Here is a 119,621-nt window from a genome sequence, read left to right as displayed (position 1 = left end):
AAGTTGCATTTTACAATTTATTTGAATTTATATGGTAAAAATGGGACTTACCTGTGATATATGATATAATCATTATCCTCGATTACTTTGAAACACAGGTGGGGTAGCACAAACTTTACAGATATGAAAACATCTTATTGCATTACCCCACCCGTTGACATTTATGGTAGTTTCACAGAAATTACACTATTTTCGTATATGTTTACCGACTAGTAAAATTAAAAATCATAATAAGCATCACCAGTAAGACTTACTGGTTAACTATACTTAATTCACTATTCGTTTTACCCTCGATTAGTCGCTTATTGCAAGTAAATTCCATGTTTTTTTATGTTGAACTTTCACATTGTCAGCCATCTTGTTGTTTACATGTATGCACTTCCTTTTCGCTCAAGGTCACAAAGTACATCTACGCATAATTTCACGGTTAGTGATTTGCAGCTACCACTGTTAAATTCCATAAGCCTGCTCAGTTATACTAACATTCCAGTCTTGTTTACATCACAGTAAAGACATTGATGTTTCTATTTTTAGAATTAAAAGTCGTAGACAGTGTCGGAAACGATCGATTAATTTCGATAGCATTTCGATCGCATTTTTAGATCGATCAAGTTGTTCGACACTTTTCGATTCACTTTTCGAGTCTTTTCGATCAATTATTTGATCGATATATTTTTCTGAGTATAAAAGGGCTGCGATTTTTCAGTTCAGGGTTGAGACATTTTTTGCCATTATTGAGTATAGCCGCAGTATTGAAAATATTGATTTAAAGCTTTACGCAAATAAAAGTACGTTATAGCGGCATTATTTGAATTATTTAAAACGGCTAGACTTTGTTTTATACAAATTTATACTAGTTTGTAGTAACTTTATGAAAATACGATTTATAACTTAAAGCAATAGAATTCTTTAACCTTTATTGTGATATTGTTGAATGTGGAAGTGAAGGCTGACTTAAATGAATATTAATTGTACTGTATACTATAAACTATACGCAGCGACATATAATAACAGTTTAACGCGATAATCGAGGGGTATATTGTGTTGGCGTTATTTGAAAACATTATTTCTCTGTCCATAGAAATAAAACATATAAACGTTTAAAGTGTCTTTCTTTGTGTTGCACATATTATAAACTGAAGGAAAGTCATAAAGCCAATTTGAGGTGTCAAGCGTATAAAGTAATGTCAGGAAAATTACTATGAACGTAAACGGTGTATCACAGTTTTAAAGAGGAACAACGTAATATTCTTAGTGTATTTACTGAATAGTACCGGTGTTACAGTTTAACATGATTTGTCTAGCCATTGTTTGTCCCCGTCCTTAATACAAGCCAGCCCGATTAACAGTACCCTAGGTGCCCCGGACCCCCAACAGTATCTATAGAGTATATGCAACTATATATACTATATGCAACTACATGTATGTATAGAGTATATGCAACTATATATACCATATGCAACTACATGTATATATAGAGTATATGCAACTATATACACCATATGCAACTACATGTATACACCATATGCAACTACATGTATGTATAGAGTATATGCAACTATATACACCATATGCAACTACATGTATATATAGAGTATATGCAACTATATACACCATATGCAACTACATGTATATATAGAGTATATGCAATGTATATACCATATGCAACTACATGTATATATAGAGTATATGCAACTATATACACCATATGCAACTACACGTATATATAGAGTATATGCAACTATATACACCATATGCAACTACATGTATATATAGAGTATATGCAACTATATACACCATATGCAACTACACGTATATATAGAGTATATGCAATGTATATACCATATGCAACTACATGTATATATAGAGTATATGCAACTATATACACCATATGCAACTACACGTATATATAGAGTATATGCAATGTATATACCATATGCAACTACATGTATATATAGAGTATATGCAACTATATACACCATATGCAACTACATGTATACACCATATGCAACTACATGTATGTATAGAGTATATGCAACTATATACACCATATGCAACTACATGTATATATAGAGTATATGCAACTATATACACCATATGCAACTACATGTATATATAGAGTATATGCAACTATATACACCATATGCAACTACATGTATGTATAGACTATATGCAACTATATACACCATATGCAACTACACGTATATATAGAGTATATGCAATGTATATACCATATGCAACTACATGTATATATAGAGTATATGCAACTATATACACCATATGCAACTACATGTATATATAGAGTATATGCAACTATATACACCATATACAACTACATGTATACACCATATGCAACTATATGCTTGTATAGAGTATATGCAACTATATACACCATATGCAACTACATGTATATATAGAGTATATGCAACTATATATACCATATGCAACTACATGCTTGTATAGAGTATATGCAACTATATACACCATATGCAACTACATGTATATATAGAGTATATGCAACTATATACACCATATGCAACTACATGTATATATAGAGTATTGTATATATAGAGTATATGCAACTATATACACCATATGCAACTACATGCTTGTATAGAGTATATGCAACTATATACACCATATGCAAATACATGTATCTATAGAGTATATGCAACTGTATACACCATATGCAACTACATGTATGTATAGAGTATATGCAACTATATACACCATATGCAACTACATGTATATATAGAGTATATGCAACTATATACACCATATGCAACTACATGTATATATAGAGTATATGCAACTATATACACCATATGCAACTACATGTATGTTTAGAGTATATGCAACTATATACACCATATGCAACTACATGTATGTTTAGAGTATATGCAACTATATACACCATATGCAACTACATGTATATATAGAGTATATGCAACTATATACACCATATGCAACTACATGTATGTATAGAGTATATACAACTATATACACCATATGCAACTACATGTATATATAGAGTATATGCAACTATATATACTATATGCAACAATATATATACATGTGTTGTTGCATATATATATGCAACTTTTTTTGGGGCGCATTCGTCAAAATCGCTCGACGTAACATTAACGAACAGGACATTTGAAAAATCCTCGATTGTCACTGGCCGTCACAAAAAATTCAATGCTATTATATTTTATAACATTATTTTTCTTGTTCAGTAGTCATTAATACCATGTTTTTTGGTTTGTTTAATATTCCAACAGTTATCTCCCTTAGATGAATTTAACGTACAATAACATAATTATCTTGTCTTCCGATTAAAGGTCAATAACAAGACCACAATGTCTTATCAACTCACATTTAACAACTCGTGGTCCTGTTTTATCGGCTTAGTTTAACAATGAATAGAGCACACACATTGTTATTCTTACTATACGGATTCTTCTTGCAATGTGGCGCCCGAAAGAATGTATTGTTTATCATCGTGGATGACCTCCGCCCTGACCTCGGCTGCTTCCGGGGCGCCGATTTCCCGACCCATGACGATCCGCCGCCACACACGCCCCACATGGACGCTCTGGCCGGAAGTTCCCTTCTCGTGCGCCGCGCGTATGTGCAGCAGGCCGTATGTAGTCCCAGCAGGACATCCTTCCTAACAGGTTACATACTACTTATTGTTTATAGGTTTTCGTCTTTACTTTATAGAGTTTAAACTCGATCGGGGGAAATAACCAATAAAAACATTAACTTTTGCAAAATCTGTACGCCTAAAATAGGATTCAATCACCAGTCATTGAAATAAGAACTCCGTAACATACAATCAAAACTCGCTATGTCGATTTCTTGGGGACCTCGGGGAAAACTTCGAGATAACGAATATTTAATATAACATACAAATTACCAATCTCTAACTCATCCCAAACTATTCGAAAAAAGTTCGACATAACCACAACATCGAGATAACAGAGTTCGACATAACGGGTTTCGACTGTTACATAAACATATAGCAAAAAAGTGTTTTATCGGCTTCTTAATTTAATTTCTTTTTGTTCTTTTTTGTTCTGATGTTCAAAGTCAACAGATCAAGGTATTGTCAAAGCTTTGATTGTGTTCTAGGCTTCGTCAGCGGCGGTGTTCGAAACAAACTTTAACCTAAGCCATAGCTCAACGTATGTTCAAGATATTCATATCAAATATGGGTGGGATGTTATGAGAGACCCAATGTACATGTAGTATAGTATGTAGTCCCTTTAATCATCGTCAAGTTAGGCCCCTTGTTAGACTGAGAAATAACATCAACAGACGAACGGTGGAGTTCGCTCCGCAGCGTTCTTGTCGTAAATTCAGTGTGTTGTTATAAACATAAAGAAAAATTGTTACTGCTAGTGTATCACAATTAGAGAAACAAAGGATAAAACAAATCATACATACTTTAACACTAATCCAATGTTGTCCGTTTAGCGAAGTGATTAGCTCACTCGCTTTTAACTATGGCGTCCCGGGTTCGTTTTCCGGACTTGGCGTACGTATAGATATGTGTGGTTCGTGGTTACTAAGCCAGACAAGTGGGCTTTCTACAGGCACCCCCCCCCCCCCACAACACAAAAATTCTCACGCAAAATATCGGATAAGAGTCTTTTATATTAGCATAAATTAATATTACTTTCTCTACAATCATTGAACTTTTCGAAACTTTTCTCCAATGACACTTGCATTTATCCAGGCCGGCGACCGGACACCACGCGCGTGTACGACCTGGAGACGCATTTCCGGTCTGCGGGCGGAAACTTCACCACTCTGCCACAGTACTTTCGGAATCATGGCCGCAGGTCTATCGGCATCGGCAAGATCTTTCATCAGGTAGTCATAATATCGATGATCGATTATAATAAAACAATCTACCGATCTATAATCGATATCTGATGTGTCAAAGTCATCTTGATTTGTGATTGTTGAAAGTTATCCGCACAGTTTTTATAAAACTAATTGTGTGTTGCATTTGTGTTATTGGTTCTTTAAACACAAAAAAAAAACATACAGTCGAAATTCGTTTTGTCGAACTCTGTTATTTCGATGTTCCGGTTATGTCGAACTATTTCAAATAATTTGGATTGAATGAGAGATTTGTGGTATTTTGTTTTTTAACGTGTGCGCGTTATCTCGAGGGTTTTTTCTTAGGTCACAACGAATTCGACATTGCAAGTTTTGACTGTATGTTCATATTCCTATGATTTGAAATATTCCATTGTATTTCATTTTTGAAAGGCATTTTTCGGAAATAAGCCCTTCAAGATAATATCTGACGTGAAAAGAGATTTGTATACATTATTTCTTACTTTTCATTGTTTCCACAGGGCATTAAAGACCCCCTGTCCTGGTCTGAGCCCGACATCTACCCCGGCTCTTCCAACTGGGACCGGCAGAATGCCTCCTGGCAGTTCGTGCCCGATAATCTTCTCCATGCCAATCCCCTTATCGACTACAAGATAGCCCAGAGCGCCACCAAGAAACTTGGCGAGTTCGCAACGGGCGGGAAATATGCGCACACCCCATTCTTCCTCGCCGTGGGGTTTATTCGCCCCCACTTGCCGTTTGTCTCGCCGGCATCCTTCGGTGACCTGTATCCCTTAAACACCTTGAAACTTCCCAGCAATAATAAAGCACCCGTGGGTATGCCAGAAGTCGCCTGGTTTAAGAGTAATGAGATTCGAACACAGTATGAAGATATTCATAGGTCAAGTTTTACTGGCGAAATCAACAATACGATACCAAACAATATTGCACTAGACTTAAGACGGGCTTACTACTCGGCGGTGAGTTGGGTAGACTCCCAGGTAGGTGTAGTTCTAGACGAGCTGAACAGACTGGGCCTCGCAGATAGCACAGTGATTTCACTAGTTGGCGACCACGGCTGGCAGCTGGGAGAACACGGCATCTGGGGGAAATCTACCAATTTCGAGCTGGCTACCCATGCTCCGATGATACTGAAGATTCCCGGTTTAACTGACTCCGGCCTTAGCACCAGGCGTATTGTGGAGTTTGTGGACCTATTTCCAACGTTGGTAGAGGCTGTAGGCTTGCCCAAAGTTTCCATTTGCCCCGAAAATTCAGCCCATGTGAGCACATGTACGGAAGGGGAGAGTTTCATGCCCCTCGTTCACAACACGTCAGCAGACTGGAAGCATGTCGCGTTTTCTCAGTACCAGCGGCACCAACACCGAACGAACATTATGGGCTACTCGCTCCGCACGGAGCGCTACCGCTACACTGAGTGGCCCGAGTTTTCCTACCAGACTTTCAAACCCGACTGGACCAAGCTGCATGGTGTAGAACTGTACGATCACACCGTAGACCCTGACGAGAATCACAACAGGGCTGACGACACCGCGTATGCCACGCTGCGGGCAAACCTTAGTTGGCGGTTACATGCCGGCTGGAGGCACGCCAGTCCGTCCCTACATCAGGCCGGCCCGGCGTTAGTTGGGTGAAGTAACAAGACATACTTTTGTGTCCATCTTGACTTAAATGTCATTGTGACTAGGGCTTCATTATCACACAAATTATTAAATCAGTTTACCCCATAAGCTCCTTTTCTACACCACACAGCACGGCATGATTCAAAATTTAACATTTTAGTCTTTCTCAAAGTATATTCCCTTCTATTTCAATTTTTAATGGAAATATTCTATAGCAAAAATTGCACAACAGTTTTCAATATTGATCTTATCATCATCCTTAGACATGCCTCAGTGACTCCATTCAGCCTACTGGTCAGCTAAATATACAGACCAATCAAACCACTTTATTTCTAATCTTAATTTTTAATTGAATCTAAGTTGCTCATTAAATAGGGCGCTGGTTAATTTTCTTACAGAAACCATACAATACGTCTATAAATAATATGTTTTATTATTTGTTAATATGTTTTGTCTGTTTGCATTATATATACGATTAAAAAATGTTCTCATTTTAGACAATGCTTTAGTATTTCTGGAATTTCGAGGTATTGTATTTTAAAAGTCTATACTTTTGAGATGTTAATAAGTTGAAATTGAATTGGTATCTATACAATAAATGTATAAATCATACTGAAATGTTGCTATGGAAGGGATTGTCAACTACGTCACTAAATTCTGCCATGTGTACCACACATTATCTTGAGGGGTCGTACAAACATGTGTCATTGTTAGGAAGCTTAATGTAAAATATTAAATTACAAATTATATATCTCCTTATTACCAGTATCTAAATTCCATATACTAATAAATTATTATAATTGTGACTTTGTTGTTTGGTATCCGAGGGAAATGATAATTAACCAGTGTTTCCCTCATGATTTATTTAAGGGATGTCGGGTGTTTTTAGTATTTCATTCACCGATGGTTCAATTATACGTATTCTTCAGATCTTTTGGGTTCAAATAGTGGCTGTTTGTTTGTTTTGTTTATTTGAGTTTATCAAGGTCTGTCCGCGCCCATGGCTGCATTATGGCTTGAACCCGCCGTGACGCCATCACGACTTAAATTGTGTTTAAATGCCATAAGTGACATGAGATAGAAGTGACAGCAGTCAAATCCAGACATTCGAAGACTTGAAACAAAGTGAGATACAAGAGATCAGGGTGCGATACCTTAGCTCTTTGCGAAGAGACCTCGTGGTTCTTTAACGTGCTCGGTGTAAAGCACCGATACACGGGATACACATTTCCTGGGTTGAACCAGTACTGAGTACACCACTTTTCCAAGCACTACCCTTTAAATGCCGAGCGCCCGGCAAGGGATCTACTTGTACCAACTTTTAACGTCTTTCGGTATGACGCGGCCCGGGTTCGAACCCACGAGCCCCGCTCCGTAGGCGGACGCCTTAACACTGGGTCTTTGAGACGGTATGTTCAAATAGTCAGTGCTCCAGCTAGGCCAAGATAGCAGGAAAGGGCACCTCACTTCTCTTTTCCGGTAGACTGCTATCATTTCACTACTGATCCCTGATGTGCCCTTTTGTTTGACAGAGACAACTTTTCAGAAATAAGTATAAAAAATAACAAATTATACATCATTTGGACACTAAAGTAGAGATAACAACTAAGGTGTTCATAACAAACTATAAGTATTGAGAACGGTTACAACACGTACATAATAAGAATTGAACATTGGCCCTTCCAAGTGCCCCATTAAGGATCATTGAATGTGCATCAGACGTGCCCTTTCTGACCTAGCAGCCTGTTTTGTTTACGTATCGTAAACCTCTCATGTTGGATATCTCTGGTTTATCAGCAAATCATTGATTAAAGTAAATCAAACAAGTTCGTCGCTTAAGTAGACAAAGGAAGATATATGTATGAGTTACAATAAGTAAATTACAATCTAAGAGTGTTGATAATAAATCAGTTTTAAAAACAGTGTAGATATAGATATTAAATTCAAATCTGTTCAGCTGCCTTGATAGTCATTACAATAATGAAACCAATGTCTTGTTATACCGATCAGGCGCGTCTTAGCAGTAGCCGCAGGTGCCGCTGCCGCGTCCCCAATATTTGAAAAGAAGCGGCTCCGCGCTAAAACCTTTGGGGTGTTTAAAAAGTGCTATACCATGATATGCAATTCATATTGAACTTTATTCATTACAATTACACTCTTATTTAAAATCAATACATACATATCTGAAACAAATATAAATTTTGTGTGAAACACCCCCAACTACCTACTAAATATTGCATTTATGAAAAATATCAATTACTATAAACAATATTATAACCGTGTATTTAAAGCTTAAAATGCAAACATATTAAATGATTGGTGAATGCTAAAAGATTAACTGCGATCTACTATGGTCTGATAAGGTAGCAATATTGTGTTTTCTGCTCATTTCTTTTAAATTAAACTCGGTATCCTTCATAAGAATCAATGTTTTCGACATTTGTTCATCCTCTTTGGTATATTAAAACTATTGTATTAAATGTGTTAAATCTTATTTGGGAGTAATTGTGCATCTTTAAATGTTTATTATGTGCTATCCGTATTGAGCTTTTTTAAAACAGTACATATTTAATAATTTAATGCATAAATGATGACGTTTTTTATTAATGTGATTAAATGAGGTGTCCTTTAATGAGATTGAAATCGCTTTAAACCTCTTTTAAAATAATGCTGCAAATTGAGTGTTAGAGAGGCGGCTTTTAAAAACAAATCGCGGCACGATGGAATACCAAATCCACACCCACCAAATCCGCGGCCCCAACGTTCCGTGCCTTCCGACTAACCTGAAATAATCAAGTTGAAATGCTGTAGATTTGTTATTCAATATATTTTCTATTATACTTCACCGAAACAACTTTGTATTCTTGAACATGCCAATCTTCCTTGTAGTTCCTTACTGAACTTTTTTCTCATCATGTTCTTTTCCTCGGCTTAGCAATATTAGCCACATTGTTTTATTGGCAAGATAGTCTGAAAGATGGATCAATATATCGATACATTAGCGCGGCAGTAAAGGCGGGCCCAGGATTTGTCTGTAGAGGTGGCAAAATTTGGGACGAGCGCCAAATACCCGAGAATGGAATCGAAAATAAAGAATAGGCTCCTTTCCTATTATGGAAGAAAGGAAGTGTCTTACAAATGGAAATTTCACGTAATAAATTATGCTAGATTTGTTTCACAATTGCGATTTCGAGAGTTTTCTTAGTGCATTTTTAATTCCATATTTGATATATGCTTACTTGATAAAGCAGATCAGTTCGGTTCTCAACCATTCAGTAAACTTCATCATGACATTGAGATTTCTGAAACCAGGTTGAACCTTTTCCGATATAGATAAATCGTTGATTATGAAACACAAGTGCATGACGTTCACTGATGATAAGCAGTATTATCGCCGGGCCGTCTGAAACATTCCCCTAGTTTGAAATGAATATGGAATGTGTTTCTAATGTCCATATCTTAATTAGTAAAGCTTTAATATAATCTTTATTTTATTTACATGTTTGCATAATCAATATATTTATGTATATGTGTTAAGGACAGGTATTGTGATAGAGTTTTTGCAAAGAAAATAAAAATACTGAATGAGAGCACATAAATTGTACAGCAAAAAAAATGATATATTAAAATAATCATTTAATTGCTGAGCTAATTCGAAAACGTGTTTTGTAGACCTACACGTTCATCCGAATATGAATAACACTCGGATCTGTTTCCGGGATATATGTGGTGTCATCTTATGTCGGAAAATTGTGTAAAAAAACGAAAATTTTCCTGGTTTTTCGACGTTTTTTAGTACTCGTGGAACTGATTCAGCAGGTGCGCGTGACGTACGTTCCTACCATTGAATACTTTTAAGGCGGACGCGGTAAAAAATCTAGATATTTGTTTGAAGCATCAAAGCCACTTGACTGAAGCCTAGCGCAGCGGTTTAAAATGGTGAGCATTTGTTTCAAGAAGCTATAACTTCAAGTTCTTGAAGCGATTAGGGAGTTGTTAAGCACAGTTGTCTGACTGGAATGAATTTTGTGTCATAAAAGTTAGTGGCGTTTAACCGAAAACATTGTTTTCTTCAGATTTAAGAAATGGGTTACCTCTTCTAACGATCTTGCATAAAAAAACTATCAATTACTGCAATAACAATGTCAGAAAATCTCTTAATGCCTTAATATCAGAAAGTAAATAACTTAAATCTCAACACAGCGATCCGGTTTACTGACCAATAGTACTACAGTCACTTTGAGGGAATGAACTTCCGGTCAGAGTGATAGACGAACAAAGCGACAACTATATTATTTGAAATCAAAAAGAATAACAACTGAACGTTCGGTAGGGAATATTGGTCTTATGCACCAGTCAATTGTAACCTAGCCCCCCCCCCCCCGGTCCGGGGAATAGCGGGGACTTTGACTTTCGGTCCAACCAAGCCTAGTAAATTCCCCGCAAATTGCCCCCGCACCCCAGGGACCCTTGGTAAGGCCCATTCCCCGCTATTTTTGTTTTGCGCGAAAAAAAAACCCACCGCATTCACTCGGCAGTGCGGGCACCTGGAAGGTAAAAACACGGCCTATTTCCCCGACTATCCCAGGTATACCCCCGGACCTTGGTGGGGGGGAGCGTGGTTACAATTGACTGGTGCATTATCATTGAACAACTCATCGTGAACATATTGTTTTCCCTTAATGTGGCTCATTTTTAGAAAATAACTTATGATTCATTTGTTTAAAACGCCCTGATAATGTTTTCAGAAAATTGAAATGATTAATTCAATGGAGTTATATAAGAAGCGCCTTCTATCTATTACGATATCGGGTTGTCGTGATGTGTTTAGTCACTCGTGCTGGATATGGCGCTTGAAATAAACAGCATAGATAGGAATATGTTAAAATTGGTACGTATTGTTTTTATTATATATGTATGATTACAAAAACAATATTTTAAATAGCAAATTAAAGTTAATATTAGCTTATTAGTCTTTTCAAACTAAAAACAAAACATTTAAACTTATTAAATTTGTATGGTTAACGACGTGAATGTATAAGATAAATAAACTAGTTTCCAATTAATGGACTCGTTCGTGTTTTATAGACATCGAATAAAATAATATCGTGTGAAATTTAAACCAAACGTTTGTATCTATGAAAACACATTTTCACCAGTTCTAAAAAGAGCTTTATTGTTAACATTTTTTTCACAGTGGGCCGATTGTTCAGAACTTTGTCAAAGTTAATAACGTTTACGTAATCGTTGTGAACGTTAAAAGGTGAAACATTTCATGATGTGATGACGTGGTTAAAGGCCTTGTTTAAGCCTTCTATAAGTGACCCCCCCCCACACACACACACAAAAAAAACCCGCAAAAAACGTGTATTTGTACACAACCGTTGTTAATTTATCTTAATCTAATTTACACAGGAAATTGGCCCCTACAGTGACACCAGTGCAATTAGCAGGATATGCACAGCAGGGGATATCATACCAAATAGTCCTTAAACTAAGCCTTTAAGTAAAACATGCAAAGCTGAATGAGCTGTCTCAATATTTGTAAATAGTATAACAGATTACATTTGTGTCCATGAAACTGTCAGAGTATTAAAGATTTGAAACTAAACAACGATCATGTTAACAACTTTGTTAACTTTAACAAAGTTCTAAACAATCGGCACAATGTGATATCAAATGCACTGTATTGTTGAAAGGCGTTCGTAACGCTATTGAAAATTAAAAAAATTAAGGTTACAATTACCAAAATCCGTTTGAATGAGTTTCTGCCAAATGCTTTCCCGTCTTTATAAATAAAAGTAGGCAAATTCTATACGCTTGAACAAAGGTTTGAAAAAAGTGTTCAATAGTGTTAATCAAATTTTTATGAAACTTGGTCAGAATAATTACGAATTTTGGTCACCTCAGATCATAAACTATGTCACTAGATTTTATCTTAGAACAAAACCTCGTCATAAATTCAGTAGTTTTATGGAATCATTATGAAACCTTTTTAACATCTGTACTGCTGTGGGCGTTTAATGAATAGACTTGTTATCTGCAGTATTTCTAACAAGCTGTACTTTCTTATTTTGAAAATACGAGCACATCATCAAATATTTCACGATTAAAAGTTGACAACGATGCCGATAACAATGTTGTTATTTTAACAAAGGTCTTAACAATCGTCCCAGACTATTTGTTGTTCAACCTGATAAACATCAAGTATCGCAAATTTACCATATGCATTCCGGTTGCTTATATAGATCTATCAGTGAAATAAAATTGATGCTTCACGGTTACTAATAGCACAAATATCAATTTATTAGTTTTTTCTGTTTATAAATTTCTTACTTCTAAATCAAATCAAACTTCGGCGAGCACAGGGTTGTGACACATTTGACACCAAGCCGATTCAAATTTAGGGAAACAAATATGTATTAATTTCCTTTCCAAAAATCAACAAAAAAGGGCGTTTGTTTAGATCCATTGTCAAAACTCAATGGATTTCGCTGTTTTTCTTCCTTTCTCCATTATAAATCACCTGTTTTACACAAGTGTTATGAATTATTATTATTGATATAACTACCTTAATGTTCCTCTCAATGAATAAATATCCGTATTAAATGAAATGCAAAACTGTTCTTACAAGCAACATCGACTTTTGAAATGACCATAATCATTATAAATGCACAGGTATTTACTATGATTTGCGTCATTTACAAATATGATTGCGTTTTATCTATACGTATATACTTTCTGTGACCTTTAGGTACATATGAGATATTTTATCAAATTTAATAAAAAATTAACTCAACTCAGCTGAATTGTCTTTTTCACTTATATGTCCAAACAAACTTAAAAACAAATGTATATGCTTCGGATTTAAAACTTTACGCACAAGAAGGAGACAATTTTCAAAATAAAAATAAATCGGAAGAAGGTGTCAATATTATACATTAATACTTATAATGATATTTCATGTATTGAGATTAACGGAAATTATACGTATATTATGTACGGTTACATTAAGACATTTGAAGGGTTGAAATAGTCTTCTTAAAGCTCTGTTATGAAACAAATGCAAAAAAATGCATAATTTGAGCAGCATTAAGGGAAAATATCAGTGTTTCGGATTTCCTTAACTGTCTTTACTATCTCTCAGTTATGAGAAACATAATTTTTGTTAAAATATAGAAAACAGCGTTATTACTATACTGTTGAGATGTGCAGATTGTCAGAGGTCATGGCGAATAGCAAAGGCAATTGATAAGCCCCTCCTTATCTGGACGCTGATTGGTCAGCCGGGTATCGACCAGCCAGTTTGACTGACAGTCCGCGTCATGTTAATGACAACGACGTCATTTGACATTACGTGCTCATACAATTTGTCGCGTTGTTCTTTTACAATGAAATTAAACGTGTTATTAATAGCACTTACAGACATGGAATAAAAAAAATAAAAAAAATATTTTTGTTTCAGTGTAAGGTCACCATATTCTACCTCGTGAACTCCAAAAGTGAATATTTAACTTGTGGCAACACCACTTAAAAAATTTCTTTGACTCTCATTCGGTGAAATATACTTCGTTCGTACACTGAAACAAACAATAATCTTCTTTATATTCTATTCTTGTTAGTGGTAAACGACACTTTAAAATTAATGGTCTGGTTTAAGTATCAGGTCGATTAACATGTTTTCAAAGGGAATCTAGATAGACATGCATGATAAAGTGATATTGATTTAGCTTTTCAAGCGAATGGATTGCTAATATTTATGACATATAAAGAGCTTAAGAGAATCCTTCGTAATACATGTTATTGAAACTATAAATCTGTCCAATGGAACAAAAGAGTAATCGTTTTTTAAATTATTGTTCTTTAACAGACAAACCGCGCATAATGAAAAGACACACTGCAGAAAATAAAACGCCGACTGAAAGTAAAAGTTCTTCAAATAATGACAAAACAAAAACTAAGCATTATACTTCCGAAGCCGAGACTTTAAAAGACAATGAGAATTGCACAGGAAAAGAAAATGCATCATCCAGTTTTTTCCTGGATAGAAGAAAAGAAAGAAATGTACCTTATACTGCAAACGATTCAGTACCAACATCGAATGAATCAGTGAGCCAAAGTGAAAACGGAAGACATTTTAAAATAATGCCAGAAAAACAATCTTTTCGTGGCGTCAAAAATAAAAGAGATTCTACAACCGCGAAAGAAAATTATCGATCGAGAAATCCACCGGATTCTTCCAATTTTCGAACTGAACAAATATATCAGAATTCGCAAAAACTGGATATAGGGGAGAAAGGGAAGACCCGAACAAAGCCTCCTAAAGAAGCGGATACAATTCGAAACCTGGATACACCAAAAATGCGCCCTGAAACAGCGCCTTCGAACACGTGTAGGGATAGACAACACCAACCACCGTCTGATAAAACTGAACTTCTTGATGTCCATGGATGCAGACCGAAGACCTCTTTCAATAAAAACCGCAACAGTAAATGGAAGGACAAAGCAGCCAAAAGGATAGGCACTGTAAAAGGAGTCACATCGGTGATTCAACAGCTGCCCATACAGTCAAACACAGAAGAGAAAAAAACTAACCACGCATGTGCAACAAAAGCTCACACAATTCAAAACAACACACGCCCGAAAACGGTACAATCAGACACGTATAGAGAAAGACATATTTTACAACCGTCAGATAAAACCGATCCTCGTTATGTCAATGGATGCAGACCAAAGACCTCTTACAATCAAAATCTTAAAGGTCATTGGACGGACAAGGCTGCCAAACAGGTAAGCATTGGAAAAAGAGCTACACCTGGGATTAAACAGGTGCCCAAAACACAACATAACTTAGGTAAGCATAGTAAACAATCAGAAAAAGACGTATTAAACCATAAACAAAAGGACAGAGCCAGCAATCCAAAAACAGCAAGGAGTATGAATTCAAAAGATATAAGTATGCAAACGCTAAAGCGACTTCTTAAAGAACATCCACCACAGGTAAGCTTTGAATTAACCTCTTCCGAAGATAATCTCGTCGATGCAGTTCAAAACTCTGCAGAGCAAACAGAATATCTTGAAGTGTTCTTAGAAGTAATTGCACATGCTTTCACAAGTCAGTCCAGTACACTAACAATGTTGTTTGAGGTACTTATGAAGGAAAATTTCTTTACAACTGTACAGGACTACCTTCTCGACACCTTTTCACACTTTCAAGATGATTCAGGTTCAGTAAAACATGCGGTTAAACTTACAAGAGCAGCAATCAACACTTTCACAATTATCTGGGAGCAAACCGCCAGAAGCCTTCTATCATATCGCCAATTCTCACGTGTTTTCACAGTAGTTAAACAGGTAATAGAGATACCCCAACTATCGATGGAAATCCCCAAAAGAGTACATGATGATTGTGTAGAATATTCAGAACGGAAGAGGCAGTTCGAAAGAGCTAACAGATTTAAGGACACATCACAATCCGATCAACCACCCGACGATTTCAGAATGATACCTGTATTGCCAACGAACGACGAAATTAAGGGTTTCATACAACCTTTTCTGCGTAAAAATGTGACAGATGGGGACTATATGGACTTAGATCATTACCTGGATGTTCAGTTTCGTCTTTTGCGAGAGGATTATGTTGGACCACTCCGGGAAGGTATTATTCAATATGATACACAACTCAAAGATAGATCTACCACAAGGCAAGGTAAACAGAATTCTGATTTGAAAATGTATGAACGCGTAAGAGTCCTCTCGCCTGTGATTTCAGACCAAGGATTGTGTTACAACATGAAGCTAGCCATGACACAACGGTTACAAAGAATTGACTGGAAATCTGGAAAACGCTTGAAATTTGGTTCTCTTGTTTGCTTGTCTGAAGATGAGTTTGACACAATGTATTTAGCAACCGTTATTGACAGCGAGAAGATTGGTCAAGGGCAGTTCGTTGTACGTTTTGAAGATGACATTAAACTTGTCAATTTAATTCATCGACAATTCAAAATGGCTGAAACACCAGCATACTTTGAATCGTACAAACACGTCCTAGCAGGAATACAGACATTTCGAGATGGAGACCTTCCCTTTGAGAAACACATTGTGTATTGCGAGAAATTAATCAAACCACCGCTTTACGTAAGTGAGCAAACTACTTACGACCTTCAACCAATTACAAGTGAAGAAATCAAAACTGATTCTCAATTGCCGAATCGGCGGAACATGATTAAAAAGCCAGAACTGAGGGTGCCAATCTTAAACAAACAAAAGTGGCCCTCTAGAGAACGCCTTGGATTAGACGAGTCACAGATGAGAGCTCTACAAAATGCGCTCACACGAGAATTTGCACTTATACAAGGTCCTCCGGGAACGGGAAAAACGTATATTGGCCTCAAAATAGCAAAGGCGCTTCTGCATAATAATGCAATATGGGCTGGCTCGAGTGCAAATGCATCAATCACCCGCAGCCCAATGGTCATTGTATGTTACACAAATCACGCATTAGATCAATTTCTTGAGGGAATAAAAAGCTTTCACAGAGACAACATTTTGCGAATGGGAGGTCGCTCGTCTAGCGAATTGCTGATTGAAGACACATTGAGAAAACGAAAGAGACAGAGATGGCCACTGAGATCGGCAGTTGGCAAGATGCAAAGTCTTCAAACAGACGCTAGGTTCGCCATTCAAGAACTTCAGTCCACATTGCTTGAATTGACATTGTCAATAGATGTTTACTTGCGAAACATTATTCATGAAAATTCATTAAGCTCTGTAATAGCGGAACATCATTTCAGACAATTAAAGGAGTTTGGTAACGAAAGTGAGTCTGCTATAGTAAGTTGGCTTGGCATAGCTCATATGGAAACTCAATGTCGGCAAAGGGTGACTGGTACCGCACCTACAAATGACGAAGAGATGGTTAACCTTGTTGATATTTCAAATGAAGTTATTCATCGAAATCCGGCATTAATGTTGAATGATATTCTCACAGATGATTTTAAAACAATGCTGAAACGTGAGCAGGTCATGAAGAAATTACAATCGAATAATGCAGCATACCGGGTGAATAACAAAAGGGAGCAAGATTTAAATAAAGAATGTGATACTCTGAATGACACAATCAAAAGACTACAACGTGATCTGGAAAAGGTTGAACAAATGTGGTTTCAAAATGAAGTTGAAGAAACGATGATGAGACTACAACACGAACTAAACCATTTAAAAAAGAGGGAGAAAATGCTCCGACGAAAAATTAGAGACGAAAAAAGATTTCAATCTGAAATGAGAAAAGATGTTCAAAATTATGTTCAGTCTGATGAAAGGATGGCACAAAATGAGGTTGCAGTCATACGCAATATAAGAACATTAAATTTTCTCGACAGATGGAGGATATATCGCTATTGGATACAATGTGCGATCGATCAAAATCTTGAACGCATCGATGAAAAGCGTGATGAATTCAATGCTGCCGCTGAGAGGCTTCGAGAGGCCACACTGTTGGTAGACATGGAGATCATGCGCAGTTCTGCTGTTGTTGGTATGACTACAACGTGTGCAGCAAAGTACCTGCCAGCATTGCGAGACATCAAACCAAAAATCGTCATCGTAGAAGAGGCAGCAGAGGTTCTGGAAGCACACATCATTACAACCTTAAGCAAAGGATGTGAACATTTGATATTGATTGGCGATCACAAACAACTGCGTCCAAACCCTACAGTGTACAAATTGGCTGTAAAATATAACCTTGACGTATCTCTATTTGAACGAATGATAAAAAATGGAGTTCAATATGATTGCCTAGAATTACAGCACAGGATGAGGTCGGACATAGCCGACATAGTTCGTCACATATACCCGCAACTCCGAGATCACGCAGATGTGCATCAATACGGAGATGTAAAAGGTGTGGCGAAGAACATGCAATTCATTAACCACGGTCATCTTGAAGCCTTTGGTAATGAAATTAAATCTTACTCGAACGCCTATGAGGCAGAATTTGCAACAAAATTGTGCAAACATTTACTGCTTCAAGGATACAGTTCGTCACAGATAACAGTTCTGACGACTTATACTGGCCAGCTTTTAGCTTTACAAAAACAAATGCCAAAAGCTGTGTTTGAAGGTGTCAGAGTAAAAGTAGTTGATAACTACCAGGGCGAGGAAAACGATATAGTGATTCTTTCGCTTGTGAGAAGTAGTACTGAAAAACGGATTGGATTTTTGAAAACGGAGAACCGTATATGTGTTGCACTTTCGCGAGCAAAAATTGGATTCTTTGTCATTGGAAATTTTGATTTACTTTCAAAATGTTCAAGGTTGTGGCATGATATTTACACGGAAGTGCATAACAAAGGCGCTCTTACCGACGGCATTCTGTTAAAGAGGGAAAACCACCCAGAAGAGAATGCAATCATGGCGAACGACCCGAAATACTTTCTACAGGCCCCTTTAGGCTGTTGCAATCGCGATTGTCATGCAAGACTAGACTGCGGTCATCGATGTGTGCAAAAGTGCCATGTTATTGATCCCGATCACGAGCAATATAGATGTATGAAGATGTGCAGTTTAACGTGTGAACAAAACCATCCATGTAAGGCGAGATGCTATGAGAAATGTCCAAACTGCATAGTTCGCATTGAAAAGGTCATTCCATTGTGCAATCATACACAAAAGGTACCATGTAGCCTTGACCCAGCGAAATTCTCGTGTGGTTACAAACCTTGTCCGGCAAAACTACGGTGTGGTCATCCCTGTCCAAACACATGTGGGGAAAGGCATGAAGCAAAGTGTAAGGTAATGGTCAGAAAATCATTCGAGTGTGGACATTCCGCAGAAGTGAAATGTTGCGATACTTTAACAGTTAAATGTCCACATCCATGTCAGGCACTGCTAAAATGTGAGCACAGATGCAGTGGTACATGCGGCTCGTGTCTGAGGAGAAGATTCCACAATCAGTGCAGTGTTGACTGCAAAAGGATCCTCGTGTGTGGACACCAGTGCAAATCAGCTTGCGATGATTGTCCCCCATGCTCACGAAGGTGTGAAAACCGTTGTTCGCATAGCTGTTGTAGCAAACCTTGCGGTGTTCCATGTCAGCCATGCAAAGAACAATGTCTTTGGAAATGTAAACATTACAAATGCACGAAACTCTGCAGCGAACCATGCAACAGACCCCCGTGCAATGAACCGTGTCAGAAGTCACTTCAATGCAAGCACCCGTGTATAGGTTTGTGTGGGGAGCCGTGTCCGAAACAGTGTAGAATATGCGACGAGCAGGAAGTAACTGAACTTCTGTTTGGAAGCGAAGATGAGCCCGATTCCAGATTTGTGTCCTTGAATGACTGTGGACATATAGTTGAACACAAGGCACTTGACAAATATATGTTGATGACAGATGATTCTAATATCATCAATTTTAAGGGATGCCCAAAATGCAAAACGCCAATTCGGAAGTGCGTCAGGTACGGAAACTACATAAATGAATGCCTTAGAAACATAGAATCGGTAAAAGAACGTGTTATAGGTGATAAAGAAAAAATGACAACTCTGTCCAAAGAACTATCCCAAAACTTGATGAGGGAGGATGAGAAAAGGAAAACATCGAGGGCCTTGAATGGAAAACCATGCTTTCCTCCAACAACTAGGGGACGTGTCATGGAAACGTTAAACGAACGTTTGCTGGAACTCAAACCCGGTAGAAATACTGTAGCGTGTGTACAACAGCTGCAAACGTTAACAGAGCAATACAAACTCACGGTGTCCATTTTCAATCTCATGCAAAAATTCGATGACCTGAATTTGCCTGCAAACCGCCGCTCACTTGATAATGCAGAGATGAAGAAAAGTGTTCAAGTTATGACTGCCTTTCTCGATGAGATACTAGAAAAGGTCATGCTACGTAGATTGTTTCTCAGTGAACAGGAAACAGAAGATTTTGAAAGAGAGCGTTATCGCTGTAGTTTGTATTGTAAATTACTAACAAAAGAAAATACGCTCACAAGTAAACAAAAGATTGAAGGGGAGAAGTACATTTCAGAGATAAAAGCCATCCTACTCAGCAAAGATATTTTCAGCGAAACCATGAAAGAAAAAGTGGAGGAAACTAGTAAGCTTCTGAACGACGTGCTGAAAGTCGATGGTTTGGATTTAACGGAAGAAGAAAGAGTTTCCATCGTGTCTGCCGTGGGTCTGTCCAAAGGTCATTGGTTCAAATGTCCAAGCGGTAGGGAATACTAAATTACTTTTGATGAATTGTAAATATGTCAACAATTACTGACTACTATATCACTGCTAATCAGTATTTTCGTAATGAATAATCTTCTCTGAAATCCTATTGAGCATAATTATTGTCTTTGGTTAATGGCATAATTTGAATTATATACAATCGTCGCTTACAACAGTATTTAAATGGCCGAATGTTACAAAGAAATGCAATACACATATGAAGTAGGGTGTCATTAATGCACAATGTTGTTTCTAAAACTATAAACACGTAGAACAGTTATGTTATCTTTTATTGAAGGTCACGTGTACTGTATTGGCGAGTGCGGTGGGGCGAATCAGAAGTCAACATGTCCCGAATGCGGAGTTGAAATAGGCGGCGAGAGGCACCAACTGACGACCGGAAACACCATTGCACCGGAAATGGATGGAGCGCGTTTTGCTGCGTATTCTGAGGAAGCTAACAACCTTGCCAATTTCAACCTAATTGACCTTAACTAAATAAGGTACGCGAGAACAGAACATGCGTTTATAAGGTACATAAATACACATATACTGTTAAAGTAAATAGTTCGTTCAATAATCAATGCATTGGATTAAACTAGTATGTTCATGATTTTCTGCCTCAAAGAATAATTAATTCTTATAACATTTAATCTACATTGAAATTACAAATTATGGAAAATCAATCTCAATGGTAATTTCCATTTCAGATTGGTGATAATTTAGGGTTGATATTTCAGTCAATGGAGATATTCACAATTGTTTGCCAGACTGTCTTACAGTTTCAAAGACGGATGTTGAAATTCAATGAACTCCACTAGACTTCATTATTTCGAGTTGCTTGTTTTGTCTCAAACTTTGCCTCTTCTTCGTGTTGTGAATGGAACAATTAAGTGTAGATAAGTGTTCTGCATTTTAAACCATTTGGCAAGATGTATATTCTTAGTCGTTTCATTTTGTATACTTAATCGCTCGCAAATATGATTTATCTTAATGTTCATAGCCATACTATCAAACAGAATTTCTGTGTCTTTCTATGTGACCTTTGCGTCCCAATTGTTCAGTTTGGTTAAACTTGAGTCTCTAAATGTATGTTAATGTTTTGATAATGTGCTTGTCCTTGTAGTTTCCAATGCGTTTTATTTGTAAATTTGTTGATGAAACTTAAATGTTGAACCTCAGCTAGGTATTGAAGGTATTTAGATTGATGTAATTCCTTTTTATCAAATATAATCGAACAATATAGTGATGTTTAATAGTATTGAATGTTTATAATAGTAAATTGACTGTATGTAAAAGATTTTGTTAAACGCGTTGTGTATGTTGTATACATGTTGTACCGATTTTTTGTAAATAAGTAATTATTGTATGAATTTTTAATATTGCCATGTAAATGCGTTAGTGTTGCCATTTTGTTGTTATTTGTCCGTTGTTTATTAAAACAAAATTGTTAATTTTTTCATATAAGTCATGTTTTTGTTTGTTTTGTTTTTTACCTGTATGCTTAATTAAGTGTAATTAACATTTGTTCATTAAGAATATGTTGATTTTCCTCTGGAATATTAGTAATTGTATCGTGTTCGAGGTGAATTTCGTCATTATGTGATTTGAGAACATAATAGATATAAAGGGGATAACTGTTTATTTCTGAGTATGATGACAATATGCCCAAAATGCATATAATAAAGGTATATGGCTACTGGATTTATGTGCAGTTTGTTCCTGATACAAGACAGGTTAAGAGGGATAAGTACATGACTGTATGTTAATTATTTAATTAAACGCGTTGTGTTTGTTTTATGCATGTTGTAGCGAGTTGAACCGATGTTTTGTAAATACGTTATTATGTATGAATTTTTAAAAGTGTCAAGTTAGCGCATTATTGTTGCCATTTTATTGTTATTTGTCCGTTATATATTCTAACAATTGTTAAGTTTTTCATATTAGTCAAATGACGTGTTTTGTATTACCTGTATGCTTTTTTAAGTGTAACTAACATTTGTTTATTAAGATTATGTTTTTATCGCGTTCGTGGAGTATTTCGTCATTGTGTGATTTGAGAACATAAAGTATAAAGAGGATTACTGTTTATTTCAGAGTGAGATGACAATATGCTTCACCGAGTTAGCACGAAAAGTTATATGTCTCGAGTCGCTTAACTAAAATATATTTAATTGCATTTTGCTCGTAAAACACGCCAAAATGCGTCCACACGTAACGTCATTCTTGATAATGTTATATTGTGTATAAGCCCTATTCGTGCTGGCGTTTGATTTGGATAGCAGAACAGGTTTAAAATCAACAGAGTGAAATATATCAAAGTGATATTTTCACGCTTTGAAACTGTGAATATCATTTTGTTTCACTAATACATTTGTATAAACGACCGAAATGCATATAATGAAGATGTATGGCTACTGGATTTGTCTGTGTAGATTCTGTAACGTTATTCCTGATATAAGAGAGGTTTCGAAACAGGACATGTACTCGGAAGTGTAACTACATGTGCAAGTTGCAGTTAAGGTTCAGAAAACGTCTGCCAAATTTCACTTGAAAATTGGTCTTGAAGGCAGCTGTCAAAAGTCATTTTAAACTTTTGTTTTCCTAAATGTCATCGTACGTGTAAACTAAGAATGGATGAACTAGTTTTAAAAAATGCCCACATGCACACGTTCCCGTACAAGTATTGTTCGCAACCTCTCAATTATACCTTTGTAGAAGATGTTACAATAGTTTCTACAACAATGATCTATTGTTCAATCAAAATTTAATATAGGGCAGTACATAGGTTTTACTTGCATATGATATGAACTCATGATGGTATCTGAAAAAACCTTGTCGACTATGCATTTTAATTAGTTAATATATGTTTGTTTTTATTGTACCATTGTATCTGGTTTTGAAAATGATTTTTCGAATCCAAAGATAATATGTTATTGTTTCCTTCATTTGATGATCTAAGTAATGATGCACATTGCTTTCAAGATTTTTACTAAACTTTTGATTTTAAACATATCCCAACAATGTGTATGTACAATGAATAAAATAATGATGAATATGAAACCAATTGTTTGTCAATAATGTATAAAGGAATAGCAACGTGTACTAAAACCTCATTATAACGTGCGCGCGGTATTGTGGTAAAATGTCCGCCTCTCACCAAAGCCGAGACGTCGCGGGATTGAGCGCAATACTGGTTTCCATAACCACAACGGACACTTTAATTTTAACTTTATTTATTTCACAACGATTGTGAATAAAGTCATATAAACTTATACAACGTCACTCGCGTTTTCACTATGTTGCGAGAGTTGGTCGTGTGTTGGTGGGGGAACCGGGGAACCTGGAGAAAACTTACTTTTCCGGTTGGTGACCGCCAACCAAATCCACAGGCCGGTAATCGGGCCCGTGTCGCATTGGTGAGAGTCGTACACTTACCACTGCGCTTACCAGACATTCTATATACTGGAGATACTAAAGTATGGGTGTATCACCTTTAATAACTGTAAATGTTCTTGTAATAATATCACTGTGTTAACTACACGGACAAGCCTAGTAGACAAACATTTAACAAAGACATTATTTAAAGGCACACGGATACACCTATGACATAATTGCCAGACGAAGACAAGCCCGTGCTCCTTGATATCACTTTCACGAAACATAAATGTCCGATGAATACCTGTTATGCAGATATTCATACAAGCAGGCGTTTAAGGGATTTAAACGAATCGGTGCAAGGAAAGTCAAATGAGTTCTACCTAAAATGACACCAGGTAGTGTATCGCATTAGCAGGTTTGTCTCCCTTATCCCAACGCCTCACACCAGTAGCAAGTAAAATAATACAGACGTGTCGAAGGAATTAAGTTACCGCGTTCTTTGTTAAAGGGGGAAATTACGTTCTATCATGTTATATGATTTTCAATTGGTTGTATTGTAAACAACTGCACCTAAACTTTAGTTCGAAATGAATAGCAAATGTTCAATGTCACGTATAAAGATGACCAAATTGTGGAAATGATTATTTACAATAGTAATCGGGTTTCGCCTGGAGACGAAACGTAAAGTAAATGTGATCGTGTTGGTTAAATACATCACCTGATTTAACGAAGGCATAAGTGCAAGTAATATCTGACAGCCTGGCTAATATGGTGTAATATTAAATAAAGTCTTTAAAGGCCGTATAATGAAAGGGGGCAAGTTTGTATAGCATGTTTCAAATATGAAAATAATTCTACTTCCCTTCTATAATTTTTTATAACAAGGCAACCGTTGCATCGCAAAAATGTTATAATGTATCCATCACATATTATAAGTTAAGAAGTTTTTATTCTGAGTTTATTGAATAACTTAAACTTTGAAATTTAGAATTTGTATTGACTTAGGTTTGAAATAAATCCAAACTCAACATTTCAGTATTGGCTCAGCTATAAAACCAATCCAAATTCATCATTTTTATATCGGCTCAACTATTAAACCAATCCAAAATCACCATTTTAGTATTGCCTTAGCTAAAAAACTAATCCAAATTCAACATTTCAGTATTTGTTCGCCTTTAATTATAATCCAAATTCACCCTTTAATATTGGCATAGCAGTAAAACCAATACAAATTATACACATTTACCATTTTACTTTTGGCACAGCTATAAAACTAATCCATATACACAATTGCAGTATTGGCTCAGCTATCATACTAATCCAAATTCATCATTTCAGTATTGGCTCAGCTATAATACTAATCCAAATTCATCATTTCAGTATTGGTTTAGCTATAATACTAATCCAAATTCATCATTTCAGTATTGGTTTAGCTATAATACTAATCCAAATTCATCATTTCAGTATTGGTTTAGCTATAATACTAATCCAAATTCATCATTTCAGTATTGGTTTAGCTATAAAACAAATACAAATGCACCATTGCAGTATTGACTCAGCTATAACATAAATCCAAATACACCATTTCTGTATTGGCACAGCTATACAACCAATCCAAATACACCGATTCAGTATTTGAACAGCTATAAATTCAATCTAAACTTACCATTTCAGTAAAAACCAAGACAATTTCACCATTTCTGTATTGGCTAAATTATAAATCCAATCTAAATTCCTTAATTTAGTATAGACTCTGTTATAATATCAATCCAAATTCATAAATTCAATATTGGCTCGGCTCTCAAAACAATCCAAATTCATCTTTTTTAATATTTGCACAGCTATAAATCCAATCCAAATTAAGTATTGCAAAATTGGCTCAGCTATTACACCAAAAAAAAATCATCATTTCGGCATTGGCTCATCTATCAATCCAATTCACACTTTTAGTATTATCTCTGCTATAAAACCGATACAAATTCACTATTTTAATATTGGTTTAGTATTGATTTAGCTATTTAATTTATCCTTATTCATCATTTTACTGGCTCATATATAAATTTAATAAAAAAAAACCATAATTGTAGTATTTACTCAGCTATTATTTCAATCTAAATTCACCATTTTAGTATTGGCTCAGCTAATAATAATACAATACAAACTCACCCTTTCAGTAGTTGCTCACCTATAAATTAAATACAAATTCACCATAGCAATAGTATCTCAGCTAGAAACCTTATACAAATTTACCATCTCAGTATTGGCTCAGCTATAACCCCAATTCAATTTCACAATTTTAGTATTGGCTAAGCTAAAAAAAACAATACATATTTATTAGGGATGCAAACGAATGGCAAAATTGATATTCGCATATTCGGTAATTCTTTCGAACGAATATTCGATTATTCGATTACCAAAATACATCTTTTAAAAGTTGTAGTAAACTATTATAATATTTGCTCAAGTAATAGCCGGGGCATTTTAGCCCTACTTTGTCGTAACCACTACGCGCGGCGGACCCTGAATTTCACCAAATGAGCCTCTGAAATTCCTCATTTCAGAAAGAGAACACTCAAACATTATGAACAAAGAAAAAAATCATTTCAATTATATTCCTGTCTTCATATTTGTAAACAACGTGAACGTAGACAGATTTCTGGTCAAATGGAGTTAATTCGCCAATGGAGAGTCTTTCCGTAGGACAAGCAGCCTCGTTCTGGGATTGACCTGTACTAAATAAAACTATGGGAAAACCAAACCAACTCGGGAACTAGTTTATTCCTGAATTGACAAAGGCAGAAAATAATTGATTTTTTGTGTCACTTATCTTATAGCCAGTTATTGTTAAATTACCGGGACTTTTATATTACCCGACGATGTGTCCCTAAATGACATATGACGCGTGTTTTGTGTATTGTCATCACATTCACACCTCTGGCAGTACAGACCAACCGTTGTTAAAACAAGACAAACGAACTTTAAAAACGACAACAGAGATGAAGGCAAAAGGTTTATTATTATATTTATTCAACAACAAAACATCGAATATTCGAATACCGATTAAGACATTCGAATACCAAACGTTTGATCGAATATTCGAATATTCGTTTGCATCCCTAATATTTATCATTTCAGTGTAAGCTCAGCTGTAAACCCAATACAAAAACACCATTTTAGTATCGATTCAGATATAAAACTAATTTACCTTGGAATACTACAGCTAATGGGTCTTAGGGTTATATAATGCTACCTTGGAATACTACAGCTAATGGGTCTTCAGATTATATAATGATACCTTGGAATACTACAGCTAACGAGTATTTGGGTTATATAATGATACCTGGGAATACTACAGCTAATGGGTCTTCAGATTATATAATGATACTTTGGAATACTACAGCTAACGAGTATTTGGGTTATATAATGATACCTGGGAATACTACAGCATATGTGTCTTCAGATTATATAATGATACCTTGGAATACTACAGCTAATGAGTATTTAAGTTTTATAATGATACCTGGGAATACTACAGTATATGGGTCTTCAGATTATATAATGATACCTGGGAATACTACAGCTAATGAGTATTTAGGTTTTATAATGATACCTGGGAATACTACAGCTTATGGGTCTTCAGGTTATATAATGATACATGGAATACTAGAGCTAATGGGTCTTCATGTTATATAAATAAATGGTACCTTTGAATACTACAGCTAATGGGTCATAAGGTTATATAATGATACCTGGAAAAACTACAGCTAATGAGTCATTAGGTTATATAATGATACCTTGGAATACTACAGCTAATGGGTCATTAGGTTATATAATGATACCTGGGGATACTACAGCTTATGGGTCATAAGGTTATATAATGATACATGGGAATACTACAGCTTATGGGTCATAAGGTTATATAATGATACCTGGGAATACTACAGCTAATGGGTCATAAGGTTATATAATGATACCTGGGGATACTACAGCTTATGGGTCATAAGGTTATATGATGATACCTTGGAATACTACAGCTAATGGGTCATTAGGTTATATAATGATACCTTGGAATACTACAGCTAATGCGTCATAAGGTTATATAATGATACCTTGGAATACTACAGCTAATGGGTCATAAGGTTATATAATGATACCTGGGGATACTACAGCTAATGGGTCATTAGGTTATCTAATGATACCTTGGAATACTACAGCTAATGGGTCATAAGGTTATATAATGATACCTCGGAATACTACAGCTAATGGGTCATAAGGTTATATAATGATACCTGGGAATACTACAGCTAATGGGTCATAAGGTCATATAATGATACCTGGGAATACTACAGCCAGCTAATGGGTCATTAGATTATATAATGATACCTTGGAATACTACAGCTAATGGGTCATTAGGTTATATAATGATACCTTGGAATACAACAGCTAATGGGTCATTAGGTTATATAATGATACCTTGGAATACTCCAGCTAATGGGTCATTAGGTTATATAATGATACCTGGGGATACTACAGCTTATGGGTCATAAGATTATATAACGATACCTGGGGATACTACAGCTAATGGGTCATAAGGTTATATAATGATACCTTGGAATACTACAGATAATGGGTCATAAGGTTATATAATGATACCTTGGAATACTACAGCTAATGGGTCATAAGGTTATATAATGATATCTTGGAATACTACAGCTTATGGGTCATAAGGTTATATAATGACACCTGGGGATACTACAGCTAATGGGTCATTAGGTTATATAATGATACCTTGGAATACTACAGCTTATAGGTCATAAGGTTATATAATGATACCTTGAAATACTACAGCTAATGGTTCATAAGGTTATATAATGATACCTTGGAATACTACAGCTAATGGGTCATAAGGTTATATAATGATACCTGGGGATACTATAGCTAATGGGTCATTAGGTTATATAATGATACCTTGGAATACTACAGCTTATGGGTCATTAGGTCATATATTGATACCTTGGGGTTCATAAGGTTATATAATGATACCTGGGAATACTACAGCTAATGGGTCATTAGGTTATATAATGATACTTGGGAATACTACAGCTAATGGGTCATTAGGTTATATAATGATACCTTGGAATACTACAGCTAATGGGTCATTAGGTTATATAATGATACCTTGGAATACTACAGCTAATGGGTCATAAGGTTATATAATGATACCTGGGAATACTACAGCTAATGGGTCATTAGGTTATATAATGATACCTTGGAATACTACAGCTAATGGGTCATTAGGTTATATAATGATACCTGGGGATACTACAGCTTATGGGTCATAAGGTTATATAATGATACATGGGAATACTACAGCTAATGGGTCATTAGGCTATATAACGATACCTGGGGATTCTACAGCTAATGGGTCATAAGGTTATATAATGATACCTGGGGATACTACAGCTTATGGGTCATAAGGTTATATAATGATACCTTGGAATACTACAGCTAATGGGTCATTAGGTTATATAATGATACCTTGGAATACTACAGCTAATGGGCCATAAGGTTATATAATGATACCTTGGAATACTACAGCTAATGGGTCATAAGGTTATATAATGATACCTGGGAATACTACAGCTAATGGGTCATTAGGTTATATAATGATACCTTGGAATACTACAGCTAATGGGTCATAAGGTTATATAATGATACCTGGGAATACTACAGCTAATGGGTCATAAGGTTATATAATGATACCTTGGAATACTACAGCTAATGGGTCATAAGGTTATATAATGATACCTGGGAATACTACAGCTAATGGGTCATTAGGTTATATAATGATACCATGGAATACTACAGCTAATGGGTCATTAGGTTATATAATGATACCTTGGAATACTACAGCTAATGGGTCATAAGGTTATATAATGATACCTTGGAATACTACAGCTAATGGGTCATTAGGTTATATAATGATACCTGGGAATACTACAGCTAATGGGTCATAAGGTTATATAATGATACCTTGGAATACTACAGCTAATGGGTCATAAGGTTATATAATGATACCTGGGGATACTACAGCTAATGGGTCATTAGGTTATATAATGATACCTTGGATAACTACAGCTAATGGCTCATAATGTTATATAGTGATACCTTGGAATACTACAGCTAATGGGTCATAAGGTTATATAATGATACCTTGGAATACTACAGCTAATGGGTCATAAGGTTATATAATGATACCTTGGAATACTACAGCTAATGGGTCATTAGGTTATATAATGATACCTTGGAATACTACAGCTAATGGGTCATTAGGTTATATAATGATACCTTGGAATACTACAGCTAATGCGTCATAAGGTTATATAATGATACCTTGGAATACTACAGCTAATGGGTCATTAGGTTATATAATGATACCTTGGAATACTACAGCTAATGGGTCATTAGGTTATATAATGATACCTGGGGATACTACAGCTAATGGGTCATTAGGTTATATAATGATACCTTGGATAACTACAGCTAATGGGTCATTAGGTTATATAATGATACCTTGGAATACTACAGCTAATGGGTCATTAGGTTATATAATGATACCTTGGAATACTACAGCTAATGGGTCATTAGGTTATATAATGAAATCTTGGAATACTACAGCTAATGCGTCATTAGGTTATATAATAATACCTTGGAATACTACAGCTAATGGGTCATTAGGTTATATAATGATACCTGGGGATACTACAGCTAATGGGTCATAAGGTTATATAATGATACCTTGGAATACTACAGCTAATGCGTCATAAGGTTATATAATGATACCTGGGAATACTACAGCTAATGAGTATTTAGGTTTTATAATGATACCTGGGAATACTACAGCTTATGGGTCTTCAGGTTATATAATGATACCTGGGGATTCTACAGCTAATGGGTCATAAGGTTATATAATGATACCTGGGGATACTACAGCTTATGGGTCATAAGGTTATATAATGATACCTTGGAGTACTACAGCTAATGGGTCATTAGGTTATATAATGATACCTTGGAATACTACAGCTAATGGGTCATTAGGTTATTTAATGATACCTGGGAATACTACAGCTAATGGGTCATTAGGTTATATAATGATACCTTGGAATACTACAGCTAATGGGTCATAAGGTTATATAATGATACCTGGGAATACTACAGCTAATGGGTCATTAGGTTATATAATGATACCTTGGAATACTACAGCTAATGGGTCTTCAGATTATATAATGATACCTTGGAATACTACAGCTAACGAGTATTTGGGTTATATAATGATACCTGGGAATACTACAGCATATGTGTCTTCAGATTATATAATGATACCTTGGAATTCTACAGCTAATGGGTCTTCAGGTTATATAATGATACATGGGAATACTACAGCTAATGGGTCTTTATCTATTGAATAAATGATAACTGGCAATATAGCAACCAAAAATCAATAATTGATGAAATTAAATTAAAAAAAATATGCAAATCATCCCCGTAGTTTCTTTGCTCGACATTTTTCACTGGTCTTGTTCCATTTCTATGTTAAACAAATTAGCTATATTTTTAATGGTTAAATGATCTGAAAGATGAATCAATACGTCGATACATAAGCGCGGCATCAAGGGCGGACCCTGGAATTGTCGGCAGAGGTGGCGAAACTTGGTCGAGCGCCCATTCCCCGCCCGCATTCCCCGAGAATCCGCAAAAATAGGCTTCTTATCTATTATAGCCAAAAGGGAGTCCTATCAAAGCACATTTCAGCATATAAATCCAGCTGATTTGATTTTACAATTGTGATTTCTAATGTTTTTAATGCAAACGTTTATACCATATTGATACGAACATATTTCTTAAAAACAAATCAGTTCGGTTCACAATCATCTTTTAACATCATGACATTGCAAATTTTGAAACCAGGCTAAGCATTGTTTTCCGATAAAGATAAACCGTTGATTAAAAAACACTTAACTGACGTATACTGTGATTAACAGTATCATCGCATCGCTGTGCGAAACATTCCACTAGTATAAAGTGAAAATGGAATGTGTTTCTAATGTTTATATCTGAATCAATTAAGCTTTAATATAATCTTTATTTGATATGCATGTTTGCATAATTGATTTGTATATGAATATGTGTTTATAAAAAAGTTATTATTATAGAGTATTTGTATAAAATCATGAAACTCAATTAGGGCACAAAATTGTAGAGCAAATTATTTAATAATGAAATACACATAAAAAATATACTACTACTACTACTACTACTACTACTACTACTACTACTACTACTACTTCTACTACTACTTCTACTACTACTACTACTACTACTATCACTACTACTACCACTACGACTACTACTACTACTACTACTACTACTAAAATTATTCCATTGGCTGAACAGACTTTAATAGCAGAATTTATAAAGGGGACAGAGAAACGTACGGACTAAACGACAGCTTTGTGCTGTAAAATAGAAAAATAGAAGAGCATTATTACAACCGAATATTCGATACGGAATATTGACCTGAACAATATCAACAAGTCATCGTAAAGACAGAGTTTTTGCATAATGCGGCTCATCGTTAGAAATCCATAGATAAAACATTTACTAAAATCTTCCTGATACAGTTTTCAGAAAATTAGAATCATTGAAGAGAGGCCCTATAACTATCACGTTTACCATCATCATAACGAGTTATCGGGATACGAATTGATACCTTGTACTGGATATGGCACATAAAATAAACAGTTTAGATTAGAGATGTAAATATGGTATGTATTGCTTTTATAAAATATGTTTTATTACAACTACAGTGTTTTAAATAATTAATTTATGTACATTTGTAAATAGACGCTTATTAGCCTTTATAATAAAGTTATAAAGAAAATTCGATTTCAATTTTATGTTTGTATGGTTAACAATTTGATTGTTTAAGAAAAACTAGTTACCATTAAAAGGACTCATTCATTCTTTAAAGGAGCAAATATCGAAACCAATAATAATGTTAACAATCTACTAATGATATGATAAAACATATCACATGCTCTATACGTATATATTGTTAACATTCAGTGAACAGTGCGATATAAAATATCATGTTCTGTCGGAACTCTATTAATGATTGAATGATTTTAAGCTTAAATTTATAAGAATCTGTCTAATATATGAGTATCTGAGTGATGCTATTTGTTGTATATAGTATGTAAGATCAATACATTTCAGACTTTGAAAAAAATAACGCTAATACCGAAAAATTAGAATCAGTCACTTTAAAATGGCCATTCTTGTTAATAGGTATTATTAATTGTATATTTGGTAAAGTGTTACGATGGTATTTGGATATTTATACTCTAAATCAAATATATTTGTTGAATAACGTAATTGTAGTTTTCTTCTTTCAACGCTTTCTTTACATCAATTTTATATATCATATACTGTTTGTTGTCAAACCTAATGCACGTGAACTTACACATATAAATTGTATTTTTGATTATGGTTTACGTCACTTGATATGCTTATACTTGTTGGTTGTTTAAAGGTCGATTTATATAAAAGGAAGCCTAGATATGCATGATAAAAAACTCACAATGAAGAATTATTGACTAAATTTAACAAGCCATGGATTATTATTGTTCATGATATACCACGTAAAATTATTTGAACTATGAATCAGTCTTATGAAACACAAAGGTAATCGCTTTTTTAATTGTTCTTTAACAGACTTACCGCGCATAATGAAGCGACACAATGCAAAAAATAAAAGGCAGACTGAGAGTAAATGCTCTACACGAAGTAATAAAACAAAAACATATTATCATTCTTCCAAAGCCGAGATTTTAAGACATAATGAGAATAGCACAGGAAAGGAAAATGAATCATCCGGTTTGGCCCTGGAGAAAAGAGCAGAAAGTAGTACACCGTACACTGCAAACAATTCAGTTCATTCAAAATCAGGAGGCCAAAATGTAAACGAAAGTCGTTTTAAAGGACTGAACGAAAAACTATTCTTTCGTGACGCAAAAAAGTAAGTGATGCCTCGACTAGCAAATGTGCTGCAACTACAAGAAATAAATATCGATCCAGATATCCACCTTTTGATTTTCGTACTGATTATCTTGATCAGAAATCGCAAACAATTGGCATAGGGGAAAATAGAAAGGCCAATGCATTTTCAAAAGAAGCGCCTACAATTCCAAACGCAGATGCACGGAAAAAGTCTGCTAAACACATACGTCCTGAAACAGCGCCATCGGACACCTTCAGAGAAAGACAACTCAAACAACCGTCAGATCAAACTGAACTTCGTTACGTCAATGGATGTAGACCAAAGACCTCTTACAATGAAACTCGAAAAGGTCGATGGACGAATATGGGCACCAAAAAGCTTAGCACTGGAAAAGAAGGTATGTTTGGGATAGAACAGGTGCCCCTAACACATCAACACTTTGGTAAGCAAGGTAAACCTTCAGAAAAAGTCATGTCAAACAATCAACACAAGAACAAAGCCAATTCAAAAATAATAATGGACATGAAATCAACAGATTTAAGTATACAAACGCTGAAGCGACTCCTTAGAGATAATCCATTACAAGTTGCCTTCGAAATAACTTCTTCTGAAGAAAATCTTATCGATGCAGTTAAACAATCTGCAGAGCAAACAGAATATCTTGAAGTATTCTTAGAAGTTATTGCACGTGCTTTTACATGTCAGTCCAGTACACTTACAGTGTTGTTTGAGGTTCTTATGAAGGAACATTTCTTTACAACTTTACAGGACTACCTCCTAGATACCCTTTCACACTTTCAAGATGATTCGGATTCAGTAAAACATGCGGAAAAACTTACAAGAGCAGCAATCAACACTTTCACGATCATCTGGGAGCAAACCTCCAGAAGCCTACTTTCATATCGCCAATTTTCCCGAGTGTTCACAGTAACTAAACAGATAATAGAAACACCTAAACTATCGAAGGAAATTCCCAAAAGGGTGAAAGATGATTGTGCAGAATATTCAGAACTAAAAAGGCTGTTCGAAAGAGCTAACAAATGTAAGAACACAGCGCAATCGAATCGGCCGACGATTTCAGAATGATATCCGTTTTGCCAACGAACGATGAAATCAAGGGTTACGTTCTACCCTTTCTACGTAAGAATGTAACAGAAGAGGACTATATGGACTTAGACCATTACCTCGATGTTCAGTTTCGGCTTTTGCGGGAGGATTATGTTGGACCACTTCGCGAAGGTATTATTCAATATATTACACAACTCCAAGATAAATCGACTGCTGAAAAAGGCAAACAGAATTCTGATTTGAAAATGTACGAACGCATACGAGTTCTCTCGCCTGTGATATTAGAACAAGGATTGTGTTACAACATGAACCTAGCGATGACATATCGTTTACAAAATGTTAACTGGAAGTTAGGAAAGCGATTGAAGTTTGGATCTCTTGTTTGCTTGTCAGAAGATGATTTTGACACAATGTATTTAGCAACCATTATTGACAGCGACAAAATCGATGAAGGGCAGTTCGTTGTTCGTTTTGAAGTGACATCAAAACTGTCGACTTAATTCATAGGAACTTTAAAATGGCTGAAACACCCGCCTACTTTGAATAGTACAAGTACGTCCTAGCAGGAATGCAGACATTTCGAGATGGAGACCTTCCATTTGAGAGACACATTGTGTTTTGCGAGCAACGAGTCAAACCACCGATTTACGTTAGTGATGAAACTACCTATGAACTTGGACCAATTGTAAGTACAGAAATTAAAACTGATTCTCAGTCGAGGAATCGGAAGAAAACGATAGAAAAACCGGAACTGAGGGTACCAATTTTGGACAAACAAAAATGGCCGTCTAGGCAATGCCTTGGTTTAGACGAGTCACAGATGAGAGCGATACAGAATGCGCTCACTCGAGAATTTGCACTTATTCAAGGTCCTCCAGGAACAGGTAAAACGTATATTGGCCTCAAAATAGCGAAGCTACTTCTGCATAATAATGCAATATGGGCTGGCTCCAATGCAAATGCACCAAACACCCGCAGCCCAATGGTCATTGTATGTTACACAAATCACGCACTTGATCAATTTCTTGAGGGAATAAAACTGTTTCACAGACACAATATTCTGCGAGTTGGAGGTCGCTCGTCTAGCGAATTGCTGATAGAAGACACATTGAGAAAACGAAAGAGACGGAGATGGCCAGTGAATTCGCCAGTTGGCAAGATGCAAGAACTTCAAATTGACGCTAAGTTTGCCATTCAAAAACTTCAAACTACATTACTTGAATTGACATTGTCAATAGATGTTTACTTGCGAAACATTATTCATGAAAATTCATTACGCTCTGCAATATCGGAACATCATTTCAGACAATTAAAGGAGTCCGGTAACGAAAGTGAGTCTGCTATAGTAAGTTGGCTTGGCATAGCTCATATGGAAACTCAATGTCGACAAAGGGTGACTGGTACCGCACCTACAAATAACGAACAGATGGTTGACCTTGTGGATATTTCAAATGAGGACATTCATCGAAATCCGGCATTAATGTTGAATGATATTCTCACAGATGATTTAAAAACAATGCTAAAACGAATAGAGGTCATGCAGAAATTACAATTGAAGAATGCAGCATACCGGGTGAATAACAAAAGGGAGCAAGAATTACATGAAGAATGTGATACTTTGAATGGCACAATTAAAAGACTACAACGTGAGCTGGAAGACATTGAAAAAATGTGGTTTCAAAAGGAAAAAACGATGATGAGACTACAGCACGAACTAAAACATTTGAAAAAGAAAGAGAAAATGGCCGACGAAAAATTAAAGACGAAAAAAGATTTCAATCTGAAATGAGAAAAAATGTTCAAAACTTTATTCAGTCTGATGAAAAGATGGAGCAAGATGAGGCTGTAGCCATACGCGATATAAGAACTTTAAATTTCCACGACAGAGGGAGGCTATATCGCTTTTGGATACAATGTGTCATCGATCAAAATCTTGAACACATCGATGAAAAGCGTGATGAATTCAATGCTGCCGCTGAGAGGCTTCGAGAGGTCACATTGTTGGTAGATATGGAGATCATGCGCAGTTCTGCTGTTGTTGGCATGACTACAACGTGTGCGGCAAGGTACCTACCAGCATTGCGAGACATCGAACCAAAAATAGTCATTGTAGAAGAGGCAGCAGAGGTTCTGGAAGCACACATCATCACAACCTTAAGCAAAGGATGTGAACATTTGATGTGGATTGGCGATCACAAACAACTGCGGCCAAACCCTACAGTGTCAAATTGGCTGTAAAATATAACCTGGACGTATCTCTTTTTGAACGAATGATAAAAAATGGAGTTCAATATGATTGCCTAGAATTACAGCACAGAATGAGGTCGAACATAGCTGACATAGTTCGTCACATATACCCACAACTCCGCGATCACGCAAGTGTGCACCAATACGAGGATGTAAAAGGTGTGGCAAAGAATATGCAATTCATCAACCATGGTCACCTTGAAGCGTTTGGAAATGAAAATAAATCTTACTCAAATGCCTAAGAGGCAGAATTCGCAACCAAACTGCAACCAAACTGTGCAAACATTTTCTGCTTCAGGGGTACAATCCATCACAGCTTACAGTTCTTACGACATATAATGGCCAACTTTTAGCTTTGCAAAAACTAATGCCAAAATCTGAGTTTGAAGGTGTCAGAGTGACAGTAGTTGATAACTACCAAGGCGAGGAAAACGATATAGTGATTCTTTCGCTTGTGAGAAGTAGTACGGAAAACTGAATTGGATTTTTGAAAACGGAGAACCGTATATGTGTTGCACTTTCGCGAGCAAAAAATGGATTCTTTATCATTGGAAATTTTGATTTACTTTCAAATTGTTCAAGGTTGTGGCATGATATTTACACGGAAGTGCAAAACAAAGGCGTCCTTTCTGAAGGCATTCTGTTAAAGATGGAAAACCACCCTGAAGAGAATGCAGTCCTGGCCAAAGATTCAAAATACTTTCTACAAGCTCCATTAGGTTGTTGCAATCGCGATTGTAATGCAAGACTGGACTGTGGTCATCAATGTGCACAGAAGTGTCATGTTATTGATCCCGATCACGAACAATATAGATGCATGAAGATGTGCACATTAGCATGTAAACAAAACCACCCGTGTAAGGCAAGATGCTATGAAAACTGTCCCAACTGCATGGTTCGAATTGAAAAAGTCATACCATTGTGCAGTCATACACAAAAGGTACCATGTAACATTGACCCAGCGGAATTCTCATGTGGTTACAAACCTTGTCCGGCAAAACTTCTGTGTGGTCATCCCTGTCCAAACAAATGTGGAGAAAGTCATTGGGCAAAATGTATGGTAATGGTTAGAAAGTCATATGAGTGTGGTCATTCGACAGAAGTGAAATGTTGCGATTATCCAACAGCTAAATGTCCATATACATGTCAGGCACTGCTCAAATGTGAGCACCGATGTAGCGGTACTTGTTGCTCATGTCTGAGAGGAAGATTCCACAATCAGTGCAGTGTTGACTGCAAAAGAATCCTTGTGTGTGGGCACCAGTGCAAATCAGCTTGTGATGATTGTCCCCCATGCTCACGAAAGTGTGAAAACCGTTCCAAAGGTGTTATTACCGACGGCATTCTGTTAAAAAGGGAAAATCACCCAGTAGAGCATGCCGTCTTGGCGAAGAGCCCTAAATACTTTCTACAAGCACCATTAGGTTGTTGCAATCGCGATTGTCATGCTAGACTGGACTGTGGTCATCGATGTTTGCAAAAGTGCCATGTAATTGATCCCGATCACGAGAGTTATAATTGTATGAAGATGTGCAATTTAACGTGTGAACAAAACCATCCTTGTAAGGCAAGCTGCTATGAGAAATGCTCCGACTGCATGGTTCAAATTGAAAAGGTCACACCAGTATGTAAGCATACACAAAAGGTACCATGTAGCCTTGACCCAGCGAAATTCTCCTGTGGTTACAAACCTTGCCCGGCAAAACTACGGTGTGGTCATCCCTGTCCAAACAAGTGTGGGGAAATTCATGAAGCAAAGTGTACGGTAATGGTTAGAAAGTCATTTGAGTGTGGTCATTCGGAAGAAGTGAAATGTTGCGATTATTCAACAGCTAAATGTCCACATCCATGCCAGGCACTGCTCAGATGTTAGCACCGATGTAGTGGTACATGCGGCTCATGCCTGAGAGGTAGATTCCACAATCAGTGTAGTGTAGACTGCAAAAGGATCCTCGTATGTGGACACCAGTGCGCTTCAGCTTGTGATGATTGTTCCCCATGTTCACGAAGGTGTGAAAACCGTTGTCCGCATAGCTATTGTAGCAAACCTTGCGGCTTTCCATGTAAGCCTTGCAAAGAACCATGTCTTTGGAAGTGTAAACATTACAAATGCACGAAACTCTGCAGCGAACCATGCAACAGACCGCCGTGCAATAAACCTTGTCAGAACCACTTAAATGCAAACACCTGTGTATAGGTTTGTGTGGGGAGCCGTGTCCGAAACAGTGTAGAATATGCGACGAGCAAGAAGTAACTGAAATACTGTTCGGAAGCGAAGATGAGCCCGATTCCCGATTCGTGTGCTTGAATGATTGTGGCCATGTTATTGAACACAAAGCACTTGACAAGTATATGATGATGAAATATGATTCTAATAGCATTAATTTTAAGGGCTGCCCAAAATGCAAAACGCCCATTCGGAAGTGTGTCAGGTACGGAAGCGACATAAATGAATGCATCAGAAACATAGAATTGGTGAAACAACAGTATATTGGTGATAAACAAAAAAAGAAAACACTGTCAACAGAACTGTTTCACAATTTAATGAAAGAGTATGAGACAAAGGATACGGCGGTGTACAAGAATGGAAAGCCATGCTTTCCTCCAACAACTAGGGGACGTGTCATGGAAACCTTAAACGAGTGTTTGCTAGAACTGGAAATCGGTAGAAATACTGTGGCGTGTGTACAACAACTACAAACGTTAACAGAGCAATATAAACTCGCGGTATTAGTATTCAAGCAAGCTCAAAAATTAAAAACAATGAAATTGTCTACAACTAAGGATGCTGAGATGAAGAAAAGTGTTAAAGTTTTGACAGACTTTCTGAATGAGACGCTCGAAAAGGTCATGATACCTAGATTGTTCCTCAGTGAACAGGAAAAAGAAGATTTTGAAAGAGAGCTTTATCGCTGTAGTTGGTATTGCAAAATACTTACAGTAGAACAGAAGTTAACGGCTAAACAAAGAGCTAAAGAAGAAAAGTTCATCTTTGCGATGAAAGATATCCTTAACAGCGAACAAATTAGCAGTGGTTCGATGAGAGAGAAAATGGAGGAGACCAGTAAACTTCTGAACGACGTGCTCAAGGTCGATGGTTTGGACATAACGGAAGAAAAAAGAATATCCATAGTGTCTGCCGTGGGTCTGTCCAAAGGTCACTGGTTCAAGTGTCCAAACGGTAGGGAATACTGAGATTTGATTAACTATAAATGTGTCGCCACTTACTGTCTGACATTGGACTGCCGATAAGTATTTTCGTAATAAATTATCAACTTTGAAATACTATATAGCAAAATTATTGTCTTTGTCTTTGGGGTTTTGCATTAATCGAATTTTGCACAATAGCCGCCTACAAAAGTATTTAAATGGCCGAATGTTAAGAAATGCAATACACAGATACACTATTGTGGTAATAATGCACATTATTACCCGATGACCTATATAAATGTTATTTACTATTTTCGACTGTTTTAAAAATAGTAATCAACATTACAACTTTTTGAACTGTTGACCGGTAAACAGTATGAACTGTTACCCGCGCGTGGGGCAACGTCAGAGGTACGTCATGGGTTTTACCCAGATTCTAAAAATAAATTTCATATCGTTTAAACTCGTGAATTTCTTGTTTTGGTTTTGTAACTTTATTTGGTTCACGGAGAATACTAAAGAAATTTAAGCGCTCAATCGTCTATATGATCAAGATCATTACCAGACGTAAACAAATCAATATCATATTTGTTTGTTGTGAAACTTCAGTATATTCGCTTTACAAAAGTATTTGGGGGTTTTCGTGTTTGAACAAATATATAATCAGGTTATAAAACAGTTGTTGCATGGGCATTTGTGTAACAGTCAAAACTGTTGTCCCGAAGTAGAGGGGATTGCATTCTGAACTATCGGCCTCGGGACAACAGTTCAGAAGTCATCCCCTCCACCTCGGGACAACAGTTTTGACTGTTACACAAATGCCCATGCAGCAACTGTATAATGTCGTTTCTAAACCATTATCTTTAATTCAAGGTCACGTGTACTGTATTGGCGAGTGCGGTGGGGCAAATCTGAAGTCAATATGTCCCGAATGCGGAATTAAAATAGGCGGCGAGGGGCACCAACTGACAACCGGAAACACCATTGCACCGGAAATGGATGGAGCCCGTTTTGCCGCATATTCTGAGGAAGCTAACAACCTTGCCAATTTCAACCTAAATGACCTTCACTAAATGAAGTACGCGAGAACAGAACATGCGTTTACAAGGTACATAAATACACATGTACTGTTCAAGTAAATAGTTCGTTCAATAATCAATGCATTGGATTAAACTAATGTGTTTATGAATCCCTGGCTAAAAAAAACCCAATAAGTTATTATATAGTTTAATCTAATTACAAACCATGGTATACCAATCCCAATAGTAATTCCCTTTTCAGATTGTTGAGAATTTAGGGTCTATATTCCAGTCATATGAGATGTTCACAATTGTTGACCAGACTGTCTCACAGTCTCAAAGACGGATGTTGAAATTCAATGAATGACACTAGACTTCATTATTTCGAGTTGATTGTTTTGTCTCAAACTTTGCAACTTCTTCGTGTTGTTGATGGAACACTTAAGTGTGGACAAGTGTTCTGCATTTTAAACCATTTGACTGGATGAATATTCGTAGTCGTTTCATTTTGTATATATAATCGTTTGCTAATATGATTTATATTACTGTATGTTCAAAGCTATAATATTAAACAGAGTTATTGTGGCTTTCTATGTGACCTTTGTGTCCCAAGTATTAAGTTTTGTTATACTTGAGCCTCTAAATGTCTGCTATCGGTTTGACAATGTGCTTGTCCTTGTAGTTTCCAATGAATTATTATTATATCATTGTTTGTAAATTTGCTTATGTAACTTAGAGGATGAACCTTTGCTAGGTATTAAAGGTGTTTTGACTGATGTTGGCTGTACTTCGAAATATAATCGAACAATATGGTGTGGTGTAATAATATCAATTGCTTATGATTAGTAAAATGGTTTTGATTGTATGTTGAATATAATTTAAGTTGACACATAGTGGTTCTTTCTTTCAGTATGTTATGATAACTTGCAATTTTGTTGAACGCGGTATATCTGTTTTGTACATCTTGTTAAGAGTTGCACCAATTTTTTTAACAATTTTGTATGTATGAATTTTAATAGTTAATGCGTCATGTTTGCCATTTCATCTTTTTTGTCCGTATTATATATATATTTAAGCAATTGTTAAGGTTTTGCTATTGTTTTTTTTGCAAATGAATATATTTCATTTATATTAATCTGTTTGCTTAAATAAGTGTTGTTAACTAGTGTTTGTTAAGAATATTAGATTTTCCTCTTGAATATTATGTTTTTATATCGTCTTCCTGCTATATTTTGGCAATAATGGATTATAAGTACCTACCACGGTCGAGAGTTTAAGATAGGTTCATTCCGACCGGAGCGGAGGGTGTTTTGCGAAAACGAGGTTTACCGAGTTTCCTCAAAACACCCTGAGCGACGGTCGTGATGAACCTATCTTACAGGAGCGGCTAAGGAAGATGCTTTTTCTCCCACCTCAGTTAAACAATATAAAGTTAAAATGTATTTTTGCTGGAACTCTTTTGTGCTTAGTGAAAATAATTGCGTATGGATATGCGATAATTCGTGATTGTCAGGGATATGCAGGCAGTGATTCAGATTATGTTAATAGTCTGAATCGGTCTTTAAATAGTTCTAAGGAGAGTGAAGCATTATTTCTTGAAAGGTGTGTGAAAACTGTATTATGGGGACATTTGAAGCGAAAAATAATTAATTAGCGTTCTAAATATTACCACAAGACAAGGTTTTCATGATGCTACAGAAGACAGTATTCAACAAGGGAGGTAATTACAACGCGAAGACCATTAAAAAGGAGTTCCATACGGGCATTTTATCTTCGCCCGTGGGCAAGATAAGAATTTCTAGCATGGTTAAATTATTGGATCTACTTATCTGGGGTGGGAGAAATAATTTTACTTTTGTTGATTGCGTTGTTTTATATGAGGAATAGGGGACTGATCTATCATTTTTAGCGTACATTTTTTCATTGTAGTGCGATGGGAGATCATAATAAATGTATAGATGATAATTGTTTACTTCAGAGTAAGATCATAACGTTTCACCAAGTGAGCATGTACAGTTATATGACACGACTTGCGTTATATTCACTTCATATTGTCACAGTGTTCAATATATATCTTTTTCTGAAACATACAATGTTCATTTTTGTAATATGCCTCAATTGGTATTAAATAAATTTAATTTCATAAGACAAATGCACCAAAATGTATGTCCACGTAACGTCGTTTTGGAAATGACGTCCTTCATATTGTGATCCAGCCCTGTTTGATTAAGATAGCAAAACGAGCTTAAACTTCAAAAAGAATATAAAATATCAATTTGATACTTTCATTGTTTGAAACTGTGATAATTGTTTATATTTCACTGAAACATCTCTGTAAAAGACCTGGATATTATGACGGTTTATGGCTTTATGAACGTCTCTATGTTATTTCCATTACGTTATTCCTAATGAAACAGAGGTGTAACATTGTAATTCAAAAGTCATTTGCCCCCCCCCCCCCCCCCCGCTCCCCTCCCCTCTTACTTGTAGGATCGCTGATGCCAACATGAAACCCGTTCCTTATTGTAATCATACATGTCGTTCTAAACTTAGCTGGATTATGTAGTGTAAAAAATAGCCCTAACGCACCAGTATTGTTCGCCATCTGTCTTTGTTATAGTTAGATGACATGAACTAAAATCTTAATGATTGGGAATGGGCGGATTGAGCGTAGCGAACGAGCCCTTCTTAATCATTAAAATTAAATTTAGGTCATCAAACTGATTAAGAATACAACCGTATTGGCAGATGCATTGTCAACGCAAAATATGACGTAGGGATTTAGGGTCGAATGAGTGGCTGTGGGTGGACCTTTAACACCCGCGAAAGTTAAAATTCCTAATGATTAACCCTTGCAGTACTGAATGATTGCTTCTCTGCATTGCATTGGCTGGAAATGTAGGTGGTATTCTAACATTTGTTTGTAGAACATGTGACAATAATTAATAGATAAATGATCTTTTACTTGCATACTAGATTGACGATTATGATTTATGAACGTGTCTATCTGATTATTATTGTTGTTAATGTATTAACCATTTCTATTTGCATATATGTACCTTTGGTTTTGAGATTGATTTTTTTAAATCCTGCAATCATATGCTTATTTTTCTCTATCTGATGTTGGAATAATCATATTACTTTATTAGAATTCCTTGATTTGACAATTGATTTGACATAGAGTCGAACCTCGTTGGCTCGAACTCCAATGGACCGGCGGAAATACATCGAGCCTCGGAAATTTCGAGCCAAGCGGAAAGGCTTAGCTTAAGTATAAAGAAGGCGGTCCTTTGCATCTAGTTCGAGCCAACGAAGAATTCGAGCCAAGCGAGTTCGAGCCAACGGGGTTCGACTGTATCGCAATCATTGTGTACGTCTGTAGTTAAAATTGTATCAATCGTTTGTCAACAATGTTTCACGCATAGTGACTTATGCCAAAGCCTCATTTATATGTGAGAGTGGTCATGTAGTAACGTGTCAGCTTCTCACCCATGCCAACCGGTCGTCGGTTCGAGCCAAATACTTGTTTCCATTCAAACAAATGACAATTTTACTATGCGTTTGTTAAAAATACTAGGTCGAAGGAGCAACAGAGGAAGGAGGAGAGGAAAGCCTTAAATGCTGAAAGACAAATTTTACATCAATATTAAAGCGACACTCGTATTTAATATTAATACATACACATGTATTACAAGCATATTTTTTGAGTGATAAGCCTTTAACTACTAACTAAATAATGCATTTATGGAAAGTTTGTATTATTGATAACAAGATTGTAAGCTAAAAACGCACAAATATTGCAGACTGGTGGGTTCTAAAAGGTTTACAGTGATCAACTATTGCCTCATATTGTAGAAAAAATTTCTGCAATTTTCTTTCAACGTAAACATGCTATCCTTCATAAGAATCATTGTTTTTGATATGTAATTATCCTTTTCGATAAAATAAAACAATTGTATTAATTGTGGTATATCTTATTTTGGAGTAAGAGCGCAATCAATTCATAATGGAATAGCAACAAAAGAACGACCTTTGCAGATTCAAATTACATACCATAAAGCAGCACAGACTCGCGTTAAGTGCATTGAATACGCGTGTGCGAACAAAAATTTATAAGGAATACTTTTGTTTTGATTACTATAAATTGTTATTAAAATAATATTACAGTGAATATGTATATGAAAAAATACAGAAACAAGCTCAGTAGCCGTAAGTTTAAACATAAAGCCCGGTTGATTGCACAGGATAAACGCCAAAGACAAATAACACAAAAACAATCACAAACCAGAAACATAGAACAACAGCACAAAACTCCACAAACAATACAGTGCATATATACTATATAACAAATGCCCCATCACACTAGGCCACATGTTTCCACTTCGTCCTCACAAATCTGGCAGGAAGCAGTCAGAACTTGATCAACGCAGAAGGAGCACTAAATACGTCGATAAGGACGAGGTAAGGTCTTTTTGGACGTGAAGGACGTGAGCAGCCTTTAAACATGTTAAAAACACGTAGTGATGACGTTGTCGAATCAGAACTTAATAAGAACGTATTAACGACGGCATGGGCGTAGTGAAAGCGTAACTAAAACCTAATAGGAACTTTATTGACGTAGTACGAGCGTGGTACTGATCGGGAAATATTGAATGGCGTTCTCATCGCGTTGTCTCTAGGTGTAATTGCGTTCTTGCTACGTCAATGGAGTTCTCACTACAACCTCTCCACGCTTCACTACGACTATGGTACGTTCGTGCCACGTTGTAGAAGACATTTCGGTTGTTTATACGTTATTTCGGTGCTTAAAACGTCTTAGACACGTTTGTATCAGGTTCTTACCACGTCCTGTCAGGTTCTGAACAGTGATCATGTATAAATACGGGATTCAACTCCCCTATAACTTCATTTGATACCAACACTAGATATGAATGAAAAATAGGCCAGTTATAAATAGAACACGATAATTCAATATCGATCACATTTACAAATAAAATCAAGTCATAAGAACGTAATTAGGACGTAATAAGCACCTGGTAAGCGCGTGGTGCAATCTTCCTGGTCGTAGTAAAAACGTACAAAGAACGCATTGGGCGTGGTGCGCGCGTATTAAGAACGCATTGGACGTAGTGCGCGCGTGAAGATGCGCGCAGTAAGAATGTATTTGGAACGTGTGGGACGCAATGAATGTCTGGCAGGGACGCAGTAAGGACGTAGTATGAACCTGAGGAAAGCATTTTTTAAGAATTTGCCCGCTTTCTCGCTGCGTCCGTCGAAATTGACAGGACGTAGTGCGGTCTTCATGGTCTTCGTCTAGTGTGATGGGGGTATTACCTTTAAAACTACAGTTACAAGCCTTGCAGCAAACATTTAACGAAGATACTGTTTAAATGCACAAGCATAAGTCTTAGAACAACAGTCCAAATGAGTGACACACAACAAATTAGCAAAGATCATGAAATAGTTTTGGCCATTTTCTTTATAAATCACTTATTAACAATGTGTTCACACCTTTTGGTGCAAATATAACATATTAACGATGCAATATGCTCTGTAAAGTGTAAAAAGTAAAGCAGCAAGAACGATAATGTGTTTTATTGCACGAATATTCATTACAAAAATAAGATTTATATAGGCTTATGTATATTGAAAGTTGTCTTCATTTACCATTTTTTAACAAAACCATTTAATCAAACACCTGTCTTTTTACATCTCGTTACACAAGCAATTCATCAAACAAAGGGCGGGGGGCGTAATTTCGGCTCATTGCAAACATTAAGTGAAAGAAATGTCTCCGTGCAAACAAATGGCGAATTTGGAAGGAAAAGTATCGATTCTGGTACCAACTTTTGCCTGGCTTTAGATGTTGAATAATATATGCCGATCGGCATCTTAGTTTGGTATCATAACTTTAATGATAAAAAAGTTATTGTAGAGATTGCAGGTTACAGGTTACGATACAATGTTTACAAATAAATGTGTTGATTTTATCCACGTATTTTTTTAATTTTGTTATCGAATTGGGCATTTCTACATGCATGTTGTAACTGTGCTTGCATGTATATATTCCTATCTTCCAAACTTGATGGTTATCACGCGACTGTACATAAGTTTTTCCTGGTCGTAATTACGTCTTTAACAAGGTCATATTTTACTATATTTGTAACATGAACTCTTACTGATCAAATTTGTAATTTTAGTTATCATTATCTCCCTTTGATCATAAAATGGACTGTGAACATAATTCAACAACCCATCAGGTGTAAAATGTTTCCCGCTGTTTTTTTCTTAAAAGCCTCGTTTTAATATTAACCACGTGATTGTCAGTTCTATAGCTTTTCTGAAAAAGGAAGTGAGATGATTTTCTGTAGTAAAAAGCTTTGTTTGTTGGAACTTAAATATGTTCATTTATGTCTAGAGGTGTTACAATAAAGCAATAAATTTGTTCATTTAATTATTGCCAGTTTCGTAACTCTATCATTAAAACGTATGGTGTTCGCCGATGTAGCTCTTTTATGTTAATACCTTGTGCTGACCAGTGTACGTATTTGTTAAATGTTGTTTCGGCACGAAGTTACGATTGCTTAGATAATTATGATGTAATGGATGCATGTGCTAGGTGTTATGCTTAAACTGTAGCGCCTCATTTGAATGTACTTTTTGTCTGCATGTAAACTATACGTGTTGTAAAATATCACATAGTCATTCTGCATAACTGTATTTTGTGTTATTAAATGTGTTGAATTGCATAATTATCAACCACATTAAATTTCATATATGAATATTTAGCAACTCAAATGTATAATATACACATATGTTATGTAATATCATTGTATTTGTTTATCAAATGTAAATATGTTTTGCTCTTCATAATCGCAAGAAATAAATATAAATAAATAATAAGTTTGTATATTTAATCATTGCCAGTTTTGTAATGGGTCATACATGTACCGTTCATTGAAGCGACTTAAGCTATTTATCTATTTTGCACGAGTTTGTTTTACCTGTTTTGCTCTGTCTGTTAATGCACAAGTCAGTTGTAACCACGGTCCCCAAGGTTCGGGGAATAGCGGGAACTTTGACTTACGGTCCAGCCAATCCCAGGTAAAATCCTCGTCCTGCAGAGACAAACTGCTGGTAAAATCCCCGTCAAATGCCCCCGCACTCCGGGGACATCGTAGGTTAGGTCCATTCCCTGCTTTTCGGCGCGAAAACAAAACCACCACATTAACTCGGCACTGCAGGGCCACCTGTAAGGTAAAAACATGACCCATTTTCCCCGCTACCCCCGGTAAACCCCCGGACCTGAGGGTGGGGCGTGGTTAAAATTGACTGATGCATAACAGCATTACGTTAATATTTCAGTCTAACCAAATAATTTCACATATAATGGCATAAGAGTCTAATCCATAACCGGTAGATTTGAATGTACATGTTTTTGTTATTTTGTATAGACAGAAGTTTCTTTGTTTAGTTCTGTGACTTATTTGTTGTTTTATCTGTTTCATTCTATACATGTCGGCAACGAGATATCGTATGAAAAACATGACATGCTTAGAAATGTATATAATATATAATCCATGTGTAATAAAAAATAATTGACATTCATGTTTTATTAGAAACGAGTTATATGGTATACTTTAAACGGTTTATTGACTGTTTCATGATTCGTTTTGTTTTCTCAATCCAAGTACCTGTATAATGATGTGAATAAACTGCGTAACAAACACCCTACTTTCTGACTTTATTTTACCATATATTGGGACGAAGCTTTCACTTACAGCTGCACTCTCACAGATTAAACGTTTGGACAACTGCGAAAGTGCAAGAAAACCTGTGATATAAGACTGCTGACAAAACATCGGAACGCAGATTTTCATATAAAATTTCAAAACATGAAGTTTTATACATTATTCTTAAACCTTTAGTAACGCTTTTAGCCAAAAAAAATATTTTCGAACGGAAATATGAAAATCTGCGATCTGATCTTTTGTCAGCAGGCTTATATCACTTGTTTGCAGATATTTACACAAGACAAAAAATAAAGAAGTTGCCAAAACGGTATCGGTGAGAGTGCAGGTTTAAATATCGTGCTAAAAGGTCATATACTGTACGCCACCCCACCCCCCTGTCAAAATCATACCCACATACATTTATTTAAACAATCATTGCATCAAAATCGTGTCAGGCACAAATATTTACACAATCATTTCCACTGATCCATGTATATTCAAAATCTTTCATCATAAATATACATGTATATAATTACATTTCTTTATAAAACATGTCTATTTACAATTCTTTACAAAACATGTATATACTTACAATACTCTACAAAAATGACCATTTACCATTCTTAACAGATCATGTCTATTTATAAATATTTACAAAACAAATGTCTATTTACAATTTTTATATTACATGTCTATTTACAAGTATTTGCAAAACTTGTATTTTTTACAATCATATCACCCAAAACATTCCATCATTAATATATATATATATATGTGTATATACCATTATTTAGACAATACATTATCATTTCTTAGCAGTTCAATAAAAATCATGCATATATGCTTGTAGTTAACCCCCCATATCATTTCAGTTAAAGTTCAAATTATAATAGTTTAACAGTGCATGAATATGTAGGTTCATACAGGTTTAACAATTTAACACCATCTGATAAGGTAAAAGAGATAAATCACTGCAGTTTGCCCTTACAAGAAGAAATCGGGATTGAAATTCCCTTAAATCATCTTAAAACACTTTACATATACAATAAAACATGAAAACAGCAGTGTAGGCTAGTTTGTGCAGTATCGTCAAAAAGCTCCGAGTCAGGTGTGTTATTTTTGATAACTTGGTGCAAATCGAGATCAATTTTTCGAGTTATCTCCCCTGTATTTATGATGCAGTTATATGCGACCAGGGGTGTTCTAAAATTATTTGATTTTGACAAAGTCCATAGTTCAAAATTATCATGCAAAAGAAAGGTACTTTTACTTTCCGAACTAATAAAGGTCAAAATTCAAAAGGAGTTTTCCACAATTTCAAACCGGCTTAAATTACACTCGAAGCTTTCAGTTTGGTATACGACCGGTTAGTGTGGGAACACTCGAATATATCTTTTTGCAACAAATTGTCCCAAATCACAGCGGCAGAACTCAGATCTTACAGCATGGCAAGAGCACAGGTTTGCCGCGCTTTTCGTCTTCTGTGGGCTTAATTGGCGTGGTCAGACCGCCCAGGGTCAGGGCCCGGGGCTTCTCCGGGTCAGCTAGGGGCTTGGATGACGTCCTCCTGAAGATTTCTGAAACGCGCATGTGCGAAACAAATGCTATAATAGTAAAGAATTATTGCAATTGGTTAGTTCTAACCAATGTATGGTTATTTCTAATCAATGTCAAATACATGTTCATTATATTTCGTAACTTAATTTGATGGATAGGTTAAGGGTTCGACAAAATGCACATTATATATAAATACTTGTTTTGAAACTAATTCTTACAAACATTTATTTAAAAGTATGACGAATACAAAAACATATTTCTCATTCAAAAAGAAGATCCATTATGTGTTGTAAACGTGTAGATACACACCTGTTAAAATGTTTTCGAACGCGATATGCACGTTACTGGCATCCAAGGCTGACGTCTCGATAAAAAACATCGACTCCTTTTCTGGAAAAAATCATCAAGTTTCAAAGCTGATTGGCAATTAACATAACTTGCCTTAGGCCATTTACAAAATGTTACCACTATGTGGCAAAGACAGGACATACATACATTACAATTATCATTGGAGCATATAGTATTAAGTGATAATAAAGACAGCATGAACATATACAAACACGCACGCACGCACGCAAAAACGCACGCACGCACAAACGCACACACAGTCACACGCACGCACGCGCGCACACACACACACACATACACACATGAAATCATCATGAACAATTATGTCACAAAACAATTTTGAGACATTGGATTTTGTTAACAGCATGTCTGGATATATTTTCACCTGCCTGTGATTATGGTTCATAGAAATTATATATTTTAGAGAGTTCAATTTGCATACAACCTGTTACAATTCCACAGTAAGCTGAAGTTTTTTTAAGAATGTTTCTATCATTAGTATTAAAATAGTCTAATCCAATAAACATCGAACGTAAAAAGTTTAACATCCTAACCGAATCACTTTCAATAATGCTACCAAATTGTTCTTAACTAAACTAAGCTTTTTAAGCATTCAGTAGCTTAAAGTTAGCCGTTTATCATTTTTTATTTGTTTTTTATCTGTTTATGTGTCCTATACTGCATGAAGGACTTTGCACATATTTGTGAATAAAGTTTCTCTTTTTTTCAAGTTTCGAAGTGTTAGGAAATCTTTCAAAGCTCCATCAAAGCTAAACGCACAATTGAACTTTCTAATAAATCAGAAGAGAAATCGACAAAAATCGTCATAACATTGTGGCGGGAATTAATTAATAATTTACCTGCGAATGTCGCTCCTTCGTCCGTACTGACGGCCCTAAGGTGTCGAAGGTCCGTCTTGTTGCCGACCAGCATAACAACTATGTCCGGGTTATCCGCGTGCGCGCGCATCTCGCGCAGCCACTTTGGCACGTTGTCGAATGACATCCGGTTGCCAATATCGTAAACAATAAACGCCCCGACGGCACCTCGATAATAACTGTAACAGTAGATGAGAGTTAAAGGGACTTAACACCAGACGGTCCAAAAATTGGCAAAAACAATATGTCCACAAAACAAGAATTGTGAGTGCTAGCTAGTAGGAGGCCGAAAATACATCATTTTACATGATCTTTTGAATAATTTTATTCAACAACCGTGTTGCTCAATAAGTGAGTTTCCCCGGTTTAAAATAGCGTAGCAAGATTTCCCAGTTTAAATCATATCTGTAAATGAGTACGGATAAATATACCGACACTTTTTTTAAATCTAACTGGGATTTCGATTTGGAAAAATGTGCAAAGCTGCGAAGATGCATATGTCGTAAGGGATGTGATGCATCAGTTAGTAAGATTCAATACAATGCGTTGTACTCATCGATGTCAATTTTATGTAAGTTTTGACAATTTTCTTGTTTTTTTCTTGCAATTCTATCGTCTGGTGTCTAGTCCCTTTAAAAATCATTTAATAAATTTTTAAAACGCTTTTTTGATTTTGTTGTTATGACAAAGTGTTTCAAGGCGAAAAGGGCCATAAATCAATTATAACAGGTGATTACTTTGAAATGTATTTCTAATATTTGGCAAAGGTTAACGATATGCGCTCCAAGGTGATGTCAAAGACACCAAGGCTATCCAAATGCCTGAACTATATTCTTCGCAAGAAAAAGGAGCTTATATAACATGGAATCAAAATACATGTGTACGTACGCGCGAGTGATGGCCCTGTAACGGTCCTGACCGGCCGTGTCCCAGACCTGAGCCTTCACCGACCGCCCCTCGATATCCACTGTACTGTAGAGAGAAATGATACAGAATATATACATCAGGTATAATATATACGAGACGGAAACAGTAAAAGACTTAGTGTGTGCAGGTCATGGCCCTATATCGGCCCTGTCCAATACCTGGTTCCACAACATCAAGAAGGACTGAACTCATGGTATCATACATTTAATGCCTTATGACCTGAAGGATTAAGTGACATGTGAGTTTCAATTTTCTCCTTAAGTGACACTCAAATTCAATACAAACAAATGTATAACAAACATATATTTTGAGTGATAAACCTTTAAATACTTACTAAATAATGCATTGATGGAAAATATTAATTACTGATAACAAGATTGTAGCCGTGTATTTAAACGCTGAAAACGCAAAAATATTAAATGATTTACTGTGATTTACTATCTCATAAGGTAGAAATACCGTGTTTTCTGCACCTTTCTTTCATATTAGACTCGGTATCCTTCATAAGAAGCATTGTTTTGACATTAATTCTTAATTCTCATTTATTAATAATTTTAAGTATATCTTAATTGTATTAATTGTGGTAAATCTTATTTCTGAGTAAGAGCGTATCAATGTTGAATACATCTATTGATTTTCTGACATTCTTAAAATGTTATAATTCATAGTTAGTTCATGGTAAATCCTTGTAAGGAGGGTCCACCTGAAAAAAATACATTATGACCACTGATTGTATCAATGGGTTCTACCACAGGACTTGTAAGTGTCTTACCGTGTGGCGAATTCCACTCCGATGGTTGATTTGCTGTCCAGGTAGAACTCGTTCCTTGTGTATCGTAGTAGCAGGTTTGACTTCCCCACCCCGCTGTCTCCCACCAGCACCACTGCACGGGAGGTAATACAGACATGTTAATGCAATTATATGACTATCATCCTTATAAATAAGGGGACATAATAGTGACATATTCAAAACACATTTATGACTCAAACCGATACCACTCAAGATATGAGAATGGCCGATAAAAATATAAAACAAAAATGGCCAGGCGATTGCTTAATATGCGAACTAATTATGTAACTATTAATAATCTGGGAAAATATTGAAGAGAAAACACACCTTTAAAGATGAACGCGTACTCGTCCTCGCAGAAGTGACTCGCCATTCCCGCGTGGGAGCACTTACAGCGTCCGTCTGTCGTCATGGAAACGGTTTAAACAATCCACAAAATGAACGATATAAAATTTGTTTGCTGTAGTTCGAACGCGAACTTTTTTCTTAGATATCAACTTTGACCAATAACTGCCAGATATTAAGCTCAGTTCAAAAGCTAAATTCCGATTATCTGATTTAAAATAAACAAAATCCAAAGTTCAAAATTCCCAGTGTTATATTATATAAAATAATATTTCTCGAAGTATTGTATGCATTTAATATATAGTATTTTAAACGGATTAAATTGTAAACAACTGCAAATAAACTTAAAATGAATATGGTAGTTTGTTCATGCCGCGTATATATACCAATATTTAAGATGACCAAATTGTAGAAAATAAACATTTATATGAGTAATCTGGTTTCGCCTAAAGACGAAATATGAAATAAATGTGATCATATTGGTTAAAAAGATCACCTGTTAAAACGAAAATGAGTCACGCATTAGTGTATATAACTTAACAAGCAATAGCTGACAACATGGCAAATATGTTGCAATATCTATATATAGACTTTATATTTAAACAGTTCAATTCAAGGGGAGCAAGTTCGTATAGCTAGTTTTAGGTATGAAAATAAAGTTACTTCCCTTTTCGTAATGTTCATAACAGGGCGATGCACTTAAGTTTAAACATATTTATTCAGTGCAATTATGTACATAATTAAAATGCACAGTGTAAAAGTAAATAGAATTGAATGGATCAGATTATAACAAGTAATTGAAAACAAACTTTTGCTTTTAATCATTTCTTCACAATGAAATTATTGAAACGTACATACGTATTTGAATAAGTATTTTATAGAATACTCTTAATAATGCAGTTTATGGGGTTTTTTTTGTTATTCAATAGAGAAAAAACAGAATTATAAAAAAAAACGTAGCAAACATTTGCCTAATAATAATGGAAAAATAGCTCTCAACATTTTTTTTTTCATATTTTATTAAATATAAGGAAGCAACAAGTATTTTAAACCTGTTGGAAATAGAGGAAGTGAGTATATTAATTTCAAACGTTCCTTTACTGATTAAGCAAATATAAACACGCATGGTACGTAAATCCATTAGATTAACTGCAGTATGACATCGTTTTATCATCTACTTATGCTTTGAGGGGAATTATTCACATATTTAATGCGGCAAAGATTTTGTTAAACTTTGATAAAAAATGAGTTGATACGCTTACTTTGACAAACAAATACTTAACAGCAACTTGTCGATATTCATTCATATTTTAATTACAAGTATAACATAACCGAATTACATTTTTTTCGGCAAACTGGAGAATTGTCACATACAGTCCAACTTCGTTAGCTCGAGCTCCCAGAGACCGGCGAAAATACCTCGAGCCTCGGAAAATTCGAGCCAATGAGAAATTCGAGCCATGCGAGTTCGAGCCAATGGGGTTCGACTGTATGTCAATGATTATTAACAAATTAGTGACCATAAATATCCATATGCATTACTTATTTGTTACATGCATGCTATTTTTCTTTTTGTGTTTATAACGATGAACTGTATAATTATGCTGAAGTTAAATTAACATTCTGTTCTTTTCTGTTCTGATTTGGATTTACATGATATCAATGTTTTCGATGTCTGACCAAATGTGAACAGAACAGAACAGAACAGAACATGTTTTATTAAAAGTAAACTTTACAATTATGTGTGTTAAATTTACAAATATATCAACATTACAGCTATACTATGCAGTGAGCGACTTATTTTATTGACGTGTAGCGGATGAACTGAAGTTAGTTCTATTGCCATTCATCAAAGTTAGTACAAGAATATTATTTGACGTTCGTACGTATAGATGTTGGAACAATCATTTTCAATATATGACTTACTACCATGACAAAAATGGTATTAATTATCAAAACATACAGGTATAACGTGATTCAGATATTCTGAATGTATATATGTAAAAAAATACGAACGTAAACGAATATCTTGAATTATCGTGGATAGTTAAGGTAGCTTAAAGGCCCAATTATTGAAAATGCCATATTGTTATAATATACACAAGCCACTATAATTCATATTTTCCAAACGCACTAACTGACATAATTTCTTACTTAAGTGGACAACATTATATTTTGTCAAATTAAGTTTTCTGTCACATTTATTTCAGTAGATGAGCAGTCAGACCTACTAACTTACATAATTTCTTACTTAAGTGGCCAACAGTATTAAATTAAATCAAGTGAAGCCGTTCATTTATAGTGGCTGGTCCAGTAAGTTTACACAAAATAATGTAGAACACTGAAAACTTTGTTAGATTGTTCGTATCACTCGCATAATCATTTATTTTGGGAGAGTGCATACTTACGATCTTAAATCAATACTTAGTTATAGTTTTCTGTATAAGCATTGAATGGCAGCCATGATTAAATAACTTTTTACTAAACCAACTCCAGTCATATTAATACAATATTGCAAATCACCAGGTGTTTTAGTGAGTGTATTATACTTGATTGAGGAAAGTGAAAACAAGACATGTTTTTGTTGAACTTAACAAATTAGTTTTTCTAATCTTGCTAAATCCGACAAAATCTTTGTAATTACAGTGTTCAACTTTATTAAAATTTGTACACTCTTTTGTCAACGACATTCTTATCTTCAGATTTAACGAGATAAATATTGTAAAACAAGAGAAAGAGCGTTATAAAACAACAAAAGTAATTTTATCTATTGAATTATCTAGTGTTAATTTTTAATGAGCGGAACTGGTAGATAAAATTGATAACAAAGTACAAAAAATAGTTGCGCGCGCCTGTGGCCGGGTTGATTTAAGCGTGTCGATAGCTATACAGTAAAGTGAACCCGGTTTACCCTATCGGCGCGCTCGATTTACTGAACGAGAGAGATATAACCGAATATCGATATTATTGCCATTCAAGGCATGAAAGCCGTAAAGAGTGCATCGTTGAATATTGAATTAATAAAAAACACTGGATTAATAAAAACACTTTGATTTATATTTAATGTGTTTACCTATACTGGATTTATAATTTGATCAGGTGCGTGAAATTAGTTTTAAATGTAAACTTAGGTGTATTTAAATCAAGTAAATATTATACTTAAAAAATCATATAAAAAAGAGTGCGGTGTTTGATAGATAATTATTTGAACTGAATATGAACAAATTATAAAACGAATATTTAGTGCAGATACATTAGTATTTGATATGGTTTTATATTTCATTGTTAGCATAAATCACAAGATAACGAAACTTTAGGGTAGTGTTTAAATCAGCGCAAAAAGACGAGCGTAGATGGAAGTCACATTTGTGACATCAAATTAAAATGTCAAACAGGCTTAAGGAATTATTTTTGCATTTGTGAGGTTTGATAAATGGATACCATCGCTTATAAGAAGTAATGTGAAGCACTATGTTAGCAGATGTAAGCATAAACACGGTTTTTGATTTGTGTTTGTGCTGGGTTTGATGGTTATAAATTATGCAATTTTGTACAAAGTTTAACAACCATGCTTATATACGTTCAAATTACGATATACAGGAGATAACAGGTGTTTATATCAGCAGCTTTACTTCGGTGGTTAAACATGAAGATGTGAAGTATAAATTGCAAACTTTAGTGTAAAATAGCCAAATTTCACGCATGGACTTTAAGTGGTATTTATTTTTGCGTATTTATGGAAAACATTGTTGTTGTTTTTCAGGACGTTCATTGATATCAAGAATAATCGCCACACAGTCGACAGCTACACGTTAAAAATCACCTTACTGGGCATTTGAATAAAAGGGAAATTCTATACTTGAAGTGCACGAACAAAAATTAACGGTAATGTGCGAGGGTTTCCGATGACACAAGGACTATTACGCTCCATTACCATGGATACCTACCTCAGACGGACGTACGCGCACAAAAAAGCGGCTGAAAAAGATGACTTTCCATTCTGGGATTACAGGTAAGAATTTTGTCGACTTTCGTTAATTTTTATTCGTTCTTTAGTGATTTAGTATTTCATTCATTCATTAAGTACTGCCATGCAAGTATTCAGCTTGCCTTTATGTAAAAGTCTACTACGATAAATAAAATACTACATGTCCATTCAATTTGTCTCTGATACTTGCTTATGAAATGGTACAACTTCACACGGTAGCAGGTTATAATGCGAATTGTGTTTAAATCGCCAAAAGTAAAAGCGCCAAGTAAAAACGTCCATATTTGTCCAAACATCCTCGTTAAACGTCAAAACGTCCCTATATTAGTCAAAACGTCCCTGTTTTTACCACACTACATTGTTCACATGCAGAGATATTTCAATAACATCAAAGACTGTTGTGCAGGTGCTTTCCTTTACATTTTGACAGTGTCATTGACCTGACTTTTATGATGTTAAACTTTAGTCAACGTTTCATAGCACTCGTGGAACGCAGTAATTGCAAGCGGAACTTTTGGCACGTCATTTAAGCCATGATAGTGCGGTCATTGTTGCAAAGAGGAAAACATGTTACAACCATAAATGGCTTATCAGTGTTTGTATGACAGTAGGGGCAAACTTCACTGTCAATTTATGAGGCCCAGCAAAGTAAATGCCCTTACTGTTTGCACATACCATCGGATCCAAAAGATCTGAGTTCAACAGTACAATGTTCTAATTATCTTTATTTATAAGAGAAGATACCACAGTTTAACGTGATGTGTTGAAATGATCAATATCAGCTGCATTCATATAAAACTCCATTTAAATTGCAGTTATCTTTGACTGAAATGCTTTCTGCTAAGGATTAATTATCAATATTATGTCCACTGTAATAACCACATTTCATGTATACCCCAAAATCCATACTGACCAGTTATATCTGTTAAGCGATATTCATTGAAAACATGGAATATAGTTCATGCAAGTAAGAAATACCACATGCCCACAATGGAGTTATAAAACAGTGCCATTTTTTGTAAGTAGCTCTTACAGGGCACTTACTGGGTAGACTATGAGATAATTTGAAGATCTAGATAGATGTGTTAATGCACGTGCAGTATTTAGGCCTAGTTTGCTACTTTCATTTATCTTAATTCGTTGAGTGGGGTATGAACAACGATGACAAAACTTTAACCTTGATTTACATTCCCTAATAATTTGACAGATATGATATCAATAATTTGTTTGAGTGTTGATAGGAATGAGTTGATCAGATCAAAGCATTGCATAAAATATCGATTTATTATCGATAAACTGTTTACTGGCAGTCGGTATCTGAAATGCTAAGGTCGTGAATGTTTAGCGTTGGGTCTCAGTTATCATTATTAGGGTGATAGCCAGGTTACAAAAAAGGACAGGGTGCTACAGAAAAGGGACACTCCATAGGGTGCTGAGGAACAAAAGGTCACATTGTATCGGGCAGTGAATAATTAAAGCACTATGATTTTCATTGAAAATGTTAGAAAAATGCTTATTTGAGGTAAAATTAGGTTTCAACTACTAAATATGTAAAATTTGTTTGAAATCATAATCATATTTAAAATTTTAATAAAAAATAAAAGATTTCATTAACTTAAGCATTTAATTCTTTGAAGGGAGGAGGGTGCACATTCAGGTCTCCAAGTGTGCAGCACCCTCCCATAACCCTCTATCTTAAACCCTACCCTTATTACCCTTATTACCTGTTGTCTGCCTCGAGTGGTGTGCTCCACCCCCCTTCACCCAAATACCCACACTTACTTTAACTGACCCCCCCCCCCCCCCCGCAATACCATTATAAATTGTAGCGTTTACATATGATTGGTTTCATAAAGATAACTCAATAATTATAATAGCATACACCATTTGTTGGCCGAAAGTAGGACTGGTAAAAAATAGCATAAAAATCACTCGGATTTTGCTAAATAATTGAAATTATAATAATAATAATAATAATAATAATAATAATAATAATAATAATAGTAAAGTTATTTTGTTCTCCGTGGCTTAGATTTGACCTTAATGCACAGCTTGTGTGCCTGTTGGTACCTGTTTTAAAACATTGGAACTCGTTGTTTACATATCATTTCAACTCCCTTAAGTTACTTCTATTACTCAAAGATTCATGTAGTTTACGTAACTTGGTAACGTAATTTAAGTAATCGCACTCAGCTTCATTAGCGTGTTTAAAACGTGCTAAATGACGCGTTTAAGTCAAAAATTGACATTAACTGAAATGATATACGAAAACAAGAAACATATAATCCACTTAGTAATACCATATCAGCGTTTAACATCGAACAATTACGTGCATTTGTTACTTATATTCTTTAATGTTCAGAGCTCAATGGAGCAATTGTTTGATAGTTAAACTTTATTGCTGCAGTTCTGTTTTCAAAACGTGATCTCCATTTGATCTGATTATTTTACCGACTATAAAGCGTATGACATGCAATAGGATAATAAAGCACGGACAATGATCAAACCAATGTCTATTTTACTTTAAGAAATCATGCAACAATATAATGGAAGGGTGAAGAAAGAACGCAAAATGCTTACGACAGATCTAAAAAAAAACGTGATTTCCCGCCCATTACCAAAACAGTCTTAAAGCTGCTCTCTCATAGATGGACTGTTTTGACCTCTTTTATTTTTTGTCTCTGAAGCAGCTGATTTTGGCTTTAATGATTTCAATTCAGTCAAATCAAATAACTCACAATAGAACAGATCCCAAATGGTTGGAAAACTGTCGAAAAAAATCTTAATGCTGCACTCTCACAGATTTACTGTTTTTACAACTTTTTTTTATTTTTTTGTCTTGGAAAGAGAATTTTTTTGCGTAAATATTTGCAAACCAATGATAAAAGATTGCTGACAAAAGATCAGAGCGCAGATTTGCATATTTCCGTTAATGTTTTATGACATAAACTAACGGTTTAGAAAAATGCATTAAACATGTTTGAACTTAAAAATTAAATTCTGCGATCTATATTTTGTCAGCAGTCTTATAACACTGGTTTCCATGGATTCTCGCAAAAATTGGCTCGTTCCAAGACAAAAGTTGTCAAAACTTTCAATTTGTGAGAGTGCAGCTTTAAAGCGTTCGTAACGATATTAGCCCTAAAACATCAATTTTAGAACGTAAATAGGAAAACTGCGATCTGAACTTTTGTCAGCAGTCTTAGATCACTGGTTTCCAGACATTTGCGCCAACATAAGATTATTTCAAAACAAAACAAATAGAACAAAAGTTGTCAAAACAATCCATCTGTGTGAGTGAAACTTTAAACTAGCGATGACTCGAGCTCGACTTAATTACTCTTATTAGAATATCCGCTTTTTTTTCTTTTTTTCCTTTGTTCAAGCAGTGAAAATTACATTTTAATTACTTCGAAATTAGTTCATAATGTCAGGTTTCTTTTTGTCTTTAAATGTTAACTACTTCAGCCGCGTTTACAGGATTTCCGCTCTTTTTCTATTTTTGCAAATTACTTAATTTCAAAATTGTAGTTAAAATGTGAAATGACTAACCCTTGTTATTCATCTGTTTTGTAAAATGGTGTCAAGTTTAAAAGAAATTGAAACATTATTTGAAAACAGACAATTTAAAATTGACCCTCTCAACAGACATTTGAATGTAGCATTTGTGTTTAAAGTAGAATAATGAGAGAGCGGGTTAAATTTTCTACCTACCAATTACTGTACCATTTTCTTCAATTATCTGCAGGTGTCAGATCTGATCGGATCGATATGTTTAATTTTGGAAAAAAGTGTATTTTCTTTCACAATGACTACCGTTTAGTGTTCTTATAAAGATCGCACTAATTATTATGTTTGTCAAAACTATGTTTTGCGTTTAAATGATTAAGTCTCTCATATCATGATAATAGAAATCTTCGAACAACATTACGTTATATATCTTTATTACGTAATGTATGTCGATTTTTATTTTCTAAACTGTTAAGTTGGCAGACCCGGCGCAGCCCGACGCCAGCTGCTCGTTTAGAATACATACATACATACTTTCTTAGTATTAAATGGAATGCCCACCCGGTGCAAACATCTAGAAAACCCACTTATTGAAACTTATTAATTACTTAATGGAAATATGACGGCTGTTTTCGTTTCTAAATTGATATTTGGCAGTTGTAATCTGGCTAATGTGTTATTCTTTATTGTTAGAGCTCTTCTAAATGATTTTATTTGATTCTGTCCAGCGATTCCATTGGCACAGGCATAAGGCTGAACACTAATTACGAATAACACTTAGAACAACATTACTTATTATAAATAAAAGCTTATAAGTGCTATAATCGTGGCGGCTTCGTGGTCTAGTGGAAACACTACATACACTACGGCCTGTCAATCCAGAGATCGCATGTTCGATCCCCCAATCCCACCACGAAACAATATTTATCGTCTTCCGGGAGGGATGTTAAATGGGGGTCCCGTGTGACAGTGCTATACACTGGTGCACGTTATAAAAACCAGGGTAGCTCTAACCAGGGTTTTATTTCTGCCTGTGCACTATGTTCCAAAAACCTAAAATGACTTACAATCTTATCGGAGCCCTCGCTGAATGGGCAAGGCCCTAGTGCGAGTATAAATAAGCTTAAACATCCACCAGTGCTATAATAAATAAAACATTTGCATTTCTTAATAATGCTATGTGTTTTCTTTTGATTTGCATTCAGAGATTTGATCTGGTACCAAGGGAAATTATGTATGGTGTACAACAGTGTGCAATGGTTGTAAATGCTAGGCTTGTTAGCTATTCAAATTCAAATTCAATCATTCATAAGTTTACATAAGTCGCCAGCCATGAGAACCAAACACAAGAATAGAATAAATATAATAGAAATTGAAAAGACCACCAGCACTTACCACATGTGTGAGAAAAGTTCATAGTTTTATCAAATGCCCAGCTATTCGCTAAACATGGTCATTTACGATTGCCGGCGAAATGCCTTTGATGTTAAGGTGCTTCATCATTCTATGAAAGGTCACAATTGTTAAGTAAATAAATTTAATTGAGGTTTTCATAAAATCTAATAAAAATCCATAAAAACAACTACGGAATAGTTGTACCTCTTGAAGCCACCTGTATTCGGAGTATGTGTGAACTATCAGTGAAAATAAGAACAGAAAAAGGGCAATATTTGAACAAGTCGCCCATACAAATACTAGCAAAGTTTCCCATATTTGTTGAATGGTTTATTATTACTACGACTATTGGACCACTTGACTTTCCTTTGGAAATTGAAAAAGAAAAAAAAGGTTTGTAGAAATCCGCTTTCATGTATTCCGCAGATAATCAAATTGGCGTAATTGTAAATACTGACGTATTTCTGGCACAGATTGATTCTGCAAATAAATCTGTTTGCTTGAATTCTTGATATCATGGTACATATTATTAGCTCTCTAAGAGAAATAGTCGAGATATTGTAATACCGTTGTTGTCGTTGGTGGTGTTGGTGTCGACGTCGGCGTTGTCGTTGTGCAAACAACACCAATGTCGGCTGTAACTGAAAACCCATGTATGATATACAAATAAGACATTATGTCTTAGTCTTTGTACAACAAGGCCCATAACTCTTGTTTAAGTAATTATTGAGTTGTGCTTGGTGCCCGATTGGAAACAAACAAACAGACGGCCGTTGGCGGTTGACCCGCGGCTAATATGATACGCCTATGATTAACACACTAATTTTCAAACTCATTCATTTTTTTTCAAAGATCAAAACTTAGTATATATATATATACAATACAAAATGCAAATTTATAAAAAAAAATGTTTCAATATATATATTGGACAAAATGCATACTTATAAAAAATATTTTCACAGTTTTGGTATCATAATATTCAGTTTGTAATTATAATATTTATTTTTTAAAGATGATTGCGTTTGAAAACCCGGTGCCAGCGCTTTTGTTTAATACAATTACTGCGATTTTGATGCACTTTTCGCCATTCATTTACAAGTTATAAAAGCCATAGAACATTTTACAATCGCGGGAATCCCCGTCAATGAAAGTTGACGTAAAAGGAGAGGTCTTTAAATATTTCAAACTACCATATTGTTTGCCTTTTCTATCAAACAGCAATCAATAAGTCGACTTTTATGGTTTTGTGTGTATTTTGGGCGTGATACGATCCGTTATTACTTATAAGGTTTACATACCATATGATTAGTTCTATATAATAAGGTTTCTATATTTGGAAGGCTGTAAAGTATGTACGCCAATGGCTTATTACGACAGTAGAGTGCTCTGTGACGCAGCAGATTGCTTTCTGTGACGCTGTTACCACAGTTATGGGTTTGGTTATTGATGTTGTTTGATCGGTCTACATTATAGATCTTATTTAATGCTCCATACCTATAGTCGACCAATAAATAAACTATGGTATATTGCCAAAGTCATATTTGATTAAGTATTTATGGGATTTATATATCTCCAAAATGAGAAAATAAAGGGTTGAGAAATCTGTATATGACTCACAAAGTCTGTGTCAAATGGTGATGAATTAAAGCCTGATTCCCATAACAAGTTCCAAATGTTTGACATTCAATCCGGAGTATATCTGAATCCGAATAAACGAGGTTTTGTCTGTGAATGGGTACTTACCATTAGTAATACTCAGTAGAAAAAAAATAACAAGGGACCAGTATTAACGTATAAGCCCAGATGCCAATGAGGGCTTTTGTTTCATATACCCGGTATTTCAATCCACGGTTTTTATATTCAACTTTATGCATAACGAGGACTTGAATTTCTTGTTTGGGGACACCGCGTTTTGTAAATAATTCAGAACCTGTTCTTGTTTAACCAGTCGTGCTTAACGATGGTTTTAGATGATAAGTTGTGATCTATTCGATAACCAAGCCCGTGCTGAAATACCCAGTGTTCATGGCCAAGAGAACATACCTTAATTTAATTGCCGTGGTTTTGAATTTGTTGAAGATGTTAATTACCTACTGTCGAAGTAACCGCTCTCACAGTGACCAGGTTGGCATCCTAAGAATGGACATACTTCCCATGCAAATATTGGTCACCTCAATGGTTGAACTATTACTCATTTGGTCAACAGATGATACGACTATTCAATTTTATTCAATTCATCCTTTATGACTAACAACGATCCATCGGTTTGTTCTAGAACAATGAACTGTCCTTAGGGAAAATGGTATCTGTTTATTGTCTCTTAACATTGCCATTCGTTTAGTGAACTTTTAAATATTGATGTGAGTGCCCTGGGTCGGTATTCATAAAATATATTTTGTCATTTCTTATATTAGGACGAATTTTCGGGGTTTTATACCCGATTTTAAAGAAAATTACAGACGTTTTTTACCAAAATAATTGTCTATTACATAAAATTAATGAGAATTAAGTAGTTTAGATAGCATTAACTTATTTGACCGTATGACCAGCAAGATACTTAACTTAAGAAATTGACTTTAGTTGCTAAGATTTTTTATGAATACCTGTCCAGATATTGAAACTGTTTTTTTTTTAAATAAAAGTGATTTGTTCGAGATGTTTAAGAGGTCGTTTGTATCTCTGATGCAGTTTATGACCAAGTTGTCTGTGGGATATTTGTGTCGCTCAATCTTAGGCACATTAAAACGTTCCTTAAAGTGATTCGCTCATGTTTTTGGACCAAAAATTAGTATTCCCGGAAATGCATATGAAAACACTCATTTTGTCTTTATTTTACACTATGATATCAAAATTGCAGAAAAAATACAGTTATAGCATGAAAAAGTATTTTGGTTTTAGTGGGGTTCAAACCAACGCCGGTAAAGTCAAGAAAAATAAGCAAACAGCCACTTAGCCCACACGGCCACTTTTTGTAAAAAAGTGATGAATATGTTGACCTGTTAACCTTATACATTGATAACATCACGTGCTAATGTCAATCAACCAATCACGCAACACCACAGCCGTAATTCATTTTCAATCGCGTTAGTAACGCTTATGAAAATTGTGGTCTTCAAAGACGATATTTTAGCAAATATCAATATTTGCTGAAGGGTTCCAGCTTTTGGTATTTTTGTTTTAACACTCCTTACGATTTGCCACACTTTATTTTATTTTTTTATTTTTTAAAGTGCATTTTACAAACCATTAGCGAGTTACTGAAAAATAGTATGTAACTATTCTTTCAAGAAATGCTTTTGAATATAAAAACAATGCTGTCTACCTAACACTTAACGCAGTCAACATCTTTTCAAGTTTGTAGATTTTATCATCATGGAAGAACGGTTTTCAAAAAAACACGATAAAGTTTCACTAACGCTGAATGCACTATTTTGGTAAGAGATACACATTAGGAAAGATACTTTCACGATATTTTCAAAAATGAGAAATAGATACTTTATCTATTGTAAGATTGCTTTTAAACACCGAAGAAAGGCTGTCTTGTAGTAAACAAGATTTATTGTAACGTTTAAACATGTACAAAAGATATTCAACGAAGACAAGAGATATTATTCATTGTTGGAGAAGATCTTTGAATACCCTTTTTATGAACTGAAGAACATTTCGGTTGATTTGAATATATCAATGTCTGATCTCATTCGGAACTCCTCGTTTATTCGATGGAAAATGGCCGAGGGGTTCCGATTTTGTCTGATCTAATACTTCGCAACTAGGGATTGTTTGAAAACAGTTTAACACATGTATATACCTTAAGTCCCTAAAATGGCGCAATGCCACAGTGGGTGAAAGTTTAAATGTCCAATTATTTTGTTATAATCGCCTTAAACTGACTAAACTGCTGTTTATCCAAGTAATTGGCTTCGCATTTTGGAACTTGCGAAACTGTGACAAAGCTAATATAAGCACAAGTTTTTGGTGTCTAAAATGCATTTAAAAAACTCGTTGCATAACAAATTTCACAAATAAAAAAAATCAGAATAAAGAGCTCATATTCGTATAAAATTAACATCAACCATATGTTTTAGCCTAGTAAACATTAACAAAAACAAAATGTATCGAAACTACACTTTATATATACATTGTAAACTTTCTGGGCATACATACCAAATACATTGACCTAAGAGTTAATTCGCAGTGAATAACAAAACAGCCCGTAAAATGAACAAAGCCCTTTATTTGTCTTGGATTTTCTTTATTTAAAAAATAATACACTTTTTTTTGACACGGATTATATTAAAACCCGACTTTTTGCGGTATATTTGTACAAGGGTAAAATTTCAACAGCCTGTTCATATTTACACCTGGATGGCAGTCAAGCGCCTAATAATTATTTATGGTATCTGCCAGTAGTTTTACTTGAATAGCAAGTTTCACTTTTACAAACGAATGAGCGAATAAATGAATCTACAAAAAAAGCTGCACACGTTAATAGGCTAACTCTAAGGTTAATTTGAAAATTGCAAATGGCGGATCAATAAATCATTCAGACGCTTTGTTGAAGTTGAGCGTTTCAGTGATTCAGATCAGAAATGGTATAATCACTTGCATCACAAATTATTTCAAGATGATTTAGCATCTGGGCAAAATGCCAGCGTGAAGAGATTAGAAATTCATGTCCATGAAATATACGCAATTTGATACTTAATATTTAGCGGTTTAAAAATGTTTGCTAGTTAAACGGATGGGGGATTTCTAAATTGCTCACTGTATCCTAATTAGTCCAGGCACGCATTTGGTCAGCGATGGTGGACCCCACACCTGGTTATCAATAAACTCATCTTTAAGCGAAACTAATTAGCTGAATGTGAAAACAATCACTCACATTTAGGGCAGAAAGTAAAATGGTTAAACAATTGTTTTCTCACCGAATATTTTACCCTTTTCAGTGAAACTCAGACTCAATGCATAAGTGATTATAGACCCTGCATACAATTCAACGTCGGACATAGATCAGTTATTACATGTATAAACAAAACGAATGTATTATTCTAATAGCGGCCGCTTCATAAGACTACTTAGTGTTCACGCGCATGTCTCCGCCAATAGGATCGCCTCACAGATTCATATATTATCATGTAGAAGAGACTGATAACTAAATATCCATCTAGCATATTACAATCGCCAATGTTCCAATACTTAAATTTTCATTTAGTTATTAAGTGGTTTTATTAAGAGAATTATTAAGAAGCTCGCGCATGCGCACTGGCATATCGCAGTATGGTGTGAAAAACTATGAGATGACCGAATTCGAAATAAGGATTGATAAATAGGTGTGAAATACACATCGGGACCGTATTTTTTACTTCGAAATAGCTATTATTTCGAAATAGCGATTTCGGATTATTGATTATAAATTTAGTTAAACAAAGGAGGAATACAATTGGGACCGAACAATAATTTCGAAATAGCGATTATTTCGGATAAACGGTGTTTAAATGTAGAAGCATTCCCGGGACTGAATGATTTCCCATTGAACACTGTAAAAATAGCTTTAAAATAGTTTTTACGTTTGGTCTTCTTATTATGTAACCGGCGGCCGGTCTGCCGACTTAAACGTTTGGAAGATCTAAAATAGACAATTGCTATTACATTATTCATTCATTTAATTGATAATACATGAACTATAACCTACACCTAAAGTTTGATTTCTCGCCGTATAACCGATTTCAATCCGCTATACAACATTCATCATTACCAGTGTATTCACTTGTCAATATTTGTTTGTCAGCAGGCGTCAAATGTCTCTGTAACAAACCCCTGAAAGGCAGAAAATCAAAGTTGTATCTCGGCCCACTTCTGATAGTTACATTAAACCAACAAGATCCATGTCCAATTCATTAAAGCCCTCTTCAATTTGAAACGTAAACATTAATATAAGTCCATAGTAGTCCGTATATTTATTATGGACAGTTGTAGCACTGTTTGTATAAAAGCTTCGCAGAGAATAGAGCACTTCAACATCGCAATGTATATATGCTATTAAATTGTCCCAAGAAAAAAATACATATTTATAATCTACCTATAAATTAAGTTCTCAAATATTTACTTTCGCTCTTAAGATTTTATCTAATTTCAATAAGAAACAGAAGCTTAACTCAGTTCTTCAATGTTAAGTCTGGTCCAAGTTTTTACCTTGTTAAGTTTTGTTTGTGTCTTTAAGCGATCATTATCTTTAAATTCCATTTTATTACTAGCTATTTTCCTTCCTTTCTTTTTTATGTTTGGTCTGCGACGAATCGCACATTGTATATATAATAGAAATTGAGAAAGAAAGTTATTTCAATTGGAAGAATATCATGTTTTTATTCTCAAAATGTTTAGGTTAACAAAAATCAAAATCCAGACCTCTAACAATATTCCTAGTGTGTTATGAATTATCAAAGACGAACAGGTGTTCATTTCAAACTCACAGAAGAATTCTCAATACTGGTTTTGTTTTCTTCTTTTTAACCATTACCCTTTGTTATTTCTTCGTTTATAATCTTTTCAAATGTCTTTCTCGTGTGTTTGTGTTTTTATTCCCTTTCCACAAAGAGATTTAATCATATTGTATGCCTATCAATGTATTCATAGTAAGTTTAAAGTACATCTCACAACTCAACTCAACTTATAGGATACATAAAGTAGTAAAATAAAATGAATATGCAATTTTATAATGTTTTTGTGTTTTTATTCTTTTTGCCACAGATATTTCATCATATTGTTGCCTATCAATCTATTCATAGTAAGTTTTAAGTACGTCTCAACTAAACTAAACTCAACTCAACTCAACTTAAAGGATTCATAAAGTAGGGTTGTTGATTTGTTTATCTAAATTAACCGGTGAAGCTTCAAATGCATGGGATACTGACAGATAAGTATTCGTTGCGAATGGTCCAAAAATGACTCCCTGTAGAGAGGAAACATTTGTAATAACTGCTTACTGCTAGTAGCTATTTTCTCTGCATACAACTGTTTGGTTTTGATTAATGTACGCAGGGGCGGATCCAGGAATAGACTTTAGAGGGGGCGTACATTAGGGGCGTTCCCTTTTGACTTGCGCCCCTCCCCCAGAAACGAAGTTTTTATTGTTTTAAATTGTTGGCAAGAACGTTTTAACACTTTCTAATCCGAAATGGTGCATTTTTTGCGTATTTAATTACCTTATTTCTCCTATATTGAAATAAAAAGGTTAACTTGGACGATTTTAGGCGGGGGGGGCGCGCCGGGTGCCCCCTCCCCTTGAATCCGCTAGTGGTACTTCCCTAAATCATCCCAGACAGTTTACAGTATAATATATCTGTCGTATTTGTAATCCAGTGTCACTTAATCAAAGGCTTTGGGAAAATCGAATAACTTCAAACGCTCCTTTTACAGGCCTATAAACGGCCATTGAAAAATTTGTTTGAAAAGTGAATAACTGAGCTACAAGCTGATTGAAACAGTCTTTTCATTATGAAGTCATTTTTCAAAATTAATAGGACAAGGGACATGAAAAGATCGAAACAAATATTGTGGTGTCTTTAAAGATGAATAATTTATGATAGCACTTTTAAAAGCGGAAAAAGGTCTTTTGAAACCACGATGATTGCATCCACAAGATCTTCAGATATGGAAGTCTGTTTTTCTTGTACAGATGGCCTCATAGACACAGGCCGTCTTTGATATGTATTGACCCTTAGACGGTGTACAAATATACCATCTATCATTTAGGTTTACATCTGGGTATTGTTTGTTATATTTCGGTAATTTTTAGAAAACAACTGATTTGTTTCTATTGGGAAAACTATTCAAAACTCGTTTCTGTTCAAGATGAGTTCCTTGTACATATCAAACTGTGTTAGAACGTTATGACTTTAATTTGAAGTTTGTGGTCAACATTATATTTTGTCCAATACTAAGGCAGTATTTTTCAAGTTGTTCAGTTCAATTTATTCACTCAAACAGCACAGCTGTTTTTGTTGCTTTTTAATCAGCTAAAGCGGTATATATAAACAGTGGCTGGCCCAGTTAGTTGGTAGTTTACTCAGCATAATTTAGAAAACCAAAAAACTTAAAGATTGTAAGTATGCATTTACTAATATAAATGTCCGGTTAGCGCAGTGGTTAGATCACTCGCTTCTCGCCAAGTCGACCGTGGTTCGATTCCCGGCATGGGCGCATGTGAGTTTGGCTAGTGGTCACCAAGCCGGACAAGTGGGTTTTTCTCAGGGTACACGGGATTCCCCCACAACACAAGACCACACTCTCGCGCAACATCGTGCCAACGAGAGTGAATTAGTATAAGTTAGCATAACATTCTTCACAATCGTTGTAAAATATATAATGTTTAAACTAAATATAAATGCTATGCGCCTGTGTCACACTAACCCATTCATTTTTGTAAGTAAATACTAACAATCTCTTACCATTATAATATTTGTATTATCAATCTTTACAGACATAGGGCGCCGTAATTGTTTTACTGTCATCTATAAAACAATACAAAATCCCGAAAATAATACATATTTCATCTTTAACATAATACAAAAACAGTGCATCTCGGTGATACAATGTTGATAGCGGAGTTCACTATAGTTATATCTTGTTAAATCAACCCTCTGTCCGCCCTTAAACAATAGCTTGATATGGCATTGATTTACCTGCATTGTAACAATTATTCCATCAATTATTTACAAATGAAGTTATTCGGTTTGATAATGCGAGCCATTGGGTTTATTTTAGTAGCAAATTAAGCATCTAAACAATGGGGGGAGTTTATCTGGCGCCGGGGAGAAGGCCGTCCTATAGTCAGAGTTCCTGTATCAGATTCTGTACAGAACTCTGGGACCACTTTAGCTGTCTTTCATAGCAGGTATCGCGGCATTTTTGGTACATTCTAGTGGCGAAAACCGTCTTGGGGCATTGACTTCAAAATTGTTTTTAATTAGTAACACAGGGTGGGGGATATATGTGGTCAAGCAATAATGCAACCATTATAAGGCGCGGGCAGACCTTAATAAACCCTTAAAGAAACAGTTAGTCGAACTTAGCTCAAAACCTCTTGGCTCGATTCCTAGTTTTCTCCATATGTATACATGGAGCCGAAATATTTATTTGTAAATAAATGTTTATGCTGAATAAAATACTGACAATAAACAAGAAAGAGAGAGAGAGTGTGTGTGTGGGGGGGGGGGATTTAAAACTTGATTTTGCCCTGTTGACATATGTTGTACTAAATTTGTCTAGTGAGAATACAGTATGTCTTGCACTGACGTTTATGATCAGAAAAAAAACGCCCGTTAACATTAAACCAGCAATAATAAAAAAAAATGAGCTCTATAATATTTATTTTACAACCATTTTTAGTAGCTAAGTCATAATAAAACAATGGGCGAGTTATCTGCAATAAGTTGAATGGACATGTAGTTCTCTAAAAACAATTAGTGTCTTATAAAATGTGTAAAAACACTCTAAGTAAGGTCAACTCATTTGAACATAAGAAACATTCTTAATATATTCTTAATATATTTTATCATTTTCATACGTGATATAACTCTTGTAACACCACTGTTCCTCTCATCCAGGTCTCGCCGCGGCCCACTGTCCTGCTCCAACTCCAGCTACTCTTCAACCTCCTCGTGTGATGGTGAGTTTCCGGTCACTTTAAAATCTATGGAACAAAATAAGGATCAATCCATTGTTTATTAGATGTAATATAAAACGATAAAATCGAGTACATGCGTGTATGGTGTACTTTCCTTACATATGGTGAAACAAAAGGGCCACCATACTAAGTCTTGTTTACTAAATCTTTAATTTCATTTATATCAATGTTTCATCTAAACATTCATCGCTGTTAATAATCTACGGCGTACTATTAGGGTCGTAATACTGTAGGGTCATTATCGGTACGATTCGAGCTTTTATAAAACGATCCCTCGAATGATACAGTTACTTTTTCATTCCAACAGACAAAAACAAAAACAAAATATTTGCTTAGTGCTAGTTACATGTCAATATTTTAAATTCGATTTTAATGTTTTCGTATATTTGTCTTTTAGGCAGCAGCATCTCCTCCATAAGCTCACGATCGGAGTCCGGAAGTGAGAGTATCAGCCTCTCGGAGCACTCGGACATTGACTCCCTATCCCCCTGTGATCAACACAAGATGTCTATCCAGTTTGTTACGGACTCAACCGAGATTTCCTCACTGGAGGAAGTCTATCAACCAATCGTAAACTGGATTGACCCAGATTTGCATATTCTTAAAATAACTGACAAATCAGAATGCGTTGACAATGAAATTACGTCATTTGATAGAACAGGTGCGCGTTTGCCGAGTGTGGCTATGATGGTGTTCCTTCAGGAAGATGGAATGGTAGGGTTTGAAAGAATACAGTCAGTAAAAAGATACTTTGAGAAATCCCCTTGGAAGTTCCACCATTCCGAACAAGTTAATAAAGGTGCTATAAACCCCTATCCATATAACAGTCGGGATTTCTATTACACAGCGGAGGAACTTCCATTGTGTGCAGTGCGGCAGGTGCACACTGGTAAGGAATTCTTCCGCACGGTACTATTTGTTAGTGAATCGAACTGGACACAAATGATGCAGTTTTATAAACTAATTCTCGGTTGTGAACCGGACATGAAACGAGACGATTTTTGTCTATTCACCGTGTCTTCGTATCCAAACTTTGACATTCAGCTCGCCCTGAAGAAGCTCCAAGGAGACACGAAACCGAGGCCACTAGAATGTGTTCGTTTACAGTTCCGTGTTAGTGATATAAGCAACATTATGTCTCTTTTGCCAAACGTCTGCAGGCCCTTATCAGATACGCGATGGCAGACGACAGATAACGACGGTAACGTCGTCATTCTTGAGACGCCACGTTACTTAACCAACAGTACGTTCATTGACAGGTGTTCATTATCAGAGCGAGGCTCTATATCAGGAAGAAGTTCTAGAACTGACTCGTTCTCACAGCAGACGAGAAATCAAAACGAGACTGGAATTCAGCGCGAACGTATGCGCGCGAGTTTGGAAAGCAGACGAAAAACTAGCCCTCAAACTCAGCGATCTAGGTCAGTGCTGGTTGACCAGAAACTTGTGGGTAAACTAAAACAAGAGAATCTAGCGTTTAGGCAGCAGACGATGGCGGCTATCCGGGAGCACCACCGCCACCTGGACCGCACCGTCACAGGAGAAACAGCGTGCTCGCCTTCCGCTTCATGTGACCCATATGTGACTGAAACTGACACCGAGAATATGCCGGAAGTGGGACAAAGCTTCTATGTGTAATAGTTCTGTGGAGTTGCATGACATTCTGTTTAAGTGCTATACACGTGACTGTTTGTCCGTCGATCACGTGATATCTGATATTAAAGACTGCAACGTTACGGGTCACTGTAAAACTGATATACAATAGTCTGTGATATATGTTAAGTATTGTTATAAAGTATAAAAACCGGAGTGCAATATACATGAAAACAAAGAATAAAACTGTTCATCATATTTCGTGTTTCGTACTATTAATAATTTTTAAATGAGTACCAATGTTTTCATGCCAGAATCTATACGTTTTAAGACCTCTTTGTCCCGTCTTACCCGCACACATATGTTTCCAGGGGTCGGGGCATACCCTGGTGACACATATTATACGTCAACATTTTGAGCATAAGAAAATGATGAGTGCATGCGTAAGCAGTGATAAATGCACTTAATAACAATATTGGTATAATTAAACCTTATCAAAATACATAGTTATCGCCCTTAAAGATACGTATATTATTTTTTTTTTTGGGGGGGGGGGGGAGGGGGGATTTTACACACGTGTCCTTAAACACTGTCTTTGAATTTAGTGTACCTTTATCGTCCCACGCATACATTTTATTTATTTTAAAGAACAATGGGATAATCTAAGATTCCAGTATATTGATAGCTGTAAAAAGCTATATATGTTTCTCAAACACTTGTCGTATATTTCGTAATCTGAGGACTCGGGGATCGTTTCATCAAACATCATTGGCGCGAATTAGTTTCTAGCAGAGATTTAAACAATGTCGTACTACAGTTGAATATTTTATCTTACATTAATGTTTTCCTTCTTTGTATTTATATAATATATCATATATCAGTGTATTTAAGTAAAAATCCCGTTTTATGACGTCAGCGGTCCAGCCGGTCCCGACCTCGGCAAAAATATTATATGGACCGCTGACGTCAATAAACTGGCGATTGCGTCTTGCGATTTTTTAACGGAGAAATCATGTCGCAAGTAAACATTATTTGCGTTGTTCAATAAAACGTATCAAAAGCGCTTTAAAATAATGAATGGTAACTTTAAATCTTTTGTTATATGTGATATAAGAAATGTGATACATGTACACGACTTCAGGCCGTATGAAATTATGAGGACCGGCCAATTAGCTCCCGAAGGTGAATGGACCCCGGCAAACGGCTCGGTCCATATCTACCTTCAGGGGCTGACTGGTCAGTCCTTATAATGTCATATGACCCTCAGCGATCTGTGATATTTCTTTAAAATCACTCCTATAGGTGCAACACTATTCCTAGGATTGTTCCCTTGGTATAAAGTTTCGGGACCGACATATTTTATAAATAGCAGCGACCCCTCGAAGGTCTTTTCAACTCTTTCAATCAATTCGAAATCAAGTGAGAAAAATTTATACATTAGTAATTACTCACCAAGAGACCTACTTGATAATCTAAAGCATGCAAAGTGAAAAAGGGTAACACTAGAAAGATGGTGTCTATAAAAAAACATGTAGAAGGTATAAAAATGGCACATCTAGTTATATAAGTATTTAAAAAGGCGACTTCTATTTGCCACCCATTCACCCTAACACAAACCCAACCCGAGTGACGTATATATTACGACTAAACGACATGTCTACGTCCGGTTCTAGATAATAAGGGCATATCATAATCTACCGATGTAGCTTGCAAACCTCAACCTGAGCACGCAATAAATAACGGCGGGAAAATCATCGGAGCTTCAAATAAAGGGTAGAACAAAAAACTGGCCGCACTAACACCGATGTTAATAAGCACCGGCGTAATGGCCGATGCGCTAACAAAATGCTACAGTGACTTCTCTGTCACCGATGTATACCGAAATGCCGCCGTTGTTCTACCGCTGTATCTACGCTGACCGGAGCTATATAGCGGAGTGATGCCGTTGTTCTACCGCTGTATCACCGCTGACCGGAGCTACATAGCGGAGTGATGCTGTTGTTCTACCGCTGTATCACCGCTGACCGGAGCTATATAGCTGAGTGATGCCGTTGTTCTACCGCTGTATCACCGCTGACCGGAGCTATATAGCTGAGTGATGCCGTTGTTCTACCGCTGTATCACCGCTGACCGGAGCTATATAGCGGAGTGATGCCGTTGTTCTACCGCTGTATCACCGCTGACCGGAGCTACATAGCGGAGTGATGCTGTTGTTCTACCGCTGTATCACCGCTGACCGGAGCTACATAGCGGAGTGATGCCGTTGTTCTACAGATGTATCACCGCTGACCGGAGCTACATAGCGGAGTGATGCCGTTGTTCTACAGATGTATCACCGCTGACCGGAGCTACATAGCGGAGTGATGCCGTTGTTCTACAGATGTATCACCGCTGACCGGAGCTACATAGCGGAGTGATGCCGTTGTTCTACCGCTGTATCACCGCTGACCGGAGCTACATAGCGGAGTGATGCCGTTGTTCTACCGCTGTATCACCGCTGACCGGAGCTACATAGCGGAGTGATGCCGTTGTTCTACCGCTGTATCACCGCTGACCGGAGCTATATAGCGGAGTGATGCCGTTGTTCTACCGCTGTATCACCGCTGACCGGAGCTATCCAGCAGAGTGATGCCGTTGTTCTACCGCTGTATCACCGCTGACCGGAGCTATATAGCGGAGTGATGCCGTTGTTCTACCGCTGTATCACCGCTGACCGGAGCTATCCAGCAGAGTGATGCCGTTGTTCTACCGCTGTATCACCGCTGACCGGAGCTATATAGCGGAGTGATGCCGTTGTTCTACCGCTGTATCACCGCTGACCGGAGCTATCCAGCGGAGTGATGCCGTTGTTCTACCGCTGTATCACCGCTGACCGGAGCCATATAGCGGAGTGATGCCGTTGTTCTACCGCTGTATCACCGCTGACCGGAGCTATATAGCGAAGTGACGCCGATCTTCTATAGCTGTATCACTGCTGACCGGAGCTTTATAACGGAGTGATGCCGTTGGTCTACCGCTGTATCATCGCTGACCGGAGCTATACCGAAGCAACGACGTTGTTCTACCGCTTTATCACCGCTGAACGGAGCTATACTGAAACGCCGCTGTTATTATACGCCCGTATTTACGGTGACCGGAGCTATACCAAAACGCCGCCGTTGTTATACCGCTGTATCACCGCTGACCGGAGCTATACCGAAACGCCGCCGTTGGTCTACTGCTGTATCACCGCTGACCGGAGCTATACCAAAACGCCGCCGTTGTTCTACCGCTGTATCACCGCTGACCGGAGCTATACTGAAACGCCGCCGTTGTTATTCGCCCGTATTTATGGTGACCGGAGCTATACCAAAAACACCGCCGTTGTTCTACCGCTGTATCACCGCTGACAGGAGATATACCGAAACGCCGCCGTTGGTCTACTGCTGTATCACCGCTGACCGGAGCTATACCAAAATGCCGCCGTTGTTCTACCGCTGTATCACCGCTGACCGGAGCTATACTGAAACGCCGCCGTTGTTATACGCCCGTATTTACGGTGACCGGAGCTATACCAAAACGCCGCCGTTGTTCTACCGCTGTATCACCGCTGACCGGAGATATACCGAAACGCCGCCGTTGGTCTACTGCTGTATCACCGCTGACCGGAGCTATACCAAAACGCCGCCGTTGTTCTACCGCTGTATCACCGCTGACCGGAGATATACCGAAACGTCGCCGTTGGTCTACTGCTGTATCACCGCTGACCGGAGCTATACTGAAACGCCGCCGTTGTTCTACCGCTGTATCACCGCTGACCGGAGCTATACTGAAACGCCGCCGTTGTTATACGCCCGTATTTACGGTGACCGGAGCTATACCAAAACACCGCCGTTGTTCTACCGCTGTATCACCGCTGACCGGAGATATACCGAAACGCCGCCGTTGTTATACTGCTGTATCACCGCTGACCGGAGCTATGTAGCTGAGTGATGCCGTTACAATACAAGACCGATACGCAAAAACGGACCCTAGTTCCACATTTTTATTTGAGTCTAAACAATTAAGGTATGTCGGAAAAGGATGGGGCGGCCGGGGATGAAAATCCAGCAATTTATTTATGGTCGCCTAACAGATTATTCCTAGCAAATTCAGTTTAAGGTCAATGTGTTTTGTAAGTTATAAGAAACAGTGTTAAAGCTGCACTATCACAGATTGAACGTTTTGACAACTTTTTTTTTACTTTTTTTTGTCATGGAATGAACTTATTTTTACGTAAATATCTGGAAACCAGTAATATAAGACTGTTGACAAAATATCAGATCGCAGTTTTTAATATTTACGTTCAAAAATTGAAGTTTTTTGGCTAAAAGCATTACTAACACTTTAAGAAAAATGATTCCACCGGCATAAAACATCAATTTTCGGACGAAAATATGAAAAACTGCGATCTGATTCTTAGTCTTCATCACTGGTTTTCAGACAATTACGCAAAAATTGTTTCATTCTAACTTCAAAGACAAAACACAAAAGGGTGTTGAAACGGTCCATTAGTGAGAGTGCACTCCCACAGATTGAACGTTTTGACAACTTTTTTTTATTTTTTTTCTTGGAAAGAGCAAATTTTTGCGTAAATATCTGCAAACCAATGATAAAAGATTGCTGACAAAAGATCAGATCGCAGATTTTCATATTTCCGTTCGAAAATTAATGTTTTATGGCTTAAACCGTTACTAACGGTGTAAGAAAAATGCATGAAACATCAATTTTTGAACTTGAATATAAAAATCTGCCATCTGATTTTTTGTCAGCACTCTTATATAACTGGTTCCCATGCTTTTTCACAAAAATTGGTTCGTTCCAAGACAAAAAAATAAAAATGCTGTCAAAACGTTCAATCTGTAAGAGTGCAGCTTTAAATCAATAATATGTGGACAAACAATGTATATACTGAATATTTAATAACTTCATCCCTCCTGGTGAGAAAATTCTGTCGTCTCCAATGTAATCCATTACCAAACAATATACCAATCAGTGTAAAACAAAACTGTCGGAGGTTTTAGTGTCATATAGAGCTCCTGGTGTGAGAATTTAACAATTTGTAATAAATCTGCCAAAGTTGCATTAAATTCAACCTCTTGACGGCTCAGCGGCCGTTGATCCTCCATAAAAATAGTCCCTTTAATCTATCTCAAGCGGTTAGCTAATCCCGAGCATTTACAATCACAGACTTTCTGATCGGAGTCACCGTAAGCCCTTTCGCATGAAATATCAAATACTAAAGTGTCAGTCTTAAGTTGTACCTATCAAATACAGTAAGGACACTTGAGTATTTAAGACTCAACTTGAAAACAAAAGGGGATTAAAGAAATCTTGTTTAAATCTACGTTTCTCCTTGAAGTGATTGTTAGATGAATGAGAGACGTATGTAATTGCTTAAATGTATGACTTATATACTAGGTATTATCTTCGTGGGAAGTCATGTTTTGGAGTTAATTGTATCTTAACGTCTAACAATGGCAGCCATATAAACTTGAGACGTTAACGAGCACAGGATTTTTGCGATTCAAACAAAACTTTATAGCAAAAACGGTACTTGTATTACTCTAAAGCATGTTTGTAACATCGAACACAAACTATATATACGCAGAAGCGGGGCGTACAAACCACTCCTGAATATTGAAATAGCTCAAAGTACAGACGACATTGAATTAAGAAACCGTCTGCATCACACGTTACTATAGTCAATATATGAATATGTCATGTTTTTCGATAAAATACAGCCGATCCCCGTTGGCTCGAATTCCTCGTTGGCTCGAATTCCTCGTTGGCTCGAACTAGATGTAAAAGATCGATTGCTTTATACGGAAGCTAAGCATTCCAGCTTCGCTCGAATTTTTCGAGACTCGAGGTATTTTGCAGGTCCTTGGGAGTTCGAGCCAACGAAGTTCGACTGCATGTACAAATATGGTTCTATCAATCGTTTATCACAAGTAGTTTTCAGTGTATTCGAGTGGACTTGTAGTGTAGGTGCTCGCCTCTCACCCAAGAGGTAGTTGAATGCTTTCCTTCAGTATAAAGAAATCGATCCTTTACATCCGGTTCAAGCCAATGAGGAATTCGAGCCAAGCGAGTTCGAGCTAACGAGAATTCGACCCAAGCGAATTCGAGCCAATCAGGTTCGGCTGTATACATGAAAACGCGTATATTCGAGTTATATACAGTACAGTGACAAAAATGTAATATAATTAATAGCTGAGTAGACGAATTCGTAAAGTCTTGATCTAAAATGTTTATATAATAGTGTTTGTTATTTTAATGATCAAATTAGAACTCAAAACAAATCATATCAAAGAAAAAAAGATAAGATCAGTTCCATTTCAATGTATGATTCCCACAGTGGCTTAAATGTGGTATACAGATTATACTTATCAATACTAGTCATCTAATCTGATCACAGTTAAATCCCCCATAGTTCATTTACTTTAGTTTGTTTAAATTTTCGTCCCCTTTGTAAATTATTTGTAAGGTTTAATCATTCATGTACTTATACAATATTGAGAAGTACATTTAATATATGGGCAAATATTTACGTTGTAATGTCGCGGAGCATTGCATACGACAGTTCGAACCAGCTCGACATATAAATTTTGAACATATTCGTTCGTTGAGCGAACACGACATTCAAATTCGGAATCTGTTCAATATAGACCAGAAATACATGAAATTTAAAACAAAACAAAAAAAGAAACGTTATTTTTTAAAAAATGTCGTCAGGTCTCCAACTTTACCATACCAGTATAATTTAGTAGGCAAGAGAAGTCCCGTACCCCCAAAGAACATCATTTTGTTTAATGCATGACATGAATAAATGATGTTTGAAGTTTATTTATTTTTTTTGATGTTCCCAAAAAAAAAAAATTCCAATAAAGTTATAAAATCAAGATGGCCGCCAACATGGCCGCTATAAAATGAAAATAACCCGTTTTTTTAAAGGATGTGCCTCATTTAATACACTTCTACATGGAGTAACTGAGAGGGAGCTTATGAAAAAGGGTTTATTTTCATTTTATGGCGGCAATCTTGGCGGCCATCTTGCATTTAAAGCATATTTGGAAAAAAAAAAATCTGGGAACATCGAAAATATGAAACTTCAGACTTCATTCCGTAACTTCATGCAAAAAACAAAATGGTGTTCTTCGGGGGCATGGGACCCATATTGCCTACTGCACTTATACGATATATCAGGGGGTTTTCCGGTTCGAATCGAACTATCTGTCCGAAGGAAATCAAAAATGAAAATCGAAAACATATTATGGGAGGACAAATGTACTTTTTAAAATGACTCACACATTGATATTTTTTCTTAATTGCACTTTTCACCCCTCCTCTCCTGACAGACATAATTGATTCAATAGTTTACAAACTTATTACATTATTAAATTATGCGACATAAGCTCAAACAATAAGCACACTGCGATAAACTCTGCCTTTGTTGATAACAAAAAAAGAGGAAAGTAAACATCGAATATTAAAGTAAGACACGGTGCTTTTGTACACTAAGGCGTGTGCCGTAAAGAAGGTCCGCGCACGCCGTGCTGCAAGCGCCCCGGGAACATATTGACAAGCGTCTGTGACACCCGGACGTCGGGCGCCAACATTCCTGAAAACTGTTGACTGCTCCGGAATCCCGCGGTGTTTCGAGCAAACATTTACATAGGGTCTGTTTGAAGCAAGTAAAATATCAATTTAGTTAGTAACTCATTTGTTAACAGCTATTCAATTCTTGATTGTTTTTACTTTAACAATTTTATCTTACAACGATTATACAGCGTTAACAATTTAGCATTTCAGCATTTAAAAGCTATTATATATTTTCAAGGAACATACGCTGGGGGGTATGTTTTTAAATATAAACAATTCTGCAAAGTTGTAAAAACATATCCTTATGTAGATGTTACATGAGACATGAACTTTTCTTTGAAGTTTAATAATAAAAAGAAGAAAAATGTTGCCGATAGCAAGACGAATTAAGGTATTTAGGGTCTGCAGTCGTGGTAAGTATCAATTACATTCAAAACTCGCTTTGTCGAAGTCGCGAAATACTTCGAGATAACGAACATTCGAAATAAACGACATATAAAAAAGTCTATAACTCAAACCAATACATTCAACAATAAAATTGACATAACCAGAACATCGAGATAACGAAGTTCGACATATTTCGACTGTATACCATGGTACACAACTCCTCTGAGACTGTTTCACTTAATATATAACTGTGATCATTGAACTGTAGTTGTCAACATTTTTATGTACATTGTTATTGATTAGAATAAAAGCCACAGCTACAGTCGAAACCCATTGGCTCGATATCGCAGGGACCGGCCAAAATACTTCGAGCCTCGCGAATATCGAGCTAAGTGGGACTGCTTACAAAGAGTAAAACAAAATCGTTTTTTATATCCAGTTCGAGCCAACGAAGAAATCGAACCAAGCGATATCGAGCCAATGGGTTTCGACTGTAGCTGTCGCTTATTGGAAGATATATTAAAAAAGTCATAATTTTTGTCGGTACTCTTTGGTGTAGGTAAATGACAATAACAAACTTCCAAGAGGCCTTAATCAACCAGTTATTTGTTTAGTTTATCTCTAAGTATAAACAAATGAACCACGCCCCTTTAACTGCCCTTAATGGACAGTGCAAGTAAAGCATCTTCTCCCGAAATTAACTAAAATAATCAATTTAAAGTAATGGTTAAATACTGTAAGTATTTACTAACAAAAATAAATGGTTTCAAAAATTTATTTTGTGTAAGGTCATACCAAACATCTTTAACTTGTTAAGTGGTCTAATTATATTGTGTAAACTACCCACTAACTGGGCCAGTCACTGTTGATATCTACCGCTTCACTTGATTAAAATCAATAACGGCTGACTGTTGATTTGATGAAATAAATGTATTAGAAAACTTAAGAAATACTGCCTTCCCATTGGACAAAACATTATTTTGATATTTGTACATTTCTTTGTTTTCTTTTTTTTGCTATTTTTTCCTGATTTGGTGAAGAATTTCAATATTCCAGCTGTCACGACATTTCGTCGATGGGCTAAATTATAACACAAACTCATGTGCCAACATTTATGACAGATAAATTAAATAAATGTCCTGCTGAACGCAACAATAACAGCGAAAACAAATTTACATTGAACGCCCGTGTTCCATGCTGTGTCATTTTTATGCATATTTAATTTGAAAACTTTCAAATTTACGGCCGCTTTATTGGTTCAATGAATTTATTATTTGATTTTAACCTTTTTATATGCCCCTTATGAGTATTGTTTATTTTGAATTATTTAAAACATAATGCACCAGTCAATTATAACCACGGCCCCCTAGGTCCGGTGAAAAGTGGGCTTTTGACTTTCGGTCCAGCCAGTCTCAGGTGAAATCCCCGCCCTGTGAAGACAAATTGCTAGTAAAATCCCCGAAAATGCCCCCGCACCTCAGGGACATCATAGGTAAGGCCCATTCCCTGCTATTTTCGGCGCGAAAACAAAACCAGCGCATTCACTCGGCACTGCGGCCGGCCACATGGAAGGTAAAAACAAGGCATATTTCCCCCGCTATCCCCGGTATACCCCCGGACCGGGGGGGGGGGGCGTAAAAGCGTAACACGGGATCTTTTTTTCAGATTATATAATGCAGAAATTCATATGAGTTCACATCCTGAATTTTCATGTAGAAGACGCGAGATCTAATTTTTAGTTCGGTGCATCTTTTTTATACACATGATTGTTTGCTACAAAACACGCGAGGTTCGAATTCCACATCCTTGTTTCTTCCCTTCCTCCGTCCCGGACCAAATTTCACATACTCGGAGTAAATTATCCACTTACACCGCATCGTGAAACCTGCACGGAAATGAATTGCGGTATCGTATGTAATGGCAACCCGGTGTAAAGGTGAAAATTACACCCACCGCTCTGGAAGTCCAGGGGGTATACGGTATTGGATTTACAGGGCTCAGGAAACCATATTCGGGCTCAAGCTTCGCCCTCACCCGATATGGTTTTCATTGACCCGTATATCCCAGAAAAAAAAACATGCATTGAATAGACCGGGTTTAAAGGCATAATGGCCCCCGTCCAAAAACACGAATAAGACTTAAATCACAACATCTGATGCATGACAAATTGGGGGTAACGCGTTCAGTTCCCCTATATTGATATTTACAGTCGAACCCCGTTGGATCGATGTCGCAGGGACCGGCCAAAATACTTCGAGCCTCGCGAATATCGAGCAAAGCGGCATGCTTACAAAGAGTAAAACAAAATCGGTCTTTTACATCCATCCAGTTCGAGCCAACGAGGAATTCGAGCCAAGCGATATCGAGCCAACGGGTTTCGACTGTATTTGGATAAATAAAAAAACATACGTTGAATAGATCGGGCTTATAAGCATCCTGGCCACACCTTCAAAGACAAAACACTATAATTTTAAAACCCAACGTTTAGAATATCATTTCACGTAAAAAAAGTTAAAGTGACACTCTTATTCAAAATCAATACATACACATGTATAACAAACACAAATTTTGAGTGATAAACCTTTAACTACTTACTAGATAATGCATTTTTGGAGAATATTAATAACTGATAACAAAAGTGTAACCGTGTATTTAATAGCTGAAAACGCAAAAATATTAAATAATTGGTGAGTGCTAAAAGATTTAGTGCGATCTACTATCGTCTTATAAGGAAGAAATATAGTGTTTTCTGCACCTTTCAGCCTTTTTGGTATTTTAAAGCAATTGTATTTATTGTGGTAAAACTTATTTGGGAGTTAGAGTGCATCTTTCAACTTAGATCGGAGATGTACGATGCATGGGAGGTAACGCGTTCAATAATGAACTATTTTGATAACTGATTAAGTTCCCCTGATTTAATGTACATTAATTATATGGATCAATAATTATGCACTGAAGTGGAATTAAGAACTTTTATATTTTCTTATATTAATATAAAGATCTACTCAAAAGAAAAAAAGTTAAGTCTGTACTTATACCCTGTGGAATATTTTGGGAAATAACAATATAAAGATTAACTAATTGGCTTACCATATCAAACATATGTTAACTGTGCTGCTGATCACAAAAAAAAACGAATTTGTGACAAAATGTGAAATAAACTACCATTCATTACAGAAACTCCTTTTATATCCCAGGGCCCTCTAAAGGGCCTCTATTTCATAAGGCAGTCGGCCTCTCAGGATTGTTCTCCGCACTTGTTTTAAACGTCATGTCTTATTATAGTAGAAGTATGCAAAATTTGGTGATTTTTAAAACCTTCGCCCCAACTATGCACATGCGCTGTAAAGTAAATAGTTTATCCAACATTTGTAAACAATATAAACAGAAAATACCATCTCATTCCAGTTTTTAACATTACACGTTTAAAATGGGTGTCTAAATAAAAGAAAAATTTGCCAAATTCAATATATCGTGTGGCCACCCCTGTATCAATATCAGCTACACACCGAAGACTCATACTGTGTATTAATGTTCTTATAACGTGAAGTGGTGTACTCGCCCTCCGTCCTCGTGCAATGCCCGCTCAAGGTCCACAAGATACAAAGCTGTTGATGTCATATATGTTACGTACTTTACGCTCGGTAAGAAATCAGGTGATTTGGCAGGCCAATCAAGAGAATAAATGTTACGTCCCGCCAAAACGCTCTGTGTAAAACGTGCAGTATGGCAGCGCGCTTTATTTTGCTGTAAAACGTCAGCATGAAGGTTAGCTATGTTCGGTACACTGACGTGAACAACGATTCCATTACAAGAGCGAGCATCATTAAGATTCCACGTACTGTCTTTAGTTATGGACCAACGAGGTAAGCTTCACTATCCTCCAGAAGAGCAAGGCCAGCAGAGCCCTGTAAATGCCAATCAGTCTTTTGGACAGTTCGCGGTCATTAATTACTCGTCGTTTTGATCCAGGTTCCAGTCGTCCAACCTTTCGTCTCGATACACGGATACTACAATCTGCCTTTAGTAGTTTTAACTTTGATTCATACTTGAAGATTATCCGGTTCAAATGCCTTCAAGTACAGCCAACATGTTGGCGTGCCCTATTTAGACGTTCTGCACGGTGACGTGCAGTCAACGGTATGTCGGTGTAAGGGCGACGAGCACGAAGTTGCGCGACCTTTAGGCGGTTACAGGTCCTTAAAATTGAAGAATTGTTTCTGTGACAGTTTTTTAGTCGACCGCAAGCTTTTGGGCGACCATGAAACGATGACGTCAATATGACGTCACAATATACCGATCTTCGCGTGGCGTCGTTTTACGAGTTCTTACTGACCGCTGCCTGTCCATAACGCTGCCCGTTTCTTGGAATCGGGCTTGCAGACGAAAAACAGCTCATTCATGAACTCCAAATTTACATGCGAAGTCAGATACACATATCCCAGCTTGCAACAACCCTAAGGCGAAATTTCTGTTATCTAACGACAAGCTTCAATTGGCAACGTCCCTTAATTGTTGTCCATATGATATGTCCAGATTATCTAAATGTGACCTAAGCACTATTCATTTGGATATTTGCAGACAAATTTACCATCAAAATTTACATAAGACTTGGAATTGAAGCCTACATCAACCTTGACCCCATGTCTAAGTCTTCACATGAACTTGCCGCATACCAAGTTACATCGACCTTGACCCCCATGTCTACGCCTTCACATGAACTTGCCACATACCAAGTTACATCGACCTTGACCCCATGTCTACGTCTTCACATGAATTGCCACATACCAAGTTACATCGACCTTGACCCCATGTCTACGTCTTCACATAAACTTGCCACATACCAAGTTACATCGACCTTGACCCCCATGTCTACGTCTTCACATGAACTTGGTTCATACAATTATTCAGCATTATACGCCATTCATAACTAGTTATTTAGTGAAAATAAATGCAACACCGTATGTCGACAGCCCGGCAAACAACAAATGTGTTATATTTACCCTGAGTTCGCCAAGTCCAAAAGACACCAGATCATAAATCAGAGTGAGGAATCACGTGATTTCAAAGGGGTTCTCACATTGGTCACCACGGGTCACAAGCGATGTAAACAAACAAGTTAGTGACGTATATTTCTACATAACTTTTTTGACAGAAAAGATATGAACACATTTCTCAGCCTATAAAAGACTATGTTATTTTCTGCTTCTAAACGTGTGAAGTATTTAAGATTTGCTTGTTTTTAATGAGGCAATCCTTGACCAAAATTTCAACTTGACGGAATTTTGTAAAAGGATGCAATGCTAAAATTATTAATCATTGAAATACAAGCACATCTATTTCACACGTGTGGAAGTCCATGGTGACCCGTGGTGACCTTTGTTAAAAGCCCATTGAAGTCACGTGATTCCAAACCTTGTACATGAGGTAGAATTAATATTACATGTGTAAGTTTCAATAAAAACAAACAATTTAACTTTATTTTGATATTTTTATTATTGTGTTTTTTCACATTTTCTAGCAAGTAATTTCTCCCAATTCTGCATTCGTATTGGCGAAAGTACAGAAATATCATATATAATTACAGATAGTATAATTATAATCTCATATACATACAAAACGTCACTGCATTACATGTATCAAATCTTATTTACAATACGTAACAAACAACAAGTATAAATAATATCTCTCAACAATTTATAAATATATAATTATGTTCAACATATATTTTTAGATAAAAATGTTTAGTGGTGTTTATATAAATCCATATTTACGTATTATGTTTATATGACACATTTCAATTGAAAAAATACGAATGGAACCATTCAGAAAACAACAGAATGTAATTTCGTACATAAATAAACATTTCATGACCTGGCCCCAATTTCTCGAAACTTCTTAAAGTTAACAGGTTTAAGTAGCTTATTTCAATAATGTAATACATCCTTAAATTTGGTTTTGATTAAGTAAAAACGGTTTATTGTGAATAGCATAAAGATTTTTACTATTTAAAGTCTAAAAATCCTAAAAAAAAGTAACTTAAATAACACAAATTATAGAAAAACAAAAATAGTGAGCTTAGCTTTATTCGGTTATAATAGACTTAAGAAGTTTCGTGAAATAGGGGCCAGATCTTTAGTGAAATAAAATTTTAAGTATACAATACATATTTTGTTAGACATAAAAGCCCTGAAGCGAGGCTAAGCACTCTTTCGGTTTCGGAAGTAATTTCGGTGGTCGCGGAGGAGCCTTTCTCAGAGGTACCCTCGGTGGTAACTTTGGGGGAACGTCCTCAGAATCCCGTGACGTCACACTAATCGCAAAACTTGACGTCGATCTGTCACTAGAAACTGACGTCATCGATGACGATATAGATGATGACGTCACTGATGTCAATGATTGCACGGATTTGTTGTCCGAGTGTTCCGAATTTGTGGAACCGTTTGATGTTCGGGATGATCGTGATGAACGTGATGACGATCTCGAATGTGACGTCACGTTTCGACTGTCTGTTGGTGTCGATGACGTAGGCCGAGGTTTGCCTGTGACGTCAATTGTAATGACGTTGCCGTCGTGGTCCTTCGTTTCCCAAACATTATCCGAGACCGGTTTGCACACATTGGGAAACAGGGGGACTAAACTTCCAACATCTGGCACTCTAAATTGTAGTTTTACGGAATTAAGTGGACGTGGTGAGGTGTCCCCCTTAAGCTTCTTCAACGCGAGTTGCACGTCATAATGGCCACGAGAGTACACTGTAAACAAACAGAAATCGTCTTTACTTGTGTCCGGTTCAAAACCAATTATCAACTTGTAAAACGCAATCATATCGTTCCATGATTCTTCACTGGTAAATAGCACTATTCTTAGAAACTCCTTCCCACAATGCACCATTCGTAGCGCCCAGAGCGGAAGCTCCTCTGACGTATAAAAGTAGTCCGTACTGTTGTAGGGATACAAGTTTATTTTTCCTTGACCGACTTGTTCCGAATGGTGAAACCTCCAGGGCGGTTTTTCAAACCGTCGTTTCGCGGACTGTATCCGCTCATACCCTAGTGGTCCTTCCTCGCTCAGGAAGAGCATGACTGCAATGCTGGGCATGCGCGCGACACGCTGGGGCTGGTTGAATGACTGGTTAACGTTGTCATCGTCGTGTGTGGGGGAGCTGACCTTGAATATATGGAGGTCAGCGTCCACCCAGTCCACCACCGGGCGGTACAGCTCTGCCAGCGGCAACACCTGTAAAAAGGGGGAGATAAACAGTATTAAACATAATTGCCAATGAAATTGTAAAATCAATACTAAAAGTACATGAGACCAATTAAACAAATAATAGAGACTAGTATTTAACCTAAAAATGTTTAGAGATTACCGGTTTATTTTAAACAAAGTCAGTTTTTTTTCTCAGATAATATTCAAATCTAAATTACAGTCGAACCCCGATGGCTCGAAATCGCATGGCTCGATTTTTTTGTTGGCTCGAACTACATTTTAAGGACCAATTTCCTTTTACTGAATGTAAGCATTTCCGCCTGACTCGAACTTTCCGATGCTCGAGGTGTTTTCGACGGAGTTCGAGCCAGCGGGGTTCGACTGTACTATACTATACTATAACGTTTTTGGAATAATTAAGCATGCACAGCCAGAAAGCAAAACGACCTTTATCTGTTTAGCAAATGCACATCATGTCTAAAAAAAAAATATGTTCATCGGAATGACATTACGACACTCACAACACGAGAGCAATTATGTCTTACAATTTGTCTAATAGAAAATAAACATGAATGTCCCTGTCGGACGGTCGTACCTCGTGCTGGTGTACCAGGAAGTGGAGCTGAAGCCGTCGGGGATCGCTGGTCACCATGACGACGTCAGACTCCGAGCTCGCGCAGCTCGAGTCCGCGCTTCCAACGTCTGTTGCCTCCGCTGACCGGATGGAGGATAGGGACGACAGGCTGCACCCTTTGAAATAAGCGAAAGTTGGTAAGTATAGGCATAACGAAATTGTTGAAATATGTATTACAAATCTTAAACAGGAAGATTGTTAACATACGTATAAGAACAAAATTGATCAATTATAAATACATTTACATGACCGCCCAATGCATGATTAAGGTATTTTTTGATTTTTCCGCTTGAGAGTTTGTGACAAATATTACATATTTTATAAAGCATATGTAACTTATTAAATTCTTAAACAATTACATCATTCTTACAATATAATACTCACTAAACATTGTATAATTGCTATATATATCCATATCCATGTAGCTAAATTTGGTCACACTATAAGAAATATGCAATATCTTGCACTACAAATCATTCCGAACATCCATTTCTCAACACTATTAGTTTACACAGGACATTTTCACAGCAACGCCGATGACAGATTGACATTGTAAATATTTAATTGCAAAATATGGACCCTCACGTCTTTGTAACAATCTAAAGAGCTCAAGCACAAAAATCAATTCGATTCCAGCTATCGGTGATACTTTGATCAATTAGTGAATTAATGAGAATTCAGCATTTGTCGGTATTTTACGGTAGCGTTCGGAAGATTTCGGCACCTATATGTTTCGTTCCAATCGAAAATTCACGGCGATTTCCGTGATATAAGCCGAGCGCAATCCGATTCAATTCGTTCATCACCGGAAATACCCGATTCAAAAATCGGATCAATACGGAACCCAGCGGGTAACACGTGGTGCCGGCTTGTTTCCTTTGAAGTAAAGCACAGAAACTGGACTAGCTCTGATTTCAGTCATTTTATGTCCGATTAGCAAAAGTGGATTTGCATAGAAATCTCGAATGATATTGCTCATGATAAAGACTTCTTAAATAGCATTTTTGAAACATGATCCAACAGCCTGAATAAGGTCTTTTGAATAAAAACCAGAGTCTTAGCTTGGCCAAAATTTGTCATTCTCTTTTTAAAAATTCGAAAACCACACCCGAGACAAAACATTTTCACTCGTGTAATAGCGATAATAGTCAAATTAACATGTATATCAATCAAAAATTTTATTTCTCCACCTTAAAGATGTCGTGTTTTTACTATACTTCATGCTATAAACTTATACAAATGCAATATGCGATGTAAATATACTTAAAATATGTTTGATCAGCCGGTAAATCAATGTATTTGCTACTTCTCAAAAGTTTATTTTTAAGTTTACGTTCCTTTGCGAAATATCGTTTTGTTTGATCCAGCAGCGTTTTCAATTTGACAAATTAGCGCTATAATTGTGTCTGATTTCTTCAATGAATAGTTGCTTGAACCAATTATTCGCAAATTCATTCTTATTTTATGAGTTTTCTGGGTGTGTGCACTTTTAATAAGATATATTCGCACTGAACTACCGTATATTAGTATTTTATACAACATTCGATGTATTTTAACTTAAAGCTGCACTCTTACATTGACAACTTTTTTTATTTTTTTGTCTTGGAACGAGCCAATTTTTTGCGAAAATCCATGGAAACCAGTGATATAAAATTGCTGACAAAAAATTAGATGGCAGATTTTCATATTTAAGTTAAAAAAATGTTTTATGCATTTGAACGGTTTCAGCCATAAAGCATTAATTTTCAAACGGAAATATGAAAATCTACGATCTGATTATTTTGTCAGCAAACTTGGTTTGCATACATTTTTGCAAAAAAATTGCTCTTTCCAAGACAGAAAATAAAAAAGTTGTAAAAATGGTATTTCTGTGAGAGTGCAGCTTTAAGGTATTTGATGTATAAAAATAAAGATATTTTATTTCATCAGGTCGTTTATTTGGATGGAATCGGTTATGTTAAGATAATAAACAAGTACAGTTTTCGAATTCACTACACTGGACATACGGACGTGTTTAACAAAGTTAAGTAAAACGTGGCTAATAAATGCAACGTTCCTGTCTTAATTTCCATACCGGACAGGGTCGGGCGATTACCCTCCGTATGAGGTTGTTTACACCGCCGTATATACAGGTGGTCAGGTACATATATGGAGATATAGGGACATTAGAAGGGATGCTTACCGTCAAATGAGGAGGAACCAGACGACGATGTACCGGAAGTGGATGCTGACACGCTGCCTCGCCGCGACCTGCAATATATAAAACACTTGTGTAAATATATTTATACGAAAGATACGTCCAGAACAAAAGTATCCATCCCTTCCAAATAAAGTGCCTATACGTCCTACAAAAGTATGCGTCCCTTTCAAATTAAGTGATTCAGGGGCTTCCATTTACACCATAGCCGATGTCTCGCTATTTTTTCAGGCAAGTTTAGGTACCCACATTCAGTAATAATTTATACAAATATATCTTAAAGGATAAAGTTATAAGCGTAATAAGTTCCGAGAATAAAAACATATACTATCGGTAACTCACCTTAATTCAAATAATTATTTTAACATTCAGCTGAAAAATTGTCACTTGAAGCTGATTTTTTTTTATTCTCATCCTATATAATAAAATTTAGACTACAGTTTAATCACGGTTTTCCCCTGTCTGCCTGCACAGCGTACAGCTTCGCTTAATTCCTTACAATGCATTTTATATAATAAAAAGAACACACAACTATTAAACTAAGAGCACTTTAACTGTTTTTATAATCCGGCACAAAATAATCATTTGACAGAATCAGAGAGCAGATCTCCAAACAATGCCTTTTAGAGTGCTTGTTTCCACCAAATTCCGATGAAAATTGGCTAAAACTGTGATAAGCAATTTTGCCGGCCGTCATAAATAAATCAAAGTCAAGTGCATAAGGAATTAAGAATGCTTGTTAAACGTATAGACATTTGATGGGACACAGATTTTTTCAATACACTTGAGTCTGTCAATAGATTGTTTGTTTTACGATCGGTTATTGTTTATATTTCGATTATTCTGACTGAGTTTGTTTACTCTACGTCTCTAAATATCACGGTATACGTGAAAAATAGTCCCACAAACCATTGTCTCAATCTAATATCTAAATCTAAAGATTATCATACATGTGATATAAGATTACAAATCTTTGGGAGGGGGGGGGGGGGGGGCAATTATTGAATCTACATGTTTTGTACAAAAGATTGACAGTCTATCTACCGGACATTGTAGATCAGGCCGGTATTCATAAAATATAAAATATCTTCAGTTATTTCTTAACTTAAATCGATTGTACAAAAATGTTCATAGCCAAATTCAAAGAATTGTATGAATGCTTTTAACATTAAAGCATGTCTTTTCAATATGGCCGATGAAAAAATGTTTTTCAGCATTATGAATTGTTTTTATATCATACGCCCAATGAGATATGTAAAATAAGAAAGTAACTTAAGTTAGGAACTGACTTTAGATGCGTTGTGAATACCAGCCCAGGGCCTGCATTCATAAAACATCTTAAGTTATTTCTTAACTTAAAACGATTCTATAAAACTGTTCACTGTCATGTTAGAGAAACAGAATCAGTGTTTTTAACATTTTTAAAAAAAGATATATTCAATACAACGAATGAAGATAAAGTATTTAAGATATTATTAAATTGATTATATTATAGGACAAGTGAATGCTTAAACTTAGGAAATGACTTAAGATGTTTTTAAATACCGACAAAGATACTGATAACATTAAATTGATTAAACTTTTAAGAAAACAAAACATTCTAAATCTGTCATTCAAGCTCATGAGGCCAAACATTATAATGGTTTGGTTAGGGTTACATCCTTTTCAAAAACAGGTAGGGTAAAGTAGCTAGGCTTTTTATTATTAGTCTGTACGTAATTGTCCTCAATGGAGAATGTTGTTTAAGTAATATTCTGTATAAGGATTCAAAGGTTTTAAACTACAAAGTTTAACACATACTTAAAAAAACTGACAATAAAAACGGTAGGGTCGGCGTCTATTTCGAAGATAGGGTCGGGTTACCCGAACCAATTGCTTTTTTGTTTAGGCCTAAGCAGAAAAATACACTTAAATTAGATTAATAACGTTTCATTTCAAAAAAATCATTTCATTTTCTGACTGAATAACATTTGAACATTTGAACAATACTAGTGCAGATTGTATCACTTAAGTTTCAGTAATATTGTCGTATAATGTTATACATTCCTCATTATGGTATTTACCATATCATATAACATATCTGACAATGTGACATACCTACTATTGGCTTTATTTATGACAATTTTTCATGCGATAATATTTAACTTATGTTCTCAAAACAACTTGATTGAGTTCAAATATGAAGTTTCAGATTACATTCCTTTGTTAATTTATAATAAAAACTATAAAAGAGGTTATTACCATTCAAAAAAAAAATAGTCAGCATGTGCTGCATTGTTGCATAGAAAAGGAATTAACACAATGGGAAGAAAACCCGGAACAGAACAGAACAGAACACAAATAATAGAGACAAAATAGTGAAAAACAGAATTAACATGAATACTACTAGCTCGGACTGTTTGAGTAAAGCCTGTTTTGAACTTTTCCAGAATGACAGCAAGTATGTCAACCATTTAATATTATATGTTTATGATAAGTAAAATTAAAAGTATAAATACGCTTCGACTGCTTTGATTAAGCCAGGCTTTAAGTCAGATATTTGGTATTACAGACAGCAGTCAGCTAACCTTTTGGTGTTTGGTACCCATATTAAAGGTTTACCTCCCCCTCTCCCCCTACCGCCCCACCCAGATATTGCGTACCTCTACATGAGCCCCTTCCCTAATGGTCGAGTACGAACATTTCACATTGTTCTAACAAAATTGAAGTAAACTTTTTTCATTGGCTGGTGTGTGTGTGTGGTGAGGTGTGTGTGGGGGTGCTCAGCTGCATATTGATACCATTCAAAGGTGTACTATCTGATTTTATTATACTTAGAACTAATATTATTTAAATAAATGGATGTACATAAACATTGCAAAATGGAAACATTGAAATATTCATAGAAGACCATTGACTGCGATCTTTTAAATGTATCAATACATTGCCAAGTATTTGATTTTCTTCAAGCTGCATAAAATCCTCGAGTCAATATTTAATTTCAGAATCCTGCATGGCGTGATGGCATTTATACAAAAGTATCCATATTCATTCAAACAGCTTGATTCATTCTATTTATGAAATATCCCTACAGAATGTTACAGATAAAATCCATCGATCGTTTCATCTTCAGAAATACATCTTCAGAATTTGTAATCGATAGAAGTCCTGACATCTAAAAGCACATGTCTGATTCTAATCAACTTGAAACTTCGATAACTATCGCTTGTTATCTCTTGTGAATGAGTGTCAATGTCTTTCGGTATTGTCTTTTTTCAAAGTAACCATTCATGCGATAAGCGCCCAAATACAAAATAATTGTTTTCGATTTTGTTTTTAAGATCGTTATTTTTTATCGAAACCATTGAAAAATTTATTGTTTTTACAATGTGTTCTATAGATCTGATCGTGTATGATATAATAAACAATACCCTACATAACATTATCAGCTTCGATGTAATAAAAAATACTTAAGTCAAATCTCAACCTTAGGCTCAACTCAATTTACCACATTTAAGCAAATTATAATTCAAAATCTTGCATGTTTCGTTATATTTAAAAAAACAAACATATTTACTCATAGAATGTGTTAAAAAACAGATTTGTCAATAATTCAAAGAAAACTTATTTTAGATCAAAAAACATACTTGGGTAATTGTTATTAACATTGGGAAATATTCAATAACATTTTATACTGTAGATTTGTTTTTCTTCGGAATCTTGACCAAAAGTTTTTGATCAGCATATTCTATGAGAGAATCGTCTTCTTAAAGGCTTTAAAGCATGAATGAGGTTTAATAACTTTTACTGTGATGTGGTAAAATGAGTTGAGTCTGAAATTGAGATTTGACTTAAGTATTTTCGTGATTTTTGGGACCGATCATCAACCAAGAATTTAACACACATCCATAGAACGTCTGTAAAAAATGTTCACAGCATAAGCCCTTATAAAATAACTCTTTATAACTAATCCACAAAAACACTGATTATTAAGGTCAATATGCAAATTGCAGAAATACGAAGAGAAAACTAGAAAGACTGGCTAGACGGAACAAGTTCAACCGTTCGGATGGACGGACAGAAGCTTGTTGGATAGACAGTTATAAAGGGTTTTCATTATTTACCTGTAATCCCAAAATGGGTAGCTCTCCGTCTCCTCCTGCGCACGTCTGGCCTTCGCCACTCTCTGCTTGTACGTCCGTTTCAAGTACGTCTCCATCACGTCACGTCAGAATTTACGTCACGTTGACGTCACTTTTTGTTAACCTCAAATTATCTCAAGTTTGAGGGGTCGGTAATAATATATATATTTAACGATATAATGATTTAATACATTCCAAAGGACGTCTCTATGATTTCACATAACAAAGGCGCTCATACTCAGCTCTGCTGCTGTACATATATTGACGTCAACGCATTACGTCCCCATTACGTGCATTGAGTATTGTAACACTGTTTAGCACTCCGAGTCTTAAACCTTAAATATTTGAACACATCCAGGTTTGTCAAAATAACTTCAGTTTTAAATTCACACAAGTTTCACAAGAACAGAGGTCAGATGTCTATCAACGACCAATGGCGATAAATAATTGAACAATATCCTTTTGTCCCCGTTTGAATATATCGCTTTATCTTCTTCAATCGGTCAGTGTCTTCAATAACTCAACTTTCACTACGACACGAATTAATAGCCACTATATATTTTTAGTATTCCATTCAGATCACCTTAAAAGGTCCGCTTAGTTGTCCATAGACTAAATTATAGAGCTATTAAAAAGCCCTATCACACTTTTCAATCTTAATTCACTGCGCTAAATGCTCCCTCTACTAAATGGTCCACATTCAATTTTCTTCCAACCGCCTGCGTAGATATTTAACTTTCACTGAAAAAATCAATCAAAAATATTGAGAAATATCGTATAGAAAGTGCATATATTTTGAATAAAGCTTGTTTAAATAATAATTTCATTGTGTTCCGTGTTTACTTTTGGCTAAAGAAAACATTCATCTTGTCGTACATCGCTTAGTTTATTACAAAACTTGTATCATAATTGTAAAACTATGATGAAAATAAATTACACAATATACGATATATCTATCGTTGAAAACAAGAAGTTGTTCGAAATGAACATTAATGTTATATTTTTTCCTTTTTAAAGCCGCAAAATAAACTAGTCTTGATATGTAATTCAACTTCAATCGCTAACGCCCTCTTTTCATACAGTTTGATCTTCAATTTTCAACTTAATACTAAATTACTGATCGACCTTGTGACACAAATGTTATTATTTGCTTTAAGTGCGCTATTTAGAGCACTTTAAATACCTTTCGATAATCCAATACACAGCTGCGTCTTAAAATCGTTATAATTTGTCAAATAAGAGATTATACAATAATATTTTAAACAATATTCGATATACTTCCTGTATATGTTCATTCTTAATTCCTAAAAAAATAATAATCATAATCCAGTATAAAACCGCTTTAAGAATTAAAACACCGCAGTAATAAAAACACGTGTTTCTCTTACCATGTAATCATGCGAAATGCTATTTCGGTGATTAAAACAATTTAAATTTCTATAAACAAATTGTCAAACACTTCAGATTACATTCACCGTCAAAGGGACGTTAAACACCGTAACGATAAAACGTCAAGTGTTACAATTGCAATTTGGTCAGTATTGATGTCAAAGATGAAATTGACAGATAACGTCAAACATCAATTTCCGAAATGACTTATATCCCTTAAAGCTGTTGTTTAAATTGTGTTTTCCCGTTGTTTCCGTTAAATTGAATGAGACTTCTCAAAATAATTAAGTTGAGAAGAAAATAGCGAGAATTAGCGCGGACGTTAATTGTCGTTTGATTTGCAATTTGAACGCGCGAAAATAAGATGTCGCCTGCATCATTAAGTTGTTACAAACAAAGAGATTTGATGAAAAAGTTTGCAAATTGTTTCAGATTCAGTTTAAAATAAAGATATTATTTAAAATAACAGAACAGAACAGAACATTTATTCGACTTAATCATAAAAAGCTTACAACAATATGTATAGAAACCAAAAACAACAACATGGTATGTGACAATTATAACATAAGTTACTAGTATATTGATAGATTTATTACGTGTAACATAAATATTGTGAATGTGTATGAAATTAACAAGAATGTTGTCAATATTTAGGTATAATATGTAAAGATAATAAGTAATAATTTGGGTGATGTATAGATATGTATTTCTTTATATATACACACACTGATTTACTGTTAACCAAAAGGTTCATTATGTTGAGTGTTACATATAATTTTGTGGCTGACTTGTGTAAGATTAATATTGTTTTATGATAAACAAAATATTTGTATGTTGCATTGACATGTAAAAACGAGAGCTTGTTAATAAAACACCTCAAGTCAATTTCCTAAGAAATCATAGTCGAATTAATATATATGAGTTTTAAGAGTTTTGTACATTGGAGTAAGAAAAAAATTACGGTTATGAGACGAAAATATATTCAAATGATATCGTATGACATGTACGCTTTTTAAATTAGGAAAAGGCTTAAAGTGATACTGGTATTTAAAATCAATATGTACACATGTTTAATTAACATAAAATTTAAGTGATAAACCATTAAATACTTAATAAATAATGTTTAAATGGAAAATATTAATTACTGACAACAAGATTGTAACCATGTATTTAATAGCTGAAAACGCACACATATTAAATGACCGGTGGGTCCTAAAAGATTTTCAGTGATCAATTACCGTCTCATAAGGTAGAAACACCGTGTTTTCTACAACTTTCTTTCAAACACGGTATCCTTCATATCAACCATTATTTTCGATATTTATTAATCCTTTTCGGTAAATAAAAACAATTCTATTATGTAGTGCAATAATATAAATGGATTTAAATTGTTCTTTGTTGGATAAATAACGTACCAGTCCAACCTCTTTTGATATTGTTATTTATGCATGCATATGTTTATTAATTTTCTCTTTCATTTGTTTACTTAATATGGCATTAATTGATTAGAAATGATTATGTCACGTGATATATGATGTAAATTAAACGTATCATGTAACAAGAAACAATATGTTTACGTTACTTAATAAATATGTTTGAATCTTGAATCTATTAATTGTGATACATCTTATTTGGGAGTAAGAGTGAATAAATAACTTAAGATGATTTGTGAATACCGACACTGTGTTTCAGTATAAAATAAATTCTACATTTCTACACATTGAGAGAAATAAGGTAAGTTTGTTTTAACTTTTTAATAACACTTACTGTTACTGGAAGGAAGTGAATCTTATCAAAGACTATGAAAATGCCTTTATTATTAAAGGGGCTGTCTTACGTATGATAAAATAGCGAAATAAATAGAAAATTGTCGAAAACTGACATAAACTTGGCATCGATGTGTACAATGCATTGAAACTTACTAACTGAAGTTTAGCAGTTTTTTTCGTATTTTGTCATTAAAATAGATTACTGGGTATGTCTACCAGGTAGAATTCATTCCTTATGCGTGATTGGCTAGTCGGTGTTATCACGTGATATTACCGAGGTAGGTGTATAGCTTAATTATGTCACCCAAATAGTATAAGCCTTTGTAGCTCAGCGAGTAAGACACTGGACTTCATTTTTGGCGACGAGGGTTCGAACCCGGTCTCCGACACAATTTTTTTGTTACATTTTGGTACTTTTTTACAATTATGATATCAAAGCTTAACACATTCTATTAGATAATTGTCCTGAGATTCGTTACAGAAAAAAACTTTTTTTGGTGCCAATCTGTGACACAGTCCCTTTAAGGACTGGTTCAATTTTATATCAATATTATACATGCATGTATAACTCAAGCATGGGTGACAAAGTAGTATTACATTCTAGATGTATATTAGTTATGGGATAAATATAGCACCATAGCTGTTTGCCAAATGATTTAAAATAACAAAAAACTATAAGTATAACCTTATTACTCCTGTACGATTTCCAGGAACGTTGAACATGTTAAACTAGTAACAATGTGTTATAATGCATCCCTTGTATCATTAGTGTTTAGGATTTTGCCTCCGCAAATGAGATGGCCAGTCAAAGAAACATTATTCATTATACTCATTCAAAAGAAACAGTAAATCCATTAAGCAGCTTACAACCACCAAATATAGTCATTGTTTGGTTCTCATTCAGTGAGTTATTTCGAAGTAAGAGCATGCGTCCGTCCGTCCGTCGGTCGGTCGGTCGGTCAAGCGTCGGTCGGTCGCGCGCGTCGGTCGGTCGGTATGTCTGTCGGTATGTCTGTCGGTATTTATGTCGGTATGTCTGTATTATATTTGTCTTTATATATGTCTGTCTGTCTATATGTCTTTATATCTGTCTTTATATATGTCTTTATGTCTGTCTTGCTGTCTGTCTGTCCTTCTGTCTGTCTTTGTATCTGTCTATCTGTATGTCTGTCTGTGTATACAGTTCACCGTCAAATAAATCATTAAGGGAATATCTGTGCGAACAGGGAATTTTAACATCATCATATAATTATGCAATCCCATTCAATACAACAATAGACTTATGTAAATACAAACATCAAGAAATCAAATTCCTTGTTGTGCATAAAGTGTAAAATTACATATAACCCGAAACGTTGCAACTATTATGTATTTACAATATACACTTAATTTAAAGCTGCACTCTCACAGATATACCGTTTTCACAACTTTTTTATTTTTGTCTTGGAAAGAGCACATTTTTGCGTAAATATCTGTAAACCAATGAAAAACCATTGTTTACAAAAGATCAGATTTTTATATTTCCGTTCGAAAATTAATGTTTTATGGCTTACTAACAGTTTAAAAAAAATGCATAAAACATACAATTTTGAACTTAAATATAAAATTCTGAGATCTATTTTTTGCCAACAGTCCAATATAACTGGTTTATATGCATTTTCGCAAAACTGGCTCGTTCTAAGACAAATAATAAAAATAATTGTCAAAACGTTCAATCTGTGAGAGTGCAGCTTAAATATAAAGAGGAAATGAAATAAAACAAAAACACGCCAACTCACATTTAACTTTTCACACAATATCCCAAACACGTAAGTCGGTTTAATTGAAGAGAAACACACAATAAAACTAACTTAAAACGTAGTAAATGTTTGTTCCAAAATCTTGAAAGAAACGAAACTCTGTAAAATAATATTCAGCTCACTGCACTAAAAGAAAACATGTTTTTAAGTGACAACTTATTCCACAGGATCAATACATAGGCACAAACCAGTGTTCCGAATCACTGGATCACACTGTGATAGAATCTGCTTGAAACAAAGCCCTGAAATGAAACAATAGCAGCCACAAGATATACCATAACAGATCCACACGCGATACATTATTAACAAATGCTTTAAAGTGACACTCTTATTCAAAATCAATACATACACATGTATAACATACAATTTTGAGTGATAAACCTCAACTACATGTGATTACTAAATAATGCATTAATGGAAAATAATTAATTACTGCTAGCAGTATTATAACCGTGCATTTAATAGCTGAAAACGCAAGACAATTAAATGATTGGTGAATGCTAAAAGATTAACTGCGATCTTCTATCGTTTCAGAAGGTAGAAATACCGTGTTTTTGCTTCACCTTTCTTATAAATTAATCTCGATATCCCCATAAGCACCATTAATATTGACCTTTATAAATTCTTTTTGGTATATTACAACAATTGTATTAAATGTGTTATATCTTATTTGGGAGTAATAGTACATCTTTAAAAGTCGGGCTTTATCAATATGTAATCGTTATGTTTACAGTCGGGTTTAGAGCCTCGACTGTTGACCATGTACTCGATACCTGGACCTTTACCAGCTAGCTAGACTGCCGTATCTATTGCAATCCCGCGTAGACAAACACTAATCTATTGTTGTGTTATTAAAGGCCCACTCACATAGTTTTGGTATAATTAGAATTATGATGGACTATTTCCTTCACATAAACACTAGCTGATGATGTATCGTTTCTTTATCTGAATGTTAAAAGCACATACACACGAGCTGATGATGTATCATTTCTTTATCTGAAGGATAAAGGCACATGCACACGTGCTGGTGATGTATCGTTTCTTTATCTGAAGGATAAAGGCACATGCACACGTGCTGGTGATGTATCGTTTCTTTATCTGAAGGATAAAGGCACATGCACACGTGCTGGTGATGTATCGTTTCTTTATCTGAAGGATAAAGGCACATACACACGTGCTGGTGATGTATCATTTCTTTATCTGAAGGATAAAAGCACATATACACGAGCTGAACGTGTATCATTTCTTTATCTGAAGGTTAAAGGCACATATACACGAGCTGATGATGTATCATTTCTTTATCTGAAGGTTAAAGGCACATAATTATACACGAGCTGATGATGTATCATTTCTTTATCTGGAGGTTAAAGGCAAATACACACGTGCTGATGATGCATCATTTCTTTATCTGAAGGCAAAAGGCACATATACACGAGCTGATGATGTATCATTACTTTATCTGAAGGTTAAAGACACATGCACACGTGCTGGTGATGTATCATTTCTTTATCTGAAGGTAAAAGGCACATATACACGAGCTGATGATGCATCATTACTTTATCTGAAGGTAAAAGACACATATACACGAGCTGATGATGTATCATTTCTTTATCTGAAGGTAAAAGGCACATATACACGAGCTGATGATGCATCATTACTTTATCTGAAGGTAAAAGGCACATATACACGAGCTGATGATGTATCATTTCTTTATCTGAAGGTAAAAGGCACATATACACGAGCTGATGATGCATCATTACTTTATCTGAAGGTTAAAGACGCATATACACGAGCTGATGATGTATCATTTCTTTATCTGAAGGTAAAAGGCACATATACACGAGCTGATGATGCATCATTTCTTTATCTGAAGGTAAAAGGCACATGCACACGAGCTGGACCTGTACATTTTTTCTGAAGGTTAAAGACACATATACACGTGCTGATAATGTATCATTTCTTTATCTGAAGGTTAAAGTCTAAAGGTTAAAGGCACATGCAAACGTGCTGATAATGTATCATTTCTTTATCTGAAGGTTAAAGACACATGCACACGAGCTGATAATGTATCATTTCTTTATTTGGAGGTTAAAGGCGCATACACACTTGCTGATGATATATCAATTCTTTATCTGAAGTTTAAAGGCACATACACACGAGCTGATGATATATCAATTCTTTATCTAAAGTTTGAAGGCACATACACACGGTTTCATGCACGTGTAAAACACTTCGCATAACGCCTTTTTTAAAAATGATCCATACATAAGTAAAGACCTGGCTCCAATATCAGGAAAATACGTCAGTCAAACCTCTATCTTAGTCTTAATCATTATCCAGATGGCATGAAAACAGAAGAAAATCAAAATTATATATGTTTAATACCTTTTAAGATCATTCTATCAAAAAAGATGTTGATCCCAAGATTCCAAAATATCACACAGCCATAAATGTATTTGAGTTCAATTCATTGTTTTCTTTCAATTATTGATCTACATATTCTTTGAGAAATGAACGTTTTCAAAACGTATTAAAACATGCACGATTTTAAATCAAACTATGACTATTTTAATCAAATAATTTTTGCAAACGAATTTAATTTTATTTGATAGAATTATATGATAACAGCAGATAATTAAATAAGATAGCGACTTTGTGTTAGATATATAGCCTGTTTGGATGTATGTTTCTTGAGCTACACATTAAGGTTTACATAAACTAAAGTAAGCATGCTAATAAGTAAACTTGTCAGATTATTCTAAAATCAAAAGTTTCACTTTGCACTTCAACAATACAAGCATCAGTTATCAAACGTTTCACTTTGCACCCAAACAATACAAACATTAGTTATCAAACGTTTCAATTTGCATCCCAACAATACAATCATCAGTTATCAAACGTTTCACTTTGCACCCCAACAATACAAGCATCAGTTATCAAACGTTTCACTTTGCACCCCAACAATACAAGCATCAGTTATCAAACGTTTCACTTTGCACCCCAACAATACAAGCATCAGTTATCAAACGTTTCACTTTGCACCCCAACAATATAAGCATCAGTTATCAAACGTTTCACATAGCACCCCAACAATACAAGCATCAGTTATCAAACGTTTCACTTTGCACCCCAACAATACAAGCATCAGTTATCAAATGTTTCACTTTGCACCCCAACAATACAAGCATCAGTTATCAAACGTTTCACTTTGCACCCCAACAATATAAGCATCAGTTATCAAACGTTTCACATTGCACCCGAACAATACAAACATTAGTTATCAAACGTTTCACTTTGCACCCCAACAATACAAGCATCAGTTATCAAACGTTTCACTTTGCACCCCAACAATACAAACATCAGTTATCAAACGTTTCACTTTGCACCCCAACAATTCAAACATCAGTTATCAAACGTTTCACATTGCACCCCAACAATACAAACATCAGTTATCAAACGTTTCACATTGCACACCAACAATACAAACATCAGTTATCAAACGTTTCATTTTGCACCCCAACAATACAAGCATCAGTTATCAAACGTTTCACTTTGCACCCCAACAATACAAACATCAGTTATCAAACGTTTTACTTTGCACCCCAACAATGCAAGCATCAGTTATCAAACGTTTTACTTTGCACCCCAACAATACAAGCATCAGTATTCAATTGTTGAGAACAATAACATACATATATCTCGGGGAACAATTTTAAAGAAAAATAAATCAACAAATGTATTATCTTATATATTTTACATTCTTTGATTGATTACAAATATATTGTATGATATAAAAGTAAAGTCATCATCATCATCATCATCATCATCATCATCATCATCATCATCATCATCATCATCATCATCATCATCATCATCATCATCATCATCATCATCATCATCAGCAGCAGCAGCAGCAGCAGCAGCAGCAGCAGCAGCAGCAGCAGCAGCAGCAGCAGTAGAAGCAGCAGCATCAGCAGCGCAGCGGCAGCAAAAGCATCAGATACAGCAGAAGAAACAGCAGCAGCGTGTGTTTTTTTTTAAAATTCTTATATAGGCTTTGACATTGTCACTTCAAGTTTAACATATGCATACGCGCATATATGCCTTACGTTATATACTACCTTCGAAACTTTGGCTATGACATTTCGATATTGAAACGTTGGCTATGACATTTCGATATTGAGACGTTGGTTATGAAATTTCGACATAAACACTTTGACTATGACATTTTAACGTTGGCACTTTAGCCAACATTTCGACATTGAAAACTTGAGCATAACATTGAAACCATGGCTATTACATTTAGACTTTAAAACCTTGGCAATGTCATTCAGACATTGAAACATTAGCTATGGCGTTTCGACATTGGTACCTCGACTGTGACATTTCGCCATTAAAAAAACTTGGTTGTGATATTTCGACATTGACACATTGGCTATGACTGTTCGACATTGACACATTGGCAATGACATTTTCACGCTGGCTTTTTCACTATGGCATTATGACATTGGCACTTCGGTGGATACATTTTCATATTGACACGTTGGCTATGAAATTTCGACATTGGCACTTCGGCTGTGACCATTCGACTTTGACACGTTGGCTGTGACAGTTCAGCATAAACATGTTGGCAACGACACGTCGAGATTGATACGTTGGCTATATCATTTTGACACTTTGGTTATGACATATTGACATTGGCAATTTGGTTATGACATTTCGACATTGACATGTGGGCTATGACATTTCGACATTGACACTTTGGTTATGAAAATTTACATTGACATGTTGGCAATGACATTTCGACATTGACACATTGGCTATGATATTTCCACATTGACACAATGGCTTTGACATTGACACAGTGGCTATGACATTTCGACATTAATACAGTGGCTATGGCATTTCCATATTGACATGTTGGCTATGACATTTCGACATTGACTTTGACATTTCGACATTGACATGCTGGCTATGACATTTCGACATTGACACTTGGCTGTGACACTTCCACATTGACATGTTGGCTTTGAAATTTCGGCATTGGCACAGTGGCTTTTCCCATTTCCACATTGCCACGTTGGCTATGACATTTCCACATTGACACAGTGGCTTTGGCATTTCCATAATTGCACGTTGGCTATAACATTACGACATTGACACGTTGGCTATGACATTACGACATTGGCACAGTGGCTTTGACATTTCCATTTTGACACGTTGGCTATGACAATACGACATCGACACAGTGGCTATGGCACTTCAACATTGGTACGTTGGCTTTAAAATTTCGACATTAACACAGTGACTTTGACATTTCGACATTGACACGTTTGCTATGACATTTTGACATTGACTAGTTGGCTATGACATTTCCACATTGACACGTTGGCTTTGAATTTTAGACATTGACACAGTGGCTTTTAAATTTCGATAATGACACAGTGGCTTTGATATTTCGACATTGACACGTTGGCTATGACATTTCGACATTGGCACAGTGGCTATAACATTTCGATATTGACATAACATTTCGACATTGACACATTGGCTATGACATTTCCACATTGACACGTTGGCTTTGACATTTAGACATTGACATAGTGGCTTTTAAATTTTGACAATGACACAGTGACTTTGAGATTTCGGCATTGACACGTTGGCTATGACATTTCGACATTGGCACAGTGGCTATAATGTTTCGATATTGACATGTTGACATAACATTTCGACATTGACGCATTGGCTATGACATTTCCACATTGACACGTTGGCTTTGACATTTAGACATTGACACAGGGTCTTTGAAATTTCGACAATGTCACAGAGGCTTTGAGATTTCGACATTGACACGTTGGCTATGATATTTCGACATTGACACAGTGGAAATGACATTTCGACATTGACACATTGGCTATGAAATTTCCACATTGACATGTTGGCTATGACATTTCGACATTGACTCTGTCATTTCGACATTGCAATGTTGGCTATGACATTCCGACATTGAGACTTGTCTATGACATTTCCACATTGACACGTTGGCTTTGAAATTTCGACATTGACACAGTGCCTTTAATATTTCGACATTGACACGTTGGCTATAACATTACGACATTGACACAATGGCTATGGCATTTTCACATTGGCACGTTGGCTTTAAAATTTCGACATTGGCACAGTGCCTTAAATATTTCAACATTGACACGTTTGCTATAACATTACGACATTGACACAATGGCTATGGCATTTTCACATTGGCACGTTGGCTTTAAAATTTCGACATTGGCACAGTGGCTTTGACATTATCACATTGACACGTTTGCTATGACATTTTGACATTGACACGTTAGCAATGATATTTCCACATTGACACGTTGGCTTTGACATTTCGACATTGACACAGTTGTTTGGAAATTTCGAAAATGACACAGCGGCTTTGAAATTTCGACATTGACACAGTGGCTATGACATTTCGACATTGACATAATGGCTATGACATTTCGATATTGACACAGTGGATATGACATTTCCACATTGTCACGTTGGCTATGACATTTCGACATTGACACAGTGGATATGACATTTCCACATTGCCACGTTGGCTATGTCATTTCGACATTGGCACAGTGACTATGACATTTCCACATTGACACGTTGGCTTTGACATTGACGCTTTCGATGTTACGATTATATAATTGTTTTCTTTATCAATTCCATCGAAATAGTCTCATTGTACGACACCACATTGAGAAGCAACTTTCTTTTTTCGCAACACAAGGAAACAATTCAAATAATATTTGCATATTTTTATTTCAATATTTTAATACTAATCAAAGCAAACAGTCTTTTCAATACAAACCGAGAAAAAAATATACTTTGCACCCCAACAATACAAGCATCAGTTATCAAACGTTTCACTTTGCACCCCAACAATACAAACATCAGTTATCAAACGTTTCACTTTGCACCCCAACAATTCAAACATCAGTTATCAAACGTTTCACATTGCACCCCAACAATACAAACATCAGTTATCAAACGTTTCACATTGCACCCCAACAATACAAACATCAGTTATCAAACGTTTCATTTTGCACCCCAACAATACAAGCATCAGTTATCAAACGTTTCACTTTGCACCCCAACAATACAAACATCAGTTATCAAACGTTTTACTTTGCACCCCAACAATACAAGCATCAGTTATCAAACGTTTTACTTTGCACCCCAACAATACAAGCATCAGTTATCAAACGTTTTACTTTGCACCCCAACAATACAAGCATCAGTATTCAATTGTTGAGAACAATAACATACATATATCTCGGGGAACAATTTTAAAGAAAAATAAATCAACAAATGTATTATCTTATATATTTTACATTCTTTGATTGATTACAAATATATTGTATGATATAAAAGTAAAGTCATCATCATCATCATCATCATCATCATCATCATCATCATCATCATCATCATCATCAGCAGCAGCAGCAGCAGCAGCAGCAGCAGCAGCAGCAGCAGCAGCAGCAGCAGCAGTAGAAGCAGCAGCATCAGCAGCGCAGCGGCAGCAAAAGCATCAGATACAGCAGAAGAAACAGCAGCAGCGTGTGTTTTTTTTTTTAATTCTTATATAGGCTTTGACATTGTCACTTCAAGTTTAACATATGCATACGCGCATATATGCCTTACGTTATATACTACCTTCGAAACTTTGGCTATGGCATTTCGATATTGAAACGTTGGCTATGACATTTCGATATTGAGACGTTGGTTATGAAATTTCGACATAAACACGTTGACTATGACATTTTAACGTTGGCACTTTAGCCAACATTTCGACATTGAAAACTTGAGCATAACATTGAAACCATGGCTATTACATTTAGACTTTAAAACCTTGGCAATGTCATTCAGACATTGAAACATTAGCTATGGCGTTTCGACATTGGTACCTCGACTGTGACATTTCGCCATTAAAAAAACTTGGTTGTGATATTTCGACATTGACACATTGGCTATGACTGTTCGATATTGACACATTGGCAATGACATTTTCACGCTGGCTTTTTCACTATGACATTATGACATTGGCACTTCGGTGGATACATTTTCATATTGACACGTTGGCTATGAAATTTCGACATTGGCACTTCGGCTGTGACCATTCGACTTTGACACGTTGGCTGTGACAGTTCAGCATAAACATGTTGGCAACGACACGTCGAGATTGATACGTTGGCTATATCATTTTGACACTTTGGTTATGACATATTGACATTGGCAATTTGGTTATGACATTTCGACATTGACATGTGGGCTATGACATTTCGACATTGACACTTTGGTTATGAAAATTTACATTGACATGTTGGCAATGACATTTCGACATTGACACATTGGCTATGATATTTCCACATTGACACAATGGCTTTGACATTGACACAGTGGCTATGACATTTCGACATTAATACAGTGGCTATGGCATTTCCATATTGACATGTTGGCTATGACATTTCGACATTGACTTTGACATTTCGACATTGACATGCTGGCTATGACATTTCGACATTGACACTTGGCTGTGACACTTCCACATTGACATGTTGGCTTTGAAATTTCGGCATTGGCACAGTGGCTTTTCCCATTTCCACATTGCCACGTTGGCTATGGCATTTCCACATTGACACAGTGGCTTTGGCATTTCCACAATTGCACGTTGGCTATAACATTACGACATTGACACGTTGGCTATGACATTACGACATTGGCACAGTGGCTTTGACATTTCCATATTGACACGTTGGCTATGACAATACGACATCGACACAGTGGCTATGGCACTTCAACATTGGTACGATGGCTTTAAAATTTCGACATTAACACAGTGACTTTGACATTTCGACATTGACACGTTTGCTATGACATTTTGACATTGACTAGTTGGCTATGACATTTCCACATTGACACGTTGGCTTTGAATTTTAGACATTGACACAGTGGCTTTTAAATTTCGATAATGACACAGTGGCTTTGATATTTCGACATTGACACGTTGGCTATGACATTTCGACATTGGCACAGTGGCTATAACATTTCGATATTGACATAACATTTCGACATTGACACATTGGCTATGACATTTCCACATTGACACGTTGGCTTTGACATTTAGACATTGACATAGTGGCTTTTAAATTTTGACAATGACACAGTGACTTTGAGATTTCGGCATTGACACGTTGGCTATGACATTTCGACATTGACACAGTGGCTATAACGTTTCGATATTGACATGTTGACATAACATTTCGACATTGACGCATTGGCTATGACATTTCCACATTGACACGTTGGCTTTGACATTTAGACATTGACACAGGGTCTTTGAAATTTCGACAATGTCACAGAGGCTTTGAGATTTCGACATTGACACGTTGGCTATGATATTTCGACATTGACACAGTGGAAATGACATTTCCACATTGACATGTTGGCTATGACATTTCGACATTGACTCTGTCATTTCGACATTGCAATGTTGGCTATGACATTCCGACATTGAGACTTGTCTATGACATTTCCACATTGACACGTTGGCTTTGAAATTTCGACATTGACACAGTGCCTTTAATATTTCGACATTGACTATAACATTACGACATTGACACAATGGCTATGGCATTTTCACATTGGCACGTTGGCTTTAAAATTTCGACATTGGCACAGTGGCTTTGACATTATCACATTGACACGTTTGCTATGACATTTTGACATTGACACGTTAACAATGATATTTCCACATTGACACGTTGGCTTTGACATTTCGACATTGACACAGTTGTTTGGAAATTTCGAAAATGGCACAGCGGCTTTGAAATTTCGACATTGACACAGTGGCTATGACATTTCGACATTGACATAATGGCTATGACATTTCGATATTGACACAGTGGATATGACATTTCCACATTGTCACGTTGGCTATGACATTTCGACATTGACACAGTGGATATGACATTTCCACATTGCCACGTTGGCTATGTCATTTCGACATTGGCACAGTGACTATGACATTTCCACATTGACACGTTGGCTTTGACATTGACGCTTTCGATGTTACGATTATATAATTGTTTTCTTTATCAATTCCATCGAAATAGTCTCATTGTACGACACCACATTGAGAAGCAACTTTCTTTTTTAGCAACACAAGGAAACAATTCAAATAATATTTGCATATTTTTATTTCAATATTTTAATACTAATCAAAGCAAACAGTCTTTTCAATACAAACCGAGAAAAAATAAAATCGTGAAGCATGAAAAACTTTACTGGGGGGGAAATTTATAGGAGTCGAATTCAGAAGTAAAATCAGGAACTGTGCTGTGCAAAATTGTTAAATGAATAATATAAAAGATGTTCTTCAACATCACATTATTATTATTAACATTATTAGCAACATCGGCATCCTGAACGACTCGCACTTTAAAACTAGTAGTATACTTACACATGCAATACAATAATACCTCACAGTTTAAAGATATTTATTTCTATTGAGGACATGTTTCTTTTTGTTAATGTTTCTTTTACGCCTCAGTAAATACAATATTATGGAATGCGCTTCATAAAGAATCTTAGGAATTGTGTTCGTACCTAAGTATGATTTTCTGTCCAAGGGGAGTTTCATCATTTTTAAGTAAATTATACTTAGGAGAAACATATTCACCTTATAAACATATCAATACAAGACAAATAATGGTTGTTATTTAAAAATACATCGTATAACTACAAGACTCTTATTTACTAACTATTCACATATAATGTTCAAATAGAAAGTTATATTTATTATGATGATGAACTGTACCTTACACTGAAATTTATTACTGAGCTTGACAAAACACTTTTATTGTATTATTTTGAACAGTTTCAGTTGTCTCACGTCACTCACATTGTTGGTCACGGCCATTCTCGAGCCATCCCTGGAGACGGCAACGGCGTACGGATACTTCATGTCGACGTCACATGACGCCAATATGTCCCCGTCGGGCGATATCTGGATGATGGAGTTTGTGTTCTGACTGCACACAAACACGGAGTCATCTGGGCCAACACATGCTCTTTTTGGTGCCCGTATCCGGTCACCTTTAACCTCGTTGCTCGTGCCGGATACGGTGTTATACATGTGAACTGTGTGAGCATGTCTGTCTGTAAGGACCAGAGTACCCCGTGATTGTATGTATGTACATTTACTTTCTTCAAACTTATACGTCTTTCCAGGAAACTTCACGTTGTCAAAGTCGCTCTCCTTGCCGTCTACGTCGACCATCCTGGCAGGTCGCGGGTCGTTATTAGTTTCCACTACGAACGTGCGGTGGTTCAGGGGACAGATGGAGAAGTATTTGGTGGACGTGGTCAGCGTCTTCATCAGCGTGAACGTGTTGTCACTACCCACTGTCAGAAGGCAGATGGTTCGGATATCTCCGGAACTAACGGTTACTGCAATATTGTTATCAGAGTACGATGTTACGTCCCTAGGATATGTCTGAAATTTATAAAATGTGTCGAAACTCTTCAATGTGTCACTCAAAATAAAACATTTACAGTTGTACTGATCCACGGCGACTATCCTCCCGTCCGGCAGGAAGTCCAGCCCAGTAACAAACGGTTCCTCCTGGTCGTCTGCTGTCTTCACGAGCTCCATGGTTTTCAACAACTCCAGACTCACCGGCCTTTGAGTTTTTGGTTCTTGTGTTTTTGGCTCTTGTGTTTTATTTAATGAGAATAATGCGACATCAGTAGTTTTAATTTTTAAAATGTTTTCGTTGATTCTTAGTCCCACTTTGACGGTGAAATCATTCTTCAATAAAGTGTTCAGTGTTTGTGATGCCTTTTCTTGCGTCCTTTTGAGAATGTGGTTTAGAATGAATATTTCCGTTTCCGAGCCTTTCTCGCGAACGCTATCAGACATTGCCAAGTGCGTGTCGAGTTCTTTCTTCAGTTTTTTAGCCGCATTTCTCCTCGTATTGAGACGTTCGTCTTCCTGTGTGTTATGGTTAGTCATTTCGCTGACAATTCGCGCCTTGGCTTCCTCAATTTTCGTTAATATGTCTTCCTTGTAAATATCAATTTCTTTTACGATTTCTTCCACTCGCGAAACGTTGTTCAATTGATCCTCCTCGCATTTCATTATAACTTCTGAGGCAGAATTAATGGATGCAAGTATCTTTTCCCTTTCAATATATTTCACGTTCTTAGCCACCTTTGCTATCTCGTGGATATTATCGCATCTACGATGACGAGAAAAGGCACATATTTCACAACACAATTCTTCGTGGTCTTCACAGTGAAACATGAACACTCGTTTATGTTCTAAACACTGATCCAATCCCTTCATATTGACATCTGGCTTGACACAGGCTTCATGGGCAGCCACGATATCATGTTTATCTACGTTTGTCATATGCACCTTGTGTACACCACAACAGTCATCGCATAGATATACATTGCATGTATTACAGAACAACGAAGCCACCTCTGACCTGGCCCGACGACGACAAGGTTCACACTTGCTCCCGATCTTTCCACCAACGACGTCACTACCACATTCCAGAAGTGTATCATCAAATCCACCGGTAGCCATAGTTTTATTGTGTTTATTCCTTTTACTTTTAAAAGCGGGTTTAAGTCTTCCGTACCTGTTTATCCGCTGTAAATAAATAAATGCCAATCTACTTTCGTTTTAGTATAGTTCACAATGCATTCACCTCCAGGTAAAATATAATCAATCGAAAGATATCTACTTTCGATTTAGATATGTTCACTGTGCAGTGACGTTTCATGTGCATGTACAGTGTTTATAAAGGTCGGTTGTAAGATAGCGTTATCTCTCATGTACGTTGATATATGATATAATCAATAAACGGATCATTCTGACGCAGTATTGGGTCTAATTTAACTTTTAAATTTGGTGTATAATGTGTTGTATAACTTTGTAATACTTGAAGTCGTTGTCAAAACTTTATAAATGTGATTAACGTAATTCAAAATTTTAATCGTTAATTTCATAACAAGACAACCTGCATTTCCTTGAAAGTTTATTCAATTAAGAAGGTTAGATGAACGTGACTGAGCGGCCTAGCGGCGTGAAATTAGCGGCTAAGCGGCCTAGCTTTGTGAGATAAGCGGCCTAGTGGCCTAGTGGCCTAGCGGCCTAGCGGCCTAGCGGCGTAAAGTTGGCGGCCTGGCGAGCGGCCTAAAGTTGTTTGTTTCGCTATGGCCGCTACATTAATGCCGCTAGGCCGCTAGGCTGCTAGGCCGCTAACTTAACGTACACGAACATAGGCTGGCTTTAATTTTACCAATTTCAAAACAATAAAGGTCTTTAAAATTATTAGAAAAAGTATATGAACACTTTTTCAGGGAAAGGTAAAGATCAGCTTTTGACAAATATATCACAACGGGTAAAACACATGACATTGTTTTATCAGACTCTTAAAAAGGGGGCGATTCCAGGATGTGACTTTAGGAGATAGAAGTTTTGGTGTAATATATGCATAATATCTCTACATACAATTTTCACATGTACTATTTCAGTGGTGTCGCGTGTCGAGTACAACCCCATCACATGCCGCCTCCTTTATTGCTTATTGCACTCGTGGGATAACACTCAAGAACTTAAATAACTGAAACTCTCTCATCACTTTAGAATCACGGTTGGGAATCACAGTCCATAAGTACTCACAATATGTACAGCTTTCTCATTATTATCAAATCACGTCTGGAAATCGCGCTTCAGGTGTAATTTCAACATTAAAATCCCTTTATTAACAAACACAGTCATACCACATACAAGACAACACAAATATATCACATACAAAACAACACAATCTGTCACATACAAAACAACACAGTCATACCACATACAAAACAACACAGTCATACCACATACAAAACAACACAGTCATACCACATACAAAACCGTACAGTCTTATCACATACAAAACAACACAGTCATACTACATATAAAACAACACATTCATGTCTCAAACAAAACACCACAGGCTTATCACATACAAAACAACACAGTCATACCACATATAAAACACCACAGTTATATCACAAAAAAACACAGTCATTCCACATACAAAACACCAGAGTTTTATCACAAACAAAACAACAGAGTCATACCATATACAAAGCAACATATTCATATCACATACAAAACAACATAGTCATATCTTATACAAAATACAGTCATGCATCATACAATACAACAGAGTCATATCCCATTCAAAACAACACAGTCATGTCACATAAAAAACAACATTGTCATATCACATACAAAACAACATAGTCATACCACATACAGAACAACACAGTCATACCACACACAAAACAACACAGTCATATTACACACAAAACAACACAGTCATACCACGCACAAAACAACACAGTCATACCACATACAAAACAACAAAGTCATACAACATACAAAACAACACAGTCACGGCACACACAAAACAACATAGTCATGCCACACACAAAACAACACAGTCATACCACACACAAAACAACACAGTCATACCACACACAAAACAACACAGTCATACCACACACAAAATAACACAATCATACTACATACATAACAACACAGTCATACCACACACAAAACAACACAGTCATACCACACACAAAACAACACAGTCATACTACACACAAAACAACACAGTCATACTACATACATAACAACACAGTCATACCACACACAAAACAACACAGTCATACCACACACAAAACAACACAGTCATACTACACACAAAACAACACAGTCATACCACATACAAAACAACACAGTCATGCCACGTACAAAACAACAAAGGAATGCCTCTTACAAAACAACACAGTCATACCACACACAAAACAACACAGTCATACTACATACATAACAACACAGTCATACCACACACAAAACAACACAGTCATACCACACACAAAACAACACAGTCATACTACACACAAAACAACACAGTCATACCACACACAAAACAACACAGTCATACTACACACAAAACAACACAGTCATACCACACACAAAACAACACAGTCATACTACACACAAAACAACACAGTCATACTACATACATAACAACACAGTCATACCACACACAAAACAACACAGTCATACCACACACAAAACAACACAGTCATACTACACACAAAACAACACAGTAATACCACATACAAAACAACACAGTCATGTTACACACAAAACAACACAGTCATACTACATTCAAAACAACACAGTCATACTACACACAAAACAACACAGTCATACTACATTCAAAACAACACAGTCATACCACATACAAAACAACACAGTCATGTTACACACAAAACAATACAATCATACTACATACAAAACAACACAGTCATACTACATACAAAACAACACAGTCATACTACACACAAAACAACACAGTCATACTACACACAAAACAACACAGTCATACCACACACAAAACAACACAGTCATACCACATACAAAACAACACAGTCATGCCACATACAAAACAATGCCTGTTACAAAACAACACAGTCATACCACACACAAAACAACACAGTCATACCACACACAAAACAACACAGTCATACCACACACAAAACAACACAGTCATGCCACATACAAAGCAACAAAGGAATGCCTCTTACAAAACAACACAGTCATACCACACACAAAACAACACAGTCATACCACACACAAAACAACACAGTCATACCACATACAAAACAACACAGTCATGCCACATACAAAACAACAAAGGAATGCCTCTTACAAAACAACACAGTCATGCCACATACAAAACAACACAGTCATGCCACATACAAAACAACACAACACAGTCATGCCACATACAAAACAACACAGTCATGCCACATACAAAGCAACACAGTCATACCACACACAAAACAACACAGTCATGCCACACAAAACAACACAGTCATGCCACACGCAAAACAACACAGTCATGCCACATACAAAACAACACAGTCATACCACATACACAACAACACAGTCATGCCACATACAAAACAACACAGTCATACCACACACAAAACAACACAGTTATGCCACACACAAAACAACACAGTCATACCACACACAAAACAACACAGTCATGCCACATACAAAACAACACAGTCATACCACACACAAAACAACACAGTCATGCCACATACAAAGCAACAAAGGAATGCCTCTTACAAAACAACACAGTCATACCACACACAAAACAACACAGTCATACCACACACAAAACAACACAGTCATACCACATACAAAACAACACAGTCATGCCACATACAAAACAACAAAGGAATGCCTCTTACAAAACAACACAGTCATGCCACATACAAAACAACACAGTCATGCCACATACAAAACAACACAGTCATACCACATACAAAACAACACAGTCATGCCACACACAAAACAACAAAGGAATGCCACATACAAAACAAGTCACTTTACAAATGAATCAGAAAATATTAATAAGCTTATGTTTGGGTCACTGCCTTGGAACGATCAGAGAAACATAACATAAAATAACATAACATAACATAACATAACATAACAAAGTGTTTATTGTAATATAAGGCCACCAGCCCAGAATACATGTTACAGATCGTAGTATTTAGTACGTCAAATATGAACTATATTGGATATTTACAAAACATGTTTTTATGTTGTTGCACAAATCAAGCATATTAGAGTAATGGTCATATACATGTATCTATATACACACACATACACACATATACATATGAATGGTTCTATTTCATGTATAAGTAGTTGTACAATAAATTATCAGTGTTAGATCAGTTGCTTTCTTAAATCGAATGCTTTATATACGAATTTAGTTAGCGAGAATATATCACTAGTGGCATCAGTGCACATCATATTATTGTACAATTGAAAGCTTGAATGAGTGAGCCAGGTAGTCCGGAACAATTCACGTCGTACACCATCGTAAGAAGGACAGACCATAAGAAAGTGGTACTCGTCTTCTATCACATTGTATCCTGTACTCGAACTTAATGGCCAGAATCAAAGTTCACGTGCAATATTTAAGTGTCGCCCTTTTTCTATCATAAGCGTATGACCTGAGCATCTTAAGTTTGCATGACATTTTTTCCATGGATATGGTAGGTTTATTGACAAATAGCGCTCTGTGTCAAGAAGAGTTTTATAATGTTTATAATGTTCAGCTTTTGGTGACGACTCAATATCTGCATACAACTTTTGTAGGGAAGAGTCTTTCAACCTGTTCGTAAACATGTTCATGAATATGTTAGGTTGGCCAATATCTTGCGCTATCCAAGCTTATCCAAAGTCGTGTTTAAATATAATATTTTTAATGTGTGTTGCTCAACTACTACGACCTGCATTATTCATTTTCAAAAGCATAATGTAACACTGACGTGGATATCTATTACTGGTCATGTTCATAATTTTGATCCAATATCCAACATTTTGGAAGATAAATTGTCAGCATTGGCAGTCTACCACACTAGCTCAAAGCAAAAACGTTTAAAACTGTTTTATTTGGCCCACACATTTTCTTACAGAAGTTATAATGCACCTTTTCTATGTTATGGCAGTATTTGTATCCCTAAATTTGTGACGAGTAACATAAAATTGGCGTAACTATAGACTCGAATAGTTTAAACGCATCTTTGATATGAAAATGACCAAAATGACCTTTATTAATACTTCCCCTACAGCGGCAGGGGGCCGTCCGCGTAGTCAACAACGCAGAAGATTGCTCTTATCCTACAACCTCGTACAAGACCGGCAATCGGAGGCGATCGGGCGGCTGTCACCTTTCTGTCTGGGAGCATTTACTGTAGGCCGGAAGTGGCAACAAACGTGAGTGGACATTTAAGGAGCGTCTGTGTGAAGAAGCAGAATAGCAGCCATGCTGCTGAAGAAGGTCTTGAAGAAGTTGATTATCGGATTCCCATGATCGAGAATCAGGTACTTTTCCATAAAGTCACCTAGGCCTAACCCACAGGTCTTAGTGGATTGGTGGGTCA

The 119,621-nt window shown here is 36.0% G+C and overlaps 6 protein-coding genes and 2 pseudogenes across 9 annotated transcripts; 5 read left to right on the top strand and 3 right to left on the bottom strand.

The window, feature by feature from the left end:
* The first annotated feature begins 3,418 nt into the window (after positions 1–3,418).
* LOC128219350 (iduronate 2-sulfatase-like) lies at positions 3,419–6,965 on the top strand. The gene is made up of 3 exons (XM_052927156.1): positions 3,419–3,677; positions 4,742–4,878; positions 5,373–6,965. Exons 1-3 carry the CDS (start codon positions 3,419–3,421, stop codon positions 6,504–6,506), a joined length of 1,530 nt encoding a protein of 509 aa, XP_052783116.1. The 3' UTR covers positions 6,507–6,965.
* A 4,352-nt stretch (positions 6,966–11,317) lies between these two features.
* On the top strand, positions 11,318–23,774 carry LOC128220318 (NFX1-type zinc finger-containing protein 1-like). Of its 2 annotated transcripts, none has more exons than XM_052928678.1 (4): positions 11,318–11,385; positions 14,365–20,715; positions 21,016–21,220; positions 21,428–23,774. In XM_052928678.1, the coding sequence occupies exons 2-3, from the start codon at positions 14,379–14,381 to the stop codon at positions 21,213–21,215; spliced, it is 6,537 nt and encodes a 2,178-aa protein (XP_052784638.1). In that variant the 5' UTR covers positions 11,318–11,385; positions 14,365–14,378; the 3' UTR covers positions 21,216–21,220; positions 21,428–23,774. The 2 variants fall into 2 exon arrangements, with proteins under 2 accessions (XP_052784638.1, XP_052784637.1); XM_052928677.1 differs by having other exon boundaries at positions 21,016–21,250.
* A 13,279-nt stretch (positions 23,775–37,053) lies between these two features.
* LOC128219349 (NFX1-type zinc finger-containing protein 1-like) lies at positions 37,054–37,826 on the top strand (annotated as a pseudogene).
* A 14-nt stretch (positions 37,827–37,840) lies between these two features.
* LOC128219348 (NFX1-type zinc finger-containing protein 1-like) lies at positions 37,841–42,660 on the top strand (annotated as a pseudogene).
* A 6,713-nt stretch (positions 42,661–49,373) lies between these two features.
* LOC128220285 (ras-related protein Rab-11B-like) lies at positions 49,374–54,655 on the bottom strand. Its single transcript, XM_052928625.1, has 6 exons — positions 54,203–54,655; positions 53,858–53,969; positions 53,047–53,130; positions 52,141–52,337; positions 51,242–51,322; positions 49,374–50,952 (listed from the first exon to the last, which is right to left on the bottom strand). Exons 1-6 carry the CDS (start codon positions 54,285–54,287, stop codon positions 50,807–50,809), a joined length of 705 nt encoding a protein of 234 aa, XP_052784585.1. The 5' UTR covers positions 54,288–54,655; the 3' UTR covers positions 49,374–50,806.
* Positions 54,656–57,209: 2,554 nt separating this feature from the next.
* On the top strand, positions 57,210–74,632 carry LOC128220438 (protein FAM124A-like). Of its 2 annotated transcripts, none has more exons than XM_052928823.1 (4): positions 57,210–57,319; positions 57,984–58,232; positions 72,719–72,780; positions 73,196–74,632. In XM_052928823.1, the coding sequence occupies exons 2-4, from the start codon at positions 58,126–58,128 to the stop codon at positions 74,434–74,436; spliced, it is 1,410 nt and encodes a 469-aa protein (XP_052784783.1). In that variant the 5' UTR covers positions 57,210–57,319; positions 57,984–58,125; the 3' UTR covers positions 74,437–74,632. The 2 variants fall into 2 exon arrangements, with proteins under 2 accessions (XP_052784783.1, XP_052784782.1); XM_052928822.1 differs by lacking the exon at positions 57,210–57,319 and adding an exon at positions 57,533–57,703.
* A 13,265-nt stretch (positions 74,633–87,897) lies between these two features.
* LOC128220416 (protein FAM124A-like) lies at positions 87,898–101,640 on the bottom strand. 2 transcript variants are annotated; one of them, XM_052928795.1, is made up of 5 exons: positions 101,502–101,640; positions 96,548–97,306; positions 92,430–92,497; positions 90,209–90,363; positions 87,898–89,640 (listed from the first exon to the last, which is right to left on the bottom strand). In XM_052928795.1, exons 2-5 carry the CDS (start codon positions 96,640–96,642, stop codon positions 88,576–88,578), a joined length of 1,383 nt encoding a protein of 460 aa, XP_052784755.1. In that variant the 5' UTR covers positions 96,643–97,306; positions 101,502–101,640; the 3' UTR covers positions 87,898–88,575. The 2 variants fall into 2 exon arrangements, with proteins under 2 accessions (XP_052784755.1, XP_052784756.1); XM_052928796.1 differs by lacking the exons at positions 96,548–97,306; positions 101,502–101,640 and adding an exon at positions 92,787–93,087.
* A 10,114-nt stretch (positions 101,641–111,754) lies between these two features.
* Positions 111,755–114,321, bottom strand: LOC128220197 (uncharacterized). The gene has a single exon (XM_052928478.1). It carries the CDS (start codon positions 114,166–114,168, stop codon positions 112,432–112,434), a length of 1,737 nt encoding a protein of 578 aa, XP_052784438.1. The 5' UTR covers positions 114,169–114,321; the 3' UTR covers positions 111,755–112,431.
* Between the last annotated feature and the right edge of the window lie 5,300 nt (positions 114,322–119,621).

This window comes from Mya arenaria, chromosome 15 (genome assembly GCF_026914265.1).
Source record: "Mya arenaria isolate MELC-2E11 chromosome 15, ASM2691426v1".
NCBI lineage: Eukaryota > Metazoa > Mollusca > Bivalvia > Myida > Myidae > Mya > Mya arenaria.
The sequence above is the reverse complement of the archived record's forward strand: the minus strand, read 5'-3'. Positions and strand labels throughout refer to the sequence as shown.

Bases quoted from the DNA above. Each gene is read 5' to 3' on its own strand.
- LOC128220318 (XM_052928678.1), top strand. From the start codon at position 14,379: ATGAAAAGACACACTGCAGAAAATAAAACGCCGACTGAAAGTAAAAGT. The intron at 20,716-21,015 runs GTAGGGAATACT...CTTTTATTGAAG, and splicing joins TTGGTTCAAATGTCCAAGCG to GTCACGTGTACTGTATTGGC.
- LOC128220438 (XM_052928823.1), top strand. From the start codon at position 58,126: ATGACACAAGGACTATTACGCTCCATTACCATGGATACCTACCTCAGA. The intron at 58,233-72,718 runs GTAAGAATTTTG...CCTCTCATCCAG, and splicing joins TTTCCATTCTGGGATTACAG to GTCTCGCCGCGGCCCACTGT. The intron at 72,781-73,195 runs GTGAGTTTCCGG...TTTGTCTTTTAG, and splicing joins TTCAACCTCCTCGTGTGATG to GCAGCAGCATCTCCTCCATA.
- LOC128220416 (XM_052928795.1), bottom strand. From the start codon at position 96,642: ATGGAGACGTACTTGAAACGGACGTACAAGCAGAGAGTGGCGAAGGCC. The intron at 90,364-92,429 runs GTAAGCATCCCT...CTTATTTCAAAG, and splicing joins TGGTTCCTCCTCATTTGACG to GGTGCAGCCTGTCGTCCCTA. The intron at 89,641-90,208 runs GTACGACCGTCC...CCCTTTTTACAG, and splicing joins TCCTGGTACACCAGCACGAG to GTGTTGCCGCTGGCAGAGCT.
- LOC128220285 (XM_052928625.1), bottom strand. From the start codon at position 54,287: ATGACGACAGACGGACGCTGTAAGTGCTCCCACGCGGGAATGGCGAGT. The intron at 53,131-53,857 runs GTAAGACACTTA...TTCTCTCTACAG, and splicing joins GGAGTGGAATTCGCCACACG to TACAGTGGATATCGAGGGGC. The intron at 52,338-53,046 runs GTACGTACACAT...CTACTGTTACAG, and splicing joins TACAGGGCCATCACTCGCGC to TTATTATCGAGGTGCCGTCG.
- LOC128220197 (XM_052928478.1), bottom strand. From the start codon at position 114,168: ATGGCTACCGGTGGATTTGATGATACACTTCTGGAATGTGGTAGTGAC.
- LOC128219350 (XM_052927156.1), top strand. From the start codon at position 3,419: ATGAATAGAGCACACACATTGTTATTCTTACTATACGGATTCTTCTTG. The intron at 3,678-4,741 runs GTTACATACTAC...GCATTTATCCAG, and splicing joins CAGGACATCCTTCCTAACAG to GCCGGCGACCGGACACCACG. The intron at 4,879-5,372 runs GTAGTCATAATA...TTGTTTCCACAG, and splicing joins TCGGCAAGATCTTTCATCAG to GGCATTAAAGACCCCCTGTC.